Genomic DNA, 144,179 nt, shown 5'->3' with positions numbered 1-144,179 from the left:
CGTGAGATGATTCAAATTCCAGATGATCCCGCTGTCTGTCAGGCCAAACTGTTTGGCCATGGAAAAAAAGAGGAAAACACATCTGAATCTTTTATTCCCAAAGAATAATAAAGGTAAAAAAAACTGCTGGTTCAGCAATTCACCTTTCAAAGTTTTATTTAAATGATATCCTCAATTTTCCTCAAATCATAAGCGTCTTGCGGTGACCTAACAATACCACAGGTTCATGCTATGGTTTGAATTAGTTTAACTTCGTGTCTGGGAAATCTTGGTTTTCCTGGCGACTGCGGAATGGAAGATGGCCGTAAATACTACGATACCCATGAGCCTCGGCTGTCATGGCTATGGAGAAGAGGCCAGTCAGAAGCATGAATCATACCTGTTTCAAATGCTGCAGCTGTGAACGTGTAGTCTCCATAGTTACAGAAGATGTTACAGAACTGCATTGTGGGAGTTGTAGTGAACTTCTGTACTTTTTTTTCTTTCTGTACTTTTTTTTTTGGTACTGATGATTCAACAGGAAGGGTTTAATGTCCACCCAGTTATTGAAGTGCTCAAGCTGATAGTCACCTACGTTGTTTATACAGAAAATTAATGGGGCCTTTACATCTGGAACCATGGACACCCAAGATATTTCACAACTCTGTATTATGAAGTCAGTGATGAACTGCAAATCCAAAAAAAGTTTGGATGCTAGTGCAAAGACAAGATATATGCACAGATAATCTTTATTGTTTTGTCTTTTATTGTCCACACATTTTCAATGGCAGACAGGTCTAGTACCTGCACTCTTTTACTAAGAAGCTGTTGTAACACTGCAGAATGTGTCTTGCATCGACTTGGACATCCCTGAAGAAGACATCATCTGGACGGCGGCATGTTGCTCCGAGCCTGTACGTTCCCTTCAGCATCAATGGTGCCTTCACAGATATGCAGGTTACACATGCCATGGACATGAACACACCACCATACCATCACAGACGCTGGCTTTCAGCTTTGCACTGGTAACAATCTGGATTGTTCTTCCCTCTTCAGCCCGGAGGACATGACATCCATGATTTCCTGAAACGATCTGAAACGTGGACTCGTCAGACCACAGCACACTTTTCCACTCTGCTCATCTCAGATGAGCTCAGGCCTGGAGAAGTCAGCAGTGAATCTGGATGCTGTTGCGGCTTCAATTTGCCTGGTAGAGTCTGAACTTTGATTTGTAGATGCAGCAACGAACCTTGGTTTTCAGAGGTGTTCCCAAGGCCATATGGTGATATCCTTTACACATTCATGTTGGTTTTTAAAGCAGTGCCGCCTGAAGGATCGAAGGTGACGAGCGCCCAGTGTTGGTTTTCAGCCTTACCCCTGACATGCAGAGATTTCTCTGGATTCTCTGAATCTTTTGTTGATGTTAGGGACTGTAGATCCCTAAATTCACTGCAAATGTGCGTTCAGAAAAAATGTTGTTTGTCCATGTAGTTTCCCACAAAGTGGGACTGGACATTTTTGAGGAGGCATTCGGCCCCAGAGCTCCCAGCTGCACTGGTGCCTCCAACCCTGTCTGTTAAACGTCGGCCATGAAAACAAGAAGTGTACAGGTACCCTTTGCGAAAAGATCAGTTAAATACCTGAAAAGTCATTATTTGGCCACAGTTCGATCTTTATGGCCAGCCTGGGCTCCATGTCCACTGCTGGCCTTTGGGGACAGACATACTTCAAACCTCCTGAACTTTTGGACCTCTACATTCGATCACCCGTCGTCTTGTTTAGTCTCACACACAGACAGTTGGTCTTCTCCCAAACCCACAATAACCAACAACAGACTCTATTAAGTGTTTCTCTTGTGCCCACAAGCATCCGCACTCACACTGGAATGTGTTTTTAATCCAAAACAAAGAGTCAAACAAAGGTCTCTGTCTGATAAAAGTGACGTTCTTAATGACAGGTTTGATGGAGGCCTAAAGGTTGGAGAAGTGGGATTGTGACTTTAGGGTCAGCGGTTTAAATCCTCAGAGCGACTGGGCGAGGAAACAGCATGAGATACATCTGACCCCCTTAAGCAAGAACCCCTGATGAAAAGTCAGTAAATTTATTTATTTTATCACCATGTCAGTGGAAGGTTTGAACAACTACCAAGTACAGAGCAATTTAAATACCACAGTTTGAGCTCGGTCTTCTCTCCAACAATTTAAGTGATTGAGATCTGAAGTATAGAGTTTCAGAAAGAGCATAAAGTTACCATCAAACTTCTTCAAACAACAACTGCAGGATAATCCAAGTTTGTTGAGTCCAAGCGAGTTCACTTTGGCAAGGACTTACTGCATTCATCGAGCATTTTTCTTGGTAAAAGAAACAGTACTTTATTGTCGCAGACTGAAATTGCTCCAAATGCACTCAGATAGATAAAGTACGGGATAGTAACCACTATCACAACCTGCTTAATGGCAGGTGGGCATCTTTAGGAAACCCAGCAGAACCCTTTAGTTACTTGGTGTGTGAAGATTAAAACATGCAGAAACAAGTTAATCAGGACTTTATGCTGTTAAGCTGTAAACAACTAAACCCATTTCAATCTTGTGAAACGGCATATTTAATGAGATGTACTCAAGTTCCAGTTTGTGTCCCACTGTCTGAACTGTGGGCGTCTGCTGCCATGAGGGTGAATAGATAATTAAGAATTTTCATTGTGGGGTGAACAATTTCTTTTAGCCTCTCAGACAATGCCATGAAACTGCTGACTGGCCACCAGCAGTAGCCTGATAATTAGACTGAATTACCATTTATTTCCCCTCGTTAATCCTGTCTGGCATCATGTTCACGTTACCCATTTTATATTTGGAGGCTGAACTTATTTTGCTTTCAGTAGCAAGTGATGTGAAGCTGGAGCGGTTAACTTTTTTTCACGGCGATCAAAGAAATATGCCGACTTCAGACAGACAAAAGCCTTTACAGCTGCCTCCATGTTACCCACAGTTGTTTTTCTTTGCAGCCGTTTTCGCACTTTTTCATGGATGTAGCTAGTTAGCTAGCTAGCTATGCAGAAAGTTGACCTCTCTATTTGTAGCCCTGTCTACAGACTTGAACCAAATAGTGGAAAAAAAACATCAATGGGCACAACAGCAGACCTATATGAAATAAATCAGATGTTGTAGCAGTTTAGAGGTTTTCCTGCTGTCTCCCACAGTCTCACCTCACCTCTCACCCACCGTTAGCTGGGATGGGCTCCCATGACCCTCCAAAGGATACGCAGTTACAGATAATGGCTGGATGAATAACTGTTTAACTTTTAGCTGGACCAATCAGACCGCTGTTTTCAGAGCATCCATGAGGTCTAAATGTGTGAGTCACTACGAGAGAGATGCTAGCTCATATTACAAGCAGCATCTCAGCAATGTGACTCTCCTGTGGTCAGAAAAGGTTAATTCGATGAAGCAGGGTTTAAGAGCTGACCTCATCTATGTCGTCATCTTCACAATATACAAAAAGCCACGTCCTACACGTCTCTACACACACAAATAAACAGACTGCATGTCCCTCATCCCCTCTAATCCTGCCAAGCGATACCACGTTTGGGTCAAAAACGTCACCCTTAAACTAAGGAGCCGTTACCCCAGGGCCAGATCTAATAATAGCCCAGCTTGAGATCACTTCCACATCTAACATAAAACGTGGCTGCAGCCCGGTTACGATCATATCTTCCTGGTTTTTCCACTGTTTTTTGCCATCATGAACTAATCTAAACCAAGCTGGGGAATGTTCCCTGGAATGACAATTAAACGAACAAAGAGCAACCTGTGCAATGAACCAAAACAAATGGGAAGAGCGAGCCGTTGCCAAAATCTATAACTGTGCAGCAGCATTTTATGCACAGTAAAAAAATGTTTTTGTTTAACTGCATGGTAAGGCTGTGTTTGCAGTCTGAAGCGACACGCTGGTGTTTTCCTGAGTCCTGCAGATGAACAGTGCACCTGAAGGCCTCCCCACAGGTCACTCAGCACCAATGTGACAACCACGGCCTTGTTTTGTCTCCAATATTCCTGAGTCCTTAATTAAATAATCCAAATGGGATTAGTATGAAGGTCTTTGAAGTCTTGTGTTCTTTGCCTCTGGTGGAATATCGAGACACGGTGCTTCTTTTGATCAGTGCAATCAAAATCAACTCTGCAGCGGTCGCTGTGTCGGATCCAGTCCAGGAACAGAAGCTTCCGCATGGCTTCATCTCTGCTGCGAAGGCCAAGGGATTCCCTTATTTGCCACAAAATGTGTTATGAGCTCATAACTATAAAGTGTTCAGCTGTTGTTTCATGTGTATGAGGTAATATGTTCTGTAATGATTAAATTCATTTAACTGAGGTAAGCTTGTTCTTGCACTAAATTGGATATAATACTTAACATCCTTCCTTTCAGATTTTTAACAACATCTTATTTCCAGATCTCCTGGGGTGCATCGGGGTGTGTATTCGCCCGGACATCTGAGCTAATTAGAGCTTTCTTCCGGCGTTGGGGAGGGAGCGTTTGGGCTCTCAATCTATAGCTCAATTCACAAATTTCACCTCTGGGGCTATCGTGTGTGAGAACCAGCATTTCAAAGTTGTTTTGAGCAGAGTTCAAAGTTATTGAGAGAGGACGGCGCTTTGTGTCGCCTTTCATCACGCTGAAGAGACTGAAAGGAGTGAAAAGCGTCACCATGACGAGCTCAGTCATCTGTGAAAATAAGTGCCTGTGTATTTTCACTATAATGAACACGCAGCCACATGTCATGACGCACTAAGGTGATTGCATAGTCCAGGATGATGGACTGACATTTTGTCCGCTTATTTTATTCCCGTTTTATTTTCTTTAGCCATTAACTGGATGATTCATTTCTGATTACTCATTAAATTGCAAGTCTGTGTGAAAAATGTCTTGTTCTGTCCAGTCAACAGTCCAAAATATTCAGTTTCTAATGATGAAAAGCATCAAATCTTCATATTAAAGAAGCTGCAACCAGCAAATATTTAAACAGTTAATTGATGATCAAAACAAGTGCTGATGAATTTTCTGTCAATCAACTGATCTTTATATAGAAAAGGAGATTTGGACTTGTTTGACAGCGGGTGAATATAAGGTGTTAATGTGCCATCTTATTGGATATTACACAACAGGATATTCAGGTTGATGCCTCTGTAATTGTGTCAAACTCTTTCCACTCGGGCATGTGGAGCCTTCATGAAAACAGTGAGAACTTGCAAAAGATTTGGGCTGCAAGTAAAGTCAGAGAACTTTTTTTTTATTTGGGTTTTATGAAAGAAATATTTGTGTCATTTCTTCTATTGTTTCATTTTGTGCCAAAGGACTCGGGCATAATGAAACGCTGTGGGCCCAATCAACTTTTACACAGGCACAAGCTCGGGTTAAGTAACGTAATGATGATGTAGTAACACATCAAAATGAGACCAGAGTGCTCGCACATGGTGGAGTAACTGTGGTAGCTTTTGATGTCCTGCGCGCCTTACAAGCTGATTAAACACAAGGTTTACAAGGCCTGTGAAACACTGGAGATGTCTCTCCGCAGGCCGTGCAGCATGTGGTGTTGCAGTAATTAAGTTATTAAGTCCTTAGTTGAATGTCCATCCTCTGCACAAGCTGTTGCAAAGCAAATTTATGGCTCAAATTAGATCCACATCTTATTACAGCCTGAGTGGTATGGAGCTAATTTTGCATGGCGAGTAAGAAGTCGACTTAAATCTTCTCAACAAGTGTTTTTGTCCATATGGCCCTGTTTAAGGCTGAAATGTGTTCCTCACATAGCGCAGCGCTCAAGGAGTCATGAATTAGCCTGTGACATGCAAACAGGTGCACGCGGCTAGAAATACACAGCGACTAAGCTAATGTTTATTGTAATTGAGTCTCACTGGGCAAAATGATTATCATTCCACGCCCTGTGCTAAGTTTCTCATACTGTATTAGCAACACCAATCACGATGTCACGCCTCGCGTTGACATCCAATCAGCTCGCTTGAATAGCATCAAGATGTGTTGATCCCCGATGCAGAGAGGGAAAAGTGGCCTGAAAGCTCGCTGTGGAAACTAAGCACCATTAGTCAATTTTTCATTTCTGATCTTTAAGCCTTCAGAAAATGTGGGTCAAAACATGTTTTGTAATAAAAAGCAGGTGGTTGTTTTTAACAGTATTTGCAACAGAACGTCTTTTGTCTATGTAAAGCGAACTCATCTTGTGAGCGTTACTGGACTTAAATCCATCAGGACAGAGAAACGACTCCAGATGAGTAACGATGTTGCTCCATATCTGCTGGATGTGTAAGCAAAGAACTGTCCGCGAACACGTTTTCTATAAGATTTTTGTCTTTAAGTGATATATTCATGTTGCTTTCACTCCTTCAAGCCCCAAAGTAGCCAAAACAAAAACTACTCAAAGTTGCTTTAAGAAATTATTCCAAACTGGTCTGAACCAAGAAAAAAACGCCTCACAGCTGGAAGGTCCTGGTTCGAATCCCGCTGTGGGCGCTGGGGGCGTGTCCTCCACCGTCCCTTCAGTGCCTGCTGCTCAAGGAAAGGGGCCTTTCTGTGTGGAGTTTGCATCTTCTCCCCGTGTTCACCTGGGGTATCCTCCTTAAATAACCCCCACTAAAAACATGCAAGAAGATCACCACCTGACCAGTGGTGACGACAATGGAACTGGTCCCCGGGCGCCGGTCGACTGGCAGCCCACCACTCCTGGTCTGTCGCAGAGGAAGGACTGACCATGGATGGGTCCAAAAGCGGAGAAAGAATTTCACAAATGCACGGTGTGTGCAGTTTCCTCCTAACTCTGCATGTTGTGTGTAAAAATTGTGACGAATAATGGAAATCTTAATCTTAATTAATCTTAATCTTAATGAGGACTGATCAAAGAACTTCAATTACTCAATACTAAATGCTACGGCAACACTTCAGGTATTCTATTCATTATTTATGAGCTGTCTTGAAACTCAATCATTCAAGCTATTGAGCTCCTTGATTTGGAGTGAAAAGATGAATAAGCAGCATTTCCTGATCCTGGCGTCTGTTGCTTTCATTCAGTCTGTCTTACTCTGCCAACGTGTTCATGACGACTTCACCATCCAGCAGAAAAAAATGTTAAAAAAGTTTAATTTTCACAAAGCACTTGTCGTGTAAGTAATGCTATCACGGTCTCCTGTTTGCAGTTTGTTATCATTAGCATTCTCATGCGCTGACATTATCTCAGAGCAGGCTGACATGCCAGCTGAGCTGCTGCTTGGCAGGCTGACCCACTAACCCAGACCCGCCCTTGGCTCAACTCTAAGCTACTGGTGAGATTTACTCCAGCCAGAAACTGGCCCGAGCTCTCAGCTAAGAGAAGAAATCACAACTCCCTGTGCAGCAGATAAATGCCTCTGAGTTCCAGCCAAATGATGAAAAAGTTTGAAATCATACATGCTCACGTTGATATTTAAGGAGGACCTGAAAGCCCCGGAGGTCATTGTATATTCAATGAGCGAACTTTAAATTTAGAAAAGAAAACCACACAGAAGTTGGTGTTTCAGCAGATTCCAAACATGATGTATGGATGCTTGAATATCCATCTCAATGTGAAGCACACAGGCAGCAGAAGACGGCAGCCATGCCTCCTTTTATTCACCTTTGACCTTATCTGTCACACCAACATCTTAATTCACTTGTGCGCAGCTGGTGAAGCCGTTTGCGCTGCGTGAATCTCTGCAGATTCCCCGGAGATCTAGTCGAGTATCACTTTTTCCTCTGAAGTGAGAAAACTAGCTGAAGGATTTGGGTTTTAATGCACAATTATTCGGTTGTCATACAGCAAATTGACAGGATTCTTCTGCTGCACAGGAATGCAAAAAGCAGCACTTTCACAACTACATTGTGAAAGTCTTCTGGCAAGCTGCTTGTAATGGTTTGGTATCACAAACATGCTCTTTAACTTCACAGGGGAGAGAAGTGAATTACAAAAAAAATAAAAAATGAGGAAGTAATAAAGATTTACTGTGACAAAGACTGAGGCGGAGCCATCGCTGAGGAATGCCAAGGAGTTCAGTGTCAAAAGCGAGTCCAAGTTCGAAGCCAGAGACTGCAAACGATCTGTTATCTCTGCTGTCAGGTTCACAGAGGCCAGGAGGTTAATCCACATGATGGAGTTTTAAAGATCGCTGTCCAAACATTAGGCTCTTCAACTGTTTGCTTTTTATCTCCAGGTATCTCTGCCCACATTCTCCGAGCCTCCCCAAAACTAAACCAGTCTTAAAAGGTACTGTGCAAAGATGTACGCTCTGCGCCACAAGAGGATTTTGGGTGGGATTATCTAAATTGCAAACCATATTAATGCTAACAAATTTGACCAATCGCAGTGGACTTCTCCTGTATCTGCTCCATTTCTGTGCAGATCTTAAGGCAAATGATGCTTTGCTTGGTTCCCTCCTTTCGCCTCCTGCCTGCTCTTCTCACTAAGGCTACCCTTGACATGTCAGGGAGGTCGTCAGGTTTTTCATGGACTCCGGGGGAAGAGCCACACAGCACAAGGCGGGGAGGGTTCTCCAAGGTGAGGGATGCAATGTGTTTTCCAGAAGTGATGAACCTTAAACTGTAAAACAGAGGCGCTGACATGCATAAGAAGGTAAATAAAGTACCAGCAGCTAACTTTGTAGTGTCCTCTTTTAGCAGCAGCACTGCAGTGACGCTGGATCTGCACCGTCTTTGATCTTTAATGTGTTGTATTTTGGGTTTTCTTACAAACTTTGCTGCTGCAGTGACCCAGTTTTCCCTCAGAGATCATCTAAGTTTTGTTGACTCCGAGCGTATCTGCAGATCTGGCTGAAACAATGCTGCACATTCACAGGGCTTTTAGTGTCATTTAAAGCCTGAAATGATAACGTCTGAATCCAGTTACACACATTTAAGACATCAGCGGTCTTGCAAAAGGCACATTTCCATTTTCTCTATGAGATAAAAGAATTTTCTGGAGCTCCCAGAGATCTGCAAAGACTTTAACCCCTGATACAGTTTGTCCTGCGTCCGCCAGTAGAGAGCATTTTTCTGTTTGAGAGTGAACACACAACACTTTTTATTGCTAAGTCCTGTAATAAACTTTAGTGGTAACAAACCGCGGATGAGGCAGCAGCTCAGCGTTCTGCCATACTCACACAGGCAGCAGATTGGCCGCTGTCGACTCGCTGCCTCTCAAAACTCCCAAATAAAAGCAAACTTTAAACATGCAATTACAGTTTCAAAGTCTGTCCAGATTCAGTGCAGCCAGCTCACATGGAAAAGATCATTATGTGAATGTAGAATATGTACAGCGCTGACGTTTGGCTTCCAGGCTCTAACCTCATCGTTCCCCACGAGGAAGCATGAAGCTCAGCACAGCGAGGAACAGGGAGGGACGACCGTGACTCCCCGCTGGAGGACTGTGGACTCGGAGCCTACAGGTGGATGCTGTGGTGGAGGTGGAGGTTTTTAAAAGGCTGTTTGAACAGCAGCAGCAGCAGTCCATCAACCAAGTGCAAGAAAGTTATTTCTTTATTCTCAAAATGAGAGAATTTGGTTTGTGTTTGGTCTCATATTAAAGTAAATTCAATACTTTGAGTTGCTGGACAAGAAAAGTACACTTAGAGAGAGAGTTTGACCTCTGACCCCACCCACTGGTGATGTTACAGACGGTGAGACGTTAGGCCAGTGGAGGTCAGGAGGTCAAAGTTACTCTTTAATGACATCGACTTATGAAAATAGAGCAGGACAGCTGGAGCCTGATGAAATCCGTCTTGATTTTTTTTTTTGCATATTTGGCATGTTTATTTTTTACAAATTCCATGTTTTTGTTTTTGTTTTTTTTTCTCACCAGCATTTCCAGGTGATATTATACAAATACAAATACAATACAATCATCCAGTATGATGGAGAAGTGAGATTTTACTTTTCGAGACATGGTTTTTGCTGTAAAGCAGCGAGGCCCTGCCTGCTTACACAGAGAAATTTCATTAGTTTGGAGTGGAAATAACTTTTCCACCCTCCCTACAATACAATTCTGGAGGACACAATGAATCTTTTTTGAAAGTTTATGGCAGAAAGTGGTTAAAATTACACAGAATTTGGGCACAGATTTAAAGCTTTGGCAGCTTGGGCCTTGAACTATCACTATCAGCATCAGCTTTAAAAATCTTTGGGTTAAACGATTACTCAGCCTGGCCCGAGTGTGTAACTTTCCCTGTACTCTTTTCGATTTAGTTTCATTATCACAGTTTGAAAGTTGGAAAAAGAGTAGACGGAGCACATAAATCCTATTGGCTGGAGGCAGAAAGGCCTTGCTGACTGAATTTTGCCACTATTTCAGCTTCCATTTATAGTGTGGCAGCACTTCCTGCGATTGTGTGCCAGGAAAACCCAGGCCTCTTGGCTGCTCTCTAATGTCCTGCCTCTCTTATCCAGCCTGAAACTCCACACAGACGTAGAGAAATCACACAAATACAGACCAACACAACCACACACACACAGTGAGCTCTCTTGGTAGAGTGCCTCTCACCACTAACCAGATTACTGAAGAGGGCTCTTGCTTGGACACAGCTAACAAAGTGCTTTCTCAAGTCGATAAAAACTGATGCTGAACTACTCAAAATCAAAGCGGCGGCCAGAGGTCCTCGACCAGGAAAGGTTCTGGATCCCCAAAGTCACTTGAGACTATAATTGGGACTGGAAAGTGTTGCAATTGGGAAAACTGCTGGCTCTGGATATCACAAACAGCCAGCGCTGTCAGACACACTATAGAGGAAACATTTCATTGCTGCACCTCATCAATGAGCTGCGCTGAGCGTGGATTACAGATTTAGACTGCAGCCTTCACTCCTTTTCAGCTTCATTCACGTCTCACCCATGTGAGCGAATGGCAGCACAGACTCCTTTTGTCTCTGATGCCAAGGTCCTGGAGTTGGGAAAACCATCAGGACACCGTAAATCATCTCGGGGGCTGAGTGTCAGCCAAAGCATCCTCAATTACTGGACCACATCGCTGTGGATCACAGCTGTGGTCGACCTCTAACTGTACACGTCTTTTAACATCTCTTTCATCTCGAAGTGGAAGGTTTTTGGAGATGATCTAACGACTTTCTCGGACTGCCGATGCAGAATGACGAGACAACCGTAAAGACAGTTTGCTGGTGTTGCTTGACAATCAACTCCCAGACTGAAAGGTGAGGAAAGTACAGCTGAGACAAACAGGCGACAAATGAATTAGTTGACTGACAGAAATTAGTCACTTTTTAAAGCAAAAATGCCAATTTATCCCTGGTTCAAGCCTCTCACTTTGTCCTTTGTGATGTATAATGAAAATCCTTTGGCTTTAGGAAATTGTAATGAACATTTTTCACTATTTTCCAGAGGCAGACAGTGAAATCGATGCAGTCCTAAATTCCAGATTCCCTCATCCAACACCAACAGCCTTTGAGCAAGGCACACAATTATTGCTGATGACTCATTTTTTGACTCTCAGCCCCATTTTTATTTTTTATGATTTGCCAGAGCCCATTGCTTGTTTAGTTGCACAATCAGTCCAAAACCTAAAGAAAAGCAGCAGATCCTCATGATATTGTGAGATTTCACTTTTGCTTGAAAAGTTACTGAAATCAATCAATCAATCAATCAATCAAAATAATCAATTTTCTGATTTTCTGATCTCATTATTTATCCAGCTGCTGTCAATTTAATTTTAGTGTTTCTCAATCAGTCTGTTTCTGACTCAGCTTGACTGCAGTTTTATTTGCCATCATTACTTAAAAAGCAAAAATTCAAGCCGTTCTGGGACAGTTTTGACCCGTTTCTTTTAGTTAATGTGTCATTTTTGCCCCTGCACAGAGCCATATATTACAAAACACAAAAAGCAGTGCATTGACAGACAAACTGTATACTGTACATCTGGTAGTGATGCAATAGAGCAGCAGGCGGGAGATCAGGCACAGCTCATAGTTGCAAGTAAGCATGTGTAAGTATAGGTGTACATATCTAACTGCAGAGTCAATGCCAGTAAAGTACATGCCTGTATAAAATGTCTTATTATAGGAAACTACACACACAGCTTTACGGCCTCTGTCGCATCTTTATTTTAGTCTTTTCAGATACATTTTGGGACACGGATGAGAACTGCTAATGCAGCAAAACATCTTTACTGTGGTATCTCAAACCCACAGAAAGCTGGAATACCAAGGATGGCCTACAATTTTGCTTTTCTCAATTCAAAACCATGAGTACTCACCTCAACAACTGCAAAAAATGCATAAAGGAATGCTTAAAGTCAGCGTTGCACTGAAGGAGCAGAAAATCTTTAAATGTCCTGTTTAATGGGTCAAACAAAACAAAGTACACGAGCCGTCAGAGGCGATATAATAGAGCATTGTTAGCTTTCAGTGACTCCAGTCGGCCAACTCATCTGGAATATGTGAGCATTTAAAAAGTTGATATTCTGCATCTCAAGCATATCAAGGTCAGCACAGCTTCTCTGCCCAAAACCTCATTACACACAAAGTCAGATGCCAGCTATTATGTAGTATAATGTGGGACGGCAGCACCAACCACAATATGACCATTTCCCTGGTCGGCGTCCAGATCACAACGAGCATGCACGTATAAAGAGTGTGTACATTACAGTGCTGGACCATAATGTGAGCACGTCCCAGCTGCCATGTGGCCATTTCCCAACAGAACACCTCCAACTGCTGCACTGATCTGTCCAGTCAACTATGATTTTCAGAATATTAAACTCACACAGTGTGTAATCTCTTTCATAAATAGACCATCAGTAGATTGATATACAGCAAACCCGCTGCTTTCAGGTGAAATATGTCCCTCATGTTCAGCTGAATGTGAACTGTGTGCAGACAACAGTGAACTATTCAGCCATTTCAGCAATGTTGAGTTTCCCAAGAAGGCCCTAATTATTATGTAAATTGGTTGTATGTAAACAACAATCATGTAAACATCTCCAAATCCACCATACTGTACAATATTAAGCACGACCAGAGACCTTGTTTGTATTTAGCTTTTAGAAATGCTCCAAAACAACAACAACAGCCACTAATGAACACCCTAAAAGCACCTCAAAGCAAGTCCCAACCAACAAGGATCAGAAAATGAGCTCAACCACATTAACACAAGACACACAAAGCTAATATAAAGGCCAATGTTGCACATAAGAGCTGAAATTAGCTTGTAACAAGCCCATATGTTCCTCTAATGGAGACTCATTAAGATTCAGTGGTAGCCAAGCACACAGCAGCTCATAGCACATGTTAGCATGAAACAGCTAGCTTACCTTGATGAAGTGAAGCAGCAGTGATTCAGCCCGACTGTAATTCCTTCAGGAAGAGAAAATGTCAACCATTAGTCCACAGCATGGCTGACACACACTCTGTCTGTCCTCTGGGTGTGTTAGTTAGCTAGCTTGTTAATGAAATGCGACACAGAAGAAGTGGCAGCAGCAGCTAATGCCAGCAGCAGGAAGAGCAAGCAAATGACCAGCAGGTGCTGCAGGTGCTGCAGGTGCTGGGTCTAAGGCTAAAGGGTAGCAGGGAAGATGCTTGGGTTTGTGTGGGAGATGGTTAGGTCTGTCATGTGTGGGTGGAGTCCATGTTTTTAGAGAAACGGACTGAGCTAATGAGGAAAGAGCTAAGCTAAATGAACCAACATGCAGGCAAGAATAAACAGGTGAAATGAGCCAACAGTACAAACTACAATGAGAAAACAGGGTACACAGGAACAGGAAGTGATACAGGAACACAACATACAGCACAATACAGCATTTTATTTTTTTTTTACATCATAATAAGATTTTACATATAATCTTAAGGCATTCTTACATTCACAGACTTTGCTCTTGCTGCCTACACTGAGCCTAAACAACTCCACGATGCTTCTTCTGAGGTTAGATTACATATGAAAACGTTAAAACAAATATTTGCACAGGCTACACATGCTCTGCACTCCATATTTATCTCGGGGCACATTTCTGTTACTGTGGACTTGAAATGAAACAATAACTGACATTAGAGTGCTGCCTTTCATCCGAAAAGCTGTTCAGTTGGGTTGAAGTCTGCGTTACCTCTAATCAGTTTGGACTAGCAGCTCTTGAAAGGACAGTCGGTCACCTTAACCTCAGCAGGTGTCTGAGGTGGATCATAGACCTACACTACATCATATTGAAGCTTACTAGCCCGTCACTTAGAATTGGACGACTGTTTATTCAAAGCACAATTTAATCTTTGGTGGTGTACACTTACTGGAGTACATCAAGTGTTTTCACACAGTTTTTTCTGTGTTATCCAGGTGCTCTTGGTCAAAGACGTATGTGTGCCGTGCTCCCAGCAGACAAGAGGACAGTAGTCCCGGTGTGGATGGACAGAGCTGGTCATCCTCGGCAGCTTGTGTTGGGTTGTTGCGTCTCTAACTTCACCAACCAGCAGACAGACAGCCCCTGAGCTTGGCTGCGACATGAAAACGTGGTTTGCTCATGAGGACTTTGAACCACGGGAAGTGCCCTGAATGACTTCTTATCCGCTGTTATTCGAGCCTTTTATAGACAGAAAAGTTTACCGAGGTTGGCTTGATGGAAAACGGTGAACAGGGTCCAGGTTGGAAAGGGATGGAGTCGGGCTTCTTGCTGAATAAAGGTCATGCGTGCTAAGCAAAACCCTTTTTGGATCAATGAAGATTAAAAAACGGCTCATTCAGCTCCTTGTTCTGCAAAGCTTGAAGCAGTACTGCTGACAGCGGCATCTCCTGTCTCAAACTTTGATTACTTAAATATCTTCATGTCTCTGATGAATTATTTTGTTTTTGCCAGCAAAAGTAGCTTTCCATGCTTATAGCCAGAGAGGACTTTGGAGGACCAGTAAACCTATCACGTTCCATTATATATGCCCTTACTCAAGATAATGGCACGAAGCACAGGAATTTACTGCTATCTAATAACCTCAGAGCCACCTCCGTTCGCTAAGTCGTAAAAACCTAAATGTAGACCATCCTGACTGTGGGACAGATGGAAACTCAGGCCTGTGTGGCTTTCTGCATCTAAGGCATCCATCTGATCAGATAAAGTGTTTGCTGACACTGTTCAGCAAAGACAGGAACCATGTGAGGAAACTTTGGTGCCATAAGGCCTTTGAACCATCTCATAAAAATACCTGAACAGAATCCAAGATTGACTTGTTCGAGTGGTGGGTACAAAGAGAGCATTAATAGATCCCATAATTGTTGCTGTATAGACTGTATGGCTTTCTGTTTCATTCCGAACTCTTTTGACAGTCCACACCCTGCTGCCAAATCTCAATAAATCTATTTTCCAAATGGCTCAGAAGGCTCTCTCCACCTCACCTCACCATCCCCGAAGACAGTTTTTAAGTATCTGCGTGTATTTTATATCTCAAAGAGCTGAAATCAAATAAGAGGAAGATGTAGTGTCCAAAGAAAGCAGGTTGTGAGGACGGAATACGAACCAGGTGCAGAGTTTGGAGGGTCTTCACAAGACTCTCACCACTGAATTTAATCGCCTGGAAATATTCAGGCAAAGCCGTCTTAGCTGACCTGCTGAACCCTCAGATGCAGCCTCTTACGCTCCACTCTGAGCACTTATCAGCCTGTTTGACTTCCATTCTGTACAGTGGGATAAAATCATATCATTACTAAGCCTGTATGTTTGCGCACCTAATTTAAAATCAATGGTTGAACACATATGTTCAGCTGCTGTTGGAGAAACAATGTGCTGAGTCGTGGTTTTAGATGTTAATAACTGCCCATCGTAGAAACTGGAGCTGGAAATAACTTTTACCTTTGAACACATGCACAGCGCGTTTGCAGAATTCAACACACCAGATCGCACTTCTCAGGTAGGCTGTGATCCTCTCCTAAACGCCATGTGTTTTGATTTATTACCAGCACTGTAGCATACCTGCCTCTGTCAGAAGTCAAAGCTTATTTAATGTTTTCCCACATTTCAGCTTTTTTAAATCAGCTGCAGTAGGTGGCTACTGTGAGCCAAGATAGCACATTTTTGATGTTACTTCCTCATAAACAAGCCATCAAAAGTAAGAAACTGTCAAATGTTACAATGGGAAAATAGAAGCAACATGAGAGCAATGATTGCTCAGTGAAACACTGTCTGGATGTAGGAATATACAAAATATCCTGTTTCCATTTTTTGTATTCGTTTGTTCCTATCCATTATCCAGCAGGGCGGGACGGTGAGGTTGTATTCTTTGGAAGCCTTTGACGGTAAGATTGGTGATTGATTTTCTCTCTCAAATAAACAAAACAATATATATTCAAGAAAAAAAATAACAACGATTGTATGTAACCAGGAAAGTGCCTCACTGAGATCAAAACAATCTCTTTTAAAGGAGGTTCCTAGCCAAGACAGCAGCACATAAAACATGACATATAACAGATTACATATGCAGAAAACAATCAAGGATCAGCAAAGCAGATGTGATCTGGACAATAAAGCTGAGATAAAAACAGAAACATAAAGCAAATAACTGGAAATAGATGCATAATGGGGCTTAATGTTGGTCCAAAATATATTTGCTATTGCAAATTATTGGTATATAAAAGTGATTTGAAGGAGCTGTCTTGCAGTTGTAATGCATGCAATGAGCTATATTTGATCATAAACGCATGAACAGTAAGCAAAAAGAAATCTGAAGTAAATGCAAAAGTGAAAATCATGTTTTCCTACATACGAGCAGTACAACATTACTCTGTTATTGATGGCATAGGTTGATACCGTATATCCACATATGTCTCCTTCACCTGCCAACAGATGCTAAAGTGAGATCCTGGACCGCAGGTTTGTGAGAAAACGTCTCACAGCTCATCAGATATTTCACGTTAAACTCTGCTTCACTCGCCGCGTCACACTCTGAATCCTGATTGTGTGTACAGCTCCTCTGAATGACTCTGCTGACTCTCAAAGTGTGCACGTATCCTTTGATTATAACATTACTCCTGAAGTGCAACTTTTGATTTATGGCTTGCTGAACTTCTGCGGATGAAACGTATCCAGTTGCAGGACTTACTAGAGACTGATACCTTCTTTCAGACTGTAAAACCTTGTATTATGGAGCCACGGAGAGAGAGGGGGAGAGGCAGGGAGGGAGGTTTTGTGTTCTGGATGTCATTTTATAGATCTTTCCAAAAGCTTCCCCGCTCTTGCAGTTTAGAGGAGTGAGCTTTCCCAGCTGGAGATATAAAGGGCTCAATCCAGCAGGACCTGCAGTAATTGAGCTAAAGCTGTTGTGGCAAACTGTGTGGGCTCACAGTCGATGCTCAGCAGAGGTGAGCGTATCAGCGGAAAACCTGGGTGGTTCGCTAAGAGGGAAGAGGAGTGCTTGTTTAGCATGAATTCCATTAGTTATTGACTCTTCCCTCTCTTGAAGTATCACATGCAGGATAGCATTATCATCCCATGCATAAATAAGAGACTGAAAGCGAGCCCTGAAGAGGCATCTGCTTACATTGGCAGTGGCTGCGAGACAGAGCCGAGAGGTTCAGTGGCGGGTCAGCCATGATAGGAGCTCTCTGAAAAGCAGGCTGAACTTCAGCATTCGAGGAGAGCTGACAATCTTTTCCACTTTGTGCATGATTTCACGGTGGCTGATGAGAAAGGAGATGTTTGGTTTTCTTTGATTGATCAACATGGAGAGGTGGTCTGGATTCGGGGTGCCAGACGCAGACACAGCTGACCTCCATACAAACCTGCAGCGTCGTTAGGCAGACAAAGACGACTCTGCCACCTTTTTTCATCACACACTGTGAAGAAGAAGGGTTCCCAGAAGGGTTCTCTAACAAGGGCATCCACCATGACATCATATTGACATTATAGCATATTGATAGTGGACTCCAGCATCACATCCTCAGTCCTGTGCCACAAAAGCAATACTTCTTAATGCAATAATGTCATCAGTGTTGCTGCTTTACTGTGTATCTGAAAAACAGAAGTATTGAGAATTTGGTTCTGACTAGTATCAAACAGCCAAACAGAAGGTTTGTACAGTTATTAGATGAGCAGATTTTCCACTTCACAGTCAAAGCGAGTCAAAATAAACGCTGAGAAAAGTTTTGAAAAATGAATAATTTCATCATATTTTTTCTTTTTATTGTCCACCTCTGCCAAAAAGACAATCTACACCGCCCAAAACAACCCCTTGCAGTAATCTATAGGGACAATTATTGGAAATCAGTGGTCTTTCCCTCTGCAACTTGGATGGAAATTACAATTAAGTCATTTTTTGGCATTTTAATGGCCGAATGACATCAACAGTGACCAAGGAAAACATTCAAACCCGAGAGAAGTTATGGCTTATTATTGTAACCTTCGGCGCCTCAAACTGGCAATTATAAATTGGAATTAGATGAATCAGAGCGTGTAATAAAAACTAAACTAAAAACCACAAGAGAACAAAAGATGTCTCGAAGTCAAATGGCAGGCCGAACCTCTGGCCTGACGTGTTGAAAGTGTGTGGGAGAGGACAGCTTAGCATCGCTGCGTGTTGAGGGTTTAACCCTGCAGGAAGAATGAAGGAGAGCTAGTTTTCATGATGCATGAGAATGCCATCTTTAAACCTCATTATCTTCACAGTCGACTGGTCAGACAGATAATCCTACAAACAATGAGTGCAGGTTTGATTCCCGCCAGGCGCTGCACTAAATTCCAACACATGCAGACGGATATATGATGTCTAAATGTCGATTGAGGGGAAAGGAGCGCCGAGATCTTGTTTCCATTTCTGGAGATCCTGGTTCATCTGATCAAAAACAATGTTTCAGAAGACGCTGGGAAAGAACCGTGATCCGACCTGATCCTCGCCGTCTTGTTTCTGTATTCAAAAGTGACTTCATAACCCAAACCAGACAGAGCAGACAGGCTGCCCTTTATAAGCACCATCGCAGAGGATGACTGGAAAACAAAACCTTCAGGCAGACGTGTGAAACTCATTCTGGTTGCGGTGTTTCAGAACTTTCCCTCGCTCTGCTCCTAATTTTAGAAAAAGCAAAATCAATTGAGCTTTAATTTAATTGCCGAGTACAAGCCAAAATATTCCACGGCTAAATAAATGCTGATGCTGATGACCGGGACGTCAGAGGGAAACCGAAGCCATTAGCTTGAAATGTCACAGATGCTGCGTTGACAGTTCTGTGATATGGATCAAAATGATGCTGTGATGATATCAGGATCAGCTCGTTTCTGAGATAACAAAGGTCTTTTTTATGTGTGTGTGTGTGTGTGTGTGTGTGTGTGTGTGTGTGTGTGTGTGTGTGTGTGTGTGTGTGTGTGTGTGTGTGTGTGTGTTTCCAAACAAAAAACACATGTGGGTCCTGTGCAAAAAGCAAATATTTATCCAGCAGTTTTAATTAGCGCAGCAATTTCACGATGAAATTAAGCATCTCCATCATAACTCAAGCTCTCTAATGCAGAAGCCTACACACACAATATAGCAAAAAAAAAAAAAACATCCACAAAATCGGGAAGAAGAAATGATGTAAAAATAGCAACAATGTGGAAGCAATTTATGCTAATTAGCCTTTTATTTATGGTCCAATAATTGGGTGCATTTGAATTGTTGATGATGTTTTTTCTCCTTATTTTTCTCCCCCTGTGTTCCCTCATTGCTCTCCCTCGCTCTCACAGCGAAGATCAAAGCATGTGCACTTGAATAGATGTTAATGGTGCATGGCTGTCGTCTTAGTCCTGAGTGGCTGAGATCTCTCCAGCCAAAGAAAAACAGCCAGTTTGGGCTCTACGTGGACACAATTAGCACAATTTATGTGCGCCTTTCACGACAGTGGTCCCGTTTAACCTGCGAGAGGGGCTCTGCATTCAGGTCCTGAATATGATTTTTATAACCTTTACCTCCCTTTGCCTTTTTGCTGCATCTGTAGATCAAAGCGCTTGCAGATGGGGAAAAAGCACTCGAATTGAGAGTGAAGCTAATTCAAAAGTAACATGTACTGTTCGGTAGCGCTGCTGTGCGACATGATGAACTGTGTGATAAATGCTGGCACGGAGAACTTGTAGTTGAGAAATGATGTTTTGTCTAACACAATAGCAATCACATGCAACTCATCCTTCAAACCGTCCCACCGGTCGGCCCACCCACAGAAATTTTCCGCCAAAACCAAGGAAGCAAATCATTTATTTTTTTCTTCTTCTTCTTCTTCTGGTAGTTGCTTTGCAGAGCCGTAGCCTGAGGCATTGCTTTTACAGTCCGTCTCCCTCCTGAATTTGAATGAGCCAAAATGGTGCAGCCCAGCCTGAGCAGAGGAAACAAGGTGCATTATGTAGGTGGGAGGTAACCGTGCCATTGAGAGACAATTAGCATGAAGCCCAGACCTTTGGAAATAGCGCGGAGGCTGCCGAGAGCGGCCCTGACAGAATGAAAAGATTAAGACTTGAGAAAAGATAGCAGGGCATGGGAAAATCCAAAGGGAACAGGGCGACTGAAGTGGCCAATGAGCAAAGGAGGGACAATGAGGCAACAAACGTTTTTTTCTTTCTTTTTCGGGGGGTGAAAATTAATGTGCTCCTGTCAGCTGCCAAGTGTGCGCGCATTCCTCCATACCTAAGAAGTGCCATTTGTTTGTACGTGACTTTTGTTTCCCGCCTCATGTACGTGCGAGTCTGTCAGGAGGGTGAAAGGCAGGCGAAGTGTCGGCCATTGCAAACTATTCAACTACAAAATTCCACCAGGTGTTAGCAAAACCGGGGATCTGTTATGGGATCGCGGCTAAATGGCTGTCATGTGCCCGTGAGAAGCCCATATTGTGCTAATGGTTTTAATGAGACGTCCTTTCAGATGCTGCTGCATTTTGGTGGGACAGATACATTCAATCCGTATAGCCGCGGCCACATCGAAACGCTGCCAACTCTCAAACCACCCAGCGCAGCCAATTTTAAACTCAGGAAACAGATTATCCACGCTGTTGTTGTGGATTCTGACATTTAGCCTTTCGCCATTTCCTACAGGCATCATAACTAATAACCATCCAGGGTTAGAGCTGGAAACCAGCACGAGAAGCAGCAGAAGGGTCACTCGAAGCAGTTTGTGTGTACAGTATGAAGGCTGTTTACAGTGTGTGCAGACACCTGTGTGTGTGTGAGAGAGAGAGTTTATGTACGTGCTTCACACACATTCGCACCAGCTCGTAGGCAGAAACACACCGCGGCTTCATAAACATCACAACAGGCCGGCTGAGGAGAAATATGTGGTAATTGCATATTGAGCAGAGCAGCTGTTTCTGCGCCTCATAATGTACTGTCGCTGAGAGAAGACATCGATGTTAGATTAGTGCGGGCTGTCGAGTTCGGGTTGTAAAATAAGTGGGAAAAGACAAAGTGTGCTTAACAGTTATTGAATGTGTAGCTCCATCTGGCTTCTCCAGAGAGAGGAAGACTTTCTGTTTGGACTGTTTGTTTGTGTCTTTACCAAAAAGATCAGCGTGAAGAGGAAAATCGTGGGACAAGATATTTAATCTTCTTGTGTTTATTATCACATTTTTAAAGGTTTTCTGTGAAGTGTTTGACGGTGGCGCTTTTATTTTGTCTTGCTTTGGTTTCAGACACCCTAATCTGAAGAAACATCTCCTTGTGAACTCCTCACAGGCTGGATTCAACCTATGTAACCTAATGTGTGTGTTTCTTAAGATCTTTGGAGGCCTGAAGGAGTAAAACTTTACAGTATTTCAAATGAAATAGTAAAGAATACAGACAATTCATTGACAAGCAAACAACAGACTTTAATTCTGACTCACTTCCTAAACTCACAGGTTCATCGTGTGACCTTGTTAACCCATCCTTCAGACCCCCTGAGGGATTTCTGACCACCAGGTTTTGTGGAGCGCTAACGCCGTGCTAATAGCTCTGAGGTAAATGCTCACAATAAAACCGATGATTCTGGTATCATATTCAACATCTTGGTTTAGCATACCAAATGTTTAGAGCTAATTAGCAAAAGCTAGCAGATGTGAACCTCTTGGTGCCATCAGAGAAGTCAGAGGATGGCTGAAGTCTTCAGGATCCATCCACTCAGGATGATGAATATCTAAACAACATTCCAGTAGCTGTTGAAATATTTCAGTGTGGAAAAATGCTTTCTGGGCAGCGTATTCTTTTTCCAACCCTGTTTATTGGTCTGAAGGTATAAAACAAACAACAGCAACATAAAGCGGTTACTTCAGTTTCAGCTGCTAGTTTCGTTTTGTTGCTGTCGCTGCAGCTGCAGTACCGCTGTTGGCCTCTGGGACACGCTGGGAGCAAAGATGATGGGATTGACATGTCCAGCTCTATATGTTAATGCTTAGTGCACCAGGATGGTAACAATCTGCAAATAAGAAGTAATAATATGAGGATGTCCGTGCAAGCCAGTGTTAAACATGACCAAACCGTGAAAGAGCTTAGCAGATGTTTATCAGGTAGGAAGTGCAGCGCAGGACAGAATACACAGAGCGCGGTTTGGTGAGACGCACTGAAAGTTGTTTGTTTACAGTGAAACTCCTCTGGGTACCTTTAACGAGGAGCTGAATCTCTGCTCACCGCTGCTTCTTTCTGCGCTCTCATCCTCTCAACTTCAATTCATCTTTATTGTCCCTGTGGGGAAATTCTCCTTGTAGCCAGATGCATAAAAGCATAGAACACAAATACACAAGGCGAAGCACACCGACTCAAGACTCATAAATTCCTCTGCTGATCATCCATAAAGAAGCATTAAAGCGAAAAAGTATTAAGGATGTCCTTCTAACTACCTTGTCACGAAAATAAAAACATTCCTGACACAGTTAAACTTCTCAGATGGAGGAAACACATTCAGATGAGATAAAGCCTGATAACACAGAGTCCTATCTACAGTGTTTCTGACATTACAGTACAGTTGAATTGTTTTAATATTATCTGAGCTTGAGGCGAGGTATCCCTGCACTGCTGCACATGTGCATGAAAACCAAACGTTTTTTTCCTCCTCTGCTCATGGTTTCTGATTGCGGTTTGGACTGAACAACAACAACCTCCCTCAGTTCATCACGGATGTTTGTTTTGCTGAAGTAAGATCTTGGCTGCAGGACCAGCATTGTTTTCAGCTCTCAGTAATCTTCGCCCTAACTCAGCACAATAAGAGAAATGCTACCGTCCTGACCAAACCTGTGGCACACGAGTCGACGATAAGCTGCAGAAATCCACAGCAAATGTGCCAAAATCCCTCACTCACCTTTAATGCAGAGAATACAGTCGGTCACGGAGGATCATATGGCGCTGACGTTACTTGCTGTTATTGAAATGACAGAATTGCAATGTAATAGCATTCAGTTTCATTTCCTGAGTTAATGCAGCAGTCGAAATAATCAAGATATTACAGAAGCACAATTAATTAATCCACTCAATCAAAGACCAATCATGACTAATCATGATTGGCCTCATACGTTAATCAGGATTATTAGATAATCACGCAACTTTAAGTTTTAGACATAATTGTGGCCTCAAAGTTTTCATATCAAGTTTTATACATTGAAGAAAAACCATTTCACCATTTTGTCCATTAAAGTGCAGCTGAGGCCTTCGGAGTGGCTGTTACAGCGAGGCAGTGGCTGGAGGAACAGTAAACATTTAGATAGCCAGTCCACCCACACACACTGGCCACATGGAGACTTCTGTGTGTGTGTGTGTGTGTGTGTAGTCTGGCTTTGAGCTTTTGGCCCTGCCTGCACAATTTGCTTGTTGACTGTTGTTTTTGTGTGTACGCCGCCGATCATGAGTGATCGTGACCCTCTTGAAGATGTTAGATGGAGTTTTGATTCAGCTGAACTCCAGTACGATGAAAGAACTGCAGCCAGAGTTTAAAGCCTCGATAAGGACTCAATCCAAATGCTCTCCCACCTCCAGACATCCCTGACAAGCCTGAAGTGTACAAAGCTGCAGCGAAGCTGAAGTATAAAGTAACACAGAATATACAACACAAGCACTTCAAAACTGGGCTGAATTGAACCGGTTAGTTCATTTGCACCACTGCTGAATGCACCTGGGACCCTTGTGAACTTGATAAATTGAGGGTTTAGGCAGACTCGGGTACTTCAGACTTGTCTGCAAGTGAGGGAAAGTCTGGGCATTTTGATTTAGGGCTTCTATGTTTCGTTTAAAGGGTGAAGGGTGAGACTGGAACATGGACCCATGAGGCAGCTGTTGAGAGGCAAAAGCAATTCTTTGCTTGGTCAAAATTAAATAAAAAACAGCAGAATAATGACAAAGCATCACAGACAGCACCGGAAAGCAGGGAGCGCTGGCTGGGGAGGAAATGTGCGGAGGCTAATGACCAATCTGGAGCAGGTGTGTAGACAGGTGAGTGTTCAGGTGATGAGTTAGTACAATGGGGACAACTGGTGGCCAGGTGAGGAATAGCAATCATTAAAATGGGGAGAGGAGAGTGATCAGGGGAATCATAGTGTGGCGAAGATAAATATGATGAATCTATGACAGGGTGGGTTGGATCATGAGGGCTTCATTTCGATTTAATCATAGTTTAGATGTTAAAGTTAAACCAGTTTACTTTGTTGTTTTTCCATGTGTTACAATTTTAAGCAGACATGGAGCAACATTAGCACTTAACTGCAGTGTCTACTCACCTGAATCCAGTATTCACGCTCTCCTTTTAGCTCTGCTTTGGTCTCACACGCCCCTGAGGGAAATATCTGACTCCTTAGGAGTTAAATCCTTCCCCGTGTTCACCAGCTAGTCGCTAACTTTGCCCATCTGCTGTGTGGTGCTGAGCAGGTAGCACACAGTGGGATTTAAGAGCCTCTTTGGCTAAAAACAGGGTTGATCGAGTGATGAGACTGAAATAAAACACTGAAACTTCGAGTCAGTGAGTGAGTGAGTGAGTGAAAAGATGTTAAAATGCTCTGCAGAACTGAGAGGAAGTGCAGAATGGGATTATCAGGTCACTACTACTAACTTAAAGCTTTGTTGCAAAAGAAAACAAGACTCAGTCCAAACTTAAAGTTGATGCCGGCTGGTACAACCCGCCTACAGAATTCAGACTTCTGCAAACAGAGCGTGTTGATCGTGTTTCATTTTAACCCAAGTCAATGTAAACAGCACCAACATCTGCTGTGTCAAAGCAAAAGAAACCAGTGGGACCTGCTGGGAGAATCTCATTCCCAGCAGAGCGAGTGCTCTGCCGGTCGCCAAACACACAGCGAGTTAACCGGCACTTAAGTCAGCAGCATCTCCCCGAATTAGAAAACAAAACAAAAGCTTGAAATCGCTGAAGCAGCAGAATGTCACCAATGGGATCAGAAACAGATGTGTTGCCTCTGCGGAGCCTGACAGAGCGACTCCCTGACAGTGACGCTCGAGCCAGGGGTCTCATGGTGGCGATGCTGTCTGTTTAGCATCCATCATGCACTTCTAGAAATGATCTCAAGCTGGTGGCAACCGGAGCGCTCCTAAGCCATGCCCCTCCATGCTAAAAACCGCAGAGTTTCAGAGTCGAAGAGGAAGAAAGGCGCTTTTCCAGTGGGACAGCCATCGTCTTCCTCACACAAACACACATCTATCTCTCTGTTTCATTTCCCAACAGCTTCGACTCGCTCATGCTTTCATGTGTGTTGAAAGGCATCGGCTGGCTGCAGTACACACAGCATTGAAGAACACTTATCGAAGGCGAGCCTCGCAGCTTTGATGCAGATGTGAAATAGAGAGTGCCACTAAGGTCGGGTGATAATTTGTGGAGCGTTAGTGTTGTTTCACATGTAAGCCCTCAGATGATGAACCGGTGATTTATCTGTCAAGACACAGAGCCATATGACGACTCTGCTGATGAGAGGGAGACATACTGAGTGGTCTGATACACTGTATGGGGGCAAGAGGTGTGAATACTGTGACCCCTGACATCTAACAAGTTGACATGAACAGTTCAGTCTATTAAACATCGATTTGATCTGTCCCCTGTGTAACATGGTCAACAGCTCCAGAACAAGTGAAGGAGTGGAACTTTATTTTATGAAGTCATTTAAGGCATAAATATGTATGACTTTAATATAATCTAAATGAGCGAGTTATTAAAAATTCACCCCTCGTACAGTTGTCATGAAATTAGCTGTAGAGACCAAACCTTTTTATTGTACCAGGCTGTAAAAATGTTTATCTCTGCTGTGAAGTTGGGCATTTTAATATGGAAGTCTATGGAGATCGCCTCACTTTTGGAACCAGCCTCAAGTGGCCATTTGAGGAACTGCGGCTTTTGGCATTTTGTGTTGGCTTAATTTTTCAGTCCTGCAGGTTGCTGCTTGATTTTTCCACATTATATTTTTGGGGTTTCTGGTGACTGACTCTTCCATCCACGGCTCATTGCGACTTGACTTTCAAGCTCGACAGTAGCTCAACATGTTGGCTAATCTCTAAAAACAGATATCTGCATATGAATGCTAAATATAAAAAGCTAATTCTAAGCGAAACTGTCATGAACCAGTGGGTTCTGAGATTGCTCAGATCAACGCGTTCTGCCTCTTCTGCTCTCCATATGAACTGCTGACCCGCATGCAACCAAAGCCCATTTGCTACCATTGAAGAAGCACCCAGCTGACTTTTACAATGTGTTTTTACATTTGTTGTGAGGATTAAAATAAGTTCACTGTCACTGACTGATTTATACTCATTCACAGTCAAATCAAAAGTCACTCAATAGCAACCAGCGACAGTAAGAGTGAAACTCATTCCAGCAGCGAATGTGTTTTTAATTACAGCCCATTTAAATCAAACTGAGGGAGGCGCTGTAGCTGTATGAGGACACCGAGGCTCAGAATAATCAATCTTTATACATAAGCTTTTGGGAGGATTTTTGGGGAGGAACTCTGTTTCAGGAAGTCAATCACAGCTAAATGCCACATCCTTGTATAAATACTGGAGCAACACTTAAGTCAACATGGAAATCATCTTAATGGGAATTATGTTTTGATGACATTTGTTGTTTCAAGGGTGGAAAAAAAAAGCCAGTAGTCTGTAAGAGCGGCATGGGAAAATCGAACGGCGGCTTTTTCACACCTTCATTCAGGATGAATACATTTAGTGTGGAGATCTGCAAAACACATTATGGCTGAAATGTTGGCGCGACACTTTTGGAAATCATTTTGTTCCAATCCGAGCTCTGCACCGTCATGATTTTATGATGCACACAAGATTACTTTGCTGCACGGCTCTCCAAAATGAGAACTGTAATCGTGTGGTTGAGCATGGCAGCATGTATCTTATGTCATTACTAACACAAATAACTTATTTCTTACTGGAACAGCACCCGCGCTCATTTGAGCTGACTGGAGAAGCATATGTTGTATTTCTGTAAGGGCCATGTCCTATAATGTAACATGCAATGTTCACACTTAAGATATATACAGCAATTAATCCTTAAACACATCATAAGCTCCTCTGCCATTCGGTGAAGTCCAGCAGCCATCTGGATAACATCCAAAAACAGCACTTGTGGAAAAAAATGAGGAACACCCCCCCAACCCTGCCCCCAAGAAAATCAGGAAGACAGATTCATGTCAGTCCTCATGAGTGTTTTACATCCCACCATACTGTAGAACAATGTGCCCTTTGTGTATACAAGCCTCTCCTGCTTACCTATAGGGAGGAGGTGGGGGGGTTTGCTCCTGAACTTGCCCCTGTCTTCTATCTTTCAGACCCTGCCATGTCACACCAGAGGAGATGCTGTGAGGTTTATTTGAATTCATCTCCTATTTACCTCCCACGCTCTCATTATCATTGCGAGTGTTATTATTATCTCGGCATCAGCGTGCTACGGCCTTCCCAAAGACGCTTCAGTCAACAGAGCTCTCTGCAGGGCCGAGCCCCTCCGCGAGCCCGTAGTATTTTACCCAGATTCGGGCTGTCACTCTTCGTCGGGTTCACGGCTCCCTGCTTTTTCTCCCGTGGCCTCTCTCCCCTCGATGATGGAGAAGATAAGCATGTTGCATACCGAATCACTGAGCTATGACAAAAAAAGGGGTTCTGCTCAATAAGCCAGATGTAAATAATTGTTGAAAGCAATATAGGGCCCAGCATCGCGGAGTCTGCTTGGTGTTTTGCTTGGCTGTGAGCGAGGTGGCTCAGTTTCATTCGGGTCCTGAAATGCCTTTTTAAATGTTTTGTTCATACCCAGTATTATTTACAGACTGCACAAAGCGAGCCTTGAACATAGAATAATTTACCATCCAAATGATTTGGGATGGGAGGTAATCTCATTTTAAGGTGGCAATTTTTAAAAACTGCTGATGCTCACATGCATCTAAATCAGTTGCTTACCACTGCAGGAAAGAAAAGGCTCCTAAAGCGGCTTTTAAATAAATACTTTTTTATTCTGTTATTGGCTTTTTACAGGTACAAAGCATACAGCATGTTATAGTTTTATCAAAAGTGGAAAATACTGATGTTACATATGTAACAAATGTAAAAAATAAGTCTTCAATCTTACTTTCCCCGAAAGTAAGAACATACATTTCAGCATATGAAAATATCCATAAAAACACAGCTTAAGTAATTTAAGTTAATAAACAGTACAAAAATGTAGAAACCATACATGTCAAAATAATGGACAAGGACACCAACAACAAATGACTCCATGATTTCTCATGAATTAAAAAAAATGTACACAAGTTCATAGTGTTTTAGTTGGGGTCATGTTTATAGGATCCATACATCATCATCACCATCGTTGCCTGAAAAACACTTGGCAGGTCAAAATTTGTGACAAACAACACCCCCCACCCCCACCTCCCACCCCCCAAAACCTCCTCTCATACTGAACTTAGGCCAGAAAAACAGGAGAGGAAAAGTCCTCCCCGTGCTGAAATCCTCAAATGTCTGTAAGGCAGGGGACTCGATTAATCCTCACTCTTGGAGCGTTTGGCCAGTCATCTGTGAGAAAACACACCAGGGTAAAGATAGACACTGAGAGAGGGGATCATAACATTGGTGGGGTCCGCCATACCGTGCGAGCAAAACGGTGGACTTACTTTGACACCGAGGGCTGTGTCCTGTCACCCACAGGTGCAGTCAGATCAAACACACATGCTTCCTTTTAAGTGAATTAAAAATTGACCCCTAAAAAGACAGAAAGCGTGATTTTCTTTTGCTCCACGGCCCACTGGAATTCTCTTCCTGCGAGTGTTAATATTATCTACCCTCTTATCTCTCAGCTGTGAAGTTGTAGACGTTTTTGGAAAGGAGAGGCAATATTGGTAATAAAGAACAGAAATGTTTGATCACGATAACATGAATGGGGCTTTGCAGTCGCTAAATGGAATTCAGACATGGATTTCTTTTTTTTCTCTTTTTTTGAGCCATTCAGTGTCAATGGATACGCTGTAACGAGGCCCCAGAGAGATGAATGCACGATTGTACAGTCTGGAGCTAGAAAAGACTGGTAAACTATTCCAAGGTGGATAATGACAGAATCTGTCATGTTACAGGTGCCGTTTTTCTGCCTTACTGCATTGAAAGTCGTCTTACAGTTTTGAATAATGTAAAAACAAACAAAAAAAAACACGCAGTCCAATGTTCTCGAAATATACAGTCTTTCTTGTTGTTTTTTTTTAAGTGGAGAACATCACCATATTCTACAACATCGTAATAAATAGTCTCATACATATTGCTCAGCTTCTCCTTCATTTAGAATGGTCACCGAGCCATCCCCACTGTTCATTTCAATGTCTTTTGCTGCCGCATTCTCGGGAAGCAAGGCTAAGTCCTTGAACACGTCTACATAATGTCCAAAACCGGGGCCCCAGTTCAAAAGATTGTCCCAGTTGAAGCCCCCAGCTTGTTGGCCCAGTTTGTGGGGCAGGGTGTAGTGCTGGTCAGTAGGGGGCATCTGGGCAATGCCAGGCCCCCCTTCTGCCCTTCGGCTCGAGTATCGCCTCTGCTTGAGTCTCCCGCCGTAGTCCTCATCGTCAGCGTCTGACTCGTTGACTTGCGAGAGCTTGGGGACTCGGGAGCTGTAAGACACCGGCTTGTCCCGGTCGTACTCCATCTCTGAGCAGGTGAAGGAGTCATGAGAGTCACTTTCCGAAGAGGACTCCGGGGCAGGGATGCCGTCAGCGGGGTTGCGGACCCTTGACAGTGGCCTGCGACAGTCCTCTTCTGAGCTGGAGCGCCCGTGGTCAGCGCTGCAGATGCTGGGGTTGCGTGGCCGCGGGGTGTTCAGCCGCTCCACTTCCTCGATGGACAGCCCCACAGGAGGCCCTGTCTCCAGGGGAATCTGTTCGATTGGCTGCTTGAGCCGACTGCCGGGCCTGGAGGTGTGCCCGTGGCTGGCCATGGTCTGCGGGCTCTTGCTGCGCCTCCCCAGCCGGGTAGCGTAGTTGAACATGGGCGGTGGCTGGCACATGTCATTGTGCAGGTCCAGCGGGCTGCCCTCACGACGAGCCAGGTTGAGTTCTCTGGTTGGAGTGTTTCTGTAAAAGGAGGAGGGCTTGGTGAACGGGGCTGGGGAGTGTCTGGACAGAGGGTTCGGGGTGGGGCAGGCTGAGTGGGAGTGGCTGAGGGGGGTGGACCTCAGTGCTTGGGTGTACTGTGGCTGGTAGGTGTAGCTCGTTGCTCCAAGGGGTAAGGGAGACTGTCTGGCGAAGCCCAGCGGGCTGTGTCTCTGGATGGAGAACTTGGGCGTGTGGCTGCGGAACTGCTTGTAGTGTTGGATGATGTCTGCATCTGAAGGGGCGATACTACTGGCATTGTCTATGTCATAGTGTTCAATGTCTGCCTCTGGGCCGTTACAGGGGGCACAGGGTGCACTGGGGACGGTCTCATTGTTGTGGGGAATGTCTGTTTCATCATAGATCAGATAAGGGTTCTCCCTCTCAATGATGTCCGGTTTGGGGTTCCCCTCTGGTTGTTTCCGTACCGTCATGTCATCCCCGTATGGTGGGATGTTATCTGGGTCATCAAATGCTACGTTCTCACTACCCTTTTTCTTCTTCTTCTTCTTCTCCTTGGGTTTCTTTTCCTTGCTTTCTTTTGGCACTTTGGTCTTGTTGCGGCCCTTGCAGTGGTTGCACAGGATCAGGCTTAGTACCACCAAGGCAAGGACAGTGGCACAGCTGCCAACAATAGCGGGAACAGCCCAAATGGGGAGGACCATGGTCTCTGCTGTGGGGCTCGGGCTGCAGACAAATGCTCCATTGTTGGCTGTCTTGCAGACAGTACCCTCTGGACACTGGACACCCAGACAGGCCACCAAGGTCTCACAAGTCTTGCCTGTGTAGAACTCGGAGCAGACACAGGTGAAACCTGAGTGGGAGTCCGGCACACAGCTGCCATGGTTCTGGCAGGGGTTAGAGGCGCAGTCACCGGGCGGGACACACTGGTACGTGTACCACTGGTTGACGCACATCAAGCCGTCCCAGCATGGGTTGCTCTCACACAGGTTGGGACCCCTGCAGCCAATCTTGACAGACGAGCTGGTCTTGGTCAAGGTGACGAGGCCGTGTTCTCCAGTAAATGGCAGGTTCTCCCCATTGTACTTCACATAGGCCAAGCAGCCGTCAAAACCTGTAAATGAATGAGAGAGAAAACTGGTTCAGATAACAAGAAACAGCCATCAGCGGCTAACAAGGACATAACAGTGGCCTGGAGGGGAATCATTTCTGATTGCCACCAGACTGATGGGTTTTCAAAACGTCTGCTGATGCTAGATTGCTTCCTTGTAAATAACAGGAACTTGAAGCCATAATCAGAGCTTAAGGAATTTTGTTTAGACGGGTAATTGGTTCAAGCTTAGGACAAAAACAACAACAACAACAACAACGACAAAAACAACAACAAACAGTGAATTTCCTTGTGGAAAGCATCTCCTAAGAAATGAAAAAAGGTCTGAATCAATCACTGGCCAATTTGAAAGAAATATGAAACAATCAGAGAATCCATCGTCAGAGCTGTTATAGCTTCAAGACATACATCTGGGTTAGATGAATGCCTCTGTGTCTAATTCAATCTTTTGCTTCGTGTGTTGCCTAACAGCACTGCCTCACCGATGTAAATAGATTTTTATTGAATTTATCCCAGTGCAGATTAAATCCATTTGTGTCTTTTCATTAGCTCTTGAAAAGTACACTACAGAACAGGACTGCTCAGGCACACATTGAGGTGAGGGTCGGCTAACAGGCAGCCTGCCACAGATCTGCGTGCTCACAGTGTGCTTGTTTTACACGTGCACTGGTCCTTGTGTAAAAGAGGTCAACAAATCATTCAAATTGCTCATTTTTACCATATTAGTCCATAGTATTAGGTTAGTTTTTCCCTCCCATGAAATTCTGAAATTTACTGTTGCATTACCTCCCTCTGGAAACCCTCTGTTTCACCTTTTACAAACTGTTCTTAACTCATTCTCGTGGACATCTGATATGTGATTTAAGTCTAAGCTGAGATGAGAGTCTATGGAGAAAAAACACCAAAAGTTCTCAGACGCTGGTGCTCCGAGACAAAGTCAAATTAAATCAATATTAGTTATTTTGTCCATAAACGATCCTCTGATAAAGAAACATTTATTCGGCCACAGTAAATTCATGGCAGGTAAATCTCAGCAGTGTCAAACAGAAACAGATTTCAGGGCAGTTTCACAGAGTCTCGTTGGACGGCCACCAAAAATGGTCAGCGGTTTGCACAGCAGACTATTAATTCATTTGACAAAAAAGTTTGTACTGGATTTATAAGGGCTCACAAGCTTATGAGTACTGCGCATATGCATGTGCGCCTACTTACAGCATGTAGAGGAAGCTGCCATAACATGCAAAAACACTGCTGTGTTAATAATTTACAGTGGGTTAAGAGTGGCTGAGTTGAAGGATTCAGCATGTGTGTTTGACACAGAAGGTAAATATGCATGTACATTCACACGCATGCATGTAATATCATGGTAGCAGAGGGTGATTATGATAGTATAAATGCAGTCATTGACATGTTTCTTATGCTTGGCAGATTTGTTGCTTTTCCCTTCGTATGATCCACTAAAAGCATGACTTTGACCGACGATACTCTTCATTAACCACAGGTAAGCCTCCTCCCAGTTGGTGAGAAACACATTTTAGACTTTCTGGCAGATGTCTCATCTGTCACGTTCATTATTCTTCTTGTTTTATTGGCGGGTGCTGTCTGAATGAATGACTCTTCATCACTAGATTCTTACAGCTAACGTACCAGAGGGGAAGGTATCAAACATATCAGATCGGCCGTTATGACTCCTGACAATGTTACAGCCAATGTTTTTTTAGAGAGGTTAAAAATAAAGGAGGTTTAAGGGGAAAATATTTACATGGGAGGACAGCGGGAGGGACGGTTAAATACGAAGAATCCCAGGAAACACGGGAGGGTTGACAAGTCTGCTCTGAGACAGCTTATATATCATCACAGGACTCTACAACTGTCAGGTAAATCTCAGAATAATGAAAGTCTTTAAGGTTGGCAGCAGCCAGCAGCTTCTTAAAAGGAACCTGACCCATCTCATCACATACATCAGTTAGTCTGAATTGAAAGTATGTCACAAAATATATGAACTCTTCAGGCACTGCAAAGATCTCTGTGGTCAGTTCATTGTGTCAGGACCAGTTGGGGTTAGGGGTGTCAAGGGTACCTCAGTTGTGGTAATGAGGAAGAGGAAGAGAGCCAGAAAGTGAGAAAGTGAAAGTTTAGCAGTCACTTCTGGACAGAATGACTTGATCTGATGACCAAGTGTCTCATTCCTCATCAACCCAAACACATTACTAATACACCGTTGAGCCTCACCTGCTGCTGTTTTCTGCTGAGCAGGTCCAGGTGGGATCCCTCCGAGGGAAAAGGTTAAAACGCCAAGACCCCCAAAGTTCTGGGTGGGGTGCTGGATGACCCTGGGGTGGCTGCCGTCCACCTGGAGCACCGTGGCTGAGCCGTTCTTGCGCAGCTGGAGCGTGTGCCACTGGCCGTCCGACAGCACCACATCTCCCACAGTCCGCTCCACCTTCCCGCCGACGCCTGCATCTGAGATGTAGTGGATGTTGCCGTTCCTCAGCTGAGAGAGGGAACAGAGATGGAGGTTGAGTGGAACTGTGATGCTGCACTTAGGCTGTGCCGAAGATACGTTACTGGCTAATTGATCACACAGAAAATATCAAAGCAGATCAGTCAACGCTTTGATTTGTTTGCTACTGTAAAAGCATATTTTCCAGGGAGAAAGAGACAAACTACAGCTTTGAGTCACCATTCAAATGCATGGAAAAGGGTTTGATCCATTTTATGGGATTTAATGAACAGCCTTATCTTGATGCTACATTACCAAAGCGCTCAAAATCACATTTGTGCTGAAGGGTTTAAGATCACATGCTGGGACAGATTTTACTGATAATTCATGTTGATACAAGAAGTGTGAAAACTGTACATCACACCATCTTGATAGGAAAAGTTTATCCCCATATAATTATACAAGGAGACCATACATGACAACTAAAATGCAGCCCTAATTCCACACAAAGAGGACAGAGTCTATACCATGCTAGTGGCTCTGCAGTGTTTTGAGCTGAATGCTAAGGTCAGCATGCTAACATGCGCATTTAAAGCAGGTATGATGTTTATGTCACCTTCTACCATGAGTCTAATGTGTTGGCATGCTGATATTCTTATTAACAGTTAACACAAAGGACCGGTGGGAATGTACTGGGATGTACTGGAAGAAGGCTCCAGAGGAAGATTCAGGGGATCATTAGAAGTGATTACACTTGATCCTGATGGGAACATGAATCTCTGAACCAAATGTTGTGGCTTGATAAATTGCTCAGTCCCTGAATCTGCACACTGTTATAATTCTTCTGAAGGGAGTCGGATAGACTAGGGTTAAAAATGCAGTTTTTCTGATTAATGCAACCCAATTGTCACGTCGGCATGAATCATGAGTGACGAGAGGAAGTCTTCTCTTAGTCTCCACAAAACTACCACCACACTGCCTTCAGAATCTGATGCTGAGGTCAGAGATCGAAAACAAAAATGCAGCTTGACGCTCATAAATCTTTCTGCCGGCGGGACTCGCTGCAGTTAATCACGGTCTCACGGCTTGTGTGTGTCGCTGTTACTCAGCCAGACGATGATCAGAAGCTTGCTAACAACAAATTCAGAGAAAACACGCTCATTCAAACGCCCACTGGTTGAAGGCGCTTTCCAGAAAACAGAGGACAGAGTGCATCTTTAAAAGAAATTAATCAAGCTCATTTTGGCATGGGCAACAAATTTGTGGCTTACACTGTGTATGGTAATCTCATATGTGTACTCCCTGCTTCCATGGAAAAGTAATCCCGTTCTCCTCCTTTCAAAGACCCTAAAAATCAGCAATGATAAGTAGCTTCCGGAGGAATTGATTTAAAATGGGAGAAGCGGAAAGTTTCCCAAGCCAAAGAATACTGAACGCTCCAAACCTGGAAAACCAATCATCAAGTTTATCTATTAAACATCTTGTTTTTTTATACCTCAGTATATATAGTTTGGACTTTTATACAGCATGTATTCCCCTGCTGCTCCACTGTTCTAGGCGTCACGGTGTTTCTAATACTTTTCTGTGTTGTTTAGGAAGCTGCGATGGCGATTCGATGAGCACCAGAAGCTGCTCAGAGCCGGAAAACCGAATCATAAGAGAGAAAAGTCTGATACTAAAGTGGGAAGGGACTGGTGGTGGCGAGGGTGGAGGGCGTATGAAAGGAAAATGGAAGAGGATGAATGAGCGCTCAGGCCTCTTTGGGCAGCTGCCCAGGATCGGGTGGGGGGGGGGGGGGGGGGGCAACAGTATGAGAGGAGAAAAGGAGGAGTTAGACGAAGGGAGAGTGTGTGTGGGGGTGACTGGTGTTGTAACGGGGGAATCAAAGTAAGGAGTCGGTGGACAGATATGTAGACATGTTTGTATGCCATCCATTACAGCTTACACAGGGTACGTACAAAATGTTGGGATCCTGAAGTCCAAATATTCAGCTGAGCTTTCAGCGTCAGTGTCAGGATGTTTGCAGACACACAAACCAACACATGCTCATGACTGCAAATATGCTTTTGGTGATGCAACATATCATCTGGCAGCCATATTGCTGGACCTCAGCTCTGTCACCTCAAACGAATGGAGGAGTGAATCACGGCCGTGATCGTTAGCTAACGAGCCTTGTGAGGCTGCAGTGTGTGGCTGCTGCTCACATTAACAGAGGCTGCTTTGCAAAATTTGCCAGAAATTGCCTTAAAAAATGACAAATTGAGTTGATTCCGCTGCTAGGAAGATTTTAATGTGTAATGAGTACTTGGGGCCTGCTTGAAGCTAATTCACTGATGAATGTGGTTTAAAGGAAATTTGTGATGCAAATGCAAAACCTACTGTATATATGAATGATTATTGAGGTCTCAATGCAAGTTTTTATTACAATATATTGTTAAACTAGGAGGCAGGGTCTATTTTACCAGAACCAGAAGAGATCCCAGCCTTTATTTGAGACGCACTATTATTAGAGATAGACCTGTCTTTCCAACTTCCCCTGCTTTATCTGTGTTTTTTATTATACTTTAGCTAAAAGCCTCCATGTGTTTTCATCTACAGATGCAACTACGTGGCTTTTTTGATGGAAACAATGCATAGAAATAAATAATTTTCCCTCATTTATCTGTCTGGAACTAACCTTTCTTTGTTCGTACAGATGCTTTACATGCCAACTTTTACTTGAGAATTTATATCATGCTTTTATCACTGACTTCCTCTCTTTTACGAACCTTAACAGTAGTGTAGTTGCTGCTCTCCTGCACATGCAGCAGAGTGCCGCTCTTGCTGCGTGTCCTGAACTTGACCTCCATGCTGCTAGGACTGGCGGGGTCAGAGGTCACGCCCTGCAGTGATTGTCTCAGGAGGACGTCACGTTTAGGGCCCTGCTTCAGGGAGTAGTCCAGACGGCCGGTACCATCCAGGGACAGGGCGGTGTCTGCTGTCATGTCTGTGGGAGAAAGACAGAGAATATCCTCAGCTCTGACTTCACCGACGTTTCACAGGCGGCTGTAAAACTTATATTTCCACTTCGGAGCTGGCGGACACTCAGGCTCAAATTATTTTCCTGATCCAACTGCCATAACCACAAATCAGTTTCTCGATTCTCACCAGTGGTTACAAATACCTTCCCATGAGTTAAAGATGGCGGTCATTCCAGACAACAGCCCCTGTGCCCATAAGTAGACTCTTCAGAGCTTCACCTAAATATCTGGAACGTAACCACCAACATTTCTGGGAAATGCTTCATCTAATACAAAGAGAGTGGATCTATTAGCTGTGTAAATACTAGGTTTTGCTAATATAGAATATGATATGAAGTTTTTACAGCTACATTTCAGTGATTAAGTACGTTACGTGGTCATTAAAATGTTAATTGTGTCAATCTACTGCAGCTGATCAGCTGTGCTGCACCATGAACCTTTCTGCTCTGCTGGAGTATACGTTCTGCTAAAGACGTATGGTTTGTAGACAGCTGGAGACAGACGTTGATGTGGCTGAACTGTGTGAACTAGCTGGTGCCTCACCAGCCAGCAATGCGAAAAGTCACAACAGTCACCAGTAATGTACTAAAATGACTTTAACCACACAACCGCAGTCAAGATATCACAGCACCAGTGGTATCATTACTGTCAGAGTTTACTCAAAAAGTGGACATTTCTCATAAACCTCATTGCTTCATTCTGCTAAGAGGTTGTTCCTTCTTGTCATCCGCAGAACTTTCTGGCATTTTCCTTTCCTCTTTCCTGGAGATGATGCGCAGGACTCTGAGCGAGCACGCTTCATTTGTATTAGAAGAAAAGTTCTGTGATCCTGTTTCGTGCCATGAAACTAACCAGCACATTTCCCACAAAATCAAACGCAATGACAGAGAAAAATCCAGCGTGGAGGTTCCCAGACTTCTCAACATGTGATGTTTGTTCTCAGCAACAATGCGAACATTTCAAAATAAATGCGGTAATGATTATTGGTAACATTCCTAAACACACTGTAGCACCTCACACAGTAGCTGGCAGTTTCTGTGGGCCTCAAAGGTTTTTCAGTCTGTTTTAGTTCTCTGGTGTACAGGCTGAGTATTTATACAATGAAATACACAAATGCTTTGAAGCAAAGCTCAGAATGCAGTGATGTGGCCTATATTAAGCTCCACGGTGCAGTCTGATGACTCATGAGGGAAGAATCATAAATAGTCATGATAGAATATTCCTTCGTAAGTGCAGCCTCAGCAATAAAGAGACACTTCAAAGGCGTACACTTACATTTCTCACAGAATTTGCCAGTGAAGCCGTCCACGCATTGGCACTGCTGCCAAGACCAGTGGTCCAAACAGGTGCCCCCATGTCTGCAGGGGCTGGCGGTGCAGGCTCCTTCAAGTCTCGGACATCTACAGACACACAAACCGACAATCAGTTTGACAAGTCAGCCGCGCAGTCGGCAGCCGGGGGGTCCGCCGAAAAAGAAACCTCAAAAAAAGGGGCAGATGAGCTGTGATTTCTCTCCCCATGCTGCAATACAAAAACCCATAAAGAACCCCCAGAGAATTAGCATATTAAAGGATCTGTTCTCGCCTCACTATTCACCAGCAGGGCAGAAAAGAAAAAAATTCTCCGGAATTCTGCAATTGGTTTCCCCCATCAAAAATCTGCCGTTTGTATTAAAAAAAAACATCTTTTTAAAATCACTCGAGAGGGTTTGAGAGCGTGAACAGATGTCCCACAGCGAGAGTCGAGGAGGCTGGAGAAGATGGACAGATGGGAAGAAGAAGGAGATGATGGAGAGAGGGTGAAAGCGGGAGCAGGGGGGAGGAGCTGTGTGGACCTGTCAAGGATGCCACGCGATGCCAGCGCCTGACTGGGCTCCAGCGGGCGGCCGTTGACGGCGAACTCCATGATGCAGCCGACAAAGTCGTGGGTGGCGACCTGACCGCGCCGATGAAGGACGGGTTCTATTGACCTGACGCCTCCAACCGAGAGCCTGTTGGGCTGCACGTCCAGGATCCTGCACGCACACACGAGTACACGGGAACAGAAGCGCACAAAGACATAAATGCACACAGACACAAAAGAACATATGCACAGAAACCCAAAAGCTTGCATTCAAGTTCACACACACACACACTTACACGCATGCACAATCACACATACACTTACACAGAAAGACACTGCGGGTCAGCGAGTTTCACAACAACATGATCCAAAGACCCTTACAAAATAAACCTTCTGCAGACCTCTTGGCCCTTCCTCATCTGCCAAACCGATCACTCTCTCTGTCATTCACACTGAGACACACACACACACACACACACACGCACACACACACGTACAGTCTCATGTTTTCACCCCACAAGGCCTGGCTCAGGCGTGTTTGCGTGTAAAGGCAATGATCATCCAGTAATTTAACGAAGGTTTACATCATATTTCGTATATTTACAACAGATGATTTCACTCTGACTTTGAGTCATTTGTGTCTTATCACTGCACAAATATGTATGACAACTGCATATTACATGCAATTTGGTTTCACCCCGATACTTACACAGTATGGCAATAAAAAGAAAAAGCAAAGATGAACAATAAAAGCTTGAAATCTCTACAGAGAATTTAGATTCTGCAGCCTTTTCTCTGTAGACCAGCTAATTGTGAGGGATCACATCCATTATTAAAAATGGAAAGAAAGGAGGGAGACCTCAGTGAACGTTACAGGTTGTTAGAGTTGGTGTGTGAATGCCTTTAATTTAGATTTTGGCTTTTAGACACATTTCTCAGGTTACCTAAAGGTGACCTGAATGTCACAGAATGCTGAGGATGACCATGCTGATGAAGAAACCTACTGTCAGTATAAAAAAACCCATGAAACAACTGGAAAGAATTCAGCAGATCTGCTGAGATCAGGTGCAGAAAAAACTATTGGTATTATTTTCCATTATTTTGCCACACATGGAAAACATTGTCACACTGAGTTTCGTGAGCTTTGGAGCCGAAACTGACGGCACTATTTCAATGCACACAGTGGGATCAAAGAAACACAACATCTGTGCATGTGTGTGTGCATGTGTGCATGTGTGTGGTTTTCTTACCAGTCAGTGTGTACTGCCACATTGCTCACAGCACAGTAGCCCGGTTCCTGGTCATCACCACACAGATCCACAGTCAGGGATGCAGCCTACATGATGATAGAAACACACACATGCGTGTCACGTGTGATTGTCTTTAAGTTGAACAGCTGTTAAATCACACTGAGTTATTGTTCCCGGAGGACACCCTGGTTGCAGAGTTCAAACACCAACAAGATGTTTCAGTCGCTGTTGTTTTGTGGCAGACGGTGACCAATCAAATGCTCAATCAATATCAGCCACTCTGCTTCCTCCTCTTTATTATATGTGGGAGTGAGACCGTCCCTTGTGCTGGTTCTGCATACTGTCAGGGTTCACTTTCAGTTCAGAAATCTTTACAGGCATGAATGATTTCATTGGTTAATTCAATCTCAGTGGGCGGAGTCATTGGGGAAAAGCAGCCTCATGGTGGAGGTGCTCTCTTGCTACCATCTCGTCCAGGTGAAGTACTTAAATTATACAATGATTTTATTTTGGGTCTATTTATCTCAATCTTATCTTAACTATGGAAAACATTCATGCATGCAAGGGAAGAGTGCTGGTTGGTGGATTTTGTTGCTTCTGGGCAGAGCTGGGCTAGCTGCTTCCCCCTGCTTCCAGTCTTTGTGCTAAGCTAAGTGAGCTGCTTCATGTTTAGCATACAGACTTGTTCCTTTAAAGCTTGAGAAACCTCAAGCGATGAGGCCGACGTGTGTTAAACCACATTCTGTGACTGTGACAAAGACACAGCAGTCGAGTGCACGCTGCATCGTCTGTGTGTTAACACCACATATGTGATTCCCTGCTTAAACATGACTTTTTTTATGTTCATATCCTGAAATCGCATGGGAATGTCAAACTAAATATCTTTTCATGCGCTGTAGCATGACGCTCACTGCAGGGTTATTTGTGTAGCTAAGTTCTGTTAAATGGTTAGTGTGAGCTTTGTTCACCAGCTGGCATGTAGGCCTGCTATTTTTCATCAATTCAGAGCCATCAGAGTGGCATAAAAACGCCATACATTAGAGGAAACAATTCCTGTTTCCCGTTAATGGTACGAAAGCTTTTGACCAGATGTGAGTTGTTGAACGACCCAACGAGGAAGAAAAGAAATGGGCTGGTGAGGAAACTGTCCGGAAAAGTGTGTGAAAGTGTTGAAAAACCAGGGCAATCATGCTCCACCTCTCCAGGGCCTTAAGTAAACACGGACCACACTGATCCAGATCTCCGACACAAATCATCCAGGAGAGCACGACCCCACCGAGCGCACACACACACCCACACACACGCACTGAGTAACACATGAGTCAGACACATGGACACGTACACAGAACCAAGCCAGAGTCAAACACACTCAAACACACCAACACGGTGACAACGGCAAGGCGAACACCAGCAGGACTCTCATTCGTGACTCTCTGAAGCGCCGTAAAGAACGTCAGAGCCACATGAACATTTTATTAATGCCTTTTCCTGTGATCAAAGGCAACACAGCCGTGCCTTAAACACAGTCCTCTGCACTCACTGTCAGGCATCTCACACTGTGGTGGAGAAAATATGCATCTCAAGAAACCCTCTGGAAATGAATACCGAATGTAACACGAAAAGATGAGTAGCGTGTTTTTTCGCTGAAGGAAATGTGCAGAAAGCGCCACTGGAGACCACTGCTTTCCCCATGACTAATATCTGAGGGACCATAGCATTGCTCTCTGTTGTGGTGCAGGCAGTAACTGCTGTTATGCATTTGTTTTGTGCTTGTTTCTAAGACAAATAATTTAGCTAATCAAAACCTTGATGATTAGCTGCTGGTGCTCCTCAGCTACAGCGAGTCCTAATCTGTCAAACTACATTTGCAAACCACATTCACAGAAGATTCAGTTGTTTGTTCTGATTTAAAATAAACCAGCTGAGCTCTTGTTCCCAGCTGTAATCACACTAATTGTTAATGACATGTCATTTCACACAAATGGAGCAGGACATGTAGCCTTATATAGCAATGTGGAGGCAATGATTACTTTAATAATCATATCTCACAAATGACTCCTGTGAAAGTGGCCTTTGTTAAATTGAAATGATCAATTCATGGCGAGTCTGTGCAGTGAAGACGCTCAGATGAGTATGTGAAAGGGGTCGCTCCGACTGATAAACCCACGGGAAATTTTAATTTAATTTCCACCAATAGCGAGCAGCTTTTCTTCATCAAAAACATTGGAATAAACGCTACCTGCTACCTGCTACATAGCACAGCATTTAGCAGCTAAAGAGTCAGATGGTGGAGACTAAACCAGAGCTAAAACTTGCATTTCATTGATCAGGTGGCTGGAAAATGAGTCCAAATGATGCTAATGATGCACCATGTCTGCTGTACGTGTAAATAAGCAACCGTTTGCTAACATTCACTATATCAATGTCTGGAAGGTGATAATTAATCAGTCTTGTGTTTACTGCTTGTTCCACTTCTCCCAAGTGCATAACCAAAAAACTTTAAATCAGCATTGACAATTAAAGAGATCTGAACCTCCTGCTCCCTCTGTTACCTGGAGCTTTCTTGGATTACTTGGATGCAGAAGTAGCGTGCCCACGGTTTCTGTCTCATTTAGACTTTGGCTCAGAGTTCGGGAGGCAGGAACTGAGAACAGACCTCAAGCCTGACCACTGAAATGACCCACAGCACCTTTAGCAAACATCGCGATCGGGTTCACTTTACACCACCTGAGGGAGTTGGCACTTGAGGCATGACGCACATTTCTCTGTCAGCCTTCAGGAGCCCTAACACGGCCACTTCTGCATAATATTCACCGGGCACTACACGCAGACACAATCACAGTTTTCAATGTGTGCTGTATTCCTTTCCATCCCGTCACTCTGCACCAACTCAAAACTGACAATTTAACGATTTTACCAGCTTCCTATGAAACTCTCAGTGCACGGTGGGAAATGACAGATTTGAAGTCCAGCAGGAGAGCTACATTATAGAAGGTTTGACAGGGCCTGGTTGGATTTTTTTCTCTCTTTCCTTGCCACTGCATTGCTGGCAGAGAGAAGCCTCTCATTCAGAGCACAGGAGACAGAATTTCAACCTTCAGGGTCATTTTGGATCCTCGTATTGTAAATCACAACGAGCAATAAAATATAATTACAAACCATGAAACCATAAGCAGAGCTACCCGTGGTTTGAGGGAGTTTAATTATCATCTGATGGTGCAAAAAAGAATATGAGGCCAAATTTGGATGCAGGTTTCAGCTATAAAAGCCCAGGACATAAATGCTATTGATAGTGCGGCCCAAGTCCACACTGCGCAGCATTTCTCAGATTTTCCGCAATGTTTATGCTACTAGACCCATAAGAGCTATTAAACCGCTGACCGCTAAGTTTTTCAAGAATGCCTGGTGAAAAATGTTCAACATGTGAGCTAACTCCGATCATAAAATAGGACAGATTCTTACCATTCCAGCTCTCCTGGCGATGACTGTGTGGAACTGCCCGTCGGAAACTTTTATCATGGTCATCAGTTTATAAGTTCCACTTCCCAAGTTGAAGGAGAAGCGCATCCGTCCCTCGAAGATCTCCAGAGCCAGGAACTCCGCCTTGTCTCCGGTCTGGTTATCGTGGTTGTACATAAGCAGCGCGTTGCTCTTCAGGGTAGCAAACTTGATATATATGTAGTTATTGTTGGGATCCAGAGACGGAAACTCCATGTAGGAGAGCTCCTCAAAGCCATAGCTGTTCAGTTCACAGTGTTTGCCGAAAACCCCTGAGGACAAAAACAGACCAAGAGAGGACTCAGAGAGGAAGCCAATGAATGATTCACGGTGCTGCTGTGATAAAATTATCCACAGATAAAACATCATCTTTACCGAGCAAGAAATACAAAGCGTGAAAAATGGAGACACAAAATGAAATGGCAGTGCACATTTGTTTAAGAAATCATAGATTAATAATGGCATAACTTTCTTTTCTTTAGGAAGATTGCATGAAATTGTCCATCTTGCTTTTCACTTTACCCGGACTCACTAATACCCTAAAAACTTTCCTACTATTACTTACCAAACGGACAATGACAGTAATATCCATCCACCCGGTTCTGACAGGAGCCGCCATTAAAACAAGGGTTACACTCACAGTGATTGATGATGGAATCACACGTTTTGCCTGGGTTCACAGAACAACACAAATTAAAATGGATGAGGTGGCAGACAACACAGGAAAACCCAGAGGGGAACACAGTTCACTTTCCCCACAGGCCAAGTCATGCAGGCCTTTCATCACCTCACAGCTGAGTAATGCACTGCAAAAAAAAAAAAAAAAAAAAAAAAAAAAATCTGGACTCCAACAAGTCATTTCAACGTGTCCTAAAATCAAATTTTTGTTAAAATAACCACAAAATAAATATAATAGAAAGATGCAATTTCTCCTGTCATAGTGAAATTTCCCTTATTTTACATTTTTTTCTTGAAAAATGTGATGTTATTTTGGAATGAGCATCACTTGTCCAAGATGACATCATTTGATCCAAAACAACATCTTGAAAGTTTCATAGGAAAAAAAGAGATGATCTCACTCCACTGGCAGATTATTCTCACTAAGAATAATCAGATTTTCAAATTCGTTGCAAAATAAAAAAAACCTTTTGGATATGGTTGTTTTTTGCAGTGCAGAAAAACAGTTGAAATGCACACAAACTGCTGCGACACATGTTGGTGAACATCTATAGTAAATGAGTTGAAAGGAATGTGACACTGATAATACAAATAATGTGCTTTGGCAAGTGATTCAGGGACAACACAATACAAAAAGACTGACAATGAACTTCTGCAAATAGGCTGTAAATCCTGCAACAAGTTGCTTAATGGAGATAAATTCTGCTGCCAAAAACCAGGCGGAAAAAACAGGAAGTTGAGAGTTCACTGTGAGTGCATGCAAACTACTGTAAGTCAATAGGTGCATTTCTTCAGGGGGGTCATTTATCTCGATGAAACCTAAAGATTTGTGGTCATTTTTTATCGTCATAATAAAAAGGGACAGTAATGACTTGACCTGAGGCAAATCGGCTGCTACAGCGCACTTTGAAAATGTGTTTCAGATGCAGTAGACAGCGGCTGCACAACATGCACGATTCAAATGAGTGTTCCAAGTAATTCCACTTAAAATCCACTCCCTTTTTATCAAGGGTAATAATGCAGCATTTTCATTACATTTCCAAATGAAAAGGCCTGATTGGATCTTTTATAAAGCTGCTCATTTGCCACACAACTCAAAACAGAGCCAAATGAGACGTCTTTGATTAAGAAGTCCTACAGTCGGATTAGAAATGTGTCTGTGTGTGGTCATAGCTGCATGCACATGAAGGCACACAGTGAAATGTGATACTGGTGAACTGTGTGTGGAGTCTACTCTCAGGCCTTGACAGGGTCAGCTTCGCATCATCCTATTTATTAAAGCAAACATGGCAGGCTGATACGCATCATAGCTGACACCCCCCCAACTAGTAATCTAAAAACCAAACTGTTTTTGGCAGCCGTGCTTGTATGCTATGGCTACAACACCTCTTGGAAACATTCAGAAGCAAATATTTTCCTTGGAACCAAAGCCATGTGTGTGAGTGCATTATTGTGTGCGTATATGTGTGTCCCATCATGTCTTTGTCCAACTGACTCCGTGGTCAGACATAAAATGTGACTCCTGCTGTACAGTACCTGCAAAGCCGGATTTGCAGAGGCAGTTGAAGCCGCCAGGGAAGTTCTGGCACAGCGCCCCGTTCTTGCAGGGATTGGAAAGGCATTCGTTGACATCCCTCTCACAGGCCATCCCGGTGAAACCTTCAGGACAGGTGCAGGAGAAACCCCCCACCAGATTGTGGCAGGTGCCGCCATTGTGGCACGGTGATGGCTGGCACTCGTCGATGTCTGTCTCACACAGAGCTCCTGTGTACCCTGGCCTACAGCTGCAGGCGTAGGGCTGCAGGGGGTGGTTGGAAACAAGGATCACTGGGACGCTTTCTTCTGTCTTCATATCAGGCCCGACACTGAGACGCCTCTTGCAGCTGCCTCCATTCTGGCACGGGTTACGTGTGCAAGGATCATGGTCCACCGCATCTATTTGCACCCCACTCTGTCTATATAAAATGTCTTTGATACTCTGGAAGAATGTGGCCACGCCGCTGGGGTTGACATATTGTCCGTGGCCCCGTTTCACAGCTGCCATTAGGAAAGTCTGATTGTTGAGTTCAAATGCTCCATAAAGCAGCACCCCTGTGCCTAGTCCTGCTAGCTGAGAGTTGGCAATGCGTAGGAAGCTGAGGTAGTGGTTGGTAAGGAAGCTTTTGACTCCTTGGGACTGGAGTCGAATAAGTATGCTGTTGTCCACTGTGGCATTTGTGAAACCCATGAAAAGGACTCGGGCTGTGTTGCTGACAGAGCCGTGGACGCCATCACTGCTGCGGATGGTTATTTCAAAAGTTCCATCTGTTGAGCGGGATTTAGAGTTCAGGTTGCACGTGCCAGTTGGGATACTAAAAAGACCGGAGGAGGGAGGAATGAGGGAGCAGTGGAACCTGTCCTGAATGTCAGGGTCTTGAGGTTTGACATCTCCCAAGGAACCTCCAGGATACATGTTCCCAAAGTAGTGGACAAAGATTTCCATTGTTCTCGGCGCTGAAGGATTGTCATTCTGATCATTTATTTTGATGCGAATTGTTCCTGTTGAGGACATTTGAGGCACACCAGAGTCCTTGATCACAACAGAGAGGTAGAAGTCGCTAATCTGCTCTCTGTCGATCTCCCGACTGGTCGTTAACACTCCAGCTGGACTAAGGCTAAAGTAGCTGTTGGCAGATCCAGAACTGAGAAGGCTGAATAAGAACGGGCCTTGGTTGGGTGGTAGATCTGGGTCAGATGCTGTTAGTGTTGTAACTGCAGTGCCAGCTCTCTGATTCTCCATTACCTCAGCGTAGGCGGTTGTCAAAGTTGGACCGTTATCATTGATATCTTCCAGATTCACAATCACAGTGGTGCTTCCGGTTGCAGGAGGTGTGCCAGTATCCACAGCGAGAACGGTCAGATTATACACAGGAGTTGTTTCTCTGTCTAGCTCTGCAGCCACAGACACTTGGCCGGTTTTTGGGTTGATGGTAAAAACATTTTTATCAAACTCAGGAGCAATGGAGTATGAAAATCTGCTCCAGCTTGGGACAGAGTCTGAGTCCTCAGCACTCACAAAAGTAACCAGACCTCCAGGTGAGAGACCTTCACTGACCTGCACATCATACAGTTCTTGTGTAAAAACAGGAGGATCGTTGGCATCAAGAATTGTGATATTCACAAACACCTCATCAATGTCTGCCCCGCGGATGCTTCCTGCGTTCTTTGCCAACACCTTCAATGAAACCTTTTCCTCTTTCTCACGGTCTAGAGTACCTGTGACATAAATCTGACCTGTTTTCTTGTTGATGCCAAAGCCCTTCTTTCTGCTCTTCCCAAAAATGAGGTAGTAAACCACTCCATCATCTCCTTGGTCTCGATCACTGGCGAACACTTCCCCGACCACTGTGCCTTTTGGAGCAGCTTCAGAGATTTCAAAGTAGTACTGTTTGGAGACAAAGCGGGGTACGTATTCATTGGCTCCCTTTAGCTGAATGTTGACATTGGCGAAGCTGCAGCGCTCCTCGTCTGGGACATTAAAGGCCTTTACTGTTAAATGGTAGACTTGCTTAGCCTCGTAATCCAAGAAGCCCTGGGTGGTGATGGTGCCCGTGTTCGGGTCAATAACAAAGAGGTCGCTGTCTGACGACTGTATCACATAAGCCATGACTGCGTTAGCTCCTGAATCACGGTCTGTGGCGTTCATTTTGACCACAGTGGTGCCACTGGGAACGTTCTCCTGAACAATGGGGAAGTACTCATCAGGATCAAACACAGGAGGGTTGTCATTCACATCATTCACATGTATTGTGACGGAGACATAGCTTGTTTTTGCAATCCAACCACCATCAACAGCTGAAACTCTAAGCTCATGTTGTTGCTTCTCTTCGAAGTCCAGAGAGTGAGCGAGGGATAACACTCCAGTTTTACTATTAAGTGCAAACAGACCCTTGTCGTTGCCTGAAGTAATATTGTACGTGATAAGGCCATTCATTCCTTTATCTTTGTCTCTGGCAGACAGGGTCCTTATTGCTGTGCCCACAGCGAGGCTTTCAGGTACAGTAGCTGAGATTTGGCTTTGTGAGAACTCAGGCGTGTGGTGGTTTTCCTCCGTGACTGCAATTCGCACTGACGTTCGAGACGACAAAGGAGGGTTTCCTTTGTCGTTCGCTGTGGCGTCAATGAGGAAGACTTTATTCATATCAGATGTAAGGGAAGAGGCAACAGTAATCCATCCACTTGTTTTATCTAGTTTGAATTTACTTGAGCTGTTTCCACCTGTTATTAAGTACTCTACCTCTGAATTAAGGCCAAAGTCTTTTTTGTCATGAGCTGCAACCCTAATCAGTCTGGTGCCAACCTTGACACTCTTCGTGACAGGAGTGAAATAGCTAGGTGAATCAAACTCAGGGGGATTATCATTGCTGTCTACAACGTTTACAATTACTGTCGTCTCACTCATCAAAGGCTTGACTGCCCGGTCTGAGGCTGTGACAATGAAGCTGTGGCGATTTATATTTATACTGCTAGCAGCTGTTGAGTTCTGATATTTTAACTGCTGCTTCACAAATATCTCTCCAGAGCTGGCGTTAATTCTGAAATACTCAGACTGGGAGCGAATGAAGTAGAAAATTTTGCCATTGAAACCCTCGTCGGGATCTGTGGCAGACACCTGTGTGACCAGGGAGCCCACCTCAGTGAGCTCAGGGTAGTCCAGGTAGTAAGAGGGACGGCTAAATCTAGGGGCATTATCATTAATATCTGTTATAAATATGGTGACATCTGTGCTCACTGTCCAGCCAGAGTCATGGGCAGACACTTTGACAATGTAATGATCTGTGTCTTCTCTATTGAGTGGCCTGCTTATTGTTATATCTCCCGTGCTTGGATTAATACTGAATGGAAGGCTGGTATCTGTAATTGAATATCGGCTGATGGCATTTGAACCAGCATCCTCGTCTGTGGTGGTGACTCTGGTGACAGTGTAACCCACTGGGGCATTTTCAGCCACTGTAGCACTGAAGATCTTGGAGAACCTCGGAGCATTGTCATTCACATCCAGCACGTTGATTAGCACTTTCACTGCTGTGTTTTTGGGTGGCAACCCCCGGTCAGTGGCTTTGACTTTCAAAGCGTACTGAGCCACCTTCTCCCGGTCCAGTGGCCTGGTGGTTCGTATTTCACCAGTGGCTCTATTAATGCTGAAGCTGTTCTCCTTGTTACCATCGATGATGGCGTATTCAAGCTGTCCATTAGGCCCGCTGTCCAGATCAACAGCGGAGACCATCAGCACCCTCTGAGGTGAAAGGTTCTCCAGTATTTCAGCATGGAAGGGATCCTTATCAAAGACTGGGTGATTGTCATTCACGTCCAGCACTGTTACCTCCACTTTCTCATAAGAGGAATAAGGTGGGAAGCCCTGATCTCTGGCCTCAATCCAGAGGACATACTTCTGAATGTGTTCATAATCTAGTGGATGTCTGATGGACAACTCGCCTGATAGCTGGTCAACATGAAAAGCGTAATCCAGGTTGCCACTGGCGATGTAATATGACAGTGGCCCACCCCTCATAGAAGACCCAGTCACTGTTGTAACAACGTGATTGGTTGGCTGGCTCTCAGGGAAGGTGAACGCACGCTCCTTCAGTTTGATGACGGGGAAGTTTCCTCCCGTAACAAAGCGCACAGTCACAGTGGTCGTATCCATTTTGGGGTTAGTGCCGCCGTCTTTTACTCGCACTGTGAGGGTAACCTCTGAGCTTCCTGTTAGCTTCTCATTGGCGGTGATGGCCCCTCTGACGGGGTCAATCTTGAACTTCTCAGAGTTGCGTCCAATCAGGGAGTAGTGCAGCTGGGCGTTGGAGCCTGAGTCCTCATCAGTGACAGTAACAGCAAAGACCAGGGAGCCTGAAGACATAAAAGAGATTTTCTGTTCAAGCTTTGGAGTGAGGTTTTATTTTAAATGCGCTGACAATGCATAAACCTGCACTCACCACCCACTTCAGTAGGTACATTTGTAATCTAATGTCATCCAATACAGCTCTGCCATGATTCTAGTCTTTGTTGACACTGTTAGAAAGGTAATAATTATACTTTATATTTGTTTTTGAGGTCACAGTGTTGTACTGGACTGCATTATATTGAACGTTGTTTGTAATATTCTGCTCCTCTCATATGTAAGTGGGATGGACAAAATATTAGAAACATCTTTCAATATATTCAATATAATCCAGCTGAACTACAAGTTCAATAATAAAAACAAAAATGTGAAATTAATACATCTCTGACAATGTGTAAATCACAACTGAACATTATTGTCTTTGTAGAGGCAGAATTGAGGGCAGAGCTGTTGTACTGGATCACATTAGATTGTACATGTGTGCTTAATGAAGGGGCTGGTGAGTGAACACATTGAAAGTATAAAAAACATAAAAAACAAGGAGCTTTAACAATAATTTGCTCTAATCACAAAGTCTAATTTCAATATGTTTACTGTGTTCTTCTTGAAGCTGACACTAAAGTTAAAGATCTGAACAAAAGTGCAGTGACAGTGAGAACAGGTGCAAAGCATCCCATTACATCAGCACCTTTGAGGCACGTACTAACCTGCTGCAGTAGAGGCAGGTATATGTGTGACGTAAGGGTGGTGGTGGAAGCGAGGAGGGTTATCGTTGATGTCAGCCACCGTCACAGACACGGTGGCGGAGCTGGACAAGCCCTGGGGCTGCCCTCCATCTGTTGCCACAACCAGCAGCTGGTAATTGGCCCTGTCCTCTCGATCCAGCAGGGAGCTGGTGATAATCTGTCCTGTAGCCGGGTTGATGGAGAACTGGCCGTGGCCTCCGGTCAGGCTGTAGCTGAGGGAAAGATAAACAAGGGCAGTGAAAACTTTGTCATTTGTACAACACCTGGACATATTTAGAGGTTTTGGTTACTCAGTGGGTATGGAGCTACTTCACTTCCTGCATCATGAGCTCACCTTATGTAAGAGTGAGCTCATTGTGCCATTACAGGTTTTTCTACATACTGACTGTGAGGTGTTACAAGAGTCATCCCCTGAAAGTCTCTACATATTGTTTCAGTGACTGGATGTTGTTCAGTGTTGTCACAATGTGGTCTATAGAGGGCACTGTTTCAAGCTTCACCAATGCACATTTAATAGAAAAATATGGTCAATAATGGTCACCACATTGTACTGGCGGGACATCAAATCAGTTAACTGATTGAGGCATCCAGCTTCATATTCCATCAAATGCAGCCACTGTTTTCTGCTTCACTGCTCACAGAGTCTCTGTGGTTCAGGCTGTCGAAGCTGGAAAGCTCCAGGATCCTTTATTCGATTTATCTTATTCAATTTAATTTATGTTACTGTGGAACATTTTATTTATAGGAGAAAGAAGATTCAACAGCTTTAAAAAATGTCACTCTCAGTACAAGTGAAGAAAACATAAAGTACATGCCTGAATATCATCACATAACATAAAGCTCTTCAGGGGCCACAGTCTTCGGCTTTCAAACTAATATCATGTTTCCGTCTGTATCTCACAAGCCTCCAGCAGGACCCAGACATAAATGTAAACTGACACATACATGTACACACCAGTGCATATTTTGAAAAGGCTTCAGAAGAAGCATCCCCCTCCAGAGATGGGGCGACAAATCACAGAACAACGTGTGAAAGCAGAGTGGATGCGAAGCTTATTTGGACATCATCAATATAAACTGTCCACAGATGCTTCTGGTCTCAACACAGTCCAGAAACAAGTTCAGGTTTGGGACTTACATGTAATGGGCTGTGAGAATCAAAACTAATAACTGAGGGGAACCGGTTCTGGTCTCCATTAAGGGCCCCGAACCCCCTCGAGCCCCTGATGGGCACAACTTGCACTGTCATAGACAATTAACATCCTCATTACTGTGTTTTGGGAAACTGGAGCGCACTGCGGTACCCCCCAATGCGCAACCAGTGGGGTGACTGAGGAGAGAGGAGGGGTCGGACTTGAGTCAGTGTCCGGCTTGAGAGAGACCGACCAGAAGCTTTTACAGGCTCCCCCACGGAGGGGGCTGTGAGTGTGAATAAGCTGTCGTCCAGCTTGAGAAATCGTGGCCCTAACAATGACTTCGGGTGTTGACTAAAACTCTACACTCAATTGCAACATCAGTCTGGAATTTCACAAAGCCGGTGAGGAGGTAAAATGTTTGATTGAAGGCGTGAGGAAAGCCAAAACCCAGTCCTATATGGCCCTGAAAGGGTATTTTCACACCAGGGAATAAAAGCAAACTACGACTGACCTGATTACTCGCAGTCGTTACTGAAGCTGTTCACAACAACACAGATCTCCTCTGGATTATTAAAAATGGCTTCATTAGTCTTATGAACACAAAAGGTTTTATTATTGCATTAATCTGTCTGTAATGAAGTAAAATTCATAATAACTCTTTAGTAGAAATTATGTATCCTTCAGAAGTGCCTGGAAAAAATTTGTGTGAGGTAATTTCTATAATCTGTTACTGGTGAACAACTTGATTCCAAAAAAGTTGTATGATACATAAATATAACAGAATGTGATCATTTGCCAAACCTTTTTGACATATGATCAACTGAAAACAGCACAAAAACAATATATTTAATGTTTTCCCTCATCAGCTTCGTTGATTTTTGTAAATATCTGCTTATTCTGAATTTGATGCAGCAACATGTTTCAAACTAGTTGGAACAGGAGCAACAAAAGTCTGGGAAAGATGTGGAACGCTCCAAAAACACCTGTTTGGATCATTCCACAGGTAAACAGATTGATGGTAACAGGTGAGAGGATCATGATTGGGTATGAAAGGGGCATCCTGGAAAGGCTCAGTCGATCACAAGCGAGGATGGAGCGAAGTTCACCACTTTGTGAACACATGATTGGATGAAGGAGACTAATGCACACAGTGTCAAAGCACATCTTTTAGGAGGGTCCAACGTTTCAAAAGAATCTGGACAAAATGAGAAAATGAGCGAAAAGGAACCAGAGAAGTGAAGGATACCTTATAACACCATTGACGCCAACATCTGCATCAGAGCTGTTGACCAGTAGCACATCTGTCCCTGTCGGGGCATCCTCCATGATGGTGGTGTGGAAGGTGGAGGAGGTGAACACAGGGACGTTGTCGTTCACGTCGTTCACCAGAACCGTCACCGTCCCCGTTCCGCTCAGAGACGGAGAACCTGAGGAAGAGAAGAATACGTATGAGTGACGACAGCAGCTCGCTTTCCTTCAGTGAAACTGTCTCGATGTCCTGGACAGAGCAGCTCATTACACTTTCCATTCACATGACAGACCTCCGTTTTGTGCCACAGCGAGCTGGTCAGTCACATGCGAGCACCATTAAGAACCCCATTAGACACATGGTGAGTTATTGTACATGACTTGTCATTTGCAGGGAGATTTACACTGAACCATTCGTGCTCCTGTGAAGACTCAGCCACAATATTCCTGCTGCATTTAATCGAGCAAATTTCTCTGGCCATCGGTTTGGATTTCCATCATCCGCCGTCCTGCCACATCCACACACACCAGCACGGAACACATCAAAAGAGCTCTGTGTCTCTGAAACCAAATCTTTCAGGCGTCCTTCCTGGGGTCCTGGACACTCATAGATTTAATTTCCACAGCGAGGTATCTATTTTAAGGTGCGCGGCACTGAGCGAGTTAGTCTGTGGAATTTGAGCGAGAAGAAGTGCTATTTTCAGCAAAAATCTGACCGTTTTTCCTCCCAGAGCGGGTGACGAAACAGGGCTTGCAGGGCCCCGGGGGATGGATTTAAATCAATAGCAGATGAAAACGAGCCGCAATGCAGAAAAACCTGAGGAGGAAAAAAAATCCGACATCTGCCTCGCTTGAGCTGGCCTTTCTAATCCTTCCTTAAATGGCACGCCGAACGGCCTGATCTATATTCCAAACATAAACACAGGTTCAGCCTTGTTATTGAACGTCGCAAAGTGGGATTTGGGGACATCTTTAAGGGCCTGGAGGTACGCTGCAGATGTTGACGTTGCGTATAGGGACAGAGAGCACCTGAGGATTGCTAAAAGCTGAGATGAGCGTGCTGTACTTTTCCCACCTCTAACATGTAGCTGTTCCCTCCTGGAGCTCCCTTCAGGAATCTATGCGAACGTGTCAACTATAATACATCCAAATAAAAACATACACAATTCAGAGCTTGTGTCTCCTGCGCCTGTGTACTCAGCTGTTGAAAACATCAGATGCTTGAACTTGCGTACCGTAGGGGCCTGGATTAATAAGAGATAATAAAAAACATTTGGACGGTGGCCACCAAAATTCTCTCTTAATGCAGAGCTGTGCAGAATCAAAACATAAGGAATCTGAGAGGAGAGCGTCGAGTGGTGGAGGGTCAGGAAAGAAGGCTTGAGGGACACTGTGGCTCAGCCAGTGAGGATTATCTGAGAAAATATGATAAAATCAGGGCAACATGCTGATTATATTTTATGCCAAGTCTTCTCATTTGAAAGTCAGATGAATTATCTTTCCCTCAGCAGAGCATGCACGAATGCTGCTGATACAATGGCTCCTTTCTGTTATACTGTATGCCACCAAAATATACCAAAGAGAGCGAAGAGCAGCAGCACGGTCGAGAACTTTTTTGCATTTAGACCTGTTCATGTTCAGGGTTTAGATCTGCAGTATTTTAGCCAAGCTGGTGGCATGACTGTATGGATGGTCCACCACTGTGGTTCAGACTGAATTATCTCAAAACCTGCTGGATGGATTACCGTGAGCTGCAGCACAAGCTTTCATAGTCTCCAGAGGATGAATCTACTGACTTTTCCTCTATCTACTTTTAAGGTTCACATGTTTGGTTTCGTGTGAATTAACTGGATGGACAGCAGTGATATTTTAGGTCATTAGACGATAAACTTAATGACTTTAGTGATCCCTTAATCTTAATGTAGTGCCATGACAATAGCATCCCAATCCTCAGCTTTATGCAGTCTGCCTGTTTTGGTTAATCTCATTACTACTACTACTACTACTACTACTACTACTACTACTACTCAGAGTCTCATTTTCAGCTGCGGCAGGCAGCTGTTTTCAGAGAAAAACTCTAAAAACCCATTGTACAGCACCCACTCAGCACCACACTGCAGTGACAGACACAGATAGCAACTAGCTGGTGAACACAGCGGAGCATTTAGCAGCTAACGAGACAAATATTTCAAGCCATAAAGAGAAGCTAACATTGCTATAGACTCAAAAGATGCAAAAGTTTGGTAACTGACAATTTCCAAAAGGCGGTGCTCAGACAGATTTTGGTTGGTACGCAAAAAATTTCAGGAAAACGCGGTAAGAAGATCCCTACGTATGTGCCAGCAGGTTAGGACGCTGCCATATTTAAAGCAGCGGTTCCACAGTGTCCAACCGACTGAAGTGTCCTTGGGAAAGAAATGAAATTCCCTACAAGCTGCGCAGCTGCTGTTAAAGTGCTGACACTGAACTGTGACCTCCCTGTGGGTAGAGAGGAGAAATTTCCTTACGAAGATCAACAAATTTGAACATTATTGTGGAGTTTGGAGACCACCGCGGCTTCTTTCAGGAGGGCAGGGGATTCCTCACAAAATGAGATTTGAGATGGTTTACGGTAACATCATGGCTTTATGATAATAAACAGACATTCGACCTTGAGCTTGTCACGTATCCAGGTTTTCTGGTCAGAACAGAAGTGGCTAACATGCGCGTTCAGAATAAACAGAGCTGAATTCCAGAAGCAAAATAAATGATACAAACAGAGGTAACAGTAAACATTTTTTATCCCAAAAGAGGCCCAGAAACCATACAACACTAATCTTTACTGACTCATTACCAAAATGAGTCATGTCCTCTGCAGTTCCAACTAAGACTCTACTGGCTTTTTAAGTATCCCGTGTTTATAACCAAATATAGGCAATGTTGAATTTTGAGGCGATTATGTATTTCCACCTTTTCAAATATTTGCGATTAAGAGAATCCTGCACATAAACAAATTAGTATGAAATCATTGGCACTTCATACAGAGAGAGCCGACGACACGTTTGGTGTCAAATCAACAGCAGCAGAAACGCGCTCCAAGCGGAAAATGTAAATTGTTTTGTGCATGCAGTCTATATGACATCATCACAAGGCTGTTATGTAATCAAAGGACCACAGCATGCGGCTAAGTGGCCAAACAGACGCAGTCAGCAGGATTACTTAATCAATATCAAACATGATGGCGGCTTTCTAATCTGCCTTTGCTTGAGCCTGCGGTGTCACACCTTCGAGTGCGCGACGTGGGTGAGTCATCGTTTGGGGGGTTGTCATGGCAACAGATTAGAGCAGCTCCTCCTAAGCTGATCCTCTTAATTGAGGAGCGATCCAAGTCAGCAAGGTGTCCGTATCACTTTAAGTTAAACGGCGTGCAGCTGCTGTTTCCGGGCGAATTGTGTTTGACCGTCAGCAACTCGCTAAGACGGCTGTTGATCGAAGATGTTCTGTGCAGGAGCTGCTGGGCTGATTAGCGGCTCTGGAGGCTCAGTGGCTTTGTCTTTAGCTGCCTGCCGAGAGACTGAGTGAATGAAGAAAATATTTGGTTTTGAATATCGAGCCAGCTGCTACATTTTTATGAACTCAAACTGCCTTCTGTTACAGGCGAGTGCGGTTGCTGCTTTTCAATAGCATTGTTTCCCCACTCAGAGCGGATCCAGGCCAAGCTACAAGGCTAGCCCTGCGTGTGTGTGTATGTGTGTGTGTCTGTGTGTGTGTAGAGCACGCTGCCCACTTCCAGGCGTTTCACTTTTGAACAGGATGTGACATCACAACCTGTTTACTGCCTGAGGAGAACGAACAAACTGCTCCAACGCCGCTTGTGTGACCTTTGACCTGCATTGCCTCTGTCACCAACTGCATCGGGGACCCTGAGGCACAGGACACAGTTACTCAAGCTAATCCTACGTAAGCAAAGCACAAAGACACCCCAACCCCCCCCCCCCCCCCCAGTGAGGACCTAAACTGCTCAAATACTACCAAAGCCCCCTGATGCTCCCCTCTGCGACCCTGAACCTGCGCTGACCCCGCCTTCGCTGACAAGTGTGGCTTCAGACGGAGCATTTTTCACATCTTTCTCGGCGTATCACTTCTCCACAGCATCATGTGCCACCGTGCAGCCTCAGGACGTGCCTTCTCAGCCTCCTGGGGCTCACTGATATCACATAACCCCTGGCAGCTGTTTCCCTCCAAACCTGCTGTCCAATGTGTTAATAGTTCAGATCTATCTTGTTACATCACGTGGGCTGACAGATTTAGTCATCAAGGAACACTATATCTTGGCAGGTATGCAAATATATGTAAATGACAGTTGTTTCAAATAGTTAGGGTCAGGGCGAGACATTCTTAAGATTCATACGACGGCGGCTGCTAAACAACGGGGTCAACGTCGCAGCTGAGTATGTCGTCTGTTTCCGATTCTTAAATTTCCTCTGAATGCCGTACTTTTAATAGTAAGAAAAACAAACCCAGGTCAGTTTATAATGTACAAATAGCCTTCATCCCCTTCTTCTTCTTCTTCTTTTTTTTCCTTGCTGGGAGTGACTCAACAGGAGAGGAATGCTCTCCAAGAGTGCTGGGAAATGCCAGCATCTCCTCCAAACAGTCTGCTGGAATCTGGCAAAAGCTCGGGGAAGAGTGTCAGGGTCAATGATTTAGACGAGTGCCGCCGAGGAGGGTGTCACCTCATGTGCCGTGGCTCAATCCGAGGAAGGGGAGGGGTGACGGCGGGGATACGGCAAGGAAAGATGCCTAAATCTGGCGGCGCACGATTTGGCCCACCGCTATACGACAAATGACATCATTTTGCCATGGAAAGAGAGCTGGTGGAAATTTGCTGCGGGAAGTCAGCTACCTACCGGAGGCTGCCATGCACAGCGGTTGCAAAAGTATTTTTTCCATTGGCAAATCCGTCCCCAGACCCTTTATTCTTTTTCTTTCTGCTGTAGTTTTGCAAATTTTACACTGCATACAACTTGAGACTGTTTTATTTGCCTACTGTATCAGCTGATATTTGAAAGTGCAGCACTTATGTCATTGGACTCCATGAAATAAAGACGTGCAAAGGACGTACGATTAACGAAGGGATCACTGAACAAGACCAAAACATGTCCAGGTCACTGCTTGTGTTTGCATTCTTATTACCAGTCTGCTTAAAGACCTCTAATTTGTAGATCTCTTGTTTGGAAAAAACAACAAAACAGATAAGGCAATCAAGGCACTACCTCACCTCCGTCTTGTGTTGTGAGCATAATCTTATTTCAGGGGTTAATCTTAGGCCAGCTAGGAAAGCAAACCGCCATGACCCGACACTACTCTCCTGGAGATTACAGCCTCACATCATCTGTATTTACCTCACGCCGAGAAGTTATCAACATCATTGCTCAAGACCCAAGATAAACTGTGTACTTTTACACGAGCAATTTTGCTGTGGCTAGAAAACTGTTTTGGAAGCAGATGCCAGTCATCGCTTACAGCCCAGGCGAGTGCTTGTGTGTACATTTGATCCAAATTCATCTCGGTTATTATTGCACACCAGGAAATGGGGTTTGGTTCCAGAGAGGCATGCTCCCTCAGCCGGTGAAGAAAATACTGGACCTTGTGGCACCGTGTTTCCATGAGGTGGTTTCGCCCTGGAGAGATGTGCTGCAGTCACTGAGCTCTGAAGCGGTATGGATATCATAAAAGATAAGTCCGAGCTAAGTCCCGGTGATAACCCTGTCTCCAAGACTGAGGGTATTCTCTATGGGAACACATCAGACTGATGGTATTCAGATAACTGCTTTTTATCCTATGAGCAGCCATTACACTGTGGGATAAAGTAGCTGGCGTCAGTGCACCTCATTTCACACAAAGCGGCTGAATCCGTCGGGGAGCTCAAAGCGCTCGAGCCACATGAGGATTCCTCCCCGCTTTAATTGAATGTAGAAACACCATTACCATTTAATTAAACGCAGCGCATTCCCTTCAGATCTGGGAATGACACAGTTGGGGCAGTGACAACCAAAACACAGCCCTCTGTTTGATATTTCACAATAATCCCAGAGAACTTAAAGTGCCTGTTAGACTGGCGGTGGGGGCGACATTTAACTCTGTCTGCTCATTTTTCATTGCTGCGTCTGAGCTCACATCTAAGCGCTTTGTTTCTGCGTGGATCACGCTTGGAGAAAATGCGAGAACCCAGAGTAACCCCAAAGAATTGGAGTCCAAAATAACAAGCTTTCAGGACCCTGAGACTAAACCAGGACCAGCTGACCATCTGTTGCCTCCTCGTCCATCCTACAGATCCACAGACAGTTTTCTCTGTAAGCCTCTCAACCCAGAAAGTATTGTCTAGCATAAACATATGGCAGGGTCTAAGCACCTTATTAGTGTACATTACCACCAGACAAATCACATTAACCTCCAGGAAGGTGCCGTGGCCATACTTTCTGAACTGGAGGGGGTACAAATACATGTGTTAATGATGATTAAGCTATGTGTTTTTTGACCGCTGCAGCTGCTACGAGGGCGCGCTCTGCTGCGAGAGCCTAGCAGGGGGCTGATTTGAAGGGAACAGCAGCACCCACCTCCTGGGAAAGGCTGCGAGTTGCCCTGAGTTGCTCAGTCTAAGCCGTGCTAAGAAGCAGGTTTGAGTGTCTTTGCTGGCACAAGAGCTAATCTCTTCCTTCAATATATATTGACTGATGTTTCATTGATACACAGACAAACAAGGATAAGGCTGAGATGTCCAAACAGCCGGGTTCATTAAACTGAGAAGTCCAGGACAGGTTGACTTAGGGAAGACGGATGAATGTGTAAATTTATGAGACAGCCCATCTGTAGCCTGAAGCTTAAGGCTAAACGGTTAATTGCGGTTTGTGCTCTTAAGGGACAGCGTAAATAAGACACATCATTACCTTGGAGGGGAGGGGGCGGGAGAGAACTGGCTGCCATCAAGACAAAATTGACATTTTTCTGCCTCTGAGAACCTGTTGCTTTGCGACAAAGCTTCTTTTAATGCGGCACCCATGAATGGCATCGGAGGAGCTGAGTGCGGGGTGCGAGCTGTCCCACTGCACAGTTTGCCAAACATAACAGAGTAAACAGAGGTTTTCTCACAGCTAACAAGCAACAGAGTGAAAGGGATATCTCAGTCGGAGAAAGCAGCTACACGGGATAAGGGGGAAAGAATATTTCTAATAATACAGAAATCTCAGAGGCATTCGTCAGATTAAACCTAAAATGTTATACAGCTCGCCAGTTATTTATGGAGTGCTGCGTCTGAATGCTTTTGCATAATTTCTTCACCATATGTTATGGATAGGGTTTGGCGGTTTGCAGGCAGTGAAGGAAAGCGTATCGACAGACGCAAAGTGCTGCTTTTTCTCATATTTTAGGGCCTGTGGTGAAATTTAATAAAGTGATTCGCCCTTTGTGTTTTTATTACAATTGCGCTTTTATTTGCTGTGTTGTTGAATGTTTGGAAATCCCTATTTAGCAGTGCATCTGCGGACCATTTAGTGACTGTTGCCCCGTTTTATGGTGACACAGCAATACCAACAGATCATAACCAGTGTGAGAGGTGGAAAGCATACACTGGCAGGATAACTCGCTCATAATACAACTCTATAATGTTCATACATGGACCATATAAATCTGAAATATGACTTTGGATAAGTGTTTATGAGTGAAAGCATGCACACTCATCACACACTGCGAGTTATTTATAAAAGAAAAGCAAGTCATGAACAGCTACAGCTAGTTATGATATAATTAGCTGTGTGAGAACGTGATGTGCTAACCGGGCTCCTAAGAGAAACAAAGCAAATAAACATCATTAAAAAGTGGATCTTGCCAGGCTGAAGCACTAATCATCCAACCAACACCACCTTTTTAAATGCCCCCTTCCATTTCTTACCAAAGCTATTTACACAAACATTCAAATCCAGCAATTGTTAAAGTGTACCAGGGAGTGGAAAAGAGAAAACAGGCGATAGGAAAAAACTCTGCAAGACCACATTGTTACTGCGAAGTTTTTTAAGAGCTGATCCAGAATGTTACTGCTCTGTTAAAGTTCATTTGAGGAACCTGATATTTTATTTGGCTAAGTCTTGTGTTGCCACTAGACTGCAGACTGGCTGAAACCTTCAGAAATGGACCCCATTAAAGATTTATTGTGGCAAGCGTTGGACAGTGATCTCGCAATGGCCCTGTTTTAACAGCGTTATCAGCGTTCGTACAGCACTTCTTCTGCTCTGCAGTGTTATTCTATTTGCAGGAGGTGCCAGAGATGGATAGATACATGCTCAGCTCCAATTTTCTTTGTTGTTCTGATGACGGACTGGAGACTGACAGATCATTATTCAATCAATTAATCAAGTCAGGGGGAAAAAACTCAAGAAGACTGGAGGGTTTATACGCCCGATTCATGGGAGCCATTCAGGAGAATAAAAGCTCCTGCTTTTAAAGAGGGATGGTCATTAAAATTCTTTATCTGCTAAGCGGTCGTTTAGCCCCTAAAAACTTCCCCTCACCCACCAGCCAAAAGACCATATACAAACAGTGTGGCACTATGGAGCGATGTGCTGGAGGCATGTGAAAGACATGGGATTTCTATGCGACCGTATCCGCCATAATAGGCATGGGCCAAGGGATTTACTGTGCCTTCTCTTTAATAAATGTGACCAAACACGGTGCATGTCAATGCGCCCCGAGGATGCTCTCACCACCACATGCAGACTCACACGAACTCAGAGGCAAGAGACAAAACACACAACACAAGCACACGCAACAAAACAAAGAATACATGCAAACACAAGCATGCGCATACACACCACTGTCACACAAAGTGGCTTAATCTACATTTTCCATCAATTTTGGTTAATTTTAGCTAAATCCCACAATGCAACTTCTCACAGGCTTCTCAAACTTAGCTCGAAGACTTCCCTTCCTTTACAAAACACACTGAAAACAAGGGTGAGAAGTGAGTGCACTTATTGTCAACATGACCCTTAATGTTAAAAACTCAGAGACAGAGCCTGAAGTGAGAAATTAAAGAGTGAAATCCTTAAAAGGAAAAGTACAAACTAACCCACAAATGAAAGAGACGATTGTTCAACAATAACAAACTCTTCTGTGTTAGGACGCTAATATAAAAAAGCTTCTGGCAACATTATTTACTTACTAGGTTTACGCAGGAAAAGGTGAAACAGCATCTTCATGTGATGTAAAGTGGTGAAGCTTATGAACACTGACAGGAAAAGGATGGAACAGATTTCTACAAAAAGACCAATCAGCTGCAAAATCCTACACCTGACCAGCTGCCAGATGCAGAAAAATGTGTTTTCTTCAACCGCAGATGCTCACTTAAAGCCAACCCATAAACACTGAGTGGCAAAAGTATTTCACTGTGCGGCTCTGCCGGAAATCTTATTGTCTAACATTCCTCCATGGGGGCATGTTGGTAAGCAATGGCTTACAAATCTGATTTGCCTGCAGCTGATCCCAGATGTTGGCCCAGCGTTAAGATCGGCCTCAGACCCTGCAGCCTCTGCTGTCTCCAGCTATCTGCACAACTAGTTAACTCAGAAATGCTGCATACAACTTTCCATAAACAAGGAAGAGAGAGAGAGAAAAAAGAGTGAAATATCCCAGGTCTGATCTTCAAGTTTCCTCTCAACAAGACGTCTTGTAAAACACATTTAAGCAGCTTGTATGGATGCCACATTTCAGGGGGCTGTGCTCAGATTTTCAAATAATGGCAGACGTTTGCCAAATTCTGCTGCTCTCCCGAGCCAGAAGCCATTATGGGAACCAGCACCCGGTGAGCTCCTTTGTTTCCATCCATTTCATGACAGATTTCAGTCAGCACAGAGCGTCCTGAAGCTCTGCTCAGACTGCGATTAATGAGTTTACCTTGACTGAAATGACTGAAGAGGTCCCGGGAGCATGGACTGTAGCACAATGCACAGGCGCGCAGTCCTATGCGAAATACATGGAAGCCAGCCGATGATTCGTTCACAAGACAAGCTTTGTCTGATCAAGTCACGTAACACTTGAGATGATGATGTGTGTGTGGGGCACGGTGGCAGCTGCAGGACTCATGGACTCAGATTTGACAACACAACATAATTTTTTGACAGATAGCTGAAGTTCTTGTCTAGCAGAATAATGCTTTCACAGACTGAAGGCTGAGGGTGATAAATCCTCCTGAGTCGTTTTTTTTCTCTCTCTTACACAGTGTTTTGGAGTAGAACTAGTCAAATATGGCAGTACAGGAGTATAAAGGCAGACTTTAACATGTTAAGATAAATGTCTGTGGTTGAAAATGGGTCATGGTAGACAGCAGACTTGGAGACATGTCTGCACCATCCACCTTCAACGTTTCCTGCCAGATAGCGCCTGGGAGAACCATTTCCCCCCGCTGTCTCAGCCGAGGCCTCAAAAATGTGAGAAAATGCTTCTGGGTAATTTGGCCGGTACTATGATTATGGGGTTTTTCATATTTTGATATTCTACCCCAAAATCCCTCTTTCTGCCTCTTACCGACATTGTACTGAAAAGTCCTGTCAAAATATTTTGGAATTGTTGTCAGGGCTCTAAATATGGACTCCTTGTGAAGCGTACAAAAAGGGATCGAATCCTAATTAGTATGTTCGCTTGTTGGGCAACTTTGTCCATGTGGCACAAACCTCTGAACACTATATGAAGCAAGAAAATCTCAACACAGCAGGAAGAAAACATTTTCTGTGACTCAGACGTGATTATATGAAGATGTGACGCTGCACAGTTTTTGATTAACCTGCACTGCAACTGCAACAAATACAATCCCACAAATATGCAAATGATTCGCTGACTAGTAAACGGATGTAACGCTCAAAAGTGTTTCTATTTTTCAAAAACAAGACACTCCATGCAACATGGCTCCAATTCTCACCAAAGCCTGCGCACAGTCAAAAATACACAGCATTATGAATGGTCACATGGTCAGTCCAGGAATGAAACAGAACCACCCTCAGACCATGACGGCTGTGCCAGAGCAGCTCGGGGAAACATATACTTAACTGGGATACCATGTGATTTGGCTGCAACAGGGATACGCATGTACTCCTTTAACTGCACATTAACTGGCCTCTATGCAATAACAAGTTAACCTTTTATCTGGCTATAACAAGCTCTACCGCCGTATCCAAATAAACAGGGGATGCTGTTCAATTGAACCTGCGGAAGGGACTTCTGGAGAATAGGTCAAAAAACACCCACTATTTTGCAAGCTAAAAACTCCCGAATGTTTAGGTTATTGTGCCACACAAAAAGAGCACTGTGCACACTATGAAATCAAAATGCTGTTTGTTGACATTGCTGTTAGTTTTTGAAAATATTCTTTCTCAGCTCGGTTTTGCTGGCTGATTACAAAACATGTTTCGAGCTTCGCTGGAATTCCACAATGTCCGTGTAAGGACACGCAGTACAACACTTTGCTCAGTCCTCACCAAATACACCAGATCATGGATGATAAAGTTTAACAAGATGAATGTGGTGCGAGTTCAGACATAAACAACTGATTTTGGAACACTATAAACTGAAACATAATACTGCAAGGCCAGCATAAAATCATCTTTCAAACATTTCAAGATGGTATCAGCCGCCCTCACAGCTCCAAACTTCCACTGCGGTCTTACCTGAGTCGGTGGCTGTAATCAGCAGGATATATTTCCCCTGAGCCTCGCGGTCCAGAGTCTGGGTCAGGCTCAGCTGACCGCTGGACGACAGGCTGAACGCGCCCTCATCGTTCCCACCGCTGAGCATGTAGCTCAGCTGGCCGTTGGCACCTTGGTCGTCATCTCTGGCAACAACCTGGAAAACACAGAAACAAGCTCTTGAGGAGATTTCTGGGGATCAAACTTCTTCTTGTACAAGAAATGTGTTTCTCATTTCCAGCAGATGAACAACAGTTTGTCTGGAATAAATAGAAGAAGTGGAATGTCAGAGGGAGCTATAATGGCATGGCAGCAGTGATGGAAAGTAACTGAGTACATTTACTCAAGCACTGTCACGCCATGTTTCAATTTTATGCAACTTTATACTCCTTCTCCACAGCATTTCAGGGGAAATTTCACTTGACTACGTTCATTTGGCATCTTTAGTTTAAATTTACTTTATAGATAAAGAGTGAAAAAACTAGAATCAGAATGCATTACAATGCATCATTAAATTAGTGCTTACATGTTAATGCATCAGTGCTAATAATCAAATAGTGTAATAACTAGTAACATAATGCTGACAGAGCTCCTTAATGAGTACTTTTACTTTCATAATTTAAGTATATTTCATTCACGCTCACCTAAAACCCTCAGGATATTCTGCACAAACACCCTTCAAGAGTATTATCATCATCAAAATGCTCAAAATGATGTTTAAGTGCAGATCTTGAGTCAATATAGTTACTTACTTTCCATCACTGGAGACAAACGTGTGCTTTTGGGTTACATAAATAAACGTGATATTTCAGCGAATCAAAACAATACATTAGCTGACATGTGATGTCTGGGAAGAGCACTGCAGAAACACCACGGCAGTGAGCCGGATATCATATTTCCCAAATCAAAAAACCTTATTCTTGCACATTTTACTGTTGTTTTTCTCAAAGAAGCTCAATTCACACAACCAAATATAGCTGGGAGTAACCCAGTATAACCACCATCCTCAGTCTTTCCACTGAAGCAGCTGATTGTTAATTACCATCACGGTGCTGAGCGACACCATGAAGGTAATTGTTGAGGGAAGGAAGATCATTACTTCTTCACTTTGTCCAATCTGACTTTTCCAGGGAGTCCACAAAAAGACAAGCAGAGACAGGAAAGCCTCCACTCCGGGCCGCCGTGAGGATTAAGGACAGATATACGTTTAATAGTTTCTGAGTATGAAACTATTAGTCGGTCTGATTTTTCCCTCAAGTTGCTGCATTTAACTACCACAATGCATTGCGGGTTCCCCAGCCCTCCCTGCCGTGCATGCCGCAGACAGACATAGCCAGGTTAGCGTACAGATGTGTGTTCTTGTGTGGCAAAACCCACCACGTCTGGACCCCTTCCCACCACATAACTGTACCCTCATTTCCTCACAAGGTACACAAGCGAAAGAAAATGAAACTGTGCCGTCACTGGAAATCAGTCCTTCCCCTCCATTTTTCATGTATGGTTCATTTAGTCATCAGGGTAGTTGGGATGTTAATGGCCTTGTCATGCAATTTAGCCCAGTTTCATATTTCAGTGAAATCCCATAAAGCCCTAATTGTGCAGAGCAAATTGCAGTCATATATCATTTCTTTATCATTTCAGTCAGATATTTGTCATGGCATTTAGCAAAATAAGACCGCCGTGGTTTTGGTTCAGTGCACTGATACTGCTCACATACCTGCACTGATTAAGTTAGTATTACTACAAATGTGGTTAAGTCATTAGCTTATTTAAGGCCTTAGAACTGTCATTCAAAACACTGGCTTCTTTTCACTCAGTAAGTCCTGTCTGTGAATGTTCATGACATCGGCTTAAATTTCAATGAATGTCTTCACAAGAGAAAAAACAAACATACTGACCTGCAGAATGTTTTTTGGTAGGTTCTCCACATTCTCCTGAACATTGACAGTGTAAGGAGAGAGCTCAAACACAGGCGAGCAGTCATTGACGTCAAGCAACACGATGTTGACCGTTGCTCGGTCCACCCTGGGGCTGCTGCCTCGGTCGGCGGCTTGGACCACCAGCGAATAGGACGACCGCGCTTCACGGTCCAGCTGCTTGGCCACTGAAATCACCCCTGTAACCGAATCAATCCTGAAATCAGAGTTGGTGTTGCCTCCGGAGATAGAAAACCGGATCTGTCCGTTGGTGCCCTCGTCCGCATCGCTGGCGAACACCTGGATGACATCAGTCCCAGTCAAGGTGTTCTCCTCGATCTCGATGTCGTAGATATTCTGCGAGAAGCTCGGCGTGTTGTCGTTGACGTCCAGGACCATCATAGTCACCTCCATTGTTGAAGACAGAGGCGGTTCGCCTTTATCTGTAGCTACCACTGTGAGGGTGTAGTTGGAAAGCTCCTCACGGTCGAGTTCCCCAACCAACCTGACGTCTCCGTCAATTGTGCCGATGCTGAACTTGTTACCAAAGGGTCCTCTGAGGGAGTACTCAACGTAGCTGTTGGGTCCACTGTCAGCGTCTGCGGCGTGGGCAGTGAACACCACCGTGTCCACCGGAGTGTTCTCCTGGATGTAGGTCATCTTCTGAGAAGTGAAGGTCGGAGGGCAGTCGTTGACGTCCAGAAGAATGACGGACACCTGGGCAGTGCTGGTGAAGCGGGTCGTGGGAGGCAGAGCCAGGTCGTTGACTGTGATCACCAGGTTGTAGAAGGACTGGGTTTCTCTGTCCAAGCCCCTCTTGGTTTGGAGGACTCCTCCTTTGGTGATGACAAAGTGGCCCTGAGGATCACCAGACGCGATTCTGTAGAGGAGCTGGGCATTTGGGCCTGGAAGACATAACGAGGGAATCAGAAGACAGGGATGAGGATTACTGTTTTGATTTCTTTCAAGGTGAACTCTTAAAGCTGTACAGGGTATCTACACATGCTGGTTTTGTTCCAAATGTCAATGAAAAGTGACAAATAGAAAATTTTGATCTTCCTCACCCACAAATTTACAATTTTATTGATTATGGACTGATACGCAGATTATATTCTTAATTAATTTTGCCAAAAAAATGTCAGCAATTAGCAATAACCTCCTGTTCTTTCCCACCAGTCCAAGGCGACATCTTCAAAAGCCTTTTTTTGTCTGAACAACACTCACACCTTCTGTTTCTTATCAGGTACAACGAGACGGACGATACATCTGCTCTCTGAGATATTTGAGCGCATTTTGCTCGCAAGGTTATTTTCCCAGAGTGAGGAATCAACAAAAGTTAGGGTGTATTTTTAACTCAAAATCTTGTCAACTGACAGGCACAGTGCCAAAAATAAATTTATCTGCAAGGAACTTTTCAGTATGACCTTGAATTAAAAAAATAACCAGATAACATGAAGGTGGAACGATGATATTTTTGACATCCATTGTTTCAGATGTGTCTGTTAAATATTCTGTACATGTTTGACTTTAGGCACTTACATGCATTATCAACATCCATTTCCACAAATTGTGCATGTGCAACAGCTGGAGCTCTGGCTGCTACTCACACTGACGACCCATGTAGAATGACAGATGGCTATCAAAACAGAAACACTGCAGTCCACTTCCGAAACTGATAACGTGGTTTTGCCGTTTAGGAAAATTCCTCACAACTCAAGCCTTTAAATTCAAATGAGATAACCACTATATGACCCAGTGGATGGATGCAGTAAACTATCTAACCTTGAAATCTGGCCTAATCCGCAGCCTCCCCTGGAACTGGGGGTTAAAATGAGCTTAAATTGAGCGTCTGTAATTCAACTCAACGGGGTATTCATGTGGAAAGTGCCGGCACCTTCCCACACTCCAGCGTGTATTTACAGTACACAAGTAATCCCTTATCAAAAGCTTGAGTGCTACTTCCATCCGAGTTTAGGCTACGCCGTCTCGAGACAAAGTCTGGGGGTCGGGGGTCAGGGCTTAGGAAGTGCTAACAATGGCGGTGTTTTATTTTGACAGTGGAAAGCGGCAGCTATATATCTGAGAGGACGACGCGGTCAGATTATGTGGACGGTGGAGAAAGAAGCCAGACTCTGGTTGAGAACTAGGCAGCGTATTTCCCAGGAATGTAGGTCACTATAACCACACTAGGCCTGGGTGAAGCGGTAATTACAGCAGAGGAGAGTAGCGGTGGCTGTTCAAATACCACACGGCACTTCACAGACACGAAAGCCACCACCTGAAACGCAGAAATAACTCAAGCCACTTAATCACACGGTGAAGACGTATTTCACCAAATCACTCGAGCGTGACGCAAAATAAAAATGAAAAATAAAAAGTAGGTTTGAGAGCTTCTGTGTAACCAACTGTCAAAACAAAATGACAGGCCTACATTAAATTAAGCTGCTATGGCTAACTCACACTTGATTTATAAAGAATGAAATTACATGTAAACTTTCCCACAGAACTGTTTAAACATATTGAAATCTCTGGGATACTTTTGACTTAAACTAGGATTTAAGTACAATTTAGAATATTTGTCTTGTGATAAATGCAATTCTCTCCCGCTCATACATCCTTGGCAGCACTGCCAAATGTTTCGAAATATAGTATTTTGCTAAAAAACTTCTGTGATTGGTGGTAAAATCACCAGAAAAATCATCACCTGAGCTGAGAATCTGGTTTAGAGTGCCAAAATGCTATTTGTGGTTTTGTCTCTGATGCTGAGAAAATGATGTTTAATGATAATTTATATACCTAAAATAACTGCCAGTAATTGGTTTAGATGCTTTTTTATTTATATTCGAAACATTTTACACAATCCAAGCGTCTTCCATTGCTGTTGAATATGTTTTTGTCTTAGTTTTCAGTTGACTTTAACGCTGTTGTTTTCTTGTAATTATGGCGCCTGTCATGAAAACAACTCACAATTCAAGTGTTCATTATTCTGCCAAATATTACAAATCTTTGTTTGTTATATATATCACTTTGTGCAAAGCATTATCATTATTATATATTTTTCTGATCAAATACAGACCTGAAAAAATAAAGTATTTCTCATCTATTTTACTACATGCACATACCGTCGTCAGCATCACTCGCCCCAACAGTGACGATACTGGATCCAGGCGGCAGACTCTCTGAGACAGACGTGCTGTACACGCTGGTGTTGAAGACGGGCGGGTTGTCATTCACGTCCAGGACGTTGAAATAGACTCTGACTGTGCTGGCCTGCCCCCCTCCATCCTGGGCCTTCGCTGTCAGAATAAAGTACTGCTGAGTCTCGTAGTCCAGCGGGCGCGTCACGTTGAAAACCCCCGTCACTGGGTTCAGGAGGAACGTCTCGTCCTCGTCGTCCTCCTCCAGCGAGTAGGTGACCTCTCCGTTCGCCCCTGAGTCAGAGTCGCTGGCCAGGATCGCCGCCACGATGGAGCCTGCGAGAGTGAGACGGGTTTCAACACGGAGGCGAGAAGTTAGACTTTACAGCCTTATAGAAGAAAATGCCTTTAATTTATCTGCAGGGGGTTATTAGGGCTGTTTATTAATGACAGTGAGTCAGTGATGGCTCGGCCAGGAGCTAAAATAACACACTCGCTTGGCCGGTAGTCTTATGGAACCAAAACTCCTGCATTCATTGGTGTTTAAACCGATCACTTAGGCATGAAGCTAATTATTAAGTTCTTTTATTAGTGCTGTACATGAGAAATGTAAATGCTCACTGGATAATCTCATTTGTCTCTTTCCTGTGACTGAGAGGGGTGAAAGAGTCGTGCCAGACATTTGTCAGTATTGTTATAAATCCTGCTGGTTGCTGATAGATTTCCACATAAATCAAATATCAGTTACCGTCCCTTTGACCTATTAAACTCTTAATTTTCCCCTTAAGGAAGATGCGGAGGATTTTGGAGAGCTACAACAGTCATATAAAAATGTTCAAAAAAAAGTAAAAATACTTTTATAAACTGCTACAAAGAAGCAGCTCCTAATAATTTGAGGCTCTTGATGACCTTAACAGAGCCGTCTCCGTTCAGTCTAAGGGCTTTAGCAGAAGACAAAACATCGCCTGTCTGAGTCTACAATCTTCTACTTTACGTCTACAATCATCAGTTTGCACTTGGATGCTTCACTGAGTGACACTGAGGCCTTACCCGGCGCCATGTCTTCGGGGATATCAAACGAATACGTGACACGGGAAAACTTGGGCGTGTGGTCGTTGACGTCCTTGACGGTGATGTTCAGCCTCATGTCGGATGACTGTTTTCCGTCATCTGCACGAACCAGCAGGGAGTATTTTGAACGGCGTTCCCGATCCAGCTTCTTTGTGGCGATCAGGTCACCGGATTCAGGGTCGATCCGAAAGCTGTCATCAGCCCCACTGATGATGGTGTATGTCACAAGGGCGTTGGGACCCTGAGGAGAGGACGGAAAATTAATGCAACTTTCTGACTTGCTAATACAGTAACCTGAACTTAAACTGATTTGTGCATTGTTTGCAATGTTATGCATATTCCTCTGATATGAAGTCGGGATTAGCTAGCTATGTTTCCTATAACATTGTTCCAACTCTCTCAGGACGAGCAGGTCAGATGTTCTTTGCTCAACTCTGTGAGTTCTCAGGCCACGGGAGAGGAAGAGCATCATGATTACAAGCATCAAAGCAACTCTAGCCGGGAGGAAATCAGATTGTTTACCACACATGTTAGCGTGTCACGTCTCCAGATCAAACTACCTACTTGTCTGGCATGAATGAGAGACTTCTTCGTGGAGACACGACATAAAGCAAAGGCTTGTGGTTTCAAAGAGACTGTTCAATAGATCACGAATCAAGATGGAGACATTGACGGAAGGAGACAACAGAAGGGGCTCCACACAGCTGTCCTGTGCTAACACGAGACAACCTCCAAACTTTCTGAAAGTCACACAAAGTCTAGAAAGGGAGAAAACTTTAACCTTAATGTCACTTTCAATCGTATGAAGTCACTTATGTCTATTATTCAGCCCTCAAACTCTTGTCAGTGCACTAAGACTATTTCTTTCCTGAAAAGAAAATCAACTTGTTTGCACAACTGAAGAAATTTCTATCATTATCTTGAAAGAAGACAGTATAAAGAAACTTGCTGCAGAACAAACTTGTTGAAATACTTTGAATTGTACAGGGACAGATGTCTCGGCTTGTTCTGAGAAAATGTCTTTTAGCACTCAAGGAGACAGAAAAATACTTGAAATAATAGAGATTTTAGCAACTCGGTTAGAAAATGTAGCGTTCGCACGACTCATCAGGGCGAGGTCAGGCCGCACTAGACAGAGAAGAAGAAAAAGAAACACAGAAGTTGAATGGCGACGTTGTAGTGGACTCCCTCTCAGTCTTTGAACTTCTGGGGCTATAGTGTTCCTCTATAAATGCAACTAATAGATCCCCTGTTACCTTGGACAAGTACAAGCACCATGACACATGTGATAGCTTTAGCAAGAGGCTTTGGAATAGGAGAGGACGACTGAATGCGATATGACAACTGAATGGGCCTGACGACAGAGCTTGACATTTATTTTTGTGCCGGGGACAATAAGAGATCAGACAACTGTCTCACTCTGTGTCTTCTGCCAAAAAGAAAAAGCAACATCAAAAAGCTACTGCTATTCAGTGAGACGAAGCTCTGGTTACAGCTGGTTAAGAGCGAAGCTAAAAGAGACTCTTGCAGCTATGTCTGATGTTTGCGTGATGCTTTTTGATCTCGCCAGGACAATGGAAAGGCTTATAAGAGGAGGCGTTGCATTAAGCTGTATCTGCATATTGACACATTTACTGCCTCGGTGGACAATGGCGCTCACATGACAAACTATATTTTACATTAACTTAAGCATGCAACAATGCTGGAGGGTAACATTAGCTGCTGCAGAGTATGTGAGCTGTGCGCTGCGATACAAAGAGGCGCGCCGTCTCTCACCTCTCGCTTAATCTGCAGCTTTCAGGCTGTGCACTTGCTGAGCACGTAAGTTACATACTCAACCCCTCCTGAGCAATTAAGCAGTTTTCTGTGGGAACATGAGTGCTATTTTTAGGATATTAGCATAAAGTTAAACTTTTCTCAGCTCCCTGTTGTTGTGCTGATCGCTGCTGTTTAGCATCTTTGCCCCTCTGACGCTTGTGCTTCCTCATGTTAAAGGTTTCCAGTGAAAATGACTAAGATCCCTCAGCTTCTTGTGTCTTTGCTGCTGCATGAAGCTGCACTAATTAACATTGAAAAAAAAAAAAAAGTGCAATGTAAATCCCAGAGACTCCTCTCTGCTCTACGGAGTGTTTTAGCGTCTTTCAGCTCATTGTTTTGGTTCACTCTCATTTACCTTGTTTACAGTTGCAGTTGTTTTTAGCTAAAAAGCTCTTAGAAACTCACTGTATGGCCCCTGTGCAGCATAAAACTGCTCAGAGGACAGTCAGCATCCAGTAAAAATAGCGGATAATTTAAGTTAAGGATAATTATTTCCTTTGGGAGATTGTGGAGACCAAAGGGTGAGGTAATATTGGATTTTTCTAAAAATGATCCAATGTCTGAAATGGCAAAGTCCAATTTATAGATAGAGATGTAGGTTTATATTCATGAAGTTTTGACAGAATTACCAATCTGTGAAAGATTTACACAGTGCCAGACCGTGGGCGATGAAAACATTACATATTTCTGTATTTAACTCATCATGATGATGGAACAGACCAGAGTGAAACAACTAACAAATATTCTCTTTCCCTTCTAACTTTAACAGACTTTGTGCATTAATGTTAATGTCCCAACAAGTCTGGACGTGCCTGTCGTCTGCCAGAAGTTTCAGACGGAGTCAATATCTTCAGGCCAAGTTCATGACTTGCTCTTATCTCTTTCCCGTGGCCTGTTTTTATGACGGATAAAACCTCCGTCGTCTTGACCTCGTCTCTCATTGCATTACCAGAGAACTGGTCATGGATCCAAACCCAGTAAAAAATGAGGGAGACGAGGAGGACGGAGTGAGGCTCTACTCATCTAAGGACCCTGCTGTCATCAATCAGTGGCTCCAGATCTGGCAATCCCATCAGCCACCTGGGCTGCAGTCCGGAACCCAACACCCGCGGTTTGCCAATTAATTTTCTGATAGGGTTCAAAGGCAGAGCGAGGGAGGTGGGAGAGGCCGAGCAGGGGGTCCATCTAGGCCACAGTCCAACACACACACATACGTATACAACTTAAGAACGGGGGGAAAGCATTTATAAAAATAAAAAACTCTCATTTTATCGCAGTAATTCTTCTGACCGGTCCATCTCTCTTTATTAAACTAGCATAAGTAGTTAAGATCTAACACACACAAACACACACTCACACACTGCTCGCCCTCTTGACCTTCACTCAAGGGTTTGACTACTTTACAGCTCTCCAAAGACACTGTGGGTTGTTGGCGTTGGGAAGGGGGGGTGGAGAGCTGACCAATTAATTCCAGGGAGCAAAGCGTACCAGACTGGAGCAGAAGGAAACTCATTTAGCAGATGAGTGGTTTTTGGGAGCACGCAGTTCCTATGAGAAGTGAGAGGTGTGAAGCAGACAGCGCCGGCGGGGATAGCGAGCTTCCTGTATGCAACAGCACCGAACAAGCAAGCCAATCATAACACAGACTCCTGAAAAACAAGCAACGTGTTGTCACTGAGAGTTCAAAGATAAAGGCCCAACCGGCCGCACTGCTGCTTAGGAAATCTGTTTCGAATGCATTCACAACTGCAAAACGTGTCCAGAAATATGCTTGCAGTGGGCGTGAAGGCCTCTGGAACACATTACTGTTCATTTTGAGGCTACATTTCTCTCGAACTCCTCTCCTAAAACACCCATTGTTGCACTTTTTTCTTCATTAACGAAAAGGTTTTTACCTGTGACATATTTTCCACATAAGGTCAGAATTCTAATAAAACATTCGCAGCCTTTCCAAAGGCACAAAAGGCAGCATACTTCTTTCAAATGAGGTGAGAAACATTTTCAGAGAGGCCTAGCCTGCGTTAGACAAAAGAGCAAAGTTTTATATTGATTTTCTTTCAACCCAAATGCAACCTCTTCCTTCTTTTTGGGGTGGAAATGGGCGTAGTGAAAAACGGATGCATAGAAACAGCGTTTTAATACCCTCACACATGAATCCCACATGTAGCACTGTTAAATTGGATGGGATCATTATGATGTCTGAATTCAGCCCGTCAGCTGGCCAACAGCTTGCACTCTTGGCTACTCTGAACTGGCTCACACATGTGGCTTTCTCAACATGGGCTCCAAATACGTTCCGTACGCTTAGTGTCAGCGCAACTGAAGTTTCCTGCGTAAGGATGTGGGCAAAGACTTGGCTGGCCTTGTATCTGGCTCCAAGTGAGAGCTGGAATGAAGCACAGGCTTCTATTTAGCAACCTATTCATGGCAGCACTGAAGTTGGAGTAAACATCTCTAGAATCTGTAATTCCTAAAAAGGCTCCTCTACATTCTCTTTAAGTGTCGATGTTTTCTCTCTCATTTAAAATCCCTGCCTGGAAGCAAAAATGTGGCCTCTCCTCAATGAAAGTCCTTTAAATTGATCATTTTGGAAGACTTGCATGCATGTATGTGCATGAAAAATGAATCATTTTCTACAAATGACTTGAAGCTTACATTTCATCTCACAGGCCACAGCTCAGGCTGACGCGCTTCTTCAATTCAGATATGAGGAAAATGTGAACAACTGCACAGTTTGATTTCAATACCATATGCTAAACCTTTCGAGATCAAAGCTGTGAGTACTCACAGCTTAAAAAAAAAGAAAATAATCAAATAATGTCCTTAAAACCCCCCAACTGAGAATACTGACCTGCCTCCAGGTCTGAGATTTACAGTCAATATAGACCACCGATAAAAGAAAAATGGCCAGAAGTGAGACTTTGTACAACTTTTCTCACATTCAGAGTGGAGAGAAGGGGGTGAGGTAACAGCTGTGCAATAAAAGACGTGTGGCCTCATAACTTAACATTAAATTTGAGTCCATATTCTCTCTTTCTAATCTCTCTCCCCTCTATGGCCTGACTTTTTCCATTCACTTCAACTGTGTCCTTTGGCGAGGGAGCGCAGACCTTGGAGATGCCGGCAGGGCCTGCGTTTCGCTCACTGCAGGATTTAATGTCCATATCCTGCCTAAAGCAGCTAAAGATGGAGCCTTTAGCTAATTGAGAGTGAAGCCGGTGATGTAATGTGAACTATGGAGACTGCGGAGGGACTATCAGAGCGGCAGGCTGAAAAATCAATGGCTGGCCGCACTGCTTCAGGCTCTGTGACACCGGTGGCCTCAACACGTCTCAGATAACGTCAACACACGAGAGAGAAAAGGACGATTCTGTGTGTGTAGGACAGATTGAGTGGTGGTCTATGTGTTTGTGTTACTGTGTAAAGGTGAAGGAGCACAATCTGTCTTGGCCACTTTGTGTCACCGTGTGTTGTCAGGTGTGTTGAAGAAGTTCATGGGTTAAGCTCATCACACGGCGCTCTAAAGCAATTTGCTAATACAACGCAGTGTTGGTTACTTTAGTAATTTTAATTAATTCATCATTTCAGTGTGTTTAATGTTTAATACCATATCTTTAGTTTAGCTAAAAACCTCTAAAACTCCTTCTGTGGCTCCAGTAGTTTAAAACTACTACTGTCTAAAAATTTGTCGTCAGACTTCAGCGTATTGGCTAACGAGCCTTCAGTTATCACCTATCAGACACTACACAGTAAAAACCTCAAATATTTGGGTCCATATCAAGACCTGAAGTCTCTCACCGGTCTCCAGAGTGAGACATAAAACTAGTCTGCTGTCTTTACTCATAAATTTCTGGATAATTTACTTTTTTACCAACAGATCGGCTAATTGAAATGACATTTTTATAAAGACACCCCTTACATTAACTTGAATGATGAATTTCCTCTTAACTTTTATGTTATTCCTATTTTAATTCTATTTAGCTATTGTTGTGGCTCTGACTAACATGTCTGTTGGAACTAAAATGTTAGAATCGTAAAATACTATGTAACTTTGGTTTGGAAAGTGCTGTGAAATACATCTTTGCTTGGTAACTTTATCAGAATCATGATAAATGAGCTACCACTCTCACCTTCATAATAAATATTACTGGTTTGTTAAGTTTCCCTGGGGCCTGACAGTTTCCTACCACAGTCTTAATGTTGTTTCAACTGCTTTTCTGCCCTGAATATCTGCAATTTTTTTTGGCATGAAAATGGTCCAATGTAAAGATACTAAATGTCGGCTTAACTCCATTTCAACACCGACAGCTGCGTCGGCCTCAAAAGCCCATTTGAATCTATAGTGGTTTCTACGCTGTAGGAACAAAAATTTAGAGCATATTTTTAATTCAAATCATTCCCAGGATATCTATTCTGAAAGCAGTGGAGTGGAAAACGGGCAGAGAGAAGTACAAAAACACTGTCAGACAGAATAGAAACTTGGGGAGCCATTACCTCGTCTGCATCCGTGGCTGTTAGCTGCATTATCTTGAAGCCATCTCCAACGTTCTCCTCAATGGTCACATCAAGAATATCATTAGGGAAAACAGGAGGGTTGTCATTGACGTCCTGCAGCGTGATCTCCACCTGCAGAGGAAGAATAAACACCACAGTTTCCGTTAAAGCTCTGCCAAACTGGGGCTGCTACAGCTGTTAAGATCGCTGCAGAGAAAAAAAACACGTCCATCTTCTTGGGTTTCAGATGATGAAGACGCTGCAGAAGCAGGGGAAAGTTATCATTCTCTGACTCCAGCGAGGCCACAGTGGAAAAGTGTCAACTGATGAGGTGTAGTATATTGACTTGAAAGGTCAAAAAGTAAAGAGACTTTTTGTATTATCAAAAGATCTTTTATTTAGATGTCATAGTTTTCCCTTCAAAGACTATTGCATATGCATTATATATTTGGTCAACAATGAATTAAAATCAATTTTTTTACATGTTTTATTGTATGCAAATTATCATGCCATTGAAATGTGAAGGTTTTGGGACAAACAGCTTGTGAAATTGCTAAAAAACAGGTAAAAACCAAAAGGTAGTGACTGGACTCACAGCTAGCTAGTGAGACTGACTCAAGCTAATTCAAACACTTTTTCCTGTTTCTTTTAATTTGAAATAAAATTTTGATGATCCAACGCCAAAGTAATTTAGTTTTAGCACATTCATAAAGCAGTAGCTAAACGCCATCACATTAGAGGAAAAAGTAACGCAAGATAAACCAGTGCTACTCAAACGTAACTGCCGTAGCATAGCAGAGTAGCAGTAATGCTAGCCATTGCAGCCTCTTTTTGGAAAATTATTATTGATTATTACTATTCTATGGTCTAATTTGGGGGTGAAAAAGCACATAAAGTTTTCAAAACTAGAAAACAGGGATAAAAACCAAACTGCGGTGACTGCATTCAGGCTAGTTATCTTAAGGCTAACATTAGCTGGTGAAATTGCCTTAGCTCAAGATAATTAACATACTATTTCCTACCTGTTTTCTCTTACTGAATAATCAATTTTGATGCTCAAACATCTAGATAATTGGGTTTGTTATACCACATGTGTACAGCAGTAGTTAAACTGAATCATAATATTAAAAAGTAACACAAACTAAAAGGCAACTAGCATAAGCTTAGCAGTCACTGCCAGCTCTGCCTTGACTCTATTGAATTCATGTGACCTGAGGTAGTTAAGCAACCTTTAAATCACACATTTGGCATTAGTTTTAGCAGTATGGTAGCAGCAGTGGTAAGAAAAAAAATAAAGAGTGTTAGCACCACTCCAGATAAAATACTCACTCATGTTCAACTACCATAAACTAGCATATTTGGAGAACGGCATTGTGGGTCTACGGTAGACCTCATGTACCCCACTGTCACTGGAGCTCGTGGAAAGTGTACAATATACAAATTGACTGGAGGCTCTTTTCCATAGAGACTTACAGTGAGTGTAACAGGAGAGCAAACTAACTGCAGCTAAGGGATTTTCACTTTCATGTCTTAGAAACCAAAATAAACTCACATTACTGTAGACCACAGACCCCCCATGTGGATAAACTTGGTCCCATGTAGTGAGACTTGCTCCGATAATCCAAATTTAATACAGATGCAGCAGTGGTGAGAGTGAAACCTATGATTAGATCAATTGTTTATATAAATGAAGTGATTTCAAGTAAATCAAAGTGACATTTAACTTTTCCTCATCTTACAAAAGACCACGTGAGCCCAATGGTTCCCCACCACACTTGGAGAACCCTTCATCGAAGTCCTGTCTTGCGGGCAACACACTCCATAGACAAAAGTATATGTATGGCCCTGTCCACATGCATTTTGTGCTTTTGTTTTTCGTGGTTTTGCATGAGTGGATTACTTTCAATCAAGGGAAATATTGAAGCTTTGTGTTTTAGACAATGGTGAGCTTCCAACTTTGTGGCAACAATTTGGAGAAAGTGATGACAATGCTGCCATGCACAACACCAGGTCCATGAAGAGAAGACTTCCCCAGTTTGGCCTGCACAGACCCCTGACCGACACCATTGGGATGAGCTGCAACACATGACACCCAACTCTCACAAATGTTTGACACACAAATAAAAACCAGCTTACCCCAAGAGCAATAAGCAACGTAAGAGCAGTAGTTTGTACTTCAAAATACATCTACTGCTACATTGCCAGCGGGAATCAAACACAAACAACCACCTATAGGACGACAGGGAAGCAGTTACACAAGCTCAGTTATGCAAATGTCTGAGGGAAAGTGGAAACCCTGGAGACAGTGAGAGTGAGACATTTTATGGTTTCAGATGTACTCTGTCTAGTGTGGCGATATTACATTTCCACTCATATCCCACAACTTAAACTGCGATCCCCTCCACCTCATCCACTAACCCAAATATGCATTTCAAAGCCAGTAAACACTGCTCGCTTTTGAATCATAACAGACATTTTGCTGCGCATTCTCTGTTTATTGCCTCTATAAATATGGAAAAGCCATGTTTAAATTCTCCAGTGATAGGATCTCCATTAATGTTGACAGTGATTATGGTAATTCTTGTGCTAGGCATCACAAGATGCCCCCACCTCTCTTTCACAACCCCCTGAAACACACACAGATGAAGCCACGCATTAGTAGGATGAAATAGGAAATGGGAAAAGAACAGTTGTCAAAAGTCGACAATGGGTGCAGCTTTTTGAGGCAACAAGAGTTTCCCAGCAGGCATTAACAGAGAGGACAATGGGCCTCAAGGCCGTATGACCACCGAGGTGGGGGGTCAGATGCAGCCGCCTATTCATACCAGGCTACGGACAGGAAAACAGACTTCATATGTCCCACTTTGCAACCAACAGTAGCAGGAAACTCTTTGTACCAGCTTCCACTGAGTCCTTTCGGGAAAAACTTAGTTCATTAAAGATGATCCACAACAAAAAGCTTGAGGGAGACACGGCTGAAATGGTGTCAGAGTCTGGCTGAATAAAATATGCTTCTTGCTGTTTACTGCTATGACAACGACCACAGACGAGCAAATCTGCACAAGGTCACAATTACACACATATCTCATCACTGAGCACTTACTCATCTGATCTGCTTATGCCAGGATGAGGTTGTTGTCCACTTATTAAACCGACCCTGAATTGGTGTCTGTGTGTCTGCATGAGTGGAGATAATTACAGAAGAACAAGGCAGATTATGTCCTGGGCACCAGCTATGCAGAAGCCGCATAAACAAGCCACAATGACAGCGACTCTCGACTCAACTTGCGCCTGAGCCGAGGGACCGGGGCAAAGTCAACAAACAATGAATATTTATCTCCCGCCCTGTGTGTCCCCTTGATGTGTAAATAATGCAAGGCCCACTTCTGAGGAGTGAACTAATTAGGGTAGAAGTGCAGTTTTGAGAAATAATTACGCCGTACACTTCCAGTTTGCATTATCCAGATTCCCATCGGACAGGAATATATCAAAGAGCTTTGGTGAAAAATTCATTGGAGGAAGAGGAAGCAAGGTCAGGAGGGGGGAGGCCGGGAGATGCAGGAAGAGGGGTTTTGTTCCCTCTACCTGTCTGCCACAGACCCAGACGCCCCAGCCGAGGCAGGTGAAACACATTAGTTTACAAGGTAAAAGATTGTGTTTCACGAACTACTGTTTCAAGTTGCAGGTGCTGCTAACTGGCTGCCAGGGTTTTATTATTTATAGGGCGGTATGAATGATTCACGCGTCAAGTGGTTCCTGAGCACTGTCGATTATGAGACCTTAAGTGATGGAATATATTTGTCCAAGAGGTTGAGACCAGAGCTCGAACTCAGCGGTGATAAATTCATCTTGTTGCAAAACTCCCAGAGCTTATATGACATACGCGGGAATGACAGGTGGGATAATTTAGATGTCTGAGCTTATGTTATGTAATCTGGTCTCCATTCTCACTCATAGACCTTAAATTTAAAGCATCAGTTCGCCTATATTACAAAAAGACAGATTTTTCCACTAACCTCTAATAACATCTAGCCATGCAGATAGCTTTGTTTTTATGAGGGGAGATTTTGAGATATCTGGAATTTCTGTGGTGACCCCGATACAAATGGGGGAAATGGGGTTTTTTTTTGTGCTCAAAGCATGGAAAAAATACGCATTAAAAATTCAACAACAACTTGTCTTTCCAGTAAAAATGTCCCCGTTATTTTGAATAAATCACAGATTTCACTGGAACTACTTTCAAACAAAGAAAAAGTCGCCATGAAAACTGCTGAAGGAGAAGTCGGCCAGGATTATTCACGAAAGCACTGATTCTGGAAAGACGTGCTGCTGTTGAGTTTTTCAAATCCGTATTTTAGTGCTTTGAGGAGCACAAATGAAATCCCATTAACTTCCATTGTATTGGCGTGGAGGCAGGCGTTTCAAATACTGAAACTATCTGTGTGGCCAGGGCGAGTTGAGAAATACTGCATGTTCATTTGTAGTCTGAATGATCAAAGTGTGGGCACATCATTCATTCACCTTTTGTAACAGTGACACTCCACTTTCAGCCATCTTTAAAACGACTTGCTTGTGGAAGCCAAGCAGACAGCAGACATCAAAGTACAGACATTTACCTCCAGAGTAACAGAATATACTAAAATAATTCTGCCATCCCACCACATTGTAATATCCAAAGTGAAAAGAAACAGTTCTGGTTGCAGCTGAAGGTAAAAGCATCACCTGCGTCCCTGAGAGCAAACAACCACTTTCCCATCATCTAAAAACTGGAGGTAGCACAGGTTTTCATATGTTTCCCACTTAAAATGTCTCATAGCTGCAGCTCTGCCAAGTACTTTGCAGACAGACAGACAGACAGGTGGAAAAGTCACTGCAGGAGCAAGAGATCTATGATTTGAGCACAGTCCCGTGTAGGCTGTGCACATATTTTGTCAGTTACCGACTTGGTAATTCTTAATAACCAGTAGAGGGTCCGATTAATTAGGTGAGGAATGGTTTGTATTACAGATGAGTGATACAGTGCACGCTTGCTCCGTTGAACACCATGAACCTCTGAGTTAAAAGGTTAAAATTCACATCATTAGCACAAACAGTTCTTCCAAAGCAGACCTTGCAGAGAAAATGTAACCTCTGAGTGCAACTGATGCAACAGTTGGCCTGTAAACGTTGAGCTCATCTGATCATAAAAACTGGAGCAGGGTGCGCCTCCTGCAGGAAATAATCATTTCAAAATGATTGAATGTCTGATTAGATGCTGTTGACGAGTTGGGGTCAAGGGTTGGGGGAAGCACCGACTTCCAGCTCTCATTATACTTGGCCTCTGAGATTGAATGATTCCACTTTGCATCATCCATTTTTTGCTGATGACAAAAAACTGGGATCACAAAGCCATTCCAAATATAACACTTCATCAGAGAGCCAGAGCCAGAATCATATGCTGTTAAAAGAAATTACTCAGGCTTTGGCACAGTATAAACAGCTAAACGGCACAAAGGAATTTTTGCAATGCCATAAAAGAGAGTCAACACTGAAAGCCTTTGAAACGTGTTGATTCCATTGACATGTAATAAATAAATAACCACAACCAATCCAATCTGAGGCATAATGCACTGTTTGTTTACAATGACATGATGGTTATCTAAGGTTACATTGGTGCGAGGCCTCTGCCAGGCCTTGTGTAACGTGAGGACAGTGCTTTGAGACTGAGAAGAGTCAAAAGCTGGTACAGTTTGGGTTGGTCAGCAGAGTATTCCAACAGAAGCAGAAAAATATAAAGGCTCCAAGTGCCGTGCTCCTCAAAAGGAGCAGGAGAGTCATCACTGAGCCTTCTCGAATGCTTACATCCCTTCACTGTGCCGACTACGAAACCTTCGAAGAACCGCACCCATGCAGGTCAGTAAGGACGTCCTCGCTGAGTCCAGCAACCGCTTCACCAAAGCGTTAAGCTCCCTGGAGCTTCCTGCACATCGGAAAATCATACTTTCCCCAAAGTCCCTGCTCTATTTAAGAGCGACTGTGTTGTACAGAGGAATCTGTCATCCTCCAACTTTGAAAATGGATTACCGACCATCTAGAAAAAACCCAGGTCTGTGTTTGCCTTGCTTAATCTGAAAACCGTATGGCGTGATCCATCTGATGAACGCCCTGCTGTGCAAGAGAAATTGTAAAAGTGGGACCTGGGTGATAAAACGCTGCATTCAACATAATTCATTTCCTGCAACTCTGAAGATACGCAGACAAAGACCATCATTATTTTACTTTATCTTCACTTCCTTTTCTACCTCTCCTTGTGGTTGTTTCAGCTGTTTAGATGGAACGTCATTAGCTCCAGATTTATGGGGAGTTTAAGAACTCGTGGATTCTGTGGGTCAAGGATGCTGGTAGAAGTGCCATCTTGGCTCTGTCTTTTAACAACAAAAGGAAACACAGCTAAATAATTAAGACAAGGTCAAACGGATCTCTTCCGTACGGCTTCTTTAACACGTGTACAGTCGCAACTGGCTCGATCTGTCAAACAAATGCCTGCAGAGTAATTCATCTTCCAACCGCAGTCATCAGGCTCGGCAAAGTGCAAGCGCGCTCCGGAGACAGGAATTTGAGCATGCCGGAGATGGGAATGTGCCCGGGAAAAAGCAGACAAAGCTGGACTTCGGCCAAACCTCAACGCACTGTGCAAGAGAGAAGTCAGGATACGATCATATCCCCCTCAAGTCCCCCCAAAAATCCACTGCAGTCCCATGGAAAGAAAAAAAAAAAAGCATGAGTGAGTAAGAGAAAGAGACAGACAAAACAAAACAAAACAAAACAGGAGAGTCTGCAAACGATCACAAAGCACCTTGGCCTTATGTAACCAACAAGGGGAGAGAGAGGAGAGACAATGTTGGACAAGTGGTTTTAATAAAGGGGATCACTGTCCTCTCGGTGGACCACTTCACCAACTGTTAAAAGATTGTTTGTCTACAGCAGGCCCCTTCAGGCCCCCTGCAAACCCTTGCCAAGCGAGGTTCCCTCTGAGCATTTCTGGTGGGACATATAATCCGACAGAACGAATAACCCACCAGGTCATCTGGACCAGTGTATTGTTTCACAGAGGTTCTGGGCTCATCCACATCTCTGCACACAGGAGAGTGGAAACAAATCGTGATGGATTGCAATTTATAATGGTGCATCCAGCCATGAGCGCTGCAAACTGGGGTTCTTCTTCGCTATAAACAGCCATAACTCTTTCCCTATTATTCCTACCTGGGAGAGTTAGATGGAAGGTTTAATTAGACCTTGTGCAAGATCAGAGCGGAGCTAATGGAGGCGAGACAAGATTTAGCTCTCCTTGAAGCTGGAGCACAATTCAAAGCCATCATCGAAATTGCCACAGCCTATTAAATGCAGCACGTTCTGTATCCCTGGATTAAAAGGTTAGAAGAACATCAAAACAAGCATTTTCTCCTGCTTGCAAGATGAAAGGTAAAAAACAATATAATTAGCCAATTTGTGAGAAGTATGCTTTGAAGAGGTAAGAAAAGAAATGTATTTTCTTTTTATCAGTTGTCTGTCTTTTTTAAGGACTTCTTAAAAAATGGAGGGAGACCATAACTGGAATCAGTCGCCTATCAGTATCCGTGTTGGTGCCACTGACTGCGTGAGTCTACGGCCTTATCACTCCGCTCTCTCCACAATTACCTCCAATTACGGCTTTCAAACCACGCAGACCATGCAAAGGAGAGCAAGTGAGAAACACAGCACTTTGTAACTGCTCATAAAAACGATCAAAATAGATCAAAAACACGCAAGATTTTGTGATTTTTAACCATTTCTGGTAAGAAAAACCTACAGATTTGAGCTGAAATACAACATCCACGACAGAACAAGTAATTAAGTGTAATTACTAGTGACTGCGTTAGACCACTAAATAGTTCACATGGGTATTACCATATTTGGAGGCTGTTTCAGACTGAAATATTGTACTCTCTATTCTTTTTCTTCTTCTGACTGCTGCAGTTGCCACTTTCTTTGCTGAAAAATATTTTACATTCAACATTAGATAAGCTCATTTGCAGTTTTCAGATAACGATGTCAACTTTTCAAGAGCTGCCTAGTGTTAAACTTGATGGCATTTTCACAAAGGATAAGAGGTAAGAGGATGTTTTCCAGCCTGAAGTGAAGCATGCAATCCATCAACTGATACAAGGAAAGAAAATCCCCAAAATTGGAGATACAAGATTCAGCTTTCATCCGACAGCTGCGATATAACACACTGCCACAGCGTAAACTCTCCAGGAGTAGAATGGAGTACTCAGAGTCAGCGCCACCTGGACCACTTACAACATTAAAAATACAGCTTACAGGCTAGTAAATCATTAATTTAACACAATGAAAGGACCATTCTTCATCATACTTGTACTTTGATGAAATATATTCACGATTAAGATCTTACATATAATGGGGTATTTTTCCAAAGCAGTATAGCTACCTACTTAAATAAGAGATTTGAGTACTTCTTCAACCGCTGGTGGTGTCCAAAAAAGCAATATAATTGTCTTCGTCTGACGCAAATTTGATTTGTCTGGAGCCATCATAAATATACATAAGACGGAGGGATTGTTCCAAATGGCCCAGTACGTAATGTCAGCGGGATTCCAACAGATAAAGACGAGATCCAAGTGATATACAGTAGATATCAGGCATTTTTCTCTAAAGCCAAAGTTGGTTTCCAAGACTTCTGGAAGGGCTGCGAGAGGCTTTAAAGACTATTAGGGCATCCATTTCATAGTTGCTGTCAACCAGTGATAAATGCAGGAGATTTACAGGAGCTGAGGGGACGAAGAAAGCATTAGTGAAAGATCTCTGTCTGGATTTGCCCTAATTATTAACAAGTCATGTCTGTGATGACATCTCCCCCCTGCAGTAAGCTTGTTCCTTAATGTAAAAATCTGGGTTACACAATTAGCTGACTGTAATGATGTTAGCGACTGATTTTATTATCACTTCATTAGATCTGGTTTCCATCGTGTTTAGGACTTCAGATAGCATCAAAGGAAATGTTGTTCCCAGACTTTTTCCTGTCTTCTTGTTAGTAAGCGACAGGGTTGAAATCTGCCCCCTTTTATTTCTAACAATTCAGGAAAAACACAAAAACTTGGCTTTGGAGGGTACTATAGGTACTATATTTGCACATTATTAAGAAAGAACGTGCTGCAAATCACAAAAGAATGCCAGTTTCCATCCAGGTCATAAAAATTAGTTTTGCATTTAACTTTTGAACTTTGGTTGAACTGAACACATCACTGGCTGGCAGAGCTCTCAGTGGAAAAAAAAAGAAAAAAGGCTGAGGTGAGAATTGAAAAAAGATGATACTTAACTGCTGTTTACTTCATTTAAACAAGCATGAGTGGAGGAGTGGAGGACTGGAATGTACGTACATGTGTGTACGGTCTGCCTGTCTGTGTGGAGACCAGCTTTAATCCAAAACAGGACTCGGATTGTTGTGTGAAAAGCTCCAGGCACCCCCTGCAGCCCCTGTTTATATGAGAGACCCCTGCAAACATTAACGGTGGGAGGAGCAGCGGAGCGACGGGGGGGGCAAGGTGGGGGTGGAGGTCATGCAGTAGTCGAGCTAGTGGCTGACCTGTGCTCCCAACTGCCTCCCACAAGCTCCCGCTCATCAGATTAAAAACACCACAGTAGCTTAAGTGATTTCAGTTGGTTGCATTTTGATGAAGTTAAATGTTTTTGTTCATATAAAAAAATCAGCTCCCATGATGCCACAGTTTTGCCCAATCTGCTAGTGCAAAGATCAAAATTACTTCCTTGAAATTAAATAAACTACAGACCACTCTCATGAGCTGCAAGAAGCAGTTAGCTCTTAGCATAAAAAGGCTAGTTGAGATTATGTGCTGCAACTACATCTTGACCCACAACTGTTTATACATCCACCTACTGCTTTTTTCATGGCATAGTTGGCAGATTTACGGTTTGATTTAGCCTCACCACAGTCATCATCTGCAGCAGCATAACCCCACCGTACGCTGCCTGCCAGTTAGGCAAAGTTAGCGACTAGCTACAGCCAACATGTTAGCAAGCTTAAGAGCCAGATATTTTTCCCAGAAGTCAAAGCAGACTGAACCAGACCTAATGGGAGTGTGAATATTGAATTTACATTAATTAAGTGGACAGAAAAACACAACTCCATATGAATGATACTGCTGCTCTGCATCAGTAGGCTTGATGCTAATTCGTTAGCCGTAACAATTTCATTAGGAAACTGTCTGTCAGTCTGCTTGATGCAGTTTTATATAGTAAACACAGTGGCTGGCCTCATCAAGCTATTACATATACTATTTCACACCATCTTGGTTAATTCTCATCCAAGAAACAACCTCTTCGCCGTCCTGAAAGCTATTGGCTCTTTTCGGTGCACCATACATCTGCCGCGGTCATTTAGGCCTCAGCAGGAACCAGCTTGGCAAGAAAACCTGATCTGAAGACATTCTGAGGGGCAAAAAAAAATGACGGAGAAATGTTGATGAATTTAACATGAGGTGGCGTAAAAAAGACTTCTGCCAAATAACTTGACAATGAGGGACAGTTTCCCCTGCTGAGGCCATTCATGGAAACAGACTGGAGGGCCTTGTGATAGCTCTGCCTCCCTTTTCTCCTTCTCACACACAAATGGATGAAAATGCAAACTGTGCGGCACTCACACGGTAGGCTATGACACGCTCATTCATACATGCGTGATGGCAAATCCACCCCTCCCCCATCCTGCTGCACACATACCTCCACAGGCACTTCCACACCATGAGGAGTTCTTAAAAGGCTTCACGTTTAACTCTCTCTTATTATCATGAAGATGGGCCTTGTGGAAGTACCATCCATCTTAATTAACAAGCCATTTGTATGCACTTCAGCCACCAAGACAAAATAGCATGGGAAGAAATCCTGTGGCCAAAGACGAATTCTAGGCCTCTAAGACATCATTAGTGGATTAAAGAAACTTCAATGGTCTTCCCATGTTGCCTGCACATTTCATTATCTCCCACTGTTCACGGCACTTCCCAGCTTCATCCTTTGCATTTTACGGACGCGATCCAAAACCTTCTCCATGGAGGAAGAGCCTCGCCTCTCATTCCTTTGGAGTTCTACATAATTTGAGGCGCTCTCTTCGTGATTTACGGTCCAGCCGTAACATCAATGCCTCACTGTCTGTGTAGGAAAAGCGGCTGACGTATAGCATGCTGTTCTGTGGCTACTGAATGAGTGAATATAATTTCTGCCCTCAGACATCAAGAACGAACAAACAAACGTCAGACTCAATATGATCTGTTTTCTTTCACCGGCCCCATTGCTAAATGGATCGCAATAAGAGGAGCTGCTGAAAGATCACTATTTTCAAGTGGCTCTGTTTTGGCAGATTTCTGGCTTTTGGAAATGGTCACTTCACTGGGTGGCGTGTTATTGTGTGTGAGTGCACACGAGGGTATGGAGGTCTTCCCATCAGGCCTGTGTCTGCAAAACAGAAGGGAAATGTTTCAAAAACAGCCTTATGGGTAATTCGCCTTCACAGCCGTGGCTTTTTTCTTTTTTTTCTTTTTGTCTGGCGGCACGCTTGAACGCAGCTGAATAGCCGAGAGACAATTCGTCTCAATTCAGCATTGAGGAAACCTACAGAGACTATTAATTGTCAACTCATAAAGGCCCTGTAGACGCCCCATGACAGAGGAAGCAGCTCATATTCTAAGACGTTTTTTCTCACTCTCCTCCTCCTTTCTCTGCGTCTCTACTATCATCCATAACACCTTTAGGTTTTCTCCAGGGTTTAAAGGGTCAGCGCGCGAGGTCAGAAGGTGATGATTAATTCCTCGGAGCAGTTGCATTGTGGGAGCTCTTGGTTACTCTGGGGTCAAAACCCCAGTTTAGCACAAGGGTGTCATTTGTTAGCTGACCTTTCCTGCAGCCCTGACATGTATTTTGTGGATCTGGAGAAGGAAAGAAGAAGGAGGGGGCCGACTTCTGTACTTAATTTCTATCACTTGTTGTTTAAATAAATCCTCCAGACTTTTACCAATAAAAAAAGAGACAGACCGCCCAGACAACGAGACTTGTGGGCATGTGGGAATCTGACAGAAAGAAATACTCAGACAACAAAAGAGCAATGCTGTCCTTCTCCCCTTCTGACTTGGGAAATGAAACCAGCAATCAGCAAACTCTCAAACAAAGGGCTTCTTAAAACGGTGTACACCAAAGTCCGACAAAGTTGATGTTTACTCGCCAGGAAATTGTTTAGTCTAGCAGCAATAGCAACAACAAAAAAATCAAATGGCATTATCAGTATCTGTAGCAAACAATGCAGGGATGAAACACGGGCAGTGTAACCCAAACTCACTCCACACCCAAGCAAACACACAAACAGATCCCTGACAAGTGACATATTAATTCAACATTTACACAACATTTTAAACAATACGTTGAGGGAAAGGCGCATTATGTTCGGGAACCAAATCTTTGAGATATGTTTAGACTGAACTGCTTTGGAGAACACAAATACGCGAATTTCTTGTTGGGGGGAAAAAAGCAAAGGGGCAAGATGTTACCCTGAGCATGTACGACGTTATAACATCAGATCTGCTTTTATTTTCCTGTTAGTGTTTGGGGCAGTTTTAAGAGGATGTCGACGATGAGACTTCGTAATGAAAACAATATTTACCCACAAACAGTCAGTTCCATTTTCATGACTTTTTGTGGATTCAGGAAAAACATCCGTACGACCGCAAACCGTGCCAGTATCACTACCATACGACCGGTCGCGGATGCTAAGTCAGAAAATCAAAACATTGGTTTGACAGTTTGCACGTCATCGAGGACACGAGGGGGAAAAAGCTTTTAATGTCTAAGCTGGAGGACGTCTGGCTGCTGTCAGTCAGTGCAGAGAAGAGGATTTAAGGAGGGCTGCGCCGGGGTAAAAGGGCTTACAGTGTCACATATGATCTAGTCACCGACAGAAACAGTCACCACCTCCACCTCCACCCGTCCAACACCCCCACACACACCCACCGCCACGGCCCGGTATGCATGGACGAAACCAATCGTTTGGCATGGAGGGACAGACAGAGAGAGGAGGGGGGAGGGAGTGGAAAAGGGGAATGAGGGCAGCAATTGAGACACCAGAAAAAGACACGTGAGGCCCTAAAGTCAATTGGGCCTCTTGTCTCTCCTCTCTGCTCCTTTTCTTTCCTTGCCCTCCCCTCCTCTTGTCCTCCCCCTCCTTTTGTCATGAGCCCCCCCCCCGCACACTTTTTTTTGAGTCCCACTCTCAGCTGCTACTGGTTTGGTTGTACAGTGTCTCCAGGTGTTAGACGGATACAGTTTGTTGGCCTTTCAATAAATTCCAGATATCAGCGGTCCAGAGCTGATATGACGGATGTCCTTTATACTTTACAGCGACAGAAATGATTCAGTGTGTTTCTCCTCAATCTAAACTGTTCACTCTCAAAGAATTTGCAGGAACAGTTTAAAGGTCCCGTGAGCTGTCTGGAAAATGCTAGCCTCATGAAAAATCATCACAGGTGACTCAGGAGTCTCCAGTCACGCCAGTCGCTCTCTTCTAGTTGGCAATGCCAGTATGCTAACAATGCTAATGTTGATGTTGGTGGCAGGTATAATGTTTCCTGCGTTCACCATCTTAGCTTAGCATGTTAGCATGCTATCATTGGCGTATTACCAATAAAGAAAGGTATTTGGCCATAAATTGAAGAACAAATTGCAATTTTGACCTGACGACAGCGATCGATGAAATGTCGAGTACGTCCAACGGGCAATCCATCCAAAAGTTGTATTTCACTAAAAACAAAAATGTCAACCTCAAGGAAAAGTGAGGGCATCACTACAGCCAGAGTGGTGTATTCCTCTGGGGACCACGACTGTTTGGACCAAATTTCATGGCAATCCATCAAATAGTGTGCTGAGATATTTCAGTGGAGACCAAAGAGGCTGACGGACCAACCGACAGACCAACAGTGCCATTTTTACAGCCACATTGCTCGCGTTGAAACAATCCCCCCTTGCTGCCTTCGATCAAACTGACTGGTTTATTCATCAGATTGATCCTTCATTGTTTTGAAGGATCACATCCTGTTTAAAGAGTGGGAAGAAATCCTATTTCAGAGCTCTGCGGTGGTCAAGATGCTGTTTCAGATGCATGACAGAAATTTAATTCTTAATGAGTCCCAAACTTGGGCATGTTAATGAAAGACCGAAACGCCTCAACAATATCAGCCTTCAATAAACACTGTCAGTCAAATCCCATCCACATGCACATCCCTCTAGTCTCTCGCTCTCTGGGTCTTAATTCCTGTTTCTATTTTTCCACTGCACCCGCGAGCTCCTCTTTCATTTGAGATTCCTCTGACATGTGGCTCAGATTTCCAGCTCTGGGCCATCACTGTTTATTCCTACCTGTTTAAACAATAGCTCACAAGTTAAGAAAAATAATGAGATATTTCTAACAAAATAAATGCGACTACATGTCCCCATTCTGTGAAGTTCAGCACACCAGACTGTCACACAGCAAGAGGTTTATTTTCCATTATGATGATATGATTTCCATCTGACATGAAGCTCGGTTCATCGGTGGACCGCTGCATTCTCATCTTTCTACCCAGGGAAGGGTTTTGCTGAGCAGGCATTAAAGCAGGCCGCTTCACATTCATGCAATTACGCACATTCACACCTGGGAGCTGATCGGTGCAAGCACAGCCATCGACCGTTGGCTCTGTTTGAGCGGTTGTGGCTTGAATGAGTGGGTAAGTGCCTTTCTCAAGGGCACCTAAATGTTATTTATTGCGGAGGACTTTCTCATTCAAGTTCTTCTCTCCATGTTTTCCCAGCCTGCCCACAGTAGACTTTCTGGTTGCTCAAGTTTTAAGCTGCTCTGGTAGGCTTAGTAACAGCACTGGATTGGCTACAACAATTAAAAGAGTGAAAAATTAATAGAAGTTATGATGTTTTGTTCCTGTCTTTGCTGAATGGGAACTTAATCGCATATGATACTGTCGAAGTTGAGTCAAAAATAAACTGAAAATGTGAACTTCAAGGCGTTTGTAACCACGGGATTGATGATTTTGGAATAAAAGCAAGCTAACTACCTACTTTACTTTGACAGCAGTGGGCAAGATTGGCCCTTTTTGAGCTTTGGACATTTACTAAGTTGGCAAAACTACCTAAAAACAGTGCGAGTTTTGCCTTTTCGCAGGGCTCTGGTCTAACATTACTTCGGCTATCCAGTGTAAAATGCCTCTTTGTCTCTATCCATAAAGCTTTAAATCAAGGGGAAAAAAAGCACTTCTGAGGAATGTTTTCATAGTTGAGACTCCTAACTGCCTTTCAGAGTCTTTCTAACCCTTTAGCCATCACCTCTCTGCATGTCTCCACATTGTCTAAGAATGTCTTTGCAAAGCACGGTAGCCCTAAGTCTTGGTAGGCCAGAAAAATCTCTCCAGGCCAGATGGTTTGGCCGGACAGTGGAGGCTGTCCACAGAGGAAACACTGGAGTTGGAGCTTTTTCAGTTACACTCCGTGCTCCGTGCTGCACTCTGTAACACCATGATTCAAACTCATTGGGCTGCATGATGTTTAATTGAACCACAAGCTGTTAATCCAAGGAAAGAAAATCAACTAATCCAGATTAAGGTCAGGCAGACGGGGAATGGAATTGTCGAGAGCACTCCCTGGCCTGCTGGGTACCTTTAGGATCGGGCTCATTACTAGAAAGCCAAACATGGTCACGTGAAACAAACGCCAAACGGACCAGAGGGGTTTTGTCACGGCGTGAGAAGATTTTGACATAATCTCACATGAATGACACAACAACTGTTTGTTTGTTTTCTACTACACTAAGGATCCAAATCAGGAACAGATCAGTGTGAGAAATATGTGAATGGACTGATCCATGAATGGAATTTTAACAAGCAGCTTGCTATGTGCGAGAGGCGAGCACACGGAGGGTTATTTGATGGCAAAGGTTTTCACTGCTAACACACCAATTCACTCTCTTATCTTTTGTAAACACGCAAACACACTTTCTCACTCAGCACTTTGTCTTAAACACGCAAATCCAAACTGTAGCTGCATTTCACCATCTCTCTTTCACCTCCCTCTTATCTTCTCTCGCTCGGGGCCAGAAACATATCTTTATGAGCAGCGCTGACAGGCAGAACCTGTAAATAGTTCTCCGTTGCTCTGGTGACAATCCCATTCTCAGAGAAAATTGCAAGATTGTGTCATTTCTGTTCAACACATCAATGCAACAGCGGGGCGTTTGGTCGGTTCACACAATGTTCACTGAATACCGATAAAGTGTGAGAAAGTGAATGCTGGGCTATTCTTATACACGTAAATGGGAAGAATCAGCTTCAAGACAAAGAAAAATCCACAAAATAGGATGAAGGTGTTGATCAATAATCGCTAATAACTGATCAGCAGACAGACTTGGCTTAGCAGTGTTGGACTTTGAGGTGATGGTACGCCTTCTAGATGTTTCTGTTGATCACCTTTGAAAATGTAACTTCCTTATTGAGGTAAATTTTACAGAATAAGCAGATATTTACGAAAATCAATGAAGCTCAAACATTAAACATATTGTTAGAATCGGGGTTGTATTTCCGTGTGGATGAACTGGCTCATGTTCATGTTATTAATGAATAAACTTGCTTTACTGCCTTGTTGTGTCAGTTTGAATCACTGTGGTCCATTATAGTTCAGTGATTAGGGGATATTATGCACACTGCCAGGTTTATAAATGTCCCGTGGCGCTGTGAGGCGCTTTGGATTAATCTCTTGAACAATGACAAATGGCATCAAGTGCTGTACGTTAACTCTTTTGCTAGCTGGCGCCCTCTGGTATGCAGTAATAGCAACAGAATGTAAAGTATGTGGAGGTAAACCCACATTAACATAATATAGAGGGATCCTATACTAAATATATGCCTTTAAATGTACGTTTAGAGTTTGTTAATATGACACTTTTTGGTGCACTGATAACACAATAAGATTTAACTACAAGCTACAACAGTTTGCAAAATTATGTATTTAGCTGAGACATCTGTGCATGTTTTCACGTCTCTCTCGGATAATAATTTAAGGCTTTAAGGCATGTCGACAGATGGGACTACTGCTTGATAATTTACAGTTGAGGATGGTCAAACAGTGTTCCAGAGGCGGATATGGATAATACATCCTGCACTGTGTCCCATGCAGCACTTCCCCAAACGCCACTGAGTGATTTCAGGTGGGACCGGACACTAACATTTATCCACAACGTCTTCGTTTTTCTTGGGGCAGCGGTGAAGAGGAGGGGAAAGAAGGCCCAAAATTTGACTAAGCAGCTGTGTTTGGGAAAGGAAACAATTTATCAAAAAGTGGGAGTGATATATGTTAGCCTCTACGCGCGAACCCCAGCTCTGCCTGCGTCGTTTCATATGCGACCGGTTTCATCTGCAACTGCTCTCTGAGATCCGTCATGGCCTCAAAGACAGATCCGCAGCACTCCGAGGCCTCTGCAATTAGTGTATCAACAGCTGGGGAGACCATTAGACACTCCTGGGTGTTTGCTTCATCTCCATTGTTTAGAAAAGGCTGAACGGCACGGACAAATATGGAGACGCTAATGAATGGTGTCTGTCATTGTGAGTAGGGACGCCTGGGTGGGAAAGTTTTCAGGGGCACGATGTGAATTTTGGGGTAAAAATGGCAGGGAAGGGGGCTGAAGTGACGTAAAAAAAAACTGTGGAGAGCAGCTTGGAAAATCTTATTAAGATGTGTAATTTTTGCAGATGTTCATTACGCTTTGGCCAGGGTTAAGAAAATAAGTGGTATTACAGTTCTGCCATTTGTCTTTGGAGAATAGATCATTGGCTGAGGCTTTCACTATGAGCTATTTGAGGCCACTGTAGTGTATGCAAACCCAAATGTGGACGTAATGTTGGCCTGATGAGGACTGTGTACTCTGCAAGCTTTCAGGCTCGCTTCGGATCATTTAAATCACTAAATGGGTCGCGTTACAACGTGTGTGGCCGCTTGCGCTTCGGAGCCCAATTATCTGCGTCGATACCAAGTTCCCATCACTTTCATTAACTTGGTCAGGCTACAGGTAGGATCCGAGCAACAGAGGATGGTGAAATAGCGAGAGTGTGGGAGTCTGAGAACCGTCCACCTTATCTTCAAGAATTAAGATAACCCAGAAGTGAATCACTCAACATGGGCTAAAGCTAATCTAAGCCCAGGCTGACGTATTCTGCATTATCTCACCTACACTCACACCAGCATGTGCACGCACACACACACACACACACACACATATAAAAACAAACACAGATTACAGATGCCATTTATCCTCCATAAGTCAAACTGAGGGCAGAGTAAAGTGTATGTACAGATGATAAAAACCTTTACCCCAAATACCCTAAATGTGCTTAAGTCTGCTTTTAGGAGATACTGAGAGCGATGAGCTGCCGAGTGTTTGCACCGAGCTGCCATGACTTCCAAGAGAGTGACAGCGATCCATTTTTTTCTCTTTTTCTTGGGCAGAGTTCAACAAAGGTTGTTAATGTAATCCATCCAAAAAGGAGTGCGCTCCTCTTTGCAGCAGACTCCCCTCGATGTTGTTATTGGCAAAAGCCCTGGAGCTGGCAATCGAAAAGAGTGATGCTATTTTCTGTTAAACACTCTCTTCTTTCTTTCCTTTCCTTTCCTTTCCTTTTCTTTTTTTTGTTTGGTCTCTCGTCTCATCTATTCCTGAAATGTTATACAGTAAATATGTTGATTCTTTGGTCAAGTGTGGGCTAGAAATCGAAGGCCTGTAATCAGTTTTCCAAACCTCCCCGCCTTCGCCCGGCCAGGCTGTTTATTTCTATCTTGATGACATTGTCCAAAGTTGGTTCATGCTTAAGTACGAAATGTCAGGACTTCCACATCCACGCTGCTGTATTCTGCTCAAAAACAATGTCAGAACAGGCCTGCCTTTCGTACAGATTAAACATAACGCAGCATAAATACAGAGCATAAAAATTTACTTTCTCTCTCAGCATGATCAAGATCTATTCACTGAGTAGGGGTTGTCAGATGTAAGGGTACCACATCTTGGTTATTTTCCACACATTCCACAAGTGTAACACAAGCGCATTTATGCTGCGCAGCATGCTGCCCATAACCTATGACATGAAAACGAATGGGATAATTAAACCACTATTGACACTAATTAAACGTTCTCCAACATCCAGATTTAGAAGATAAACAGAGCTGAGCCAGATTTAGTTCAAACTGTAATCGACTGTGGCCATCATGGCTGTAAATCAGCTTTACAACCAGTATGTGGGATTTACTACCAAACCAACGCGACTCACCACTGGAAGCTATACGCTCATAAGAGACATGCTATATGTGCGAAGACTGACAGCAGAGAAGAAAGGCTTAAATGCTGCAACACCACACTTAACCTTTTAAGAAAATATTATTTGTAATTCATGGCAAGAGCTCAATCAGAGGAATGTTTCTGATAGACAAAATAACCTACTAACTCATCCGTTTACTGACATGTCAAGAGCAATTTCTTCAGAGGAAATGTGACAGTTTTCAAATGCCGTCTTTCTGCGTTTCAGGCCAAGACGCTTCAAAGGAAGAAAAGCTTTTAGCAGACCACTTTTTTACAAATTACTTGGACGAGCTCGACGTGGAAAAAAATATGCTTCTGAGTCAAGTGAGGAAGATCTGAGATGGCACCAAGAGTTTCCAAGTCAAAGTCTACAGCACTTCTGCAGCAGGAATACAGAGCACAGAAAAGAAGAGGCTGACAAAGAGCAGCTGGGGCTGAAACGCCGCGAAATAAACCACAAACCTGCACGGCGCAGTTATGTTTTCTCTCTTTTTTAATTGTCCTTTGTAAGAAGAACTTGTGGAAACCAGTACTTCAATACTTCTCCTTCTTTGCTCGTTGCTTCTAAATCAGAAAAAAGGTGGACAAACAGACAACCCCTGAGTCACAAAGCCATGGAAACAATACCCAGTGGCACCGCTTAGTGTCAAACCACTTCAGGCCACATCTGACCGAGGCGACACGAGGCTGGAGGAGGTCGTAAAGTTAAGTCAGCAGAAGAAGGGAAGGACCGAAACACAAGGGTGGGGATTGTTGGAACTCTCCCGGCGCAGCCAGCACAGCTTCCTGTTATTTGTTTTGTAGTAAATGCTGAGTCTCAGGGGGACGCGACTGACCAAAGTGCTGGACACAAGTCGCCGTCTGTCCTCTGACCGCCGCTGTTTGCACGCCTTTGAGTGTGACTGCATGGGATTGAATGTGAGTTTGCTGTGTACGTGACTAGACGTGTTGATTTTCCACGTCATTCATTTCATGTTTGTGAGTTGTGAGAATAAAGTTAATACTGAATTTTAAGTGATGTGATTACGCTGCTTTCCCTCAGTCTGACCTCCAAACTCCAGCTTGGACACGCAGACGCTGAAGAGGTCAATGAATGGCGCTTTCTGCAAAACAGCATAAATCTAAGAATGTGAGAGAGCTGATGGGCTTCAGCTCACGATGACAGAGGTCAGGACGGCATCAATAACATCCACCAGTCTAGTCGGATTCTCCGAGCATGAACATGACATTTTCCATGGAGGTCAGAGAGAAGTGTTTTAGACAGGGCTGCATCTCTAGTCTTACAGCCTCTCAAACAAAACCAAAACTACATAACCGCACCTACATGGTGGATTGTTTAGGCCAGTGTACTAACACTGGAAAAAGTGCCAAAGGTCAACTGTCATAACATATTTTGTGCTGTTTCTGTCTTCTGTGCTGTGGCATTGCACGGATTCTGAAGTATCAGTGGATAACAATGTCTTTTATTTGATGCCAGTCATCCAAAGCCTAATTTTTCCCTTTTCTTTCCTGCTGCTGTTGTCACAGAGACGGCACAGTTGGAGACTTAAGAGCATGTTTCCTTCCCTTCAGAAGAAGCCATTTACTGGCATTTATTCTTCTGGAAAAACAAAAAACGACAACCACAGAGAAAAAAAATCAGATCAGAGTAAACATGCCTTCACGACACTTTCTCAATTATACCTCTGTATTAAAATGTTTTCCCAAAATATCTGGATTGTAGGAATGTGAAAACACTAGATTAAAAATAAAAGCATCTACAGTGTGCACTGCGAAATCATAGTGTGTAAACAGGGCCTAAAGAGAAGCAAACAACCTTAAATGAAATGAATGCATGTGGCTGCACGAGCCAGCATATCAATGTTTACCAGTTTGACTCGACTGACTCCACACCATAAAAACGTAAGAGTTGTACAAATCCGCTGCTCCCCTCCATCGAAAGTTAATGGGCCGAGACCTTTCCTCGCCTCATTATCTGCTTCTGCTGCTTCTCGGCAAAGTAAGACAGAAAGGGGGGAACAAATTTTAAATAGATGGACACCAGAAATGGAAGAGAAAAACAAACAATCGCAAAAAAGATTTAAAGAACTAAAAGTGACAAAGGAACAAAATTTCAAAAAGCAGACAGAAGACAAGGGAAAAATAAAACAAAGCATGCAGTGAGAGCGAGCCGTGGAGGACCGAGCAGACTCCACGGCGTGAGTTTTATTGTCTAACTACTTAATTGTAAATAACAGGCCTCACGATGTGAACGACCATTCATTCGCCCAGACAGAGTGATTAATCCATGCTGGGCTTTGGGAGAGTGGGCATGTGTGTGAAAGACAGAGAGAGAGAGAAAAAGAGAAGGGTCTTTATTTTCCTTTCTCGTCTCTATCTCGCTACCCTGCAGGCCCTAATTGGTTAATTTCATAAACTTCTCAAAGGGGAGCTCGCTGAAGCCCTCCCTCCCTCTGGTTGGAAAAACAGGACCGGTTTAGCATCGCTACCTGCAGCTCCTCTGCTCTTTGTTGCTGAGGGGGGCAAGAGTGAGACGGCGGCCGCGGGGTTCCTTCACAGGGAAATACAGCAGGGAGATAATGGGCACGTCGCTCGGGCCAGACGGGGAGGGAGGACAGGCTGGTCACTTCCCAGTGTTTTGTCCATGGGAAGAGTCTATGACCTGCTCATTATTGCGTTCTGGGGTGCTGCCTTGATATCATAGCTAACAAGCCGGCCGGGGAATTGAGCAAATCAGATGCGGTGCCTTGCGAGGCGCCTTTGAACGCCACACTGACTGTTCTGAAACGTGTTTAGTTCGTGTATACTGAGTTTCATTGCACTGAGTTCAGGTCTGGCTGCGTTGGCTCCTCATGAGTTCAAACAGTTCCACATCAGTGAATTAAAATGGGGTGCGCCACAGAAAAAGAGCTGTTATGCAGAGATGAGTTAAATACATCCAATTAAGTGAACAAAGCTAACTTTAGCTTGCTAATACACTGTGAACCTTTTAGACTGAAGAGAGGCACAGTGACATGGGGTCAACGTATCTGACCTCAACAAAAAGCTGTTTAATAATGAGGCAAAGTGGAAGAAACAATAATAAAGTACACCTGAAACTACACAACTAAACAAACCTATTTCTCCATGCATGTCTTCTATAAATCAATAAAACAGTCATACCTACATTTATAAAAGATTAGCAGTTATGTGTAATGCATCTCTGGAACTCCTAAAACTGCCACTAGCGAGTTCTATTGGTGCATCCTGATTTTATAAATCACTAGCTTGAAACTAAAGGGCTTCACACACAAACTGTGATAAATAACTGGTGCAGCCCAGTGCAGGAGTTTAACATGCTCATCTCAGTGACTACGTGTCCATGCACCACTGTCGCCACACTAAATGTCTGTCTGTCTGTTTCACTTGGTAACCGAAGTGACTCAGATTTTAATTTTGGCCCGGCTACATTATTTTCATGCCAGGGAGTCATTTGGCTTCATGCACAAAAGTGTTAATGTTTGTTTGCCAACCGACCAGGGAAGTTTTTTCTTCTACATGAGGCTGAAAATAGATTTGATACGCTTGAAGTAACATTCAATGAATGAAGCATAATTGTGCATTACCAAAACGGCCAACTATAATCACTCAATAATAACTGTATTAAATGGCCGCCTGCGAAATTGGTGCAGCCAGACATTCAAACGTCTACATCAGTTACTCTGCGGGCAGGAGTCGCCACGCAAATGTTGCTCTTTTGCGAGAAAGGCATTGTGGAAACCTCCCTATCAAAGCTTGGGATCAGAGTCTTTAAAGTGTTTCGCCTCTAAAACGAGCACGCGAGCCGAGGCTCCAGGGCCGTGTTTACACCCCCCCCTCCACGGCAAGGTGGACCCTGCATGCACGTCTGGTCCAGGGAGGAGATACCATCGAAGCCTCTTTCTGCTGCCTTTCCACCCACCTCCACTGCTTATTCCTTTCATTTATTTATTTTTACGTGATTTTGCACTGCAGCATCGCACTTTAACAAGAGGAATTCCAGCCTTTGTACGGTCGGAGGGCCCTTCACAGCAGATAAAAACTCAAAGTATAAACACGCTCCCATTAGGGAACTGGCGGCCAACCAGCCTTTACCTCAAAGGGATCTGTGTTATCTGCAGAGCGGCCTCGGTCTCCGTCCGAGTGATTCACTGCTGGGACTGCAGCGGAGGACTTTGAGACGAGCCAGGTCTAGGTGCAGCCGCGGCCTTAAGGCTAATCTGTCTCCATAAAATTGACTCGTTCACTCGAAATGAAAGAACAAGGGGTGTCAGCATGTTTGAATCCATGTGTATGCTCTCTAAAAAGCAATCCTAGACTTGCTACGTGTGAACTCTGCGTTTTAAGTGTGCATTAAATCAACGAGTATGAGCCTCACAGACCACTGAGACTGCGGCGTTCCCATGAAACAGCAAGACATAACAAAAAAGACTGAATTTCCCTCAGGTGGCATTTGTCCTGAGCAGCTTCCTTTAAGGGCTGATAAATATTCTCGTGGGTTTGGTATTGAAGGGGATTTTAAATCGACCCCTCCGTGTGCTCATGTGCAACACTAGAGGTACTGTACCGCTTCTGCCATCCATCAGCATCCCCGGAGCAGTTTACAGTTCTATAAAAGTGTTACTGTGTCTTTGCCTATCTGTAAATCAGGTGTGCAGAAGACTGACATCATAAGTAACATAAGATTAATAAAGCAGTAACTAAATCTGAAGCAGTTTCATAAATAATGTATATTAAGAAGGGAAGGTGGCAATAAAAATGGAGACTGATGCACCATGGGAACGCTGTCCTGCTGCTGAGGATATTTTTTTCTTCCTTGTCTTATGAAAAGGATGAAGAGGAGCACAGAGGTTTGTCCTGCAGTTGGTTTGAATTTTTTTTTTTTAAGATTTTTATTTGTTATTTCTGCTTTATTATTTTGATAGTGACAGCTGGAGACAGGCAGGGGGGACGATGCAGCAAAGGGTCCAGGGCAGGGGCAATGACTCAGCCCTAACACATGCTACACGCTCTCTCAGGTGAGAATAAAGTTTTAACCTGAACTATAAACTGAGGTACAAGGAAAAGTTTGCAGGATGTGTTTCAGTGAGGGTGCAAGAATAAAGAAGCCGAAACACAAACATTCACGTCTGCAACTTTCTTTCATCTCAACTTTCCGTGCCGTTAGCCATGACCGCCGTTCACATTTGCATTTACATACACGACTCTGCAAAAGCCATCTTATTTTTTGCTTATTGAGGCCGCTTATCAGTTGCTGTTGCCAACCCGGCATAAATCCCGAGGATTAAAAGACTTCAAAAAAAGAAGTTTTTGAGGGTGTAGGAGGATGGGGGGGGTGAAGGGGGGGGAGAAGAAGCCGACAGGATGAAAAGAAGTTGGGGGCCCATAGAAATGCTAAGGAAGTGGCCCTCTTTTTCTCCCCCAAGTCGCTCAGGGGTAGGAAGTTCCCAGCTCCGCCACTTCATTAATTCATGCTATTTAACAAGCGGGATTGTGGTGGGGCTTCTTCGGCCCCCTTCACACTGGAACCAACAACAGTGCCATCAGTAACTGACAACCCCCCGGGCGGAGGGGCTATGGCCTCCGGGGTCCACGCTGCAAACAGAGCCACGGGAAGCAGAACCTTGCCATTCAAGAGTTCAGCCTTTATTTGTCATCCCTGGTTTCTCCCCACCATACACATCCCCAATCATGGGCCTCCGGGGGTGGACGGCGGATTGGAGGATGAATCTCCACTGTTTCCTATTAGGACAGCACAGAGGAGGGGGAGGTTCGCTCATCAGAGGAATCAGTATGCTCATCCATAACTTCTTAACGTTCGCTGACCACAGGGTTTGAGACGCTGGGAGAGGAGGAGGAGGAGAGTCGGGGTGGCGAGCGCCAAAAAACAGCAATGCGCCAAATCATCCAAACTTTTGTGGCGTATTTTGCTATGTTTTTGTGGCTAAATGATTCACAGGGTGTTTTCTCTTCCAGGAGCAATGAAACAAGCAGAGCTCTGTCCAAAAGAAATTTACAGCCTGTGAAAAATGCAACAGCACGAGCTCATTTAGACAATTCTCCACAGATAGAGCTGACTGCAGGCTGAATGCTTGAGGACGAAGGGGAATACTGACTACTGAACTTTTTATTACTTAAATTTAAGGTTGTTGATATGTCGCTGAGATTAATGACGCTTGAAACTTAAGTCACGGCATTGATTTAAAAATACAAAAGCAACACAAAAAGACAAAGGCGAGAAAACACAATATGATAAAAAACCATAAATAATCAACTAACATCTGAAAACAGAGACTGAACTAAAACTAGGCCTCAGACCCCCTCGAGGGGTCACAAAGTCATTAACAGAAGAGGGAAAAAAAGAATATTTCTGTAATCTTTGCTTCTTTTTCTTGTGAAATATTGAATAACCTTCAGTCAATTTAAGGCTAAATGTAAGATCTTCTAGTCGAAAACAATCCTGCATGCTTTATCTTATACTGAAGTGCTTAAAGATTGTTGCTGCAAAACATAATTATGTAACTGAAGGCCCCAAATCATCCCTCACAATATGATAATAAGGATAAATATATATTTCCTGCATATGATCAATAAGTCAGAAATTAAAAGTTTGCACACAAATACTAGAAAGAGAGAAAAACAGTGATTTATAGCAGACAAATCAACCTGTTTCTTTGACAGACAGGTGAAAGCTAAGAACGTGCCTTTAAAACAACGCCGAACATGTTATATAAAACTTTAATGAATGTCTTTAAAGTGAGGCTAAATTAAGATTTGCACCAGTGTTAAAAGTCCAGTTGAATGTGAAAAAGCTGCCACTCAGCAACTGTCATCATACCAAACTATTAACTGGACATTCACCTTTTCATCAATGTCAGCAGGATTTTACCAAACACACACGTGATGAAGGTTCACCAGTAGACATTATTTCTAAATATGTACTGAACACACACTGTAAATGATACGATGCAGGACATGTGGATTCCATCCAACATATTAAGAACCCAGAGGGAAGACTCAAGAGGACGTAAGCTGACAGATCATCGCAGCCGTGAGGGCGGATTTTAATTTCGCCTGAAGAAAACCTGCATGTCAGGTTTACTGTGATTACGGAACGAAAGCTGGGTGATCCTCCTGGTGAATTAGTCAAAATTAAATTGCGTTAATGCTACCCAGAATCCTTCAGGAGATCCCGTCCGGGCCCCACATCACTCACCGTGCCTGACGGTGCTGAAATCGGGGGTTAGATTCCCATATCTGTAACCTCAGCTGTTCCTCGATCTGCTCATTTATTATCTTACACAACTGTCGAGGGACGGCGACTGAAAATAAACACCGCTTATGGTGTTATATCGTCAAGTGACATTATCTCCAGCCTGTTATCTATTATGGTAAGACCATAATGAATGAGGGTTAAAGAGTACACAGATGATGTCGTCTCGCAGCCCATTAAGAGCGGCCGCAAGCGGACGAGACGAGCGAAGCCGGGGCAATTTGCGAGGGCGGCTGCGGGCTCCGATTGTGGCTCGGCCTCGTCCCTTAATTGCTAATACAGTTATTTAGGGACGCCAATGGGGAGACCACCGGAGGAGGATTGTCCCTGAATTATCACAGTTGCCTTTCAGGGCCGTGGAAATCCTCTAAAGGCCAGTGATTCAGTGTCACACAAGGCTTTTTTATCGTTATCCCACAGGGGCCCAGGACGATCCCCACTAAGACCCACAAAGCACCACACCAACCTCGTGCACGCGCGTGCACGCGCACGCGTGCACTGCGCTCACACACACACACAAGAATCCACACATTTACAGTATCAGGTGATCACTGACGGCCTTCATACTACAGACAAATTCTGCAAAGGTTTTCAGTTTGTAGTGTGTTTAGAGCCAAAAAGATCAGATGATTAATTGATACGTCAACTGCCAGAAAACTAATTTTTGAAACTGCTTTGAGTAATTTTTCAAGCAAAAACATATTCTACTTACAGCGCCTAAAATTTTAAGATTATGCTGCTTTTCTTTATCTCATGTTACAGCAAACTGGTTATGTTTGATCATGATAACAGCGTTGAGCTTTGGGAAACTGTGACGTGTGTTTTCACTATTTTCTTACATTCATTAGACCAACAAGAGAATCACTGGCAGATTAAATAATAATCAAAATAATGCTCAGCTGCAGCTCGAGGATGATCTCAGGAAACCAAAGAAAGCTTGAAATCTTTGGAAAAACCATTTTTATTTCAGTCTGTTTAATTGTCAGTGGTGTTCAAAAGGATTTTTTTTAATATGAACAAAAGAGGATGAACATTTTACACACTGTATACCACCATACAGCATATGTTGTCCAATGTACTACAGAATAAAGACACAACTTCTGCCTTTCCTCTGACTTCACAATGGGAAATGGATGTTTAGTTACAAACATAATTGCTGCAGACATCCAGAACTTTTGTAACAAGCCAAAGCATTAAAGCCTCATACAAACAAAACTCTGATACGTCTGTGGAGACGACAGCTAAAATTGATGGCACAATTTCATTTTAAGAGGGGTCATCTTTGAGCTGAAATAGATCTGAGCGGAACCAAAAGTGCTGTTTATCCCTCAGATGTACACAGAACCGAATGGAAACGCTTGCAATTAATACATACACGTCTCCTCCTTGAGTAAACTTTATTCCCATTTCTGGAGGCTAAATGCATCGTGACAGATGTAAAAAAGAATGCACCAGTTAGATGACAAGCCTCTTCCTCTTCCCTTTTCTTCATGTCTCGCTTTTAAAACATTTCCCAGGACAGGACACATCTTTTCTGAATGAAGTAATGAGCATTAAGCACGCTCCTGCGCACTTCGCCCTCCATTTTTTCAATGTTTTTTTTTTTTTTTTTTTTCCAACTGGCTGATGACTTTAACATACACGGATGGGCAGAATGGGTAGATACTTCTTTTTTCCCTTAGCCAAACAAGAGGAAATGCCTGGGAATTACCTGTTGGACCCAAGAGATCTTGGCAAGCCCCATGCCAGGGCAAAAGGGCTGCAGTGAAAACACTCAGTTTAACAAACAAAGACAGAGGCAGCTCAGGTCTCGAGGGCAAAATTCGCTCATTAATTCCACTTAGCTCGATTTTGCACGGTTTTCACTGAGCATTGAGTGACAGAGTTTCCTACAAAGAGAGCATTGAGACATCTTCACTGCAGTGGTGAAAATCGTTAGTGTTCGATAAGGCTACTGTCACGCTGCAGGAGCTGAAAAAACAGCGACTCTGACCACCAATTTGGCAGAGGAGAGTTTCCGATCCGCCTCCCCTTACGACAACTTCGGCTCAAAGGAAGGAGTCCTTTACACACTTTTTCCAAATTAAACGCAATATGCCGTTACATCTGATTGCTGGAGTGAGCTTTGCTCAGCTGGGTTAAGTTAGCCATCACACCGGGTCAGTGCTTTTTAATGTAACTGTGCTGCCAGGAAGGACAGCAGCCCTCAATTAATTGTCAAAGGAAAAGCGGAAATCCTGCAATAAGAGTTTCTAGGACGGTCAATAGGCTATAAAATGGGATGGAAAAGAAAGACGGAAAATTTTGGGTGAGCAGATGTGTCACAGTTCATGCTCCTTTCCCCTATTTCTGCCCTGCATTGTTTCATCTGAGTCAGTGTGATAACTGATGGTGGAAAAGACTGACCAGGCGTCCCTTTGAAGGCAACAAAAGCCTCCTGAGCTTGTGACATCTCCGCCTGGTAACACGTAATCTCAGCGGTCCCAGGCTGTGCCACTATTAGCATGGCAGCAGCGGAGAGCCGGCCGGCCCCTGTGCTTGCTCAAACCTCGGCTAAATCTGTCTGATTCTCATCAAACGCCGAGGGGGGAGAGACTGAGGGGGGAAAAACTCAAGCCCAGACTCAATACAGACACTGCACCACACAACTCGCCTGGCAGGCAAAGCTGTCACCATTCAGTTTACTCCAGTCCTCCAAAGAGACAAGCCAGCTACAAAAACAGTCTGGTGGTGCCTTGAATCATGAGAAGGAGTGAGGGTACAGAGAGGGGAGAGACGGGCTGAGGTAATCTCCAGTTAATGGAGTACGATAAGGAAAAAGTGTCTTTACAAAAACAAGTCAAGATGACAATTGAAAGGTTGGTTTTAATGGCGTTATCTCAACCTCCCAAAGGGCGGAGGCCTTGGCAGCAGTGGGTGAGATGAATCCTTGACCTCGGTTTCTGCAAAGTTTCACTTCTTCTCAAGTGGGACAAATGTCTTTTCCTTTTGTGCGACCCATTTTTACCACCTCGATCCGTCCACTATACGCTTGCTCCGACTGCTTTTGTATTTTTACCACCCCCGCCTCCTCCCCGAGGGTTTAACCTCGGGTCACCACCAACTTCTTAATCAGTTCAGCACATGACCATTCCTTTCAATCCCCACATACCAGGAGAGAAGCACTCCCTGATACAGTAAATTACGATAAAGAGCTCACGACCCAAAATCGAGGGACCATATCCCCGTATGAAAGCCGGGGCCCTGATACATCAATAGACAGATTTGGGTGTGGGGTGGCAGGGAGGGGCTGCGAAGCACTTCTCCAGAAAATCCACACTTCAAACGAAGCCAGTATTAGATCGAGGGGGGGAGAAAGAGGAGGAGGAGGAGGAGGGGTGTGTGAGGAGGATAGAGTCCCTCTGTAAAGTCTGCCATGCCAATCCACTGTGGTCACCAAGAGAGGAGAAAGAAAAGGAAAAAATCTGAAGGGAACCGAGATGTTAATGTTCGTGTTCGTGAAATTCTTTGAAGGATGCAGGCCCGAGTTTCAAATAGCCTAATGGTTACCAGTTGGCTTATCATCGTTTTGATGTCTTAAAACTAAAATTCATGGACTGTGATGTCCCACTGTCAACACTGCATGAGCGTTAGACTCTCCATTGTGTTCTCATTACGGCTCTTTCACCAAATGTCGGAAAGATGGTGCCGAAGGCAGCGTTGACTGGACGTCAAGGGGGCCGCGGCAATTTCCGGGGTTAGCCAAAGAGCCTGAGGGTTAGAGGTCGAAAAGTGCTCAGAAAGGTTGGAAGTCAAGTCAGGAGGGGTTAGAGTTCAGCCGTCACAGTTGTATTTCTTTTCCTGCTCATAAAACCTCAGGGTCAACCCCCCCTTTCGGTTTAAAACACTCCCAGCAAAAACCAGCAGGACTGCCTTTGGTATCACACGCAATTCCTTCTCTCTTAAGATTACAAATTGAGCCGTGAAAAGGTTTGAGATGCTGGCAAATGTCTGTTTATGTCATTTTCACCTTGAGTTCTGTATCTGTTGGTGTAGAAATGGCAGAAAAATGACGCCCTGAGGTCAAGAAGTGGACCAAGGTTGCATCCAGCGAGGCAGCGCTGCATTCTTCAGCTTCAAATCAGGGTCAAAATTATTTTTGGCAATCCTTGGCAATATATTAGTTGGTGTTTTGGAACACGCTCCACCAGAAATTATTCCATCCTTCACACATGCTGGACGTCTGCCCAGACTAAACCCACATACAGCATTTATCAGGAGAGAAACAGAGCCAGAGCTCACTTCAAAGAGAGGCCTTGATAAGAGTGACCTGATAACCTTAAACCTGGACCGGTCTACTGCACAGCGATGAGTAGCCACAGCTCCTTGACATGAACTTGTAAACACAAGTGCAAGTGCTTGAGGGCAGGAGTTGACCAGTGTTGAATTTGGGTTTTATACAAATGTTTCTGGACAACATCTGCTAATGTTTTCAGCCGGGACTCAGAATTTATAGATATTTTATTCGCCTCCTGCAGCATTTCTAATTGACATTTTTTATGTGATCACAGGTGATGCCAGAGATTGTCTTGCGGGGGGTTGTTAGGTCCTTTTATTTATTTCTGAGGCTATGAAACGTGTAGTTAAATCACAGGAATAAACAGGCCTGGGCTCCGCTGTTAGATACTTAATTTCAATTATCATATGCCAACTACAAAAGACTTTAAAAAACGTTTTGGGGCATTTTATGCATTAAATACCCGACAGCAGAGATCTGGGAGATGTGGAATGACACACTACAAAGAACGTGAGAAACAGCAGCCAAACAAAGGGAATCACACTGGATTTTGTTTGTCCAACATCTGGTAATACCTTGGTGGGGCTAATATGATTCTTGGTGGGGCCATAACCCATTTAGCACCACCCTAGCGCCACCTATGCATGTGATAGAAATTTAACAACGAGCAGATATTCAGAGAGTTGATCCAGAACTTTCTTCTTTGCAGAATGGAGTCTTTCAAACAGCATTATGAGACAACCAAACTCATGAAAGGTGGCAAAAAGAGGCTGGTTTCAGGCTGACACTGTGTGCAAACTGCACTTTGTGGATGAAACTGTACTCACTGCAGATCTATACTGAGATCTCTGAGAAAAAACTGGGATCAGTGCATCCTCAGTGGTGAAGAAATGACCGGACATGTTGTATTACCGTAAAAGGCTAACAGCTACTTGAGAACACCAGCGAGGCTCCCTGTATTCTTCACGACAGATACGAGTGAAGAGCCCTCTCCCGCAAATGAAGATGACAAACAACCTCTGCACTCAGAGGCGATGGGACTCAGAGGGAGGGTGTCAGGGGTCAGAGAATGAAACGGCAACACCTCTGCAGCCACTTGACAGGATGAAAAAAGAGCGGGAGACAGGGGTGGCGGGGTGTTTGAGAGAGGGTGGGAGTAGCACTTGAGGCCAGAATGGAAGACACAAGCCTCCCAGCAGCAGCAGTCAGAGGCAAGGGGACACAGGGGCTACTGTTCCCATTGAGGTCTTTGTCTCCCAGGCGCTCTCTTGTTTTTCCTCAGCAAACCGTGGGTACAATGAAGGCGGCATGCTCCCCTCCCCTCGCGCAAAGGGCTGTCAATACTGGACCTATCAGACCCTGAATGGCCGAATCAGCCTTCCCATGAAAATCAAGTCAATGACCTGCTTCCCCTGGCTCTCCTCCTTGTGAAGTGGGTGACAGCTATAATTTCAATAAGTAAAACAGAGGGAGGGAGAGAGCGAGCAAGGCGAGTAATGGAGAAAGAGAGAGGGAGTTTTCTCACATGTTGCTGAGGGGACTTCGCCTCAGACTCGGCATCCTCATATAAAATGCATTAATTCCTTCGCTGTGAGCTCACCGTAAATGATTTGATTGTGGCCGATTCGACATAGTTTTCCGAGCTTCCCTGAGCGCCATAAAAAAAAGAAAGAAAAAACATGATGCTGGGAATGCTAAGACAATTTTGAACCAAACATCTAACTTCAGCCTTCTGACCCAATCAAGTGGAAGAGAAGACAGGCTTTGTCCACCTTGGCCCATCCAAGGAAAGTTAGCCGAGGGAGGGGGGAGAGAGGAGGAAAAGAAATGTAAAGATTTTGCCAAGCTTTTGTCACGCCTTAAGGACTGGCTTAGTCAATTGCTGTCAGATCAAGAAGACAGAAAGGAAAACAGCCGTGGTTGCCTTATATAAAAAAACACTTTCTCTCACAGCCAAGTCGGGAGAGTCTCCATAGACAGAATTACACAGTTACTTTTAAAGGATTTGCATTTAAAAGATTGCGTACAGGCCTGAATGCGGGTCGTTTCCCCGTGACCATAGAAACACTAGAAAAGGTGGAAAATTCAGTCCGCTGAACTTTAAACGACTTTATTAAAGTGTCACTAATCAGACGTGAAAGACACAAGGTTTTAGTGTTTGGGCAAACTTACAGAAAAACTAAAAAAAAAGCTTAATGACCTGTTAAGAGCATTACTTTGAAAAGCCTTGTTGATGTCCCGTTCCATAATAAAGAAAGGACCATCGCTCGCATCGGGAAAAAATTAATACAGAAAATATTCCAAGAATTTGACATTAGCATTGTGTTGAGGAATTCCGACATCCGGCCAACAGAGTTATAAAAACAACCCCTTAATACTTGCCTCTCGTCTCATTTTGTGATTTTATAAGTGCAGCACAGAGTTTTTGCCCAATTGAAATCCATCTAAAAAGTCACCAGCAACAGAAAAGTAATCTAACACCTCTTACCAATGATATATGCTTGATTTAAAAACTTTCTGGCATGTATTTCCCCCCAGAAAAAGCCAAATTCCAAAGCAGAAAATTGCTACCATTACAGCGTAATGGGATAACAACCCAAAGAATAATCCCTCACTAACAATGGTGAGGTTTGAAAAGACTCCTGTGAGTCCTGTTTGGTGTCTGCCAGGGGAGAGCTGCGTTTTACAGCCACCAACCGGCGATGTAATCTCCGCTCAATGGAGACCTGGAGAGAGAGCCTCCACACGGGGGTCTCTGTCCCCACCATCCATCCATCCGCTGACCCATCCATCCCATCCCTAAAGAAATGGACAGACCTCATTTCCATCCGACACACACTGCCTGAAAGGGTTGGGGGTCTTATGATCGGAAAGAATAAAACTGCAACAAGACAGGAAAGGATTGAGAGGAGGAGGGGAGTTTGGGGGTTGGGGGGGTAGGTAGATGAATTAGCATTAGTGCTACAGATTAAAAAGAGCCTCTGATCTTCCAGGCTGGTCCTAATCATATACACCCTAAATGAATCATCCTGGGACTTCTCCCGAGTTAATTTCAGTGCAAGAATTAATTAACACGAGAGCGAGGTGATGTATGCAGAGCGGCGGAAAAACAACAATGTAAACAACCCCAACAATGGGGTAATGATTGCAGGGGGCTAATTTGTGTCATAATGATTTGAATTTGATTTTGTGAAGTAAGCAGGATTAATGAGGGGAAAGAAAAATGCTTTTTTGAAGATGAGAGGTTTCCAAACGGTGTGGAAGGGATGTTGGTACTCATTTCAGCTTTGTGGCGTGAATCCTGAATAATGCGTTCGAGATTGTGCAAGAATTACTGAATTTTGCCGCTGTGAACACTTCTAGCAGGAAAATCTGACAACCAATATCACAATTTTTACAGTGTATTTGCAAGTTTTACTCATGCTGGGTTTAGTTTTTGTAAAGCGTTTTCAAAAGGTTCCTGAAAGTTGCTGTACGGTTTTGATTTTCGGATTATTTTTCCTTCAATTTCAAGTAGCCATTGACTTCCATTGATTTGATTGGGGTAATCCATCACTTCTGCTTTAATTTCAATGAGATTTAGCAGCATTTTCATACCTCTTCACAATAATTTGTGTCACTCTAAGAGTCTAGAGGCTAAACTGCTTTTAAATTATATCAGTAAAAGATTATTTAAATGACCATAAATACACCAACAGACATCTACAGTAAATTCAAGAACTTTAAAATCTGTATATTTACTTGGCATCAATGTTAAATCCACTTCATGCTTCAACATTTGCCCTCTCAGTCATCCAACCCCCCCAAGTAGGGAAAAGGGAGGTAGATATACAATTCCAGCTCTTGTGAGAGACTGGAGCCGTTGTTGTGTTAATACCAAACAGCACCATGTCCACGCAGCCTCCATGTGGAGTCGTACAGTGGGAGCAGACGGGGCATTTTGACAGTCAGGAGATCAAACTGTTTCCATATGACCACAGCTGGCATTCATCCAGGCCTGGGGCAACTACGCCTGCCTCACAGCCCGAGACGTGGGCTCGTGCAAACTCAACAGCGGGTGTCGCGCATAAAGCCTGAGAATAAATCTTGAGTTTCAAAGACGATTTGAAATCTGATGCCCTCGCCCTACAACTGATTGATTTCCATGAGGCGAGTTTAATTCCCACAGAGGATACTCCGAATTCAAAAGGAAAAACCTCTTAGTGTAAAAAAGTCTTGATCTCCAACAATAAAAGCTACTATGTGTAGAGTTTCTGTGTGATTGTGGCATTCTTCAAGTACTCTGATGGTTTAAGTGTTGTTTTGTTTTTGAATTGGTGGACTTGGAGAAAATGGGTCCTGTCTTTGTGCTGCCTTTAGCTCTTTATTCTCAGTGTCTGAGTGTAAATTATTCTCTGCCACAGTGTCTTTTTTCATGGTACCATTGGGGGGTGCCAAAGTTAGTTAATGGCTTTAAAGATGGGATTTCTACACTAAAGCATGCTCGATTGAAGCAGTAAATATACTCTCTGAGAGCAGTTGGCTTTAAAAGAACTGTTTTTCCAATATGCACAGGCTATTTAAAGCAGCATTAACGTATTTGCTTTGGCACACGGGATCACCTGAACAAGGCTAACATGTTAGCAAACAGCTGCCTCTTTACAGGCAGACATGGAGCAACGTTTGCATTCATTCAGAGTCGTGTTTCTGGTAATCTGGCAGCGCAGACGTTAGTAGCAATAAATGAGAAGACGTTATGATTTTATGTGTTTTGGAAAGTACTGAATCACTGGCGTTTTTGTTTGTTCGCATACTTCCAGGTTAGTATTTGCAGAGGTACTTTATTCTTACTTCATGCAGGTTTAGCCTTAAATAACAAAACATAAATAAACAATAATCTTGTTTGCTAATGGGGAAAACAGAATTGACACTTACGTCTACAAATATTTCAAATGTATTGAACAAATATCAAATGTTGAAAACAGCATCACTGTCCCAACACAACAGAGGTAAACCGGGTTTTATCGTCATGTTTGACAGCATAAAATGGTGAAATCACACGTGAATACGCTGCCATGAGTGTGTCAGTGTCACAAAAGAGTGAGAACGCCTCATAAAAGAGCAGCAAAGCACTGGTCTCCATAGGCAGCGGATGAGGGACAAAGAGAATATACCGCACTGTTTTACGGCCCGGCCTGCAGCGAGGCATGATGGGAAGTAATAACCACATCATTACCAACAGCGTCTCAGCCTTGTCAGACGTCAGAGGAATAAAGGAAGCATGCAGAGTTCACTCTTGGGCTGCTAGTCTACCGCTCTGTAGGACCCTGTCACACATATGCACATGCTCATTCACACATATGCGCAAACATTTATCGGCCTGATGAAACACAATTGCACTTTCTGAAAGAGTCTATGCACAAACACACACTTGGAGACACACAGCTGGTTGTTTAGCTGCCAAGACAAGAGGCAGTGCTTCCGCCTGAGTTCTGCCAAGTTAGGTCAAAGGTCACATGATTCACTGGGAAGGTCCTGAGAGTGCTGCTCTCCATTGGATCACTCACTCATTATCAAATAACCGCATCAAATGGCACGAAGCCTCTGCGAGATCATGTGTAAATCTGCAGGAGGAGGGATACAGTAAGCACAGAGGCAGCTGGCGGGCTGGAGGACTGCAGCGGTTTTAGGGTAAGATGCAAACACACACACACCGAGTATGAACAAACACAAACACATGCCTGCTCGCTCCCTCATGCACATGTCAGGGATTCCACCTCTGCTGCTCTTACTCTCAATTCACCTTAGCTGTGAGAAGTCGTTCACCACATTACTGCCAGCGCAGGTTAATCAAGGTCTGCAATGACCTATACAATGTCATTGTAAACAGATATAAGCCTTTATTAATGCATTGGTCAACAGCTATAACTCCTCCTCTGGGCACCCATACATGCAGGCTGCTGCAGAAAATGGTGCAATGATAAGTTTTCTTCCCATTACAGAAGTTGAGAGCATCTTTCATTAAGAAATGTTCATGTGGGATGAAGAGTTTGGTGGTGTAAGGGTTAAAAATACTACACTGTGCACACAATTTAGCAATACATCCATGAAATTTAGTCTTAATTACCTTGAATGAAAGACTCAGGCATGCAAAGCTCCACCGGAGCCACAGAGGACATATTAATGTCATCAGAGATAACAGTTTTCATGGGCTCAGCAGAACTCCCCATGATGACTGTTCTGATCTCGATGCGTACAGTCAGTGGGGTTTCCCTTTAAGATCTCATTTCATTAAAACAACAGAAAAAAATCTGCCAGTGCGCTGAAAATATTCCAGCATGTTTCCAAAGCAAACCAACTGGTTTCAAGTATTTTCTCAAAACAAGATTCTAGAGAAGCTCCACAGTTTTTCTTCTCTAACAGATGCCAATATTATTTTATGGAAAAGTCTTAAAACAGGTTCATTTGTATTTGAAAAAGGATGAAATTGTTCTTACTGCCCTTCATACGTACTGCCCTTTTGCCGTGTGCAAAGCGTTTTGAGGCAGACTTTGAGGGCGAGTTTCATGCACTGTACTGCTGCTGCACACCCCCCTCTCTACCCACAGGCGTCTGCACTCAGTCTGCAGACCTCAGTGCAAGTGAAGCCCCAATATCAGTAGCCCCCTGGAGGAGATAGAGACATAATGTAATATCTGATCACCCTCCATGTAATACCATAAGAACACAATGTCCTGGGAGGGAGACTTCATTACGATCTGTCCGTCAACAGCAGGCCAGCCAAGTTTAGACAAAGTTTTGGGTGATTCATTTTTTCAGTGGGCTGTTTTTTTTTCCTTCATCTCGGGGAGCTACGTGTCAGTGCCAGAGACGCCGAGCAGGATAACTGCAGAAAAATGAGGAGAGGGCGCCAAGATTTGGTAGATTGTGCAAAAAGTATGCAAGAAGAGAAAGTTAAAGGCTGAAGGCATGTACAAAGAGATATACATGTGAGTAAGCACACACACACACAAACGCAAGCAACGTACACAGAGTCAAAATAGCCCAGTGTTTGAAAGGAAAGACCATAAAGTCAACTTTCAGAACAGCACTTTGTTAAATTACACCTCAACATCCACACACAATAGAGCCTGGTGAAATTAGGCCACTTCATCCATTTGCATAGGAAAATCACAGAGTGGGCAAAAAAGAGAAGTAAAGGGTAAAAATAGCACATTGTCAACGAATGTAATCGAAACCAGAGCCACAGCTTTCTCTTCTGCCCTCTGAGAGCTCAAAACAGTCAGACTTTCCTTTCGTTTGCAGCTTGAGATATCACCAACTTTAATAAAAACATAACTTTTGTCTGACAGCAGAGGCGGGGAGGGCAGCTCAGGTACCCCGATCGCGAGCGAGAGCCTGAGTCACGTTGGCTGGATCCGCACATCTCTGCCCAGAACCCTCGCCAGCTGGTTTCAATTAAACAGGCCCGACTGGAGAGGAGAGAGGAAGGCCGCATTCACCAAAATGGCTAGCTATTTCAAGCCAGGAGTTCTTTCTGCTCTTCGTTTCTGACAGCAGATCAGTTGTTTGAAAATTCGTGTAAACACAGTGTTTTGTTTGCTGTCGAGGGCCAGCCTTTGCTTTGCTGCCATGCGAGAGCCACACAGTATACCGTGCAAGATGGAAATGTTTGAACGCAAAGCTTGCATCGAGTGTGCTCTATGATATTCTGAAAATGATGCTTCAGGGTTATTGCTTTGGAAACACAGAGCAGCCGCGCCAACATCGAGCCGACACTGATCCAAGAATCTCCTTGAATGAGATAATAATCCTCCAAAGTGAGGCTCACGCTCTGCAGTTATTGTCTCGGTGACCACAAGCTATTTTCCTGAGACGTTCCACTCGGCTTCTTGCTCAAACAACCACAACCTTTCTGCAAAACGACCCATGGGAGGATGATGTGTACAGGCAGTTTAACAAGTAGGGAAGCCTTTGTGTTGAGGAGGGTTTGTAAGGTGCTTCAGAGTCAACAGGGCTGCACAGAAACACCTGATAAGAAGCACCTGCCAGTTCAACAAAAGTTTAAAAGGTCAGTTCACCCAAATGACAGAAGAAAACCTCTCATTGTTACCTCTAATGATACCTGACTTGGCATCATATGGCCAGTTTTTGAGATCTCTGCATTCATTTGAATTGGAACTGGATACAGATATTTAGGTGAAGTGACCCTTTAATCTTAAGTTTGTCTTTTTATTCCCCTTTGGTTGCTTTAAAGTTTTAAAAACAATAATGTATCATATATATATTCTGTATAACTTCAATAAATACTGTATATGATATATATGTAATGTTTACATTGAGTGAAATATCTCAAACCAACACTAAGTGTTTTTTATGGCTGCATCGGTGCTTTACATGGGAACATCTGACACGATTAGTACATCACTTCAAACACTACAAATTGTGCCTGATATATTTGGTATTTTTGGAAACTCTGGGATCTCCACTAGAAGTCAAAATAAAGCTCTGTGGGTTTGAGCAGTGTTTGTCTGCACAGCATGACTTTGCCCGCTACTGGTTTTAGAGGTACATAACAGCACACAATTACCTCTTTACAAAAAAAGGGTAAAAGGGATTTGAAAAACAAAAGGGACAACACTTTAAAAACTGCTTTAACAAGGGGAAAACCCATTAGATTACAGTAGATAGGCCAGTGGATTTTCAAGGCTCGAGATGAGGCCAGCTAGCTGTCGAGTGAAGAGCATGAATAGAATTACGACTAACACTCTCTTCGTGATTTTGAAAATCTAACAACTCGCACAGAATTTGAGTGCCGGAAAAGTCATGCAGGGACATTTTGAAAGCTGAAATATTTCAATTCCAAAATTGAAAACAGCTGCAAATCGACTGTGGCTTGGCTTATTTTTTGAGTTAAGACCTGCACAGCAGAGCAAGCAAGACAAAGCAAGATTTTGCAAGGCTGAAAAGTCGTATAATCACAACAACACAACTAGAAGACCTAAAAAATAAGTTCTGGACAAATGCTAAATCACAATATGGTAAGCCTCTTAATAAAGTTGGAGTGTGTGCTGCACACAGAGCAGGAGCTGCAGTGGATCTCTTGATGGAAAACTCATAAAATAAGAGGGGAGATAACAATAACACAGGCTCTCGCTCTCTGGTGCCAGTCTATCTTTGCTTGTCTCCTGCCTCTGACACTAAAGCCCTGCTCCAGCCCTCCCTCCCTTTGCTCCCAGCACAAACCTCACTGCCCTCCTCCCTCCTTCCTTTCCTCCCTCCTTCTCCCATCTAGCTCCTAAATTATCTGGCCGGGCTGCAGGAGATACCCCTTCCTGCACGGGGTCGCTTGTCTTACCGCAGACTGTGGAGATGAGGTGTGTGCGTGCACGTGAGAACAGTGCATACGATGCAGAAAATGCACATCCTCTCTCCCCTTCTCGTTTGATGTCCCTGGAGGCGGGAGGATCTGTTAAGGAGGCGACCGCACTAAATGTCACTTTGGAGGTGCCGCTGATGGACGGCCAGCGGGAAGTGAGGTGTGCAAAAGAGCAGGAGCGAGCTCTTTTTCTTTTTTTATTTTTTAAAGCAAAAAGCATGGAGGAGCAGGTCAGCGAGGCAGCACGGTGGAGCTCGAGCTCTGGAAACAATGGAACTTTGCTGTGTGTTTCTCTGCATGTGGATGTGTTCGAGTGTTTGTTGATGCTAGAGAGCTCGGTAAGTCACGTGTACGAACAAATCATTCTGTGGCTGGGATCCATTATTACCGCAGAGACTATGTGCCAAAATCAACCCTTCACTCTCCCTCTTTCTCTCTAACTCCCTTCATTTTACAAGTGAAAGTAGTGGAACATTTTTTTTTTTTTTTTTAAACCTGGACAGACTTGGGTATATTTTATGGTCCCTTCACTGTCAGAGGAGAGCAGAGAAAAGTGATGAAGAAATCTCCAGGATGTAGTCATACTCAGGGAAAGATTTACTTCCCGGTGTAGCACTTGCTGAGGGAAAATGCACAGCCCAAATCGCAGCTATACCTGATCATCCCCACTTCGACTGCTCCCAATCAACCTTTCTGCGGTCGAGTGAGTCTAAAGCTTGGAAACTTAAGATCTCAGCTTCTGATGGACCCCTCTGATTGCACTCCTCGTCAGTACCAAACGGTAAACGGCTCCCTTTTGATCACGCCTGAGTCTGCAGGAGGAAAGCACTCCCAGCGGATGTTAATGCTATTTCAGTCGCACATTTGGTCCAAGCATGTGTGCCTGAGACAGAGGAGTGACCCCTCCCAAATGAGGCGTGACAATCAAAGTCACAGAACAAGAGAAATGTATCTCTGATGTGAAAATAAACCTGATGATGCAAAACTCTGCAGAGCGTGCACAGCTCGGGCGGCGTTCACTTATTATTCTAACCTCAGGTCCTGCATTGACATGCGGACAGTCGACCACAGAGCTGAGAGAGTTTTCTTTTAATATACGTATATGCACATTCCCTTTCTAAACATGATTTAGCGGCAAACCGACTTGAAATATAGAGTTTGTGAATAATTTTTGTTTTAACCTGTTTAGAGTAGCAGCTGGGTGGAGTTACCACACCAGGACAATTCAGTTTGCCACAGCAGACAATACAATGAGTGCTAAAAAGTTAAGACAATGCCACTGAAAAAGTTCATTTTGTGTACTTTTACTTCAGTTTACTTTTACTAACAATATCGAGAGTTTGCTCATGCAGTAAAACTGACCGAGGTCCGGTGCTGGGTACTGAACAGTTAATGTGGCATGGACAGAAATAATGTCACATGATGTTGTTTTCTCACTCTTTTGATCAGATAGTTCCAGATTTAAACCAAATTCTGACAGTTTTTGACACTTTTCTTTGCCATTTATTAAGAGTTTGGAGGTTTTGGGCTGTTGGTTTGACAAAAGAAGAAATATGAAGACTTCTCATGGGACTCTGGGAAACTGTGACAGGTTATGGACTAAACGGTGACTCAATTAATCGTCACAATAATCAGATTAATCGGTAATGAAAGTAATTGTTAGCTGCAAATGTTTAACAAATGCAACCTGTGACAAGACATCACAATACAAAAATGTTGGGCATCACGGGTGTCAGATGTCTGAGAAAGCTTAATTTAAAATTTCCTCAAGTATCATGAAATATAATGTTAGTACTGAATGCTGAACATGACGAGCAAGAAACACAATAACGTGACGTCATGCTGGCGAAAAACTGTGCCACCAATAATGAATTTGACTCGTCAGGCGCGTATAAAGATCTGACTCTCTTCTGAAAATCCTGCTGAACTGTGCAGTTTAACAGCGCCAAAAAGCTAGTTTTGCTCTTTCATTAACATGACGCTTGGCTTCACTTTATAGAACATGACACAGCAGAACAATCTGACCCCGGTCCCAACCTCTCGGCCCAGAGTTTGACAAACTGTGCATTACTAGTGGTGCCAGTCACTGCTTATACAGCTCCAGTTAAAACTTTAGAGACTGAAGGCTATAAGAGCGCTATAGAAAAGCACAAAGCACCGCTACTTTAATATTCATCTGAAGTGGTCAAACGAGCTGGAGAGCAGCCGTAACTGCTCAACACTTATCCAAACAAAGTGAAGCTGTGCCACAAAATAAATGAAACAAGGCAAACACTAACAAACAGTCCCATGTAATAAAAGGAGAAGACAGAAACCACCAGCTTCATTAAGGCTCACTTTAAATCTGCAGAGAAGACGTCACAAAGTACCCCAATGATCTTATTTGACAGCAACGTAATCATAATAATCTACATGAAACTGAATTATTTTGACTGTGGCTACCATTTAAAGTTCCCCTGTGGCGGAGAGGGAGTGTGGTCACTGTGCGTGTGTGTGTGTGTGTGTGCGTGTGTGCACGTGTGTGCGTGTGTGTGCATCTGGCAGCATTTGCTTGCATGCATCTATGCATGAATGAATGTTTATCCAGTATTTATGGCGACGGTCTCGTCGTAAAAACGGACAGGCGCTCTGGGACGAGCCCCTGCTCGCCCACAGGTCCACCTGGAGCGACCACCTACCAGGAGGGCCCGGCAGATGCGCATCTCCTCGAACGCGTGACCAGCCGGATCACAGCATGAATTACAAGGTCGGTTACGACCAGACAGGACCGTCAGCACCACGTCTCCAGCACATGTGCACAAGCAAGGAGACACTCAAAAAAATCCCAATTAGACCATGAATTACAATACACGAGGAGCCAATTTGCTCTGCGTCATTCCTCTTCCAGTTGTTGTAAAATGTCTCTTCTGAGGAACATGAAATTTTAATACTAAGCTTGTGTATGTTTTGAATGTAATTACAGTGTTTTGGGGGGTTTTCTGAGATTCTGAGGGTTTGATTCGACAAAAAACAATAAATGCTCCGCTTGGGGGGATATCAGTATCGCTGAACGACCTTTCCCTGGAAACTGCACTCATCAACATTTCAGTTTTTATTAATACTCTCACACGCAGACACAGATACACAATCAAAAAGAAGAATCCGTATCGTATTGTCCAGCCGCACATGACCTTCTCCTCCCTGCCTCGCTGGCCGGGCTGGCTCGACGGGTTTTACATTTTCAGAGAGGCTTTTTTCCCTCTTCCTCGACAACCTCAACCCCGCCTCTGACGCCGTAATCACATTCCCCTCAGAGTCCATGTTAGAGGAGGTTCACCATCACCAAAACACAGGGAAAGCAAAAGAGGGAATGAAAGAGGGACGGAAAGAAAAGCAAAGCGACTTTGAAGTGCCAACGAGATTTATGAATCAGGCTGATCCACAACACAGAGAGACACAAACAGATTCCCAGAGACAGAAAACAGGCAGGCGGGCACAGAAAGAGATGCAAAGGCAAGAAGACACGCAGCCGATCAAAGAGGAGGGTGAATGTAGAGCTCAAGCTAACGTAGCAACAGCCCAGCACTCGTTTCTGTATGTGCCTGAGCCGCCTGCACTGTGACGTTCAGACGCTCTCCACCCACCTGCTCAGGACATGATGGGGAGCCCTGGCCTTGCCTCTCCCTTCCCATGATTCCTTGCAATGCAGCTACTTCCAAAAAACAAAAAAGTCTCCCTCCACCCCTCCTCTTCCTTCATTCTCACAGCTCCCGATAACACCGCCTGACATGTCCTGAACCCTCCCAAAAGCACTTCTTTCTTCAACCTCATAGCTCCAAACAGCTCCACCGTACGTTGCTCGCGGGTGAGGAGAGGGGAGGAAAGCTGACTGACGGGGGCGTCCATACGCACTCCTAAATCTGCCAAGGCAAGACGCTGGCACAGACAAAAAAATAACAAAAGCCTCCCGATCCGCGGCCGGGGCAGCGCAACACTTTATCTGTGAAGGCAAAACAAAGGAAGGCCTGTTGAACACTCCGGCTGTGTTTACTTTCAAGGGGGAACAATGGCTTTAAGGGGAGGGGGCAAGGACTGATGTGGCACTCGAGGGCCCCTCCAAAAAAAAAAAAAAAAAAACACACTTCATTTTGATTCACAGTGAGTTTAAGAAAACAGTTGTAGCCGTCCGGTCTATAGGGGCTGCAGGGTGTGAGTGCCAGGAGGCAGATGAAGGGAAAGAGTTCAGAGGACGTGAACCAGAGAGAGAAATCTTTTCTACTTGTTCTCTGCCATTTCTTTCAATATGGTTTAATTTCTTTCTTTTAACAAGCACTCGAACAAAAAAATCAAATAGGTTTTGAAAGTGGATCCAAAAACATCTGCAGCCATTAGATTCATTTAAGCTCAAACATACTGTCAGCTGTGTAACACAACTGATCTCAAGAGACCAAACCAGTAAAACACAAGGAGCAAAAAGCCATATTTTTGCATATTTTGGTAAAAATGTGTGAGCCTACTGGTGGACTTGAGAAGTTTCTATGGATTTACTGATACTAGCCAAAAAAATCAACATATCAGCATTTAACTGTCTGTCTGTGATGAATCAGATCTGACTAAATCTGCCAGAACCTGACAAGCCAAAGCCAACAACTCTCACCCATCATATGTGATAGGTGCATCCGTTCCCTTATTCTGCTGTTGGAAATCAACATATGAGCTGGACAGTGTCAAAATTATAAAGTAAAATAAATAAAGTTGCAGTAACTGCAAGTAGAACTGTAACAAATAGCTGATTAATGAATAAATGAATCACAGAGTATTTTGATAATCAATTACTGGTTTAAGTTATTTTCAAGCAAAAATGTCAAATGTGCTGCTGTAGCTTCTTAAATGTGAAAATTTGGTGCTTTTCCTTGTTGTTTATGACAGTAAATGAAAAGTGTTTGGGTTTTGGACTGCTGGTTGGACAAAAGAAGCAATCTGAAGAGCATTTTTTTCATTTTTTTATGTTTAATGGACTAAATGAACCAATTAATTGTGAAAGTTATTGGCCATGAGTTATGAGTTGATTATAAAAAATGATTGGTTGCAGTCCTAGTTGCAAGATGTGGAGCATATAAAAACACAAGCATTAAAAAAGCATCTCAGGGGCAGATCTGTGCACTTCTCTCTAACACACACCCCAATGAGTGACATGCAGGTGCTTTGCTTTAACTTCTGCTGTCACATCACTGATTAGGTTGTGGCCACAAGTGGAATCGATACTGAGAAACCTGTCATAGGTGTTTGAGCGTGAAATTAGTCAGCGTAAGTTAGGGGAGGGGGGCTCCTCTCCACCTCTAAACGAGGACATCACAGGATGTGATGTATCAAAACTTGGAGTGAAATAAAAAACATCCTCCTGAACACTATGAATGGAATCTGGGTTCGCTAACAATGAATGAATCTGCTGCCAAGAGATTTTATATCAGCATCTTTATCTGTGCAGCTACTGAGAGGAAGCAACACAAAGATTTCTGGGTAATGAAGTCATTCCCATGGCATTTCAAACTGACACTTAGAAGCTGCTGAAGCAGAACCACCAAACACGGTCATCTAAATTTCTCTGTCAGCTCACGACCAACGCACATCATACATGAGCCAGATGTGAGGCAAAGGGCACATACAGTCCTGCAATGACAGATGTGATCAACAATCACTGACAATGAAACTTTATGAGATGCCAAGAAGGTCAGGAAAAACCCCCAGAATCCCCTCTCTCCACTCTTTCCACTGCGGGCCCAGCAGGGTCCTGACTTGTTTAAGATCACGACTGTCGATAAAGCATGTCCAGCCAAATTCTCTTTGTTTGAGCGTTTCCAAAACATCACACACGGTGCATAGCAGAGGGAAAGAAATGCCAGCTTTCCCTCATGCATCCAATCAATGGGGAAAATGGGAAATGGAGAATGTGAAAGGGTCACAACCCCAGGGGTGGATATAATCCCCCAGTTGCTACTGGGTATCTGGTATATAAACACTGCACTGGAAAAACATTAGTCTAAGTCTGAAAGTTTACACTATTGTATCACGCTGTCCTTTGAGATCCCATTGAAAGAGTAGACACACGTAGCATGAATATGACCTGTTGAGTTCTGCTATTAAAAATAAAGCCATAAAGACGACTGCCCATCGCATTTCAGCTCAAAAGCAGCCCTTATTTCCAAATGTGGAAGGTCATTTGAATTCCACAAAGTTATTAGATCTCACGCTTCTCAAAATGGAGAGATTGGCTATTCAGCCAGGTGGTATGGTAAAGTCATCTCTCCAAGGGGTGAGAAAGTTCAAGCTTAGCATGAAACCAATCTAGTTTAAGGTTTGGGAATGGAGCACTGAGGCACTATATTCTCTCATTAGGCCGACAGTAGAGTCTGCAGGAAAGCAGATTGCCATCTTCGCTGCAGGCAAAGTGAGAGAACATTTGATATTCCCATTTGGCCCAGGCAACCCTTTAAGTTAACTTAGCTAACACGATTTTGCCAAGTAATCCTTGATTTCAATAATATGTGAGCGTGTCTCCAAATAACTGATTGCTGTATTGGATTTCAGCTTCAATATTTGCAGAGGTTGAAAAGGCATCAATAACAACTGTCAAAAGGCATCCTGCTAATCTTAAACTGTTAAATCATTTCACATCAGGCACCACTAACACGAAACATATTGAAGAGGAGGGGAAGCTTACACCTTTTTGTTTTTTCTCTGAAAAGTACAACTTAAATGCAGTATGTGTGTCATCAAGTCTGTAATAACATGGCACGTCAAGTCCTGGTTAAAAATTCCAAAACATATATAGCCTCACATTTGTTTTTCATTTGACTAGCGGCTAAGCCTTAGCCACCCATAACTGGGTTTAGGGTTCCCGCATTACACTACAGAGAATTTAACTCCCTCTTTCTTTAAGGAGAGACTGAAAAAGGTGCATCGCAGACTGCAAACTCAGTGGATAGCTTAAGTTTCACTCCCCCTACCCTCAGCATCTTTTCACAGAGTCTTAAGAGGTCACCCAATTTTAATGGTCACTTATTGCCTGTGGAGCAGTTCCCGGTGGTATAAAGGTACCCCAAGACCACCCCAGTGCCCAAACAGCCTCAGGCTCAGGGGCTCAAAGTAATACTGACATTGATGATGCATACCTGCACTACAAGACCTTATGAGTTACTCTTTTTTCATTTCTGCTCGAGGCACTGTGGAAGCCATCACGGGCCTTGAACCTGAAACAGCAGCCCTGCATGATTTATGTCTACAGTGGGGAAATTAAAAAGGGGTCCTTTTTTGATTTGTGCAGTTCATATCCGCTGATAAGAATATCTCAGTTCAGCAGGAGAAGAGCTTGTGCAGAATTCATGCAACACTCATTTCCCTTTGCCAGACTGCTCAAATATTAGAGGAGGCACATTCATGATGAATTGTTATGGCTAGTATGTTTTTGGAAACGGGAACAATAAAGTTATCATGCCAACGAACAAGGCCCTCTTACCCGTGTCCAAGAAAATTATGATTTAATATAAGGCAGAGCTATGCGTAAAAAAGGAATTTAATTAATGAGCAGACAAATGCAATAGGTGGCTCTGTTTTATGTGTGACTTGGACAGTCTCGCTCCCCATTTTTTTCCATTTCAAAGCTTGATCTCATTACACTTATTCCATCCAAATGTCTATAGCAAATGCCAGCATGTGAGTTCATGCCCTCCCCCTGCCAAACAGATCAAATAGACCAGTAGAGCAAAATATAAGGTGGCTTTCCAGTACCTGTAGAGAATAGAGAAGTCAGCAGTGTACTAACCTCAGCACGCTGTGTTCTGGGCTGGCTGGCGTCGGTCTCGATGGCATACACATCCACCAGGTACAGGTCGGAGCCTTGTTCTCGGTCCAGCTCTGCTGCTGTCTGTATCACTCCAGTGTGGCGGCCGATGGTGAAAAGGCGTCCCACAGCTTTTCCGCCACTGCGAACCGCCACGATGAAATACTCCACTTTGGTCGCTGAGCCCCGCGGGCTGGAGGCATCCAGGGAGATGACGTTGGTGCCCGGCGGCTGGCCCTCTTTGAGGATAGTGATGTATTTGGGCTGGGAGAAAACAGGCCCGTCCATCCCTTGAAGGATGATGGTCAGCTCAGTTCTGGAGGTCTTGCGGTCTGTGCCGTGGTCCGTGGCTGACACAGTGAGGGTGTACATGAGCCTGGACGGTACCAGCTGGGAGGCCAGGCGAATATCTCCGCTGTACCTGTCCATGATGAAAGTGTTAGCATCCCCTTCCACGAGCTCGTACTCCACTTCCCCGTTGGCGCCCTCATCGGGGTCAAAGGCCACCACTGTTGTCAGGATGGAGCCGATGACGATGTTGGGCTCAGCAACAAGGGCGTTCTGGGACACAAAACTGGGAATATTATCATTCTGGTCTGTGACCCATATTGTGACATTTTTCAGGGCAAAGCGGCGGAATTCAACTGGAACAGCCTGGTCAGTCGCTTTGATTGTCAGCTCGAACAGATTTGAAAACTCCCTGTCAACTTCCTTGTTGGTGAATATGAGCCCGGTGATTGGGTCGATGCTGAAGTGGTTTCCCCGGGGAATCTGTTGAACAATGGAGTATTCCAGCAGCCCATTTATGTCTGCATCTGTGTCATGAGCTGTAATTGTCATGACTGAGGCTGAGATGGGGAGATTTTCTGGGATGGATTTGAAAATGTCACCAGGGGTAAATATGGGAGGGTTGTCGTTAAAATCCCTGACATGAATGACCACAGGAATGGATGAGGAGCGGGGTGGTCTGCCGTTGTCCTTAGCAGTGATGTTCAGTTTGTAAAATGACTGAGTTTCGTAGTCCAGCTTTTTAACCAAAAAGATGCTGCCAGTGTTGGGGCTGATACTGAAAGTGCCGTGGTTGTTTGTAGCTGTGATGCTGTACGTTATGTCTGCGTTCTGACCAGAATCTGCATCTGTGGCGGTCACAGAGGCCACCAGCTCCCCTATCCTCATGTTTTCCAGGACGTCCACAGACAGTGAAGATTTAGGGAAGGAGGGGGAGTTGTCATTCTCATCCAGGATGCTGATACTAAGCATACAGGAGGAGGACAAGGGCACAGCTCCAGCATCAACAGCTATTATTTTCAATGAATAGGAGGATGTGGATTCATAGTCCAGCTTTCCTACTAAAGTAACCTGTCCAGAGCTGCTATCAATAGTGAACTGTCGCTCCTCATTGCCTTCAGGGATGTGATAATGAACCAGTCCATTTTTGTTCTCATCCACATCGGAGGCGGAGACCCGCAGCAGTTGTGTCATGTTCTGGGCTGACTCAGAGATGGAGGCCTGGTAAATGTCTTTAGTGAATTTAGGCGGGTTGTCGTTGATGTCTTGAATGTAAACTTGCACTTTTGCCTGGTCTCTGAGGGGCTTGGGGAGTCCCTGGTCTGACGAGACGACCACAAAGCTGAAGACGGCGGCGCCTCTTTGTCTCATGAGTGACTCGCGATCGAACTGCAGTGTGCTGGTCAACTCCCCTGTGATGGCGTTCAGCTCAAAGTTGGGCTGTGGAGTCTCAAATGTATATCTGACCTCACTGTTTGGGCCAAAGTCCTTATCCTCGGCAAAAACACGCCCCACCAGCGACCCCCTCTTCTGCTCTTCCTCAAAATGAAACACATAATTGGTGCTGTTAAAGAGGGGACGGTTGTCGTTTACGTCATCGAGGATCACGCTGACATTGACGGTGGCGCTAAGCGGTTCCACAGCCCTGTCTCTGGCCACAACCACTAAGTTATATCTGTCCTGAAGCTCTCGGTCCAGCTCTGCTTTGATATACAAATGCCCATCTGGAAAAATGCCAAACACATCACCTGTGTTGCCACCAGCGATGTCATACATAATCTCCCCATTAAGACCAGAGTCTTTGTCGGTGGCCTCCACTTTGAAAAAGCGGCTGTTGACAGGCTCAGACTCCAGGATGATGACCTCATAGGAAAGCTGGTCAAACACTGGCGAGTTGTCGTTGACGTCATAAACGCTGACAATGAGGATGAGGCTGGAGGTGTGCTTGGGGACCCCCATGTCTGCTGCAATGACCTCGACCTCATAAGAGCTCGTGGTGACCTCCAGCGGCCCGGTCAGTGTGATGAGGCCATGCTTCTCATGAATATGAAAAAGGCCTTTGGGGTTTTGTTTGAGGCTGTAAACCACCATTCCATTTGTGCCTTCATCTGGATCTGAGGCTTTGGCCTGGAATATGACATGACCTGTGCTCCAGTTTTCCACCGCACTCACATGCTCCACAGCGTGAATGAAATGAGGGGCATTATCGTTTAAGTCCTTCACAGTGATGTTAACAAAGGCCTCTCCTGTGATCTCCCCAGCTCTGGCTACAACTTTCAGCTGATAAAAACCCTGCTCCTCTCTGTCTATCTGGCTCGACGCTGTGATCTGACCTGCGCTGTTCACAGCAAAAACCCCCCTCTGGTCCCCCGAGGTGATTAGATATGAAATATTTGTGTTTAAATCCACGGTGGTGGCTGACACGGTCCCTATAACTGTCCCGACGCCCACGTTTTCAAACATGACAAAGCTGTACCCTTTCTGGCTAAAGACCGGTGGGTTATCCTGTGTGTCTATGACAGTTACAGTCACTATGGCCTGGGTGTGCGAGCGCAGGCCGCTACCATCTGCTGCTGTCACCTGCAGCTGGTAAGCAGTTTTCTCCTCTCTATCCAGGGGAACAAGCGTGGTAATCCTCCCTGTGTTGCTATTAATGCGGAATTTGGAAGCGTCTCCAGCTGTAATGATATATTTGATTGTGCCATTTCGACCCAAATCGGGGTCTGTGGCTGAAACAGTGGTTACATAAGAACCAGAGGGCTCGTTCTCTTTTACATTGGCAAAATACTGCACAGGGTAGAAAACTGGCCTATTGTCATTGATATCCCTCAGAGTGATGTTGACTTTTCCTACAGAGTGCAGCTGAGGGCTGCCTGCGTCTGCTGCCTGGATGTGCAGTAAGTAGGAGGCCTGATCCTCCCTGTCTAGCTCCACGGCTGTGCTTAATCGCCCTGACACGGCATCCAGGCGAAACAGCTCCTGGACTGAGGCTGGAGTCTCTGCATCAAATGAGAACCGGATAGTTCCATTGGCCCCGAGGTCGTCATCTGAGGCAGACAGCACCACCAGCTCAGTGCCGGCAGGAGCGTGCTCCATCAGGGAAACATGAAAAGTGCTCTGGGTAAATGTGGGCACTTGGTCATTCACGTCAGTGATGTTGACTATAAGTTTAGTGTAAGAAATCTTGGGCTGCAGCCCCTGGTCTTTGGCACTAATGTTTAGCACAATTTCAGATGCTATTTCTCTATCCAGCAAAGCGGCGCTAGTAACCAGACCACTGTTTTCACTGATGGAGAACCAGCCCAAAGCATTTCCAGACACCAGGGAGTAGCGCAGGTTGGCATTCTGCCCAGAGTCACCATCTGTTGCAGAAACCCCTTTAATGTAGCTGCCTTTTGGTATGTCTTCACTGATATCTACTCTGTACAGTGTTTCCTGGAATATGGGTGGGTGATCATTGATATCATTCACAAAAATAACCAGACTGGCAAAGGAGGACCTAGCAATAGGCTTGCCATTGTCTGACACAGACACAGTCAGGTTGTATGAGGAGATTCTCTCTCTGTCTAACACACTGGCCACTTTGATCAGACTTAAATTGGGCACGGGAGATGTGTGCACTTCAAAGTGTCTCTGCTCATTCCCTCCCAAGATTGAAACAGATATGTTACCGTTAGCTGTGGGGGAGTCTGAATCTGAAACAGTGAGCAAAGCCACAACGGTGCCAATCTGTGCATTCTCGTCGACAGAAGCAAATTTAGAAGTTGTGGGAAAATACCTAAACTTGACCACCGGGTCGTTATCATTCACATCTAAAAGTTTGATTGTGGCTTCTGTTCTGCCTGACAGCGAGGGCACGCCGTTGTCTACTGCATGAATAGTCAGGGAGTACTCTTTCTTACTCTCATAATCCAAACCCTCTTTTATAATAATAATACCAGCTTTAGGGTCAATTTGGAAAGGTGTCCCTTCATCTAAAAAGTACCTGATCTCAGCATTGGCTCCCTCATCCAGATCTGATGCTGTGATCTGCAGAATACTTGAGCCTACTGCTGCATCCTCAAAAACACTGGTTTGATACTGATCTTGATCAAAAATAGGGGGGTTGTCATTTATGTCTTGAATGGTGACGTTTACTTGCAGGTAGCCAAACTTTTTCGGGTCTCCTTTGTCCTCCACTTCAATCATGAGCTGGTAGAAGGGAGTAACTTCCCTGTCCAAGCCTCCAGTTGAAACAAGGTGCAAGAATGCCCCCTCTCCACTAGGATTGACTGTAATATCCAAGCGGAATTTCCTCTGCTCGTTGCCTTTCACTATTCTGTACGTTGTGTGATCAACTCCGTTACTTCCAATGTCTGAGTCTGTGGCGGTGTCCAGAATCACCTGCCTGCCGCTGCTGGCGTCCTCCTTGAAAGACACCACAATCGACGCGTCTGGAAACACCGGGGAGTTATCATTGATATCCAAAACTACTATCCTGACCTCCGTCGGGTAGGTTGGTTGACTGGACAGCACCACGACGTTGATGACATCACTTTGCAAAACCTCTCTGTCAATCACGGAGGAGGTGTAAATGACTCCAGTGGTGCCGTTAATTGAGAAAAGTTTGTGGCTCTCGCTGAAGCGGTACGTGAAGCTGGGCTTGGTCTCTATCGTGCCCACGTAGGTGCCGATGGGCTGCTCCTCCAAGACCTGAAACTCTTGACGGACTTGACTGGATGCTGAGTACTGCGACAGAGTCCATAACATCAGTAAAATCAAATGAAACCGGCCTAAGCCCCTACCTGTGAGCGCCATGGTCAGTTAGCCAGTCCACCTTTCTCAGACAGAGTCCATGCCTATGATGCATCAACTTTAGTGAGGTTGGGCGAGTCACTAAAGCATTGTATTCCAGCAAATGTGCAGAGAAAACTCAAAAGAGAACCCCAGCAACGACTCTTTGCGCACTTCGTCGGTGTCCAAAAGTACTCCAGAAGTGCCGTTTTATCCTGCGCAGCGCTGCGTTTCACTGCAGCCAAATCCTCTGAATGGAGAGAATGATCCCTAGTTTCGTTTCAACTCCTCAAACTGCATTTTCAGCGCGGAATCTGTCCATCCCTCCACAGACAAGACAACACAAAAGTTCCTGGCTCCTTAGAGACGCGCGGAGAAAAGTTTATCCAAAGTTAGGGCGCAAGTGAGCGGCGCTGAGTGTGTGCAGGCGGCTGAGCCTCCGCACCGTCCCGTGGAATAACGGTGCAGGCGCTTCAGTCATATTGTGCTCAGGAGTCCCAGTAAGTTGGGACAAAGCTGGAGTTCGGCAAACTCCCTCCCATCACTGATCCCATTGGATAGCGGCGCTCCTGCCCGCCTCCCACCTCCCTCCTCCCTCTATTGTGCAGCGCAGCCCGCTGTCTCCGCCTGCGGAAGGCTGTCAGTCAAATCAGACAGGTAACGATGCCCTTAATGACCTCAATAACAGATTAATGTGAGTTAAGAGGGTCCAGATTACTTCAAATATTAGTGTGGGATATGAAATTTACTCAAAAACCGGCACGAAAACGCGCAGAGTCTATGATAGAAATACTTTCCACAATATCAGAGCTTGCTCACAATAGAGGGAAATCAGAGAAATGTTTAAAAACTAAGAATAAAACATGAAAAAGTTATTTTAAAAGTACATTTCAGTAATACAAAGTCCATTTAGAAATGATGTAAAAGTGTTACAATGACCCCCTTAAAGTATCAGAAAATTTTGACTTACCTGTGTCACATTTGCTGGAGGAACAACCCTTTTAAAAAAATAAAACCGTGTTTTGGTTGGTAATTTTAATTCTTTGCTCTGTAAACTGTTCACTGAAACTTACTGTCTTCTGTGCATGCCAGTGTGGTCTCTTTGGGTATTTCGGGGGCATATGCTGTTAAAATTAAGACTCCCCAATAATAATTAGCTGTCTAATAAAGCTCAGTGTTTAGTGTCGTTTCCAGGGATCATCACAGCTGTGAGATATTTGCATATAATGAAGCTGCAGGAAGCCTAATAAACGTGGTTAAGTAGCTCCATCTAGTGGCCGAATGGTGGTAATTCCAACCAAAATGCATTTCAGTCAGAGAACAGGAGGCAAACATTTGGTGCTGTTAAGTTTTTTTAATGCAAAATTATACACATGAAAAAGTATTAGTTCATCCTGCATGTGATGAAATGTGAGAAGAACTCCAGCAACAATCTAAAACTGAATCCTAATTTACATCCTGGAAGCGTCACTGTTTTCTCTGCAGAAGCATCAGATCTTCAGCTTGCTAAACAAAGGCTAACACGAACAACATATCTCATCATTCTCAAATGTTCTTTTCTAATGAAAACCAGTGATTAAATGTCCTAAAAACTACAAAATATAAAAACTGTATTGTCCAGCTTTCTTTTGCACCATTCTAATAAACTTTAACCACGTAACACAGCTGTTTGTGCAGAAAATAAATTAGTCAAAAAATAGCATTTAGACAAATTAAAGGTTACATTAAATACATTGTAGATAACCTCAGCACTAGTGTATTTTTTAGATTTATTGAATATAACTTTATGACTTATTTTGTGATTACTGGCAACTATGTAACTAGAAACTTGGTCATTCAGATGACAACATGTTGCTTTTTTTGCATGTATAAATATTTTCTGTTGTGCTAAATTATGCAATTTTAACTTAACAAAGCTGTCTGAAGTGACAATCAAACATTTTACAATCACTTTAAATTAGTTGTGCAAAGCTTGAGTTCCATGATTTAAATATTATAGTGAGTTACGTTTGTTGTTGTTTCACCTTTATAAAGTAACATTCCTCAGAGTGTACGCGAATATTGAAATAAGGCAGATAATAATACTGCTGCTGTACTGTCTTCAGTCACTTTCCCTCATGATCAATACACATTAAAAAATGAAGTGTTTGCATGTGAGCATTTTATTGCAATGTGGAAAAGACAAGATCAGGTGGAAATCAAGGCATTAATAATTTCCAGGCACACACTTCTGATAAATGTCTATCGGCCGTAGGACGAGGTTGAGTCCAGGTCAGATGAGTTCATTGAAAAGTCTAATTACAATCGGAAGAACTGTATGAGTTTCTACATCGCTGATCTGGGAAGTGAACTCCACACAGCACTTCATCTGTCCTGTGAAATAACATTACCGAGGATAATTACAACCCTCCTGGTTTTGAGAGACATAAATGTTTATTCAGGTTTGGTATTTGACAATTTGTGGCTTCTGTAATCAGGCTGTTGGCTGCCTGAACGTTAAGTAGGACATGAGTCAACTAATGTAATTGAATTACGGAGTGGGCTGGACGGGTGGTAGCTGCTCAGCCTGCGCAGCCTGACACAGATTCAATGTTTTGGTAGCAGACAGAGCATCAAAGTAGATTACTTCCCCACAGGAGACGTTTCGCTAACTTGATTACTCCAGCTAAGCCAGGAGCTCTCAGGATGCTTTTGATATAAATATCAAGTTGTTGTTATGTTTGAGTTAATTCCCTCATGCTGACGGATGCTTTCACGTGCTGTCACTGATCCGAGCGCTGATTTTGACGTGGATGAGATGCTGATCCCATGGTCTGCACCGACTTTGAAAACATTTGCAAATACAGTAGCAAAATGAAAGTTAAGACAACTTGTGAAGCTGTTTGTATATGAGTTTGTAGCCCGCTTGCTTATTATACTATCAAAATGCTGAGATTGTTTGGATTGGCTTGGATCTCAGCCTGCCGCTGCTCTGCATCAAATACCTGTCAAGAATGATTCATGTAATTCCTAATTCTCTACTTTCCACTTTGTGACAGCCATTTTGCATCTGCTCTGGTATTAAAGGCTCTTTTCCTCGCTGCTGCCAGCTTGTCAGTGAATCAGTGGGTCAATCTGTCCATTCAGCACTTCTGTCCAAACCACAACATCTTGACAGCTACCCAGGTCCCCGGAGGAGGATTCCTATAATTCTGGTGATGCTCGTGACCGTTTGTCTCCTTGACAAAAGCTTTGGTCCATGAGAACATATGTTGAATCCTGAGATAACTATTAGATCTGTTGTGGTGGATGTGCACAGTCTCAATATATATAATCCAAAGTTCCAGATTCGTGCTCCTCTGATGGTGTACCGTTTCTCTTCTGGGCAGACTGACTTTTCCTTAAAGCCCCTGAAATATCATCTATGCACCCACGATACTGTACTTCTTTATTTAACAGATAGACAGACATGACGTCCTCATTCAGACTGCCAGCTCAAATCCATTTTTTGGCATCTCCAGACTGCATCCAGATTGATTTCAGAAAGTCGGAATCAATTTGAATTCAAGCTACATTTGGAGGCGGTTTGAAATTCCAATGGGATTTCTACAGATGTGGCTCAGTTTGGAAGCTCCGGCTGCTCAAATCAGCTTTCAAAGTGTCTTCTGCAATCACTCACAACGCGCCGCACAACCACGGCGTCTAATCCACAGTGAAGGAAGTGCATTAGAGCGGCTGAGCGTAATCCATGCTGCTACCAGCACAGTGGTATGGAGGACAACACAGAGAACAACAGTCATCGAGACACTTCACAGTACGATTGTTTGGAGGGTGAGGTGATCACCAGCAGTTTTTGTATGTTGTGACCACAGCTTTATTCCACCACCACCTGCTTCAGTACAGAAGATAGTCAGCCAATAAACTGTGAAGAGAAGGTTTATCAACAAGAGAGGCAAAGGATCTGACATTGATTCGACCTCTTTCATAGCTTAGGGGTTCAGTGTCTTGCTCAAGAACACTGTGACATGTGTGCTGAACAAGCCATGGATTTATTCTACGATATATGTTCGATTTTCTCTTCTCGCTCAGCTACAGCAGCCGCTCATACACATCGTCATGTCACTTCCACAAACAGCCCATCTTGTGAATCCATCTGATGACATAAAAACAGTTCTGCTTTCAGTTCAGAGGCAGCGCTGAATGAAATACCAGCACACTGACTTGTAAATCAATCACGCACCAACGGAGAGATTTAGATTTTTGTTGATGATACTGGGACATGACTTTTCTGAAGCCATGTAGAAAGCAAAACAAGTTTATGAGGATGTTGAAAGTGAAATGAAATGATCTTTGGCTCCGTTGATAAGCGAACGTGGACCATGCAGACAGATGTCAGATAGAAATGTGAAATCCCCTCAATAAGATTAGTTCAGACCATCAAAGGCCGCTTCCCCCAGCCTAAAAAAGCTCAGTTCAAGCACAGTGACTACTCTCATAAAATCCATCAACATATTGTAAAGTCAAAGCTCGGTCATGAAGATCAAATGCAGGAGTCAATGAGAAGATGAAGGGCTGCAGTAATCCAAAGCAGCCATTCATGCACCATGTTCTGTCTTCTGTGAAGTGTGCGGAAATGGGATCTGACCTGAATGAACTGACGCAAAAAAGGACAATCAGGTTTGAACTTGAGCTAAATTAAATATGAGGACAGATAATGAGATGCTAATCACCGGCTTTTCATTCTCCAGCACTTGAGTGCAGCTTTCAGGGTCAGTCCTGTCTCATCCTAGGAGGGTCTTTGAGAAACAATGCTGAAGAGGAGGGTAAATTGGTATATATATATATATATTTTTATTACAAGCGAGTCATTGGTTACAGTCTCAGGCAACAGGAGTTTAGTTGAATAGGCTTTTAAAAAGTGAGCTACAAAAAGGTTATTGTATGCCTCGGGGGAAGTGAGAGCCAGCAAAACAACACTGCCCTCTTTTCTAATAATGAGTGTGCGAACAGCCAGCCACTAATGCTGACAGTGGATCTATTGCATGTCTGTATTTGTTTAACATGCTTCTGGGTTTTAAATTGTCGTCCTGGTTTTCTGCAGCCTTTTTCCCAGCCATCCCTGGTTGCCGAGCCTAATGTGAGGGCCTGCTGTTTCCTAGCGTGCTCCCCGTCTCCCAGTTTCCATCTCCCTCGGCCGCTCACGCTGAGGAAATCTCAGCGTGAGGAAATAAATATCAATCAGTAAACTCTGCTGTTGGGTACATTACATGGGCGTTGCATGAGATATCGTTTGCACCAGCATTTGCCAAACAAACCAAACAGTCATTCATTTCAGGGTGGAGCGCCAAATGTTGCAGCCATGTTGAAATGTAGAATTATAGTGTACAAAACTTTTGATGAAATATACAGGAGGTATTTCAGTGTCCTCTCGCTAGGGTGAGTCAGAAGGGAAAAGGGTGGGATGATGACATGTGATGGAGTGGATAACTAATCCTGGCACTTTGGAGCCACAGCTAACTCACTAATGAAGCTGCCAGTACTGTGTGATTAACATCTGGTATGATAGCGTTATTAACTTTAATCATTTGACACTGACAGTCGAGGCAGATGAATACAGCATATGGTGGATGCCTGTGGACTCCACTGTCTGTTGCATGTCTGGTTTTCCCAGCTTGGTGTGGAAGAACTTGACTGAGCCCCGACTCCATCCCCATCCAACACCTCTGGGATGAAGTGAAACGCGAACCACGAGCCAGGATGTATCGGCCAGCATCAGCGGCCAACCTCACAAATAACTGTTTTCAACCAGGTCCAGGAACCAGAGGAGCTGACGCCACTCTTCTCCCTGGTTTGCTCTTGCTTACAGCCTGTTTACTCTCTTTTTACTTTTTACTCTTGTTTTGAACATGTCAGGGAGCAAACAACAAAGCCTAGCTTAAAAACAAACAAGAAGTTTCCAACCTTTGTCCTAATATCACTACTTACTACTAGTATTTCCTTATTTTATGAAAGAAGCTGCTCATAAGTTGTAGCTTCTGTAGCATCTGTGATTCACCAGTCAGATGAAGTTCAGCCTTAGTTTAGTTAAGTTATTCTCCATCCAAAAAGTTCCTGAACCATCAGAAAGTACTAAACCCAGGGGCGTTTCTACTGAGTTTTTTACTGTGGCGATATCAGCAAGGAACAAAATTCAGTCCCTGGTTCTACTGATTGAAACGCAGGTAAAGTTCACTCATTCCTCAAAAGGTTCAGGGTCCCCGGGGGAAGTTCCTGCGGTGAAAAAATAATGTTCTTCTGGCTGACTGTGAGCAAATCCATGCGGCCAAAATCTGGTGGAAAGCCTTCACAGAGGGCTGGAGGCTGCAGATTAACACTGATGGTTTTGGAACGAGATGTTCAGCCATCAAATATTCACTGTAAAACACTGACAGACTTGTATAATATCTATAATGCAAAAGCAACCGAGTGAGGTCACTGAACCTGAGAAAACAATATCTCTAAAAATCCACGTGATCGTGCACAGCACAGGTGTAACGTTCAGGTGTCCACATACTTTTGTCCACATATGGACACAATAGTTAACAAGTGTATTTTCTAGTCCTTTCTTTTGTTTACTTCTCTTATTAATTAGGAAGAAAAATAATGGTTCATCAGTATTATCTTGTGAAAACAGTGGAGGAAGTGCCTGCTCCTCCACATGCAGTACCGCAGCCAATCCAGAGGTGTCACTGTTGTATCATTAAAAAGTCTTTGTCAGCACTCCAGTGAAGGTATTGCAAAGCAGAATATAAATTTTTTTAATTCATTTTTTTTCTCCAAAACTGTTTATTCCTCAGGACACAGGCCTGTTTATAGCAGAGTCACGCTGATGGAAATCTAGAAAAAACAAAATATTTATGTTAAAGTCTGGAGGGGAATAGCCAGTTCTGTGCCCCTTCATCTCATAAACCCCATAAAGTGTGATGCCAATGTGTTACGCCACAGGCATAGAGACTAAAAATATTGTTAATTGATTAATTTTGTAATCAGTGAGTCAAAAAATTAAATGGCATGTGTCATAAGAATAATTATCTTGGTTAATTAGTGAGTTGTGTGTTTCGATAGTTTTCACAGAATATTTGATGCTGAAGTGGTCACTGTCCTGGTCTGACTGGGCATAATTGGAAGAAAGTATAAAATCATTTATTTACTTGAAAATACTGCAAAATAATACATAATTAAAACCGGAAATGCTCAGTATTATGAGACATTAATCAACACCTAAAAAGCAAACATTTAACCAAACCAGTGGAAAAAAGCAAATGAAATGAAATTTCAGGTGACGTCTGTATATCTGCATGATTTAATGAGCGTATCTAAATATCTTCCTGATGTCAGCTGAAAACAGACGCCGATGCTGTTTTTACATTAATGTTCACTGCGCCAATATAATGAAAGGCTTCCTGGAAGAGATCCACATCCTCTGATGCAGGTTACACAAAGCAAACAATATGAAGTAGCTGAAGTCATTTCAGCAACAATCTGACCTGTGATGGATACAGATGGGGATCATACAGCGGGCCAGCTACCACATGCACACACTGCAAATTGCTTTGCTGATGCAGTTGATCCTGATTCAAGATAAGAAAATGAAGACCGAGCTCGCTGATTCCTTTGAAACTAATATGAATCTCTACAGGGAGGCTGCGGAGGAGTGAGGAGGACAGTGACAAATAACAGTGAGCGGAGTGTGGTGCTGTTCATTAGACCCCTTTTTCTATTTCACACTAGCATTAGACCCCCTTTTTTGGATGCCCTTTCAAAGCACAGTCCTGAGCTTTGAGAGTTTGTGTGAGTTTCTTCAAACACCCGGAGGTGCAGAGGACAAATTGAATCTAGACAAATGTGAAATCTGCAGCCCTTTCTGAGATGTCCCTACCAGCAGTGCAGCTTGAGAGTCTTATGTTTGCTTCACCATCTTTCAACTGCAGACATAAGATTTATCAGATTTGATAATGACAGCACACATATGTCTGGAATACAAAGTCATGTCTGACTGAGGCATGCATTGTGCACGAAAGGTTTACAGCTACAACGAATGTAGCAACCGTAGCTAATACGAAACTGACGTTATCTTGCGAGGCAGCTGGATTCTCCTTGAATCCATCTTGCCCAGCTTTAAGTCACCAGTATCCTGTGAGGAACCACTGGCAGATGTGAGCATGGTTCTGCTATGACAAAACCAGAGAAACAACAAAAACAACAATGCCGGCTCTGAAGAGCTTCACTAGATTCTGCTATAGCATCAGTTTTATCAGAACTGTAGAGTCTTTCTTCATTGGAAGATAAGCAAAGATCAGCATCGCTCAAGTCCTATCGTGGGATATGGTTTGCTGATGATTGGCTGAAGACGGCTATTTAACGGTTCATCCAATCACCTGCCATGTATTTTTTTTGACAGTGCCTGTGCTTCTCCAAACAGTTTCCATGGACAACTTCCTGCATGCTTATGATAATTCTTCTTAGCGACGAAATACAATTTTAGTCTCTTTTTGAAGCCATTTAGTACAATTTAAAATATTATTCCACAGCTACAGAAAATACTAATTTCTGATTGGGCAGCAGACACACAACGGGACATTTTAATCATAGTTCCTGTCTAAAGTTTTAACCACCATGCTAACTTGGTGTGCTGCAAACAAACAATAACTGGTGTCAAATAACAAGTGATTGTTTTCAGAACTTACCTGGAACTCAACAGTTTCACAATTTTTCCTCCAGGGTTTCTCATTTTTAGCTCAGTCTCTGCACATCGCAGATGTGGAGTCTTATAACTGCTACTGCTACAGCTAGCAAACTGCTACTGCTACAGCTAGCAAACTGCTACTACCTGTTGTCCTCCATTTTGAATCTCTGTTGACGTTTAGAAACACCAACACTGATTGGCTTTTCATTTTGTTCAAGTGTCTGATATGCAGGTGTATCTGCTTATGTGTCATATAATAACAACCTGTAGGTACCCAGAGCAATAACCACTGTTGCTACTTGCTAACAGTTAAGCTAACTGTCAGTGGTGAAAAGAAGCTCACTATTAATGAAGCTGACCCCAAATAAACTTTTAACATTTAAACATTGTTGATCACTGTACTTTGTTATATATAATCACTTGTTCTGTCTGAATTAGGAAATGCTGATATGGCTTTTTAACATGGTATATCGCAACAGCTTCCCCCCTTCACAGCTGTGAGGTCTTTGCACTGCTTTCCTAAGGCATTAAAGATGTACCTCACATCATGAACTAGCTCCCTTGTCACAAATAAGGGTAATGACTTGGCAAAAACTGAAATGAAGATATTATGTACAACATCACCAGGGGCACCATTTTCTAAAGCCATGAAAACATTCCAGTTGCAGGAAACTGTACTTAGGAGGGTTTATGAAGGTGGTTTAATGACACAGGCTAATAGGAGATCTGAACGGCACGATGGGTTGTCAGACTGATGGCATCTTGGGTTAAGTACTAGTTGGAGTCTTTTCAAATGCTCAGGTAATTCACTTGAGGCTGGCCTGCTTGCCCTTTGAGAGGAGTTCATATTAGAATTATCCTCAGGACTTGTGCGCTGCCTTGTGTGCAGTGAGGGATCGATGCACATTGTCTTGATTTCAGATAATACTGTGTTTCCTCCAGGACTGGGCTTTCATACTGAAAAGTGTTTTACTGAGGACATAATCTTCACTAAAAGGCACAAAAGCAGTCTGTGCAATTAGGTTTTAACAGTAGACTTGATGACTCTTGCATCAGTGTAGGGGCTTATGTGGGGGATTATGTTTATGGCAGAGTGACCTTTTCCTACTGTTAAATCAGCAAACTGCTAATTGTTAACACTGCACATGCTGTCAGTTTATGGAAAGTAGCAAAGTACATTTAATGAAGAAAAACCTACAACAAACATCTAAAATAAAATGTATTGTTATAGCAGATGAAACTATCCAACAGTGTATCTGATAGTTAAATCCTTATATCTTAATTAAAGCAGCATTAATTGATTTTATGGCCACTAGGGGCAGCAAAACAAAGCTGATAACATTGACATACAGTGTAGTCAATCACCTCCTGTGGATGAAAACATGGTGGATGAGAGGAAAACAAACAAACAAACAAAAAGATGCTTATAACATTTTTGAATGCAAGACTTTTACTGGCATTGGCATTGGCATGCTACTTCTGATGTTTTAATGATTTTTTTTAGCCTCTAGGGTACATCTGAATCTGTCTTGATCGTCATAAAATATCGATTAGCACAAATTTGATTTCAGCATCTGAGCACTTCTTTGCCACTGCATGCTGTGCATTGTGAGACAAATGCCTCATACAGCAGATATTATGCACTACTTATCTGTTTCCACAGATGTAAAGCATGCAGCTCAGTACAGTCCAATACCGCATGTTATCCCCTGTGGCCACGAGAGAGCTGTGTTTCATGCACAGATAAAAGCCTGAAGCTGTCTGAGGAGAAGTGTGTAAATCTTTATCTGTACATTGAGCCACCTCTTTAAATGCCTCCCGCAGTTCTATTATTACCAGGGGATAGATTTCATGTTTGTCAAGGCAGAAAATAATAGCTTTGAAAGTGTTATGTTCATCCATGAAAAATGTGAAAAGAAAAGCTCTGTTCAAATGTGCTGACGGTGGGCGAGCGCACACGTACCTCCCACAAGGGAGAGGGGATCCCTTGATTTGTGTCCCTCGATTCAGCGATCACATATCATAAATGGTGTCGCAGTGGGGGGGAAAGAGCAGAGGTGCAGATGGATCCCTGAGGCACCCCATTAAGCAAAGTTTAACATCGTAAGCATTTCTTGAGTTACACTGGTATCAAATGCACTGCTGCCTATGAAGTGCTTAGGGATACACTTTTCAAGTATGAATAAAAAGGTACATTCAGACTCTGGCCCTGAGCTATTGCTAGAAAAACAGTTGAATCAGGGTAAAATCTATTTATAACGTCACATTCAACACGCTCGGTATGAAGGAAAATAAACGTCCATCTGCTGTACGATAAGCTAGAAACAACCTTCGTACAGAAAGGGCTATTTAGCCATCTTGAAAGGGAAACGGGAGATTCATTAGACGGCAGGAAGCTGGTCCTGAAAGTTGGCATGCTCCTGAAGAGAGTTCCACTGAGGTTGGGAGATGTTCTGTAATTTCCGACCCCGAGCTAATCTGTACAGCATGCTGTGTGGTGAGAGTGCGATTTCCACTCGGGGCGGGGGATGACAGATTCGTTGCATTTGAACTCCCTCATGTCTTCCTTGTCACGTCTGTAATTAAATATGTGCTCCCTGGGAGACAGTGGGGTTCTGGGTAATAAAAAGCTGCTTTGTGAGCTTCCCTCGCTCTCTCTCCTCTGCTGTTTTAGTTTGTGTTTGTCGGCATAGTGACAAACCCCCAGACACGCTCTACATGGAATTTTAATGCCTGTGAAGTTAATCTCTATATCTGCCAAGAACTATTTCTGCTCAAACCAGACTACACGAGTTTTCATGCAGCTGAACAATCTTGTCTAATCTTAACCAAACGACTCTAACAGGCGTCTCCTTTCATACTCAGAACGCAATGTGGAAATATTAGGAGAAGGGTTTTTTTTCTATTTTTAGAACAAATTGGTACCGCTTTATGTCTTCATGACATTTATTTGTGTGGTTTCAAGCTTCAGACCAGGTTTGATCGACATGGGCTGTTTTATTAACATATTAACTGCTACTGTGATTAGCTGCTAGTATCGCTCACCTGCTGATGGTGCAGCAGAGTAAATAATTACATGTGATTTATTTATTAATCACTGCTGTGTCTTGCTTTTTTATTTAATGTCTTGTTTCTAATGTTGTGCATTATGCTGGGACTGGTATGTATTCCTTATGTGTGACATGAGCACCCTCTTGTGGTCGGTTCCTGAGTAACTCGATGTTCAGTAATAGGCGAAATCCATGGAGCATCGGCACTGCACGACATGTGTGCAGTAGCATGTCCACAACAGAGTGCATCCATCAAAATCAAATGAATGTAAAATAAGGAAAAACAGATATATTTTTATGACCTGGCAAAGTTTCACAGCACCAGAGGCCACCTGTGAACCAACAAACCTAAACTACTGTATATATGACAAGCGAAACCCCACAGACTCTTTTTAAAACTTGCAGACTTGACCCGAAATCTTTTGCCAGTCTGCGGTGTCCTCCTCTTGTGGCAAGCTGATCGATGTTGTTGCGCAAGTTCCAATAAAATACCTTCATGGAATTGCAAATAAAAAAGCAGGTCTTGTTACAATGTCAATATTTTGTTTGAGTTTGACATGAAAAAGCAACCGAGCAGCATTTTAAAGTCATTGTTCTCGCTGTTTGGCCTTCAGGTCTCAAGTCAAGTCAAGTCCAGCCTCATGGCAGAGAAGTCCAGTTGAACGTCTTCATTACTAACTTGATTGTAACCCTCATTTGTGACATGTCAGTTGTTACACTTCATATTGACTCCTTCGACCAATATTTTCTTATGTTAAAAAGTTATTGAAGCAATAAGAAGGACCTGTAATCCACCCGTGCCCATAATATCATCTTAATGATTATGAACAATTCAGTTCATTTGTCTATAAAATGGAACAATACGTGAAATGATGTTCTTGTGTTGCATGTTTTAACAATCAAGGTAAATTAGCTTTCAACAATGTGTGCCTTACAGTGCCCCCAGCATACATAACCCACCATAAATCCAGTTTTATCGCTCCTGCATTCCTGAGGATAAATGTCCTCTCCATAAAGCAGTATTAAGTTTCACTGTGCAAAGACAAAACCGACGATATCTCCTCCATCCCATGCATTGCTCATACAGTATCTTTGTGATCAGGGTTGAGGGGCTGTTTTGCACTCAGCGTTTATCTCATATTTCATCTGTCTTTTCTAACAACACAAGAAGCAGCCAGTTACTGATTAGTCCCCACGGTTCACTGACGCAGGTTTGTCATGCTTCGTTGTCAGCAGTTTCATACAGTAGTAATAACCATGTGAAGCTATGGTGCTTCTTAAGCATGGATTACAGTCTAGAAAGTCCATTTTGAATGTCCTGGAAATTGCTTGATCAAATAGAAGCGTACCTTAATCTTCAGTATTCATTGGAAAATGTGCACTGCTTCTGATACTGCCATGTTGAAAGCCTTTCCACGATCGTACTTCAGGCCTTACATGTGCTTCCCTTCACCATAAATGATTGTACAGTATGTGTAAGGAAATGGAATACGTTTCTCCACAAGCTGCCCAAGCTCATACCGTATCTCAGCTTTCATCAGACTGGATAATGCACTGTGGTTCCACTCTGTTGCTGTTGAGATTGCTGTTTCGACAAAAAAAAAAAAAAAAAAAAAAACTGTCTGAGGGAAATGCAGTGTTTATCATATCTGCCCCGATGCCTGCTGTGTCAGAGCGTGGATCCTGTGTTTCTCTGTACACAAACTCAGGCCGTTTATCAAACTTGTTATGATGGACTTGGGCT

At 43.7% G+C, this 144,179-nt stretch overlaps 1 protein-coding gene across 1 annotated transcript; it reads right to left on the bottom strand.

The window, feature by feature from the left end:
* Positions 1 to 28,411: 28,411 nt before the first annotated feature.
* fat4 (FAT atypical cadherin 4) lies at positions 28,412 to 131,022 on the bottom strand. Its single transcript, XM_070962456.1, has 17 exons — positions 125,603 to 131,022; positions 77,457 to 77,588; positions 71,124 to 71,385; positions 70,059 to 70,409; positions 66,919 to 67,841; positions 65,003 to 65,177; positions 53,308 to 53,488; positions 50,887 to 51,137; positions 45,838 to 50,187; positions 44,189 to 44,293; positions 43,588 to 43,895; positions 40,126 to 40,211; positions 38,868 to 39,047; positions 38,309 to 38,433; positions 36,782 to 36,999; positions 33,803 to 34,064; positions 28,412 to 31,573 (listed from the first exon to the last, which is right to left on the bottom strand). The coding sequence occupies exons 1-17, from the start codon at positions 130,703 to 130,705 to the stop codon at positions 29,667 to 29,669; spliced, it is 14,919 nt and encodes a 4,972-aa protein (XP_070818557.1). The 5' UTR covers positions 130,706 to 131,022; the 3' UTR covers positions 28,412 to 29,666.
* Between the last annotated feature and the right edge of the window lie 13,157 nt (positions 131,023 to 144,179).

This window comes from Chaetodon trifascialis, chromosome 5 (assembly GCF_039877785.1).
Source record: "Chaetodon trifascialis isolate fChaTrf1 chromosome 5, fChaTrf1.hap1, whole genome shotgun sequence".
In the NCBI taxonomy this organism is placed as follows: domain Eukaryota; kingdom Metazoa; phylum Chordata; class Actinopteri; order Chaetodontiformes; family Chaetodontidae; genus Chaetodon; species Chaetodon trifascialis.
This window is presented reverse-complemented; position numbering and strand designations above follow the sequence as displayed.

Coding starts and splice junctions, on each gene's coding strand:
- fat4 (XM_070962456.1), bottom strand. CDS start 130,705: ATGGCGCTCACAGGTAGGGGCTTAGGCCGGTTTCATTTGATTTTACTG. Junction 70,410..71,123: donor CCCCGAAGACATGGCGCCGG/GTAAGGCCTCAG, acceptor TCACTCTCGCAG/GCTCCATCGTGGCGGCGATC. Junction 43,896..44,188: donor TTACTGTCATTGTCCGTTTG/GTAAGTAATAGT, acceptor TTTTGTCCTCAG/GGGTTTTCGGCAAACACTGT.